Below are 144179 nucleotides of genomic sequence, written 5' to 3'. Positions count from 1 at the left end.
CAGTGGAGTTCTGCTGCACAGAGAACCCGCGTGCAAGGGAGAGAATTCCCGCCACTTTGCAGCTGTCTTTGCAGGGTGCATTTTCTTTGCAACACAGAAATGCACGGTGCAAAGGAGTTCCCGCTCTTCGCATGCAAATTCGTGTCCCGCTATTGGCTAGTGATAAATTATTCACACGTGGCGGCTAGCGATTGGCCTGCTAGCTGTATAAGAGGCTTGAGCATTTTCCGCCCAAGCCGAAGAGGACTCCGCATCCATCTCGTGGGGACTCTGGGTGTGCGCGGCAGGGTAATAGAAACCCTGTGTGTTGCTCAGAGGAGTTTGGCGGCCTGATCCACCGCCCACCTCTTCCCGTCTTCGAGCGGTAACTTTCTATAAGATGTATCGACGAGTTTTCTATTTGAGGCGCCCTTGTCCTGGACATCCAGACTTCTGTCTGCGTGGAGCCTAGCAAACTCCACGTGATTGTTTGTGTTTTCTGTTGTAACCACAACTCAAGCAAGTTTTTCAGCCTGCACCGCAACCATCTCGGTGTAAGTAAACAATCTTAAAATCAACCGTTAAGTGTCTGTGCCTAATTCTAGCTCGGCGCCTGCCCTCTCCGACCCGGCCTGCCCGGGCTGCCGGCCACAGCCCGCGTGCAGAGCAACGAAAAGGGCCCGGGGTTCGACCCGGCCTGCACACCAATCACTTCAAAGACTGTGTGAGGACTTCCAGTTCTTCCAATTCTGTTTCCCAGGCTCCATGCATTTGTGTGCAGGCATGTGAGGTAAACAGTTGATTTCCCTGATTTCTCAGGAAGTATGAGAGCATCTCCCCTGTTGCCCCTTCCCGCTTGCTCTTCCTCCAGGTCTTCTGCTTCCCCACTTACCTCAGGACTTTGGTCTCCATCCCCCGGTGAATCTAGTTTAAAACCTTCCTTACTAGGTGAGCAAGCCTGTCTGTGAATATACTCTTCCCTCTCTTTGTCAGGTGGATCCCCTCTCTTCCCATCTATCCTTCTTGGAAGAACATCCCATGGTCGAAGAAGCCAAAGCCCTGCTGGTGACACCACCTGTGCAGCCAGATGTTCATCTGCAGGATGCACCTGCTCCTGCCCAGGCCTATGCCCTTTCCCTTGACCAGAAGGATTGACAAGAACACAACCTGATAAAGCTGAGCAGCAAGTCTACATCAGTGACCTGTGATCCTGGCTTTGCTCCCCTAGGGCAGTAAAATTAGGTGCAACAGAGAGACTCCCTGAGCCATAGAGGAGGAAGGATGCAAAAGATCAAAGCCTCCTGGGATGCTAGAGGACTGAAGCATGTCCCAAACCAACCCTACAGGCATTATGTATAGCACTTATGTGACAGGCTGGCTGGTAGTGACTTATTTCAGGGGTTTTGAAGGGGTAAAAGATGATTGGAGGACTTGGGATTCCCTTTCCTCACCAATCAGGCCCCAGAGACTCACCCTCCATGTCCCCTGATTGGCCCTGTGGGTCACCTGGAGGGGGATAAAAGGGGAAACACGGCTGACTCAGGGAAGAGACCAGCGAAGGACCACGAGGAAGGAGCTGGCAAGAGCTGAGCTAGCGGGGCAGGAGCAGTTGCCCCAGAAGAGCCTGAAGGAGTGGGACCTGCAGGCAGCTCTGGGGTCCTCAGCAGCACGGCATGCAGCTGGCAGGAGAGGCTCCCCACTGGGCTCCGGGATCCCCTACAAGAGGCTGTGGCCAGCAGGAGAGGCTCCCCAGCTCCAGCAAGGATCTGAGCAACGACCTGAGAGGTTCCCAGCTCGGCTTCCAGCTCCTCCAATCAGAGGTCAGGCAGCTTGACGTGAGGCCGGGGCTCCAGGAAGGTCAAGACCCGTAGAAGTTTAGAGTTGTACCAGTGCTAGTGGCAGTGTGGCAGAGTTTCTGCCTACTACATGGGAGAGCTGAGTTTAAGTCCCAGCTTTGGTGACTTGGGGTGAGTGAACTAACAAGGAGAAATTCCTCTTGCAGTAGAAAAGGGCCATTGTTTTTTCCCCCTCCAGGTACCTAGGCCCTATATTCCTTGTAATTTGACATTTTGTATTTTGTGCCTTTTGTATTTCCAGTAATACCAACCAGTATTGTTTGTTCTGCTGTTTGTGTTTTACATTTTGGTGAACCCTGTCTTTTGTCAATTGGATGAATATATCTATGATTCTAGTGTCTAACCTTTGTTGAATCCTGCCCCTTCAGGGCATTGTAGTGTCCCCTATACCCCCTCTGGTTTATACTGGTTATGTTCCCAGTACTGTTCCCTCATAAAAAAGGTATGTGGTTAAGTCCCCATTGGTGGTCTAACTCTGCTCTATAGGGGGAGGAGAGTCCCTACACCTCCCACAGCGCTTGTGCATCTGTTTTGATCCCTTCAATTGGAGAGGGGGCACCTCTTGGAGTGCAGCCTGGGTTACACTTAAAATCAATAGAATTTGGAAACAGCTAACATTTTGTTATGGAACCTCCATGTTTTTCTGGGACAACTGCTTGCAGAGCAGTTACAAAACACTATTTAAACTTATGAAACAAAGTCCTTTTTGCAACAATCTTTTATAATACCTTATCTCCCATTTATATTGCTCATCATTCATCTTTTACTAGAATAATTTTCTATAGCACTCCAAAAGCTTGGATCCCCAAAAAGAGTGGATATACAATGTCTAGTAATCATTCCACATACCTATGAGTGAATAGTTTATATGCTATGAAAGCTTTGCTTTGGGTGAAACTTGACAAGTTGCCCTTATAGCCAATCATTTTAAAGTCCAATACAATTTCAGAATTTTCACTGTAATACTCTTCACTAAAGAGTACTTTGATGAACTGAAGATGGCTTAAGTCAGGGGTCAGCAACCCTTCACTAACAGCAAGTCACAGCTTGCAACTTCAGGCCACCATTTCCCTACAGCTGCTCTACCCATCATAGCTCTGCCTAAAGGGCTGCTGTCTCACCCCTCCAGTGCAGCCTCTGCCAAAATCATGTTGCCAAAAAGCAGTTAGTAAGAATCTGGGGTTGCTAATTCAGCAGTGACAGTGACCAGAGGCTGTAGTGAAGGGGAGATCAGCTCTCCAGAGAGAACAAAGACACTGGAGCAGCTGGAGAGGATTAGTGCACCATTAGTAAAGCACAAAATATGGGCTGGATTGGATGGTTGTGAATCACCACACTGTTAATAAAATCTGGACTGGATCAGACCTTTGTGGGATAAGTATAGGCCACAGGTTGTAAGTTGCTGACCCCTGGCCTAAATCTTTAACTAAAAAGTTCCATGCCCTAGTTCCATAATTATCAAGTAAACTGATTCATATCATCTGGGTCAGGTGCAGACATTACAGTTTGCTGGTTTAGGTGTTTGGAAACTGGTCTATACCCATAACAGGACAGAAGTTTGGAGCACACAGAATGGTTTAAAAATGGTGGAACCCAGTCTCAGATAGACCTGGATGGATATAATATCAGACTTAACTCATTTACATTATACCAGTCTATCAAACTTCTGTATCAGATCCCCTCCTGACTCAAGTTACCTCACATTCACCCAACATCCCAGGTTGCTTTGTGGGCTCCCTCAAACCCCCACCTTGCAGGGGTGCTTGCTAGCCACAGCCCTGCTCAGCAGCTCTGAGCTGTCAGCTATGGGGGGGGAGGGGCAGGGAAGGGAGCATCTATAGCACAGGAATTTTCTATTTTTACCCAATGTTCCTAGGTGAGGTAGGGGGCGGGCTCTACAGAAGGAAAGATGAGACCCCTCAGAGCTCTGGCAAAGTGCAGGGAGTGGCAGCAGACACCCAAAGCAATTCCTGCAAGGATGACTCCTGTAATCATGCCAGGCACCTGCTGCCACCACCTGCAGTTTGCCAGAGCTCTGAGGGGCCTGATTCTACCTTCTGTGGAGCCCCCTTTTTCTTACCATATGGTACAGGGCTGCAGGCATCTATTGCCAGGTGGAGGTGGGAGGGGTCCGGTCCTGCTTCTTGAAGCTGTGCCTGCTGATGCAGGACCAGAGCCAGGCCTGGCCAAGCAGCCATAGGCAGGAGATGTGGCACCTGGGCAGTGGAGGGTGTTGTGGGGTTGGCCCCAGCCATCCCTGGCTCCAGCCTGAGTCGGCACAGCTGGGGAGGGCCATGGGGTGGGGTCTCCCCCCTGCTGCCTGGCTAACCAGCAGCTCCTCTCCCCAGCCCCTCCCCCCATGCAAGCTGTCAGCTGTCAGTGACAGCAGGGGGGTGAGGAAATGGAGGCCTGCACCCCAGCCCCTACTGCTGCCCTTCTACAGGCATGTCTTGTTGGCTGTCACTGGTGCCTAGCTCCAGCACCCAGCACAAGCCTCCCAGGTTGCCTGGTGCATCTTTCTGGCTGCAGCTGATATCAAGCTCTGGCACAGCACGCCAGGCTACCCAGGAGTCTTATGCCAGGCAGTGGGGACAGGAATCTGATCCTTCCTTCCACAGAGCTGGGCCACCTTTGTTTGGCTGTCAGACACCACCCCAAGCCCCTGCTGTCACCACAAACCCTCCTCTGTGCCCAGACCTAGGCTTCCAGGAGAGCCTCAGAAGTGGTCATCACAGCACACCTGGCAGCCTGACCAGCAGCAGCATAAGGAGGTATGCCATGGTGACCCCCTCTGGGGCTCTCCTGGAAGCCTAGAGCTGGGCATGGGGGGAGGGTCCATGGTGACAGCAAGGGTTTGGGGGCATGTGCTTGATAGCCAATCAGGAACAGCCCCTGCTTGGCTGCAATTCACTGCCCTTGGCTATCTCTGGCATGCTGGGAGGCATGTGGGGGCACCCCCTGCCTTCTGGCCTCAACCAGTGCAGGTATCTCCGCCTCTCCCTCTGCCAAAGGGCAAACATATGTTCCCTTCATTCCTGACCAATCTATGCATCTTAGAGAAATCTGTGCAGATTGAATCGATTCTGCTTCAGGCTTTTTTAATGTCTGTACTTAGCCCTGAAGATCTGATTTGAGGGTTTACTTTAAGAAGTGAATTCCTGAAAAAGAGACACAAAGGAGACTAATCTATTACTGCAAACTGATTAGTTATTATTTAATGCTTTTGTTTTACCTCCACAATGAACTATGTTCTTAAGTTTCTAGGACAATTGATCTTTACAAAAATAGTATATATCAGATTGGGTTAAGTAAATACTAATGATGTGCAAAGAAGACCAGCTGAGTTAAGGTTAATTTAATAAAAGTATCTGCAGGGTACTTACTCTAGCTTTGTTCAGATTCCTACTTTGCCTTTACAAGCAGCACACTTCTGCCTTTTTACTGAAGAGAGTGACTGGTGAATGCCAGCTTCTGATCTCTGGCAAGACAAAATTCATTCAATGTTTAAACAGAGCAGGATACAAAATTTCCCTGCCAAAAATATGCACTTTTGTTCTCAAATTAACAACGTGTCATATAGATGTCAACCAACTGTCATATCCCAAGCGTTGGCTTAAAACATGGAGATCAAACATTTAGAATTATGAAAGCCCAGAGAAGGAATAATAGTAGTGAGAAAAAAGAAAAGCACTTTTACTGTTGTAGAGTTGGGTTTTTTCTCCCAAATGCCTTGAATCCCTGGGAGTGTGAAGTAAAAAAATAAAGGCAATGAGTTTTTATGACGTTCATTTCAGATTAAGTACAATATAGTACATTAGTTGATATATCTGGTGTGCATTGCTTTTATAGTTGTAGTCAAACCGAGTGATTTAATGAAGGTGTATAATATGGAACTATACACCAAATTTTAAAAAGTCAAATTATTTAAGAGGAAACACATGTATGTTAAAAAAATCTAAAGCAGTAGGTAAATTATTGGAATATGGGTTAATCCATTTATTCAAGTATTATATCTCCCATCACTGTAATCCTGAATAAGCTGGTAGAAGTGCATACATGTAAAAAAAAAATTAAAAATGTAAGGAAACCTTGAAAAATCTGTTTACCCAGGATGAATAATTATCTTGATGGGAAAGTAAAGATCTTTTTAACTTAACATTAATAGAATAGATAAAGTAGATGGAATCATATTGTGCCCAAGTTTATACTTTTGTGACAATAGTGTTAAAATTTAGATCAAGGTATTCTCGATATCTAGAAACACTTTATATTTTGCATATGGAATAGACAAATGCACTTTGGATATTTTTAGTGCAAAATTTAATTCCATAATTTCAAGCAAATTATACTCCAAATGAGCAGCACCAGCAACTTTTTCAAAGTTCCCTTGCACGTTGTATACAGTTAAAGGGCAAGCAGCAATAGTACAACTCAATATAACTATAGCCATCTCCAGTAATCTCAGTATTGTGCAGGACTGACAGGCATCAGTGGACAGGTTTGATATCCTGTGGGAAAGGATTTTTATGGTATCAAACCAACAATGCTATACCCAGCAATAGAAACTTAACTTTTGCTTGATATCTCAGCAGTAAAGCAATGATTGAAAAATCATGGGGTTTTTAGTCTCATCCCTAACTTCATAGTTTCATAGTGGTTAGGGGTCAGAAGAGACCTAAATAGATCATCTAGTCTGACCCCCCCACCACTGGCCGGAGCACACACTGGGATCACACGACCCCAGACAGGTGTTCATTCAACCTTTTTTTTTAATTTACCCAAGGTAGGAGCGAGAACCACTTCCCTAGGAAGTTGGTTCCAGATCCTAGCCACCCTACCAGTGAAATAGTGCCTCCTAATCTCTAACCTGAACCTATTCTCCAGCAGCTTCTGGCCATTGTTCCCTGTCAGCCCAGGTGCTCCTGGGGGGAATAGGATCCTTCCTATTTGCTGCTGATCTCCCCTAACAAGTTTGTAGGCAGCCACCAAAGGTAAGCGTGTGTTTTCTACTAGGTTGGCGGATCTCCTCCAGTGGGCTTTAAACTAGGCTCATCGGGGGGAGGGGAGTACAAGGGCAGGGGAAGCTGTGGACCACCAAACCATGTGGCACCCACAAGGACAGCCCAGCCTGAAGAAGGAGAACATTGGGAACCTGAAAGCCATGGGGAGGCCAGCACTACAGAACAGGTAAGAAACAAGAAGGTAAGAAACAATGGGCCCCATGGGACTGGGAGCGGGGGGGCAGCAAAGGCTCCAGTCGCAGGGCTCAGGTGCCTACATACTAATGCTAGGAGCATGGGGAACAAGCAGGATGAACTAGCGCTCCTGCTTGCACTAAACACATATGACTTAGTGGGGATAACGGAGACCAGGTGGGATTCATCCCATGACTGGGCGGTACATATTGAGGGCTATAGATTGTATAGAAAGGACAGGTCGGGGAAGAAAGTGGGGGGGTTGCACTTTATGTCAGTGAGCAATATACATCAACCCTCATCAAAACAGAAACCGAGGTTGAGGAAGTAGAAAGATTGTGGGTTAGGCTACATGGGGGGCAAGGAGAAAGGGATTTGGTGGTAGGGGTCTGCTACAGACCCCCACACCAAGGGGAAGAAATAGATGCGGGGCTCCTGAGGCAACTCTCGGAGACCATAAAAGCTAAAGAGGCAGTAGTCATGGGGGACCTAAACTACCCGGACATCTGCTGGAAGACGCAGACAGCAAGGTCCCATCGCTCACGCAGGTTTCTAACCTGTGTACAGGACCTCCACCTGACACAGGAGGTGCATGGTCCCACTAGGGGGAATGCCATACTGGATCTGGTATTGGCGACGGGAGATGACATGATAGGGGATCTCCAGATCGGTAGCCATTTGGGAGACAGTGATCACCTTATATTAGAATTCAACATAAGACGGCGAGTGGGTAAGGTAACTAGTAGGGTGAAAGTGCTAGACTTTAGGAAAGCTGATCTCAATGCACTCAGGCGATTAGTCAAGGAAGCACTGCAGAGTAGGAGTTTTGATGGGATAGGAGCCTAAGAAGGGTGGCTGTACCTAAAGGAAACGATTCTTCGGCCACAAAGCATGACGATCCCCGAGCGAGGCAAAAGAGAGAAAGGGGCCAGGAGGCTTCTATGGCTGACCAGAGAAATCCAGGGCAGCCTAAGGGCCAAAAGGGGAGCACATAAAAAGTGGAAACAGGGTGAGATCACTAAAGATGAATATACCTCCTCTGCTCGTGCTTGTAGGGAGGCAGTTAGGCGGGCCAAAGCTACCATGGAGCTGAGGATGGCAACCCAAGTAAAAGACAACAAGAAATTGTTTTTTAGATATATTGGGAGTAAAAGGAAGGCCCAGGGAGGAATAGGACCCCTACTAAATGGGCAGAAGCAATTGGTGATGGACAGGGGGGACAAGGCTGAACTCCTCAACGAGTTCTTTGGCTCAGTGTTCCTAAGTGAGGGGCACGACAAGTCTCTCACTGGGGTTGTAGAGAGGCAGCAGCAAGGCGCCAGACTTCCATGCGTAGATCCTGAGGTGGTGCAGAGTCATTTGGAAGAACTGGATGCCTTTAAATCGGCAGGCCCGGATGGGCTCCATCCGAGGGTGCTGAAGGCACTGGCCGACATCATTGCAGAGCCACTGGTGGGAATATTCGAACGCTCGTGGCTCACGGGCCAAGTCCCAGAAGACTGGAAAAGGGCTAACGTGGTCCCCATTTTCAAAAAGGGGAGGAAGGAGGACCCGGGCAACTATAGGCCAGTCAGTCTCACCTCCATCCTTGGTAAAGTCTTTGAAAAAATTATCAAGGCTCACATTTGTGAGAGCCCGGCAGGGCAAATTATGCTGAGGGGAAACCAGCATGGGTTTGTGGCGGGCAGATCGTGCCTGACCAACCTAGTCTCTTTCTATGACCAGGTTACGAAACGCCTGGACACAGGAGGAGGGGTGGATGTCGTATACTTAGACTTCAGGAAGGCCTTCGATACAGTATCCCACCCCATACTGGTGAACAAGCTAAGAGGCTGTGATGTGGATGACTGCACAGTCCGGTGGGTGGTGAATTGGCTAGAGGGTCGCACCCAAAGAGTCGTGATAGATGGGTCGGTCTCAACCTGGAAGGGTGTGGGCAGTGGGGTCCCGCAGGGTTCGGTCCTTGGACCGATACTCTTTAATGTCTTCATCAGCGACTTGGACGAGGGAGTCAAATGTACTCTGTCCAAGTTTGCAGATGACACAAAGCTATGGGGAGAAGTGGACACGCCGGAGGGCAGGGGACAGCTGCAGGCAGACCTGGATAGGTTGGACAAGTGGGCAGAAAACAACAGGATGCAGTTCAACAAGGAGAAATGCAAAGTGCTGCACCTAGGGAGGAAAAATGTCCAGCACACCTACAGCCTAGGGAATGACCTGCTGGGTGGCACAGAGGTGGAAAGGGATCTTGGAGTCCTAGTGGACTCCAAGATGAACATGAGCCGGCAGTGTGACGAAGCCATCAGAAAAGCCAATGGCACTTTATCGTGCATCAGCAGATGCATGACGAATAGGTCCAGGGAGGTGATACTTCCCCTCTATAGGGCGCTGGTCAGACCGCAGTTGGAGTACTGCGTGCAATTCTGGGCGCCACACTTCAAGAAGGATGGGGATAACCTGGAGAGGGTACAGAGAAGGGCAACTCGTATGGTCAAGGGCCTGCAGACCAAGCCCTACGAGGAGAAACTAGAGAAACTGGACCTTTTCAGCCTCCGGAAGAGAAGGTTGAGAGGCGACCTTGTGGCTGCCTATAAGTTCATCACGGGGGCACAGAAGGGAATTGGTGAGGATTTATTCACCAAGGCGCCCCCATGGGTTACAAGAAACAATGGCCACAAGCTAGCAGAGAGCAGATTTAGATTGGACATTAGGAAGAACTTCTTCACGGTTCGAGTGGCCAAGGTCTGGAACGGGCTCCCAAGGGAGGTGGTGCTCTCCCCTACCCTGGGGGTCTTCAAGAGGAGGTTAGACGAGTATCTAGCTGGGGTCATCTAGACCCAGCACTCTTTCCTGCTTATGCAGGGGGTCGGCTTTGATGATCTATTGAGGTCCCTTCCGACCCTAACATCTATGAATCTATGAATCTATGAAATCCCCCCTCCGCCTCTGTTTGCTGAGGCTGAACAGGTTCAGGTCCCTCAGCCTCTCCTCATAGGGCCTGCCCTGTTGCCCTCCAACCAAGCAGGTGGCCCTCCTCTGAACCCTCTCAAGGCAGGCCACATCCTTCTTAAAGGGCGATGCCCAGAACTGGACGCAGTACTCCAGTTCAGGCCAGACCAATGTCACTTAGAGGGGGAGTATCACCTCTCTGGACCGGCTTGAGATGCATCTTTGGATGCACGACAGGGTGCAGTTGGCTTTGCTGGCTGCAGTCTGGCATTGGTGGTTCATGTAAGTATTTACTTACATTGGCGTCTCAGTAATCACTCCAAGATCCCTTTCCACCTCTGTGCTCACAAGGGGGGAGCTACCCAGCTTGTATGTATGCTGTGGATTCCTTCTCCCCAGGTGCAGCACCCTGCATTTATCTACATTGAAGCCCATCCTATTACCATCCGCCCTCTTCTGTAGTCTGTCTAAATCTAATTGCAGCTTCTCTCTCCCTTCAAGTGTGCCCAGCTCTCCCCACATCTTGGTGTCATTGGCAAACTTGGACAATGTGTTTTCCACCCCCTCGTACAAGTCGCTGATGAAGTTGTTGAACAGTGTGGGCCCTAGGACCGAGCCCTGGGGGACCCCACTATTCACATCCCGCCAGGTCAAGTACGACCCATCTACCACCACTCTCTGGGTGTGCCCCATCAGCTAATTTCTGACCCATCCAACTGTGTAGGCATCAATGTCACAGTCACTCAATTTATTAATGAGAATCGGGTGAGAGACAGTGTCAAAGGCCTTCTTAAAGTCCAGAAAGACTACGTCCATGGCTACACCATCATCCAGGGATTTAGTTACCTGGTCATAAAAGGCCATCGGGTTGGTCTGGCAGGACCTGCCTTTGATGAACCCATATTGATTTCCCCTGGGCATGATCTCCCCTGCTGGCCCCTCATAGATTCATAGATGCAAAGATTCATAGATGTTAGGGTCGGAAGGGACCTCAATAGATCATCGAGTCCGACCCCCTGCATAAGCAGGAAAGAGTGCTGGGTCTAAATGACCCCAGCTAGATACTCGTCTAACCTCCTCTTGAAGACCCCCAGGGTAGGGGAGAGCACCACCTCCCTTGGGAGCCCGTTCCAGACCTTGGCCACTTGAACTGTGAACAAGTTCTTCCTAATGTCCAGTCTAAATCTGCTCTCTGCTAGCTTGTGGCCATTGTTTCTTGTAACCCCCGGGGGCGCCTTGGTGAATAAATCCTCACCAATTCCCTTCTGTGCCCCCGTGATGAACTTATAGGCAGCCACAAGGTCGCCTCTCAACCTTCTCTTCCGGAGGCTGAAAAGGTCCAGTTTCTCTAGTCTCTCCTCGTAGGGCTTGGTCTGCAGGCCCTTGACCATACGAGTTGCCCTTCGCTGTACCCTCTCCAGGTTATCTGCATCCTTCTTGAAGTGTGGCGCCCAGAATTGCACGCAGTACTCCAACTGCGGTCTGACCAACGCCCTATAGAGGGGAAGTATCACCTCCCTGGACCTATTTGTCATGCATCTGCTGATGCACGATAAAGTGCCATTGGCTTTTCTGATGGCTTCGTCACACTGCCGGCTCATGTTCAACTTGGAGTCCACTAGGACTCCAAGATCCCTTTCCACCTCTGTGCCACCCAGCAGGTCATTCCCTAGGCTGTAGGTGTGCTGGACATTTTTCCTCCCTAGGTGCAGCACTTTGCATTTCTCCTTGTTGAACTGCATCCTGTTGTTTTCTGCCCACTTGTCCAGCCTATCCAGGTCTGCCTGCAGCTGTTCCCTGCCCTCCGGCGTGTCCACTTCTCCCCATAGCTTTGTGTCATCTGCAAACTTGGACAGAGTACATTTCACTCCCACGTCCAAGTCGCTGATGAAGACATTAAAGAGTATCGGTCCAAGGACCGAACCCTGCGGGACCCCACTGCCCACACCCTTCCAGGTCGAGACCGACCCATCTACCATGACTCTTTGGGTGCGACCCTCTAGCCAATTCGCCACCCACCGGACTGTGCAGTCATCCACATCACAGCCTCTTAATTTGTTCACCAGTATGGGGTGGGATACCGTATCGAAGGCCTTCCTGAAGTCCAGGTATACGACATCCACCCCTCCTCCTGTGTCCAGGCGTTTCGTAACCTGGTCATAGAAAGAGACTAGGTTGGTCAGGCACGATCTGCCCGCCACAAACCCATGCTGGTTTCCCCTCAGCATAATTTGTCCTGCCGGGCTCTCACAAATGTGAGCCTTGATAATTTTTTCAAAGACTTTACCAAGGATGGAGGTGAGACTGACTGGCCTATAGTTGCCCGGGTCCTCCTTCCTCCCCTTTTTGAAGATGGGGACCACGTTAGCCCTTTTCCAGTCCTCCGGGACTTGGCCCGTGCGCCACGAGCATTCGAATATTCCCGCCAGTGGCTCTGCAATGACGTCGGCCAGTGCCTTCAGCACCCTCGGATGGAGCCCATCCGGGCCTGCCGACTTAAAGGCATCCAGTTCTTCCAAGTGACTCTGCACCACCTCAGGATCTACGCATGGAAGTCTGGCGCCTTGCTGCTGCCTCTCTACAACCCCAGTGAGAGACTTGTCGTGCCCCTCACTTAGGAACACTGAGGCAAAGAACTCGTTGAGGAGTTCAGCCTTGTCCCCTCTATCTGTCACCAATTGCTTCTGCCCATTTAGCAGGGGTCCTATTCCTCCCTGGGCCTTCCTTTTACTCCCTATGTATCTAAAAAACAATTTCTTGTTGTCCTTTACTTGGGTTGCCATCCTCAGCTCCATGGTAGCTTTGGCCCGCCTAACTGCCTCCCTACAAGCACGAGCAGAGGAGGTATATTCATCTTTAGTGATCTCACCCTGTTTCCACTTTTTATGTGCTCCCCTTTTGGCCCTTAGGCTGCCCTGGATTTCTCTGGTCAGCCATGGAAGCCTCCTGGCCCCTTTCCCTCTTTTGCCTCGCTTGGGGATCGTCTTGCTTTGTGCCCAAAGGATCGTTTCCTTTAGGCACAGCCACCCTTCTTGGGCACCCATCCCATCAAAACTCCTACTCTGCAGTGCTTCCTTGACTAATCGCCTGAGTGCAATGAGATCAGCTTTCCTAAAGTCTAGCACTTTCACCCTACTAGTTACCTTACCCACTCGCCGTCTTATGTAGATGTGATCCTTGATAATTTTTTCAAGGATTTTCCCCAAGACCAATGTGAGGCTTATGTGCCTATAGTTTCCTGGGTCCTCCTTTGTCCCTTTCTTATAAATGGGGACCACATTAGCTAGTTTCCAATATCCGGGCACCTGGCCCGTGGATCACGATTACTCGTACAGCCAGGCCAAGGGCAGAGCAATGACCCCCACCAGCTCCCTCAACACCCGTGGGTGGAGGGCATCAGGGCCCGCAGATTTAAAAACATCCAGCCCTTCCAGAAGATCCCTAACTACTTCTGCGCAGACCCAAGGCCTGGTAGTGCTATCCCCAAGATTGCCCCTTGTTACGCCTCAGCTGTGTATTCTTGGGCAACCCTGGCACAGGATGCAGTCTGTCTGACTCACAAAGGACTCACCCCCACTCCCTCCCCTCCTCTACCTAAACGAAACTGATTAAGATGCAGTGAGAGACGCACCTAAAACTCTCCAGATAAGGGTGATAAGAGTGAACAACTGCCCTTGGTCTCATCTGCATCTGAGATGGAACCAGATGACCATTCATTTACATGAGAGATGGAAAACAGAAAGTCTGAAGCAGAGACTGCAGTGAATTCTGGGACCAGAGAAGCAGGAGAGCGCTGCATGATGGGGAATCTGTGCTTCCAATGTTAATTAACCCATGTTCACACACACCCAGCTCAGCATTTATCAGACCAGTTCTAATCTGGATTTGCTAAGGACTTTTCTCCCCCCAGACACACACACACAGCTCTAAGTTTAATAGGCATCTCGGGCCGTACATTCCCCGGTCCCACTATGGGAGGCCTATTTAAACTTGATTGACTAAAACTCGGTTGCCGGGTTAGGGAATGCTGAGGCAAGAGACCGAGTCAGAGGGGGTATGGGCAACATTTGAACAATGGTTAAGAGTTCATCACAGCATCCAGCCTGCTGGAGCCCTAATCTCAGGTGTTGTCGTATCTTTCCCGAGACGACTGGTGGGAGTCCTCTCCACAAAAGTTTATGAGCACCCCAATAATTGCTTTAAGTCTGTTAAAAGACTATAGTAAAATCTGGAAAAGTCATGCTAAGCTGAGGCTTGTGCACAACAAGTAAAAATCCAAAATCCTGATGCTGCAAGGTATCTATTGTTTCTGAAGAAACCATGAGATATCCCATCAGTACATCTGCCATCCATAGGAATCTCAAGCTGGCTCCCAAGTATTTGGGTTACTCCCTAATCTTAAGTGTTTCCTGATTATCAATCAGTTTCCTGAGATGGTCCAAACCAGATAACCCCTTGTCGATAGAAAAGACAATGATTTACACTACTGAGGGTGCTTCAAAGCAGCTGAACTGAGGGTATAAAAATCTGTAAGTGTGTGTGCTTAAAAAAAAAGAAAGAAAGAAGAAGAAGAAGCAGCAGAAAGAAAGAAAAGGAGAAAGAAAGAAGAAGAAGAAAACTCCTGTGCTGACACCATCCCCTGTCGTTCTTGGGACGCTGGAAGAACAGATCGTCTCTCTCTTCAAGGATTGTGCTACGGACTGTGCCTGTCAGCTTTGCAGCCTGGGTACCGTGGACTCGGTGAGATTCCCAGCGTTCTCTCTTCTTTCTAGGCATAAACTTCTGAACCTGAACTGTATCAGTTAAGCTTGAGCTAAGTTTCCCCAAATATTTAGTGAAACCAGGGTAGTATTGTCATTGTTTGTGTTTGTTTTTCTTTTGCATGTCTATTACTACTAGTACTATTATAAATTTCATATGCTTAGCAATAAATAATTTTTATAGGCAAACTGGTAGTAATTGGGTATATTTTTCCTTCTCTGCTTCTTTTTCCTCCTGTGCTCTGCTGCAACGCTTCTTTTACCTATGCTAAAGATCCCTGTGAAGCCTAAATTATTGTGGGGTTTGCTCATCAAGAGGCCAAAGACTGGGACGTGCTGAGTTTGAAACACATAAGGGGATCAGCTTGTACAGGCTGATTGACCCAGTTTGACTCAGACGTGCCCTTATGAACTGAATGCTGGCCCATGAGGGTGTCAGCTGGACACCCAGCCGGATTCAGAGGGATTCTGTTTACCTGTGTGTTTGTGTGTATGACTGATTTGGTGACTGGAGGAACCCAGTCCCATTGAGATTGAGTCCTGCAAGATAGCTCCACTGGGGGTGAGGGCTTGCAGAAGGGAGAAATACAGCTCCGTATAGTAACACAAGCAGCACATTGACAGAATCACCAAGACCCTAGAAACTATCCCTAATAAATGAGCACACCCCAAAGTAATGGGCAAATTTGGTAACACCCTACCTGTGGTGGGAGAGCTGTCCTGGTCCCTGTCCAAGAAAACAGAGGCAAAGAACTTGTTAAAAATGTCGGCTTTCTCATCTGGCGTAGCCACAAGATTATCATTTGAGTCTAACAGGGGCCCTACATTACCCAGTTTTAATTCAGCAAAAAAATGAGAAAAAAATTTACAAAGTATTTTAAAACTTAGTCCCTCTAGATTAGCATTTAAGCATATTCACAGGATATTATAGGTAAAATTTAATTGAGGGTATATGGCAGACATTTCCTGTAAATCTATAGAATATTCCAGTCTCTAACACCTTTCACCATGACTGAAACTCACATTAAAAATATTTCTTTGCTAGCAGTCACAAGCACATAATCAACCCTTTGCCACACAATCTTAGTTGTCTTCCCAAAGCCCCCTGGAATATATTATTTTTAAAGTACTTTGTAAATTTTTTTCTCATTCCTTTGCTGAATTAATTGTGTTTATATTTAGCTCACTCTGCCAGCTGCACAGATACCCCTAACTGTGAAATTAAAACTTCCACAGCTGGAAACAAACTAAAATAGTCACTGGAATGATGCAACAGATCAATTAGCAAAGGGAGCAGCTGTTAAAGTGAATATAGGCCTTCCTGAGTTCTGTTTGCTTCCTTGTCATTTTATATCAAATGGTACCATTCCTCATTAGGAGATAGTCTTTACACATTCTGCATGACATTCACTTCAAAGCAGAGGCCAGAACAAATCTTTGGAACCACTTAAGTTCTACATAAGCCTTGTTTTGAGGGCTAAGTGGGACTTAAGTGGTTCATTGGACTAGTGCTGGCCCTCTGCACAGTAATGAGCTTTGCTTATGGGAAGCTCATTACTTTTTATAAAGTCATTATTGAATATGTTTTCTATTTCTTCTAAATGGCTGAGGTATGTAAAAATGTGTTCTCTCATCTCTGTGACCATGACCCAGACATACTGTACACCACAAAGATTATTAAACCCCAATTCACAATAGTCATGCCTTTCTGAACCAGGTGCATGGGAGATTAAGCCATCCATTTCTAGGGCCCAGTTCAGCATAACTATTAAGCAAGTGCTTTAGTACTTCGCTGAAAAATAAGGGACTGCTGGATCAGGACCCTAATGACTCATCATTCTTCTCATTTTATACCCCTCTCCCTTTCTTCCATATGCCTCAAAGAGGTACCACTGCACTCTGGTGATGCTAATACATACAGCCATAAGCCTTTTGCATGCAGTATGTATGCTCTTAATCCATCTCCTCACCAATGAAGGCATTACTACCTCATTACTCCCAGGTCCTGCCTTATGAATTGCAGCAGCATGAAGCATAGTTTGCAAACCGCCTCATTCTCCTCCATGGCCATCACATCAGCCTTCAGAATTCTGTTAAAAGCTTAAAAACTAGAATATAGGTCTCATTAAACTGAGGCTGCAAACTGTAAGCTAAATAATAAGCCTATTTCATTAAATTAGTGTTCTTAAACCACAGACAATTAGCTTCCTTGTGTTGCGTGTGTATGCAGGTGCATATCCTAAGAGCGTTGTTCTATCAAGAATCCAGGAAACCGTCACGCATCAATCTATAATAATCCTACTGTGGATCATGAACAGCATTACTTGAAATATCATAACTTCTCTAACCAGGTCTGTCTAAATGAGGAAACATCTGAGAATATTGTGTTCAAAGTATTCACAGAGAACCATGAAATGAAATGCAATGGAATAAGCTTATTTCCAGGCTGCAGCTTGGACACCTAGATTTTTTTTTAACGTAACATAGTAAGAATGCTTTATAGATGAGATTTTGGTGGACTGGTGAATGGTGCACATTATATAATTCCATCAAACTCTTCTGATTCCCATGCATTCTATTTTTCAAGCTTTCCAAATTATTCATAAAAATTTAAAAGGTGCCACCAGTCCCTTAAAAAGCAATGATGTTATAGCAGGTTATTAAAAAGTTAAGGCAATATATACATCAACTCACTTGTATTTATAACAACATACACAATTTGACTTAAAAGGGACTTTATCAAGACAAAAGTAATGTGTTTAGAACTACACACTGGCTGTGTTACTACTAACCTATAACAGCTGATCATAGAAAATATTGCTAAAAAGTACCTCAGCTAACCCAATCTCTTTTTCAAGGCAGGAACATCCCTGTTGAAACCATCCCATCCAAGTGTTTGTCAAACCTGCTCTTGAAAACTTCAAAGGACAGAGATTCCATAACCTTCCTGGGTGACCTGTTTTAATCGTTTACCATCCTCATAGCTAGACAGTTCTTCCTAGTATCCCAGTTAAATATCCTTAGTTCATCTTAAAACTGTTACTTCTTGTTCTGTCCCTGGTGGCCACAGAGAATAGTCTATCACCATTTTCTTTATAACCACCCTTCAGGTATTTGTAGACTGTTATCAAACCATCTCCTAGTCTTCTCTTCTCAGAACTAAATAATACCAGTTCTCCAACTTTTCCTCCTAAATCACGCCTCCTAGACCTCTGATCATTGTTGCTGTTTCCACTAGATTCTTTGCAGTCTGTCCAGGGGTGGATCCACTAGTGCAGTTGCACCCCTCACCACCTTTAATTCCTGGTCACCCGAAGTGTAAAACCAACTGCCTGGTAGTGGCAGCAGCATTTCTATTCAAGCAGCACTGAGGAAGTCAATTGATTTAATGTCTCATTATAATCTACCTGATTTGTTCTAAACCCTTCACTCCACAGATGTTAAGGATCCTCTCTCCCTTTTAACAGTCTCAAAGTTCCACCAATCAAGCTATCTTTTTGTCCGAGGGGGACACAAGCAGAAGCCCAGGAGCCCCCTCCCACAGCGGGACCCGAGGCAGGACTGACCTGTGTGAAGAAAGAAACAAAAAGCCCTGAAGAGAGGGCTCATTTGCCATTTTTTGGAGAAGCCGAGCTGCACCAAGAAGGGCCACCAGCATGGTTCATCAGCCACTTTTATTTCCATCTGGGAACGGTGCCAGCGGATGACGTCATCAAAAACCACTGCCCAGCTGATTTAAAAGGCAGTGGCAGGGAAACAGAGACGGGGGCAGCAACGCTGGAGCCAGACGGTGAAGCTGCTCCCCAGGCTGTGCACCGGCAGGGTTGTCAGCTCGGCAGGGGGGCAGACGGGGACCCACAGGAAAGGTCCCGGCTCCTCTAAAAGAAATACCCACCTGGCTCGTCAGGGCAGCTGGGCCAAGGAGGATGGCATTGAAGGATCCCAAGGACCACAGATACCAGATCTGTGAGTGGGGTGGGGTGAGGCCTGTACCCTGACTATTCTTTTCTTCTCTTTTCTTTTATTTGATTATTTTGGAGGGCACACAGATCCTGGACCAGGGAAGGCACCTCTAAGTGCCTCCAGGTCAAGAGGAAGAGTGGAGTCAGTACAGTGGACTGTGATGCCTCAAAGGGGGAGCAGATGCCGAGACGAGGACAGCCCTGAACCCTGCAGTCACCCAGGGTAAAGGGGCATCGAGGAATGGGCAAGAAGAGCCAAGAGCAGGAGGAAACACCAAGGTGACAGGCTGGCAATCCATCATGCGGTTGTCCTGAGGGCTGGCGTATGGCTAGGGCATAGGGGAAGTGGAGCCCCAAGAACGCCCGCAAAGGGCAGCTCCCGGTCTGCGAGAATCTGTGAGGGGGAGCCCAAACACTGAAGAAAAGAAGATCAAGTCATGGCAGGCGAGTGTCGGAGCCTCCTTCAGGGATGAACACGACCTAACGCACAGGTCCCAGGGACACACCCTGCAGCCGGAGCCAGGTGCGTGTTCTAAGGTCGCTAGAGAGCAACTATACGAGACCAGACAGGTGCACTTTTCTTTAGTTATTCTACTATCTGTTAGCTGCTTCTAGTACTGTACCTCTTATTTAACAGTGTTGCAAACTGTTTTTAACTCTAGCTAAATACATTAACTCAAGTGAACATTAACTCAGGTATGGAAATAAGTTTCAGTGAAGTACTGGATGCATCGCCAAGATGCTCAAGAAGGGTAAATTTTATGAATCTGAAAAAGAGATGTACATTTAGATCTAATGACTACAGAACTAATGGAATGGCATCTTTGATTATTTTGGCTACTTTGTTGTGTTTTTATATATAATAGCAAATTAATGAACCTTCCATCAGACTTATATTTGTTTTTATTTCAAATTTAAATGGAATAATATAGCTCTAGGCCCCTAGCATATGATTAAAATATCTCAGTTCTTTCTAACTGGAGAAAAATATGTGTTATGTTATATGAAATGATATATCACACCATCTGCACTGCCCTTTTCAAAATCCTAACTCCACCCATGAATTTGTCTACATCCTTCTTGAAGTGCAGCGCCTCAAACTCAACACAATACTCCAGGTGAGGAGTAGACTTCCCATGCAACATTGGATAAATCATGAATAGTTTATACCTGTTTCCTTGTCTACGAAGTAAGGCTATTATCTACTTCAGTAGCTTCAGTAACTTCACCAGTGTTGCAGAGCGTACAAAAATCATTTCCCTTTACTTGAAGGTGACACTACTGTTAAAATAACCTAATATGATACTAGCTTTTTTACAACAAAAGCATATTGTTGACTCATATTCAGTTTGAAGACTACTCTAACTCCCATTTTCTCCACTACTGCAGCCTAGTTAGTTGTTCTCTAATCATGAAGCACAAGTTTAAAAAACAATTTTAAAGAAGAAAGAATGTCTTTGTGTTAGGGCCCAGCTACACATCCAAATTAAAACTAGCTATAGAGTTGTTACACAATTTCAAGCACTAACTTTATAGCTGGTTGGCTCTTTTTATATCTGGACAGACACTTTTATCATGGCTAGTCTAAATTTATTTTGTGATTAACCAGTTAATTCATAGTTCATAGATGCTAGGGTCGGAAGGGACCTCAACAGATCATTGAGTCCGACCCCTTGGCTTGGGCAGGAAAAAGTGCTTGGACCAGATGACCCCAGCCAGATGCCTATCCAGCCTTCTCTTAAAGACTCCCAAGGTAGGGGAGAGCACCACCTCCCTTGGAAGCCCATTCCAAGTTTTGGCCACCCTCACTGTGAAGAAGTTCTTCCTGATGTCCAGCCTAAATCCGCTCTCTGTCACTTTGTGACCATTGCTCCTTGTTACCCCAAGAGGCACCCTGGTGAATAGAGCATCTCTGGTTCCTTGCTGCACCCCGCTAATGAATTTGTAGTTGGCCACAAGATCACCTCTCAGCCTTCTTTTGCGGAGGCTGAAGAGGCCCAGGTCCCTCCCCATAGGTCTTCGTCTGCAAACCTTTAACCATACAAGTAGCCCTCCTCTGGACCCTCTTGAGGTTATCCATATCCTTCTTAAAGTACGGTGCCCAGAACTGGGTTCAGTACTCCAACTACAGTCTGACCAATGGCACATAGAGGGGAAGTATCACCTCCTTGGTTCTATTTGTCATGCATCTGCTGATGCACAATAAAGTGTAGTTAGCTTTGCTGATGATTTCATCACACTGATAGTTTCATCACACTATGACTCCAAGATCCCTTTCCATTTCTGTGCTGCTGAGAGGATCATTCCCCAGCCAGTAGGTGTGCTGGATATTTTTACGCCCTAGGTGCAGCACTCTGCATTTGTCCTTGTTGTACTGCATCCTATTGTGTTCTGCCCATTTATGCCAACCTGTCCATGTCTGCCTGTAGTCGTTCCCTACCTTCTGGAGCGTTCACTTCCCCCCACAATTTAGTATCATCTGCAAGCTTGGACAGAGTACACTTCATGCCCACATCCAGGTCACTGATGAAGACATTGAAGAGTACAGGTCCAAGGACTGAGCCATGCAGGACCCCACTACCCACATTCTTCCAGGTTGATACCAACCCATCTACTACTACTGTCTGAGTGTGACCCCCCTCCCCCCCCTCAAGCCAGTTTGCCACCCACTGGACCACGTAAGCATCTAAGTCACTGCCTTTTAATTTATTTATGAGAATGGGATGAGGTACGGTATCGAAGGCCTTCCTAAAATCTAAAGAAAACGACATCCACCTCTATTCCTGAGTCTAAGCGTTTTGTGATCTGGTCATAAAACAAAACCAGATTAGTTAGGCATGATCTGCCTGCTATGAATCCATGCTGGTTGCCCAGCTCCATTATTTTTCCTGCTGCACTCACACAAATATGATCTTTAATAATGTTTTCAAAGACTTTTCCAAGCATAGAGGTGAAACTGACTGGCCTATGATTACTCAAATCTTCCTTCCTCCCCTTCTTGAATTGTATAATATATGTAACATGTAGCAGGAGCCTTATATAAAAAGATATAGAAGTTCATTGATTTGGAGTCATTTACTCACATTCATTTCCATGGCACTTTTTGCTGTAGCATTTGATCAATTCACAAAAATTATGTATTTATTCTATTAGACATTAATCCATGAGTGCAGTCATAGCTATATCTAGAATTACCATGCAACACTGAATAAATCATGAATAGTTTATGCCTCAGTTTCCTTGTCTATGAAGTAAGGCTATTATCTACTTCAGTATGGTTACCTCACTTAAATGATAATCTTTTTGGATAGGGACTGTTTTGTTAAGTGTTTATACAGTGTTTAGCACAGTGAAGTCCCTGTTCTTATCTGAGCAATGCAAATACATATAAATAATAAGACAGGATGGGTCCATTTACTTCCCTTCCAAGAAGTACACGAATTTAATGGAATATAGATCTAGATATATCTATATAGATATATCTGTTTTTATAATAAACAGTGTTTGTGCTGCCTGCATAGATATTTCCAGTTAATGACATACATATTGCTATATCCCCACGAGTTGTAAATCAGTATAGCTCCACTGACAACAGCTAAGATCTGGCTACTCTAATGTAAAAGATTTTGTTCTACTGTAGATTAGTGTGGAGTAAAATGATCAAATTCAGATCATTTTAGTATTGATAATGATGCTTTGCAATGCCTAGGCTTCTTGCTATGCAGCACGTTTCAGTATGATTTGTGTAGGCGCATAGGATCTCAATACAGCAAAAGAAAAGGCTACAGATCTGTCTAAAAACAATTAAGGTTAAGGCCTCTTGATCCTGTTTCATCTAACTGGTACTTAAGTGGCTTATGGGCATTTACATCACCAAGGGTGATCCTATTCCACTTTATGCAACAGCCTGAATTCTGCTAAGACATCTAAACTCCACTTTGAACTGAAATGTTTCCTGACTAGATTTGGGCTACTGTGCATGCTTAGAAGCAATCTAACACAGTCACCTACACATCTAATTCTGCTTCCACTGGATGCGTCTATATGTGCCTCTGACTGCACAGTTGGTACTGAGCAGTCCTGGAGGTGCATGGGTTGTTTTCAGCCCTATTGCAGAGTAGCAATGAGCTACTGCTCAGTAGATCATTGCTACTGTGCAGCAGTGGTGGTGTCATGGCTAGTGCCGACTGATGCTATGTTGCCATAGTGACGAGCTACATCACTGTAGCTCATCATTATGGTGACGTAGTGTTTCGTGTACAAATGCCCCACACGCCCACTATGTTGTTGATTCAGTCCTACCTGGGAAAGCATATAAACTCCACAGAAGTCTGTGAATAATCACCTGCAACAACTGTCTGATACTATGGTGAGAAGAAGGAGGTAGTGCTAATGCATACCTTTTGCCCTTTACCTTACCTAGTGGACTGTCAGTATCAAACCTCAAGGTTTCCATCTCTCCTTGCAGAAAGGAATATTTCATAATATTTAGCATTCTCCAGCTCTCTACCTCATGGGACAGCAGCTCCATATTTCCACTCTCAAATCTTTCTAAAAATTACACTTCTCCACAAAGGTACAAAGACATGCTTCGTGTGTGTGTGTGTGTGTGTGTGTGTGTTTTGATATGGGCAAGGTGGTCCCTGTTGTTCTGGCCACATGCTTAGTCCTTTTAATTGGCTGTGTGATCGGGCTGGCTGTAGCCATTAATCAACCTGCTTCCTTTGGACTACGTGAGTCTGTGCAACCTATAGACTATGTGGTGTAGTTGGTAGTGTTTCACATTTCAGTTGGTGTTTTCTTCTGTTTTCTGTATTAAATGTGTTTTGGCTACACTGCTTGTGAGGAGGGGGGGTGTTTATGCAGGACGCCCTAGTAATTAATTTGGTGTTCAAAGATTTCTAGGTGGGGGCTCAGTAAATAAATTTAGTACCCCAGAAATTGAACCCAGCCTTTGTGCTGCCAGCTGGTACCTGGCAGAAGGGTTACACCTATAGCCCAGGTGTCACACTTACTGGGAGGGTTGTTTCAATATGCAACTTGTGTTCTCAGGTCAACTGAGGCACTCTTATACATTTTATCTATTTCCAATATGGCTATTTAAAAAAGATAGGGAACTGCTGCAAATAAGGATTAGTTCTCATTAAAAATTTCAACAATAGCATTCTATTCTACAGGTGGCAATAAAATCAGATTGTGTAATATAAGACCAAAGTATAATTCGATGAGGTGAAAAAAAACAGTGTAGGTTTCTGCTTCCCCAAATAGTAATACTCTGCCAAAGCACCTCATAAAATCTCAGTTGCAGAACAGAGTTGCATCGTGAAATAATAGGATTTTTTTTCATTATGTACTAACCAGGAGTCTATATGTCCTCACTTCACTTCATGAAGAAAGTAAATGTGATTTTGTGAAACTAAAATTCCATACTGTGTGCTATTAATAGATCAGATGAAGGAAATATATTTAATTTTAGGATCCCCATTGTGTTCTTTCAACTTGCAGTTTTTTTCTCAGGCTACCTGTAACATTATTTAAGCAATAGTACAGCTATTTCTAAGTAAATAAATAAATAACATTAGGAACATTAAAAATATATAGAAATATATATACTGCGTTTCATTATAAGCCAGCTGAAAATATTTTATATTCCATTGCTTATTCAGTAATTTGACCCTGAAAAGTCAGCTGAGCAATATATGATAATAAAGAAAGTAAGGATATGCATGTTTTTAAATCTGAGTTCTTAATTAAATCTTACCTAACTGTAGCTGGTATTGCACATACTCTCCCTTATCAGAATATTCCACAAAATTAGGACATTTAGCTTGATTCTATGATCATTAGACAAGCAGAATTCCCCAAATAAATGGAAGTTTTCACTTCCAATTGAATGCAAGTTTACACAGTAGCCTGTTTGACTCCGTTTTGTTTCTATCCTACCTTTGTTAAGATGATAAGAGTTCATACCCTGCAGTCAGAGCAAGAAATATATTTCTTTCTTAGCAAAAAGCTTTTAATTGAATGGGCTTTAAATTCAAGCCATAATACAGGATTTAAGATATGTTAAACCTCTAGTTTAATGTACGTAAAACAAAACTGGTTTCATTATTTAGAGATGGTTTTATTCAGCTCCTCTGCTAGGGAATACTCGGACTGGATAATTGGCTACCTTATACATGCACAGTCGTAAATGAAGCTTAAAATGTGGCCCTTTACACTGAGCATAATTTGGAGGAAAAGGCATCCTAGACAGATGTCTACTCCATGGTTTATATGAGTATGTGATACCATCCGCACTTTTCACAGCTAAACCCTTGAAAACTGGGGGATTGACAAAGGGCCCCAAACGTGAAGAGCATTCATTAAAAGATGTAAATAGCCAAGATCCATGCTGTTATGTTTCAATCTTCTTTATCCTGTTGAAAACAGGAAAGCCTCCTGTCATGCAGGCTCAGGGATTCTCAGGGCCCAATAAAGGTTAGTGACATTTTCAATTCATGTTTGTTTTCATTCTTCTAATCATGAACCCTGTGTCAGACTGCAAAACCAGCTGAGCTTAATCCATAACCTTTTACTAGTGAAACATTAACTCACAGCATGTCCTGTTGTCTTTTTAAAGCAATACAAAAGAAAAAAAAAACAGAGCCATGGTATAAATGATAAAATATAGCAGCAGCCAAATGTGAAGGGGTGTTGGTTGTTGCCCTGTTGGTCTAAGGACATAAGCAGACAAGGTTCGTTGGGGAAATTTATTATCTTTTATTAGACCAACTAAAATAGTTGGAAAAATTCTTCTGTGCAAGCTTTTGGGTACAAATACCCTTCTTCAGGCAGAGGAAGTGTCTGCAGTTGTTTTGTGCCCTTCCACGATGTGATTGAATAGAAGTCAGAGGCCAGTATGCAAGAATGTCAGTCAGTGAAAATGCAAATTGTGGCAGACAATGGGTGAGAAAAAGGTGGGGGGGAGGGGGAAGGGGAATGTAAACCTGGTGTTAAGATGTAGCTGGTAAATAACAGAGAGGTTACCTGGGGTATCAGATGTTAGGTAGCTTATAATTTGCCATAAATCCAATGCCTATATTTAGCCCATGATTTTTTGTATCCAGTAGGTTGATGAAGTGAAGTTCATAGGCCCATCTGCAAAAGGTGTTTTGTATATTCCCTCTGAGGATTTGAACTGAGAAATTGGAGAGAGAGCAATTATCTTGTGAGAAATGTGCCCCCACAGGTAACTGGGTATTTTTGTCTTTGATAGATTTTCAGCGTGCATTCATTCTGGTATGCAGTCTTTGTTTGGTTTCTCCTACATGTTTTCCATTAGGGCATTTAGTGCAGTGGATAACATATATTACATTTCTGGAGGTGCAGGTGTAAGATCCAGGAATGTTGATGGTTCTGTTGTGGGGTGTAGTAATTGTGGGGGTGGTGGAAATATGTTGGCAGGTTTTACATTTCTTGTCATGGCACGGTCTGAATCTACCTGGTATGCTTTGGTTCATAGGAAGTTTGCTTCTGGTGATGAGATTAGCAAGGTTCGGTGCTTGTTTAAAGGCTAAAATTGGTGGTTCTTGGAAGATTTATTTCAAGTATGGGTCTTCTTCTAGTATGGATTGCAATTGTTTGAGGATTTTCAGTATAGGTTCTAGGGAATTATGGTGTGCGATTTCATGGGGATATTCTTTCTGTACTGCAACAATGCTTCACATGGTATTTAGGTGGCTCTTTAAAAAGTGTGACCTATCTCTCTGGAGGAGTGTCCTTATTAGGCGAAAGCCCTTTTGAGATTTGTGAGATGACAATCATAGGTATTCTCCTCAGTGCAAATTCAGTGGTACTGGAGGGCTAGGCTATATATTACAGCTTTCTTGGTGTGTTTAGGGTGATTGCTGGTTCTGTGCAGATATGTATGTCAGTCCATGGATTTCTTGGTGGTTTGTATTTTACCTTTTTGGATAGTGATCATAGTATCTAAAAAGAAAACGTTGGTGCTGGACTATTCAAGAGCTAGTCTGATAGCGGGGTGATGATTATTGATTTTCATCAGAAATTCAATCAGAGATTGCAGGGTTTTAGTCCAAATGATGAAGATGTCATCGATATATTTTAAGTATAGCATGAGTTTGGTGCAATCCTTGAGGAATTCTTCTTCCAGGTGGCTCATAAAGAGGTTGGCATATTGTGGGACTATTCCTCCAGACCATAGCTGTGCCCATGGTCTGGAGGAAGAGTTAGTTATTGAAAGTGAAGCTGTTTTGTGTGACGATGAAGAATATAAGTTCAGTAATATCTTTGGGTCTGTACTCTGAGTTGTAATCTTGTTCTTATAGATATGTAAGGCAGGTGTGACTGCCATCCTGGTGTGGGATTTTGGTATATAAGCTGGTAACATCCACAGTGGCTAGGCAGATGTTGCCAGAAAGGTGGTTTATGTTTTTAAGATATGTTTTTCATAGAAAGTCTGTTATGTCTTGGACAAAACTCACACTTTGGGTGACAAGAGGTTTTAGGATTGATCCAATGAAACCTGATATTTCCTCAGTTAATGTTCCATGGTTTGATATGATAGGTCTGCCAGGGTTCCCTTGTTTGTGGATTTTAGGGAGCATGTAAAAAGTCCCTGGGTTGGGTAGTTGGGGGATCAAGTTCTGTAGTTTTTCTTGTAGTTCAGAAATAAATGATTTGATGGTAGTATTGAGTTTAAAGGTAAAAAGGGGGGTAGGATCTTCCTCTAGCTTTTTGCAGTAAGTGGTGTCAGAAAGTGGTCTGTTGGCTTCTTTTCTGCAGTCTTCATAGGTAAGAATAACTATAGCTCTTCCTTTATCTGCCGGTCTTATTACAATTTGGTGGTTTGATCTTAGAGATTCTATGGCCCTTCTCTCTGAGAGGGAAAGCAGTTATACTTGTAGAAAGCAATATATATTTTAATTCAATTAAATAGTATTCAGATGTAATAACTGCTTATTAATTTTAGACTATTCAGTACCAATACTGACTGAATGCTATTGGTAACAAATGCATGAATAACCAAGTGAAAGCTAGTGTATCTTTTCCAGAAGTTATTAGATAACTTTTCATCTATTACTCCAATATTTGTGTATATTTTAGTTTATCCATGTTTGATTAATAATATATTAATAGAGAAAGATTCACCTGTCATCTCTTGTATAAATTATCCATTCCCTTATGTTTCTTAAAACTTCATTCAGATAAATGGAAAATAGTTTGGTTTCATAAAGAAACACTGCACTGATCTGGATTTTACACAAAATACACTACAAACTGCATACCGCAACTCCTCCTACCTTTCTGACTGTGCATAGTGACATACTATATACACATCCATAGTTTACAAATATTAATTCATGAAATTAAAATCATGGAATCAAATTGAAGGAAAATAAGGAGTGGCACACTCCATGAGCCCCAGCGTCGCAGCAGTCACAAGCTGCCTGCTACCTAGAGGTATGTAGAAAAAACATTTAAAACTGTGTCTATGTCTAAATTGCCAAATCTTACTGAACGTCTCTGAATCAATTGGAAAGGTTCCAGTTCAATTTGGGGGAACAGCCCTAATAAGCAGTCAAAAAAAAGGCTATCTTGTAGGGCTGTGCGAAATTTCTTCGGCTGTTTCATTTCAATGCTATTTCAATGCATTTCAAGCTTGAAACAGCAAAATTGAAATTAAACTAAAGGCTTCAAAACAGCCTCAAAATGAAATGGGGGCAGTTGAAACATTTTGAAAGTTTCAAAACATTTTGAGTTTTGAAGCTGGGTTTGCTTGCACCTAAAGAGAAACTAAGAAGGGGGAGGGGGAGAGGAGGGAAGGACTGCTCACATCAACATGTGTAGCTGGCCAGTGACTGTCATCCTTCCCTGAGATCCCTTCTAATCCCAGTGCTCTGGGGGAGGGATGGAAAAACAGCATAAAACTCATTGTTTGAATTGAGCTTTCTCTGTGCCTTCACACTTACAAGTGACACAAGTTTTGCTCTGAACAGTTTGAGGTGCAGTTTCCCAGAAACCCCTGCACCTATCTCCTTGAAACTTTGCAGGCTTCATGGCCTCAGCAGGGGCTACCATCCCTGCAGTTTCACCCCACTGCTCCTTAACATACACACAAAGTCACACATTCACGAGTTTTGCTTTTCAGCAGCTTAAGGTAGAGTTTCCCAGAAGCCCCTGCACCTATCTCCTTGAAACTTGGCAAGCTTTATTACCTCAGAAGGGGCTACTATTCCTGCAAGTTTCATCTGAATCAGGCAAAAAATGAAAAAGTTATAGCAGTTTTGTGCTTCCCCATTATAGCCTATGGGTGAAATGTCAAAACAGCGTTGAAACAATGAAACAGTTTCAACAAAACCAAATGGAACAGTGCTTTCAAAATTAAATGAAATTTGAAATGAAACAATGTCCTGTTGAAACGGAAGTTGAAATGAAACAGTGCTGCTTCACACAGTCCTACTATCTTGTCACAGCCTTTACTCAGCTCATAGCCCTTACTCAGTTCACAGGAGAGTGAGCAGAAATAAGTATGGACATACTTAATTTTCAGTTTCACAAATTTCATGGAAACCGCAAAATATGGAATTGTACATGAAATCTGCAAAATCAACAAAAGGTGCTGGCTGGCAAGGCAGCATGAAGGGCAGCAATCAAGATGGTGACCAACCCCTCAACCCTCCTTCCCCCAGGGCATCTTCACCAATCAGTGCCAAGGTGCAGAGCTGCTACGAAATGACAACAAAACGAGAACTTTATGCCACAATCAACCCGCAAAAAATGATAAGTCCCTTTGCAATTTAGGTAGACCTAACATCTTTGTTGTTCCCCTGCTGAAATTGTGTCTGTGATTTGGCAGAAAGAGCAGGAGCTATTCTCTGCAAGGAAGTTGGCTGGGGAAGCAACACTGGCTCTACCAGGCTTTCTACTTCAATTTGCTTATCAGAGTAGCCAGCTCATTGCACAAACATGCACAAAGGCCTCAAGAAGGAGCCTTTCTTAAACAGCAAGAAAAGATGTAGTGACATACTCCTGTCTCAAAATAAGTGGGAGAAGAAGAGCAATTGTGACTCTTAGGTGCAGATCATTCTCTGCTTCGCTCCTGTGGCAAAGTTGCTACTTACTCAGGCAAATTGTAACATCACAGTCAAGCCCAGAATGAGTCAAAGAGCCTAAGAGGGATAAAAAGGGCCTTTTATAGATAAAGCAGAAGGCAAATAAGTACTAAAGAGAAAGGAAGTCCATTAACAAATTAAATTAATGACAAAATGGGTGAAATAATAGTCTTATTACAAGAAAAATAGTTGGAACAATGAGGAACTGATGAAGGTCTATGAAAATAGCTATTGGTAAGAAGAGGTAAAAGACTACAAGAAGCATTTCAGTGTACGTATTAGCTGATTCATATAGCATACATCAGAATTTATTAAAGGAATTTACTGTATTGACTATTGTAACTTAAGCAAGTCAGTCCATTTATTCATGTCTGAATATGGTGATATCAAAGCAGAATTTCCAGAAGTCTTCTCAAATCTCTATTAGCTTTGCACTCAGCAGCTGACCTCCCGATGATCTGTCATACAGCACCTTTCCATTTCCACTATTCTCCAAAGGGAGTCTTGTCAGACGGTATCAAACACTTTTAAGCAATCAATAAAACACATGTTCAGTGGATGATTGTACTCTGTATTTTTCAGTGATGTGATGGATGTTTGCAGTTGATCATGTATACCTCAATCCTTCTCTGAAATCAGACTGTTGTGGTGGTAGTCCTAGCATTCACCTCATGCAACACAGGATTATATGGTGCAGAGTGTAGCTCCCATGTGATATCAAGAGATGGTACAAGGCCTCATTTCTGGTAAGGACAAAAAATCAGTTCATCCTGTCAATTTCTAGTCATTCATACATCATTGAAAATTTTTTCCACTTCAGACCAATGCAGCAGTCACCAATCACTTTCTACCAATTCTTACATAGTCACCAATCACTTTCTACCCCTGCTGCTTACATAGGCTTCATTTTTTAGAAGAACAAGAACTTCTTCCTCTCACAGAATTGATGGCTCTGGCTCAATACTCTTCTTCCTGTCATCTTATACTATGAGTAGCTCTGATGAGGTATACAGACTGTAATCTTCCCACCAATATTTGATATCATCAAGTTTAGTGAGGACTCTGCCATCCCAATCTTTTATTATATTCAATCACACAGAAAAGTTTTTTAGTAAAAAGTCTGACTAGTGTGAATGTACTTTGTAGTATTACCCTCTTCATGATCCTTAGGTTCCACATATTTGGTTCTAATGTATTGTTATGTACTTTTGTATAATGTAGTCTTTGAATCTGTCTACTCAGTTTCTTCTACTGTCTCCCAACTCATACTTTAGTCTCCAACTCATTTTCTTTTGCCCTTCCTCATTTTTTCCACCAGGTCAATCACCTTATCATATAACTGTGGTGCAGCCCAATCCTGACTTATCAAAAACATGGGTATTGGTGGTTTTGAACTAATAGAATTAATTTTATCTCAAAGTGCATTCAGACTGTTCTCTTTTTTTTCATTTGTGGCAGTATATGTCATCATACTGGAGACTTTGCATTATACCCCATTGGCATAGATGAGCCAGATAAGCATCTTCAGAGATGGGATCAGTGTGACAATCTGGCTATGGGCAAGTACAGATGAGGATGCAAGCTGATGAAGAATGCCAACTATTGAAGCCCAACATCAGTTTGGCATCACTTAACCCATCCAACAAAGCTGCGGTTACTTGGCCTAGCAAAACATATGCACTAGAGTGATAGATTCACCTGGCAGTGTCTCAAACCCATTTTGGATAGAAGTTACATATTTTTTTGTTGATTCTGGATAAATCTACTGCAGTGGACCTACAAAATACCTTACCTTCATTATTACTTACTTTTTCTCCTAAGGGCTAATAATTGATGGTCAGACCCTCAATCTTCATTCAGAAAAGTCTTTGTTTCCCAAATGCTATTTCTCTAGCATTGATGTATAGGCGATTTGATTCACTGGCATGTTTTCAGGTGACCTCCATGTGTAAAAAAATCTAAGATGCTGCATGAAGATATTCGTAATGACCAAGTCAGTGTCTACATTCTGGTCCCCAATTACCAGGTTGATAGCTTTCCTTAGTGTTTTAATTAACATCTCTTTAAAACATTCAGAAAATTCATCAGTTGCAGAGGATGGCAAATTTGCAAGATCAAAGTGAATATAATGTGTGTAACAACAGGAGGAACCAGGGGGCAGTCTGCAGAGCTGTGCTGACTGGTAATTTAGACTGCAACTCCCAGAAGCCGCCAGGGGTTGGTAGGCAAAAGAAAAAGGAAGAGGAAGCTCAGGGCTGGAGTAAGGGGAGAGAGCAGTGTGCATGTGAAACCAGGACAACCCTACACAGAGGAGTGCACAGTGGAGCTGGAGATCTCACTGCCTCAGTCAGCCAGGACTATGGACTGAAAGACTTGGGGGAAGCTGCAGGCTGCTGTTTGAGTGCCCTAAGGGCTAAAGGCTTGCCTGGCAATACCTCCAGAGGTGTGGCAGGGAAATTAAGGTGCTGAGTGTATGTTACTACAGTGTTGATGTTTCTTTACCTTTTACCTGTTCACTCCCTTTGGCACATTGGCTTGTGATCCTAACCCTATGATTTTCTATATAAAAGTGGGAACCCCCGCTTGCTTCTTATGCCAATTTCTGGGGCTGCAGTGTTGGTACAAATTGGTGGTAGCATTGAGATTCTGATGGGGTGCTATACCTCAAGTGAGGCAAATGGGGATCAGTAGTCACAGGCCATAAGATACAGGGCGCACTGCTACAGAGATTATATAGCTTTTGTTTGTTGTGTGGGCATTTGATCAGGAAAAGTGAGTACCATGGAGGAGGGGATACTCCCGGTGGAATGGGAAAACACAAGTACAGCCATTTAGTGTCTCAAAGTCTATATTCAATCTAGCACCCTATAGCAGGGAGCAACAAGAATGATGTAGCTGGCATGAACAATTTTAAATAGCTGCTGAGCTAAATGGGTGGAATGAGGGCACTAAGCTAAAATTCCTGAACCTGTTGCTCACAGGGAAGGCTGAAGAGGTTTCCATGGGCTCAGCAAGGAAGCCAAACAGGATTATGAGCACCTAACAGGGGCCCTCAGGAGTGCTTTGGAACCAGGTGCAGGTCCTGACTGGGACTGTGCAAGATTTCTTTAATCATAAGAAGACTTCAGCAGAATTGGTGCAAGAGCTTGGCATTGCCCTAAAATGATTAGCTGTAAAGGCCTTCCCACAAGTCAACCCTGAAGTACAGGACCTGCTGGCCCATGACTAGTTCCATCAGCAATGCCTTCAGTGGGGAGAAGCAGGTCCAGCTTCAGTTGGGAAAGCTCAAGAGTCTGGATGATGCCATAAAGCTAGCCACTGAGATGGAAGTGGTGAAATAAAATGGAGGCCCTAGATATCCAAGGCACCACGTCAAGGGTGTATGTACATGCTAGGGAGGAGAAGTCAAGAGCGTGTAGACCATCCCTGGAGTTGGCAGCCTTGCATACAGTGATGAAGACATTGAGAGAGATCCAAAGTGAACTGGATTCCAGAATGAGGTGGTGATTATTGGTGTCAGAGCTGGAGGGAAACCTAGGAGAAGTTTCTTGCCAGTTCCTCCTAAATTCTGGTGCCCACATGGCCACTGCACATAGCCAGGTATGGGAGCAAGCTTCAACAGAGGCAGAAAGAAGCCTTCAACATTGTTGGCTAGTGATCAAGTTAGCCAATGGAGAAGCACTTCCGATTCTGAGAAAGTGGAGTACAACCATCAACTCCCAATACCTACAGCTGCCATGTAAAATTCTTATACCAAAGGATGCCAATCAAGATGCCTTGCTAGGCACTGACTTCCTAAAAAATTATCATTTCACTATGAATTTTGCAGATTGTTCATGTTCTTTTCTGGGGAGGTGCTTCCCCTGGAATGCCACAGATGGCCAAGTGAGGGCATGCAAAGTGGTAGTGGAGAAGAATCTAACAATGCTTTGAACACCGTGGTCTGGTTTGCTCAGATGGAGTGCTCTCTCCTGCCATGTCTTGATGATACAACATAAATTTCTGGGAGCTGGAGGAAATGGACCAACAATAATTCTGAGAGCTATAGGCCGGTCTTATGGGACTCCATCACCTCTTTACCCCACCCTTACCACTTCAGCGAATTTTAGCGTAAATTCCGGTTCTAGTGCCTCTTTTCACTTTCTGAGAACACAAGCAGAATATGGTGCTTGTGAAAGTGAAACAACAAAGGAAATATAGGCACAGACCTGATTATAAACAGAATCCTCAAGTAATTATCCAAGTGTCCATGCCCTGAAGACAGGGCAGTGTTTACCGGGTTCGTTAGTACTTGGCCAACAGTCACACAATTTTGACGGGGGCTTTCAGAACTGACCAGTCTTCTCATAAAGGCTTAACAAAAGAAGAAAAAGGGGAGAAAAAAGACAATCCTCAGCTCTCCACCACTATGGTATCTAATCCTGAGTCTCTTACAGTCTCTCTGCATCCTCCCCCTTTGACACTGGCCCTCTTTTTGGGCTCCTCATCCCTGCCAGTTTCAGGTGCTGTAAAGTGCTGATGTTGGCTTCAAAGCTGTTTTGTCACAAGTTGTAAGAGGCCAGAAAAAGGTACTAGCCTATGCATGCCAAGCCTTAAACAAAGTTGAGAGCCAGTAGGCAACTACAAGAAAGGAACTGTTTGCTGTAGTAACCTTTACCAAATATTTTCCACACTTCCTCCTGCGGAGACACTTCATAAGAGCAGACCACAATTCTCTCCAGTGGCTACACAATTTCCAAAAACCTGAAGGACAGCTGGCTAGATGGTTAGAACAGCTGGTTAAGTTTGAATACCAAATAGTGCATCTCCCTGGGAGATGGCACCAGAATGCTGATGCATTGTCCCATAAGCCTCACATAGTGGAAGTTGAACCTAAAGCTGAAGCAGTAGGGATTCAGCCACTGTCAGCAGTAAAGACAGCCAAGGGTGAACAAACCCTGAATGCAGGAAAATCCAGAAGGTTGACAGACTGGCGTACAAAACAATGGGAAGAAACTTACATTAAAAAACTAATAAAGTAGAAGAAAATCAATAGTGAAGAGTTCCCTGAAGAAGGGCAATATCATCTGTGCCTGAAGAGGTACCAAATAGTATGGTCTGAGGTGAGCATTAGGCAAGGAGTACTGGTACAAAAACTTACACAATCTGCCCAAAGAATGGAGCTTATTCAAGTAGTGGTACCAGAGAAGTAAATGCTAAAAATTCTGCAAGCTTTACATGATTCCAGTATTGAGGGACATTTGGCCATGCTCATAAGGTCCAGTCTTGGTATTTTTGGTTAGGCTGGAGAAAATCTGTTAAGGACTGGTGCAGGTCATGCAAGGTGTGTGGTTCCTGAAAAGGACTGAAGAGCAATCACAGGGCCCCCACAGTCTCCATGCAGGCTGAATGACCCCTGAAAAGGATAGCAATGAACTTCCTGGGTCCACTTCCCATTACACCACATAGAAACAAGTATGTTTTAGTAGTGGCTAACTATTTTTCCACTGGGCAGAAGCATACCCCCTCCAAGATCAGAAGGCTCAGGCTGCGGCAAAGGCAATTGTTGAGAGAGCTGTGTGCTATCATGGTGTACCTCAATCTCTATACACTGACTAGGGGAGAAATTTTGAGTCTCAACTATTTCATCATGTATGAGACCTTCAGGAAATTAACAAAACCTGCACCACATCGTATCATCCCCAATTTGATGGATTAGTGGAACAATTTAACTGTACTCTGGTTGGCATGCTGTCCTCTTGAATCAGACAGTCAGAAGGAGTGGGATGAGATACTCCCTTATGTCATAATGATCCATTGGAGCAGTGTGCAGTCATCTACATGATATATACCATATATGATATTGTTTGGATGGGAAATGTGCCTACCTGTTGATATCTCTAGAGTAAATATATCAGAATTTAACAATCCATTGGAAATGTTACAAAGATGGCAGGATACCTAAATTCGGTTAGCCAAACTGTTAAGAGACATCAGGCTTCAGCCACACAAAGGCAAAAGGAGTATTATGACCTCAGAATCCCCAGACAGGTATAGAAACCAAGAGAGCTGGAATGGGCACAGAACTAAACCAGGAGGTGGGGCCAGTGCCAAAAGCTATGTAAGAAGTTCAGTGGCTTGTATACAGTCATCAGGAAATTGTCTGAGGTGTTGTATTAGAAGGCAAGTAGGCCAGACAGATAAACATCTGTAGTATATTATAATTGCATAAAAGCCTATGTGTGTTCAGAGGACAGAAACCCTGGACTGACAAAGAAGCTAGAGAGGCCTGCTCCTCATCAGCCAAGATTTTGGCAGAGGCTTCACAACAGAACCCTCACCAATATAGCCCCCAGTAGGTCCAATAGGATGCTGCCAAAGGATGCTTCTGGATCAGAAATGTAGGGTGAGATCCAGGGCCTGATGGGAATGAAGATAGTAAGTATGAACAAGTACTTGGGTTAGGATCAAGAATGGGTACAACAGGGGATACCCAAAACCAACCAGAGCCAGTAAGGGTCCACACCCCTAAATCCTCAGGTAGACCACAGTGAGTGTGGACACCTCCCAGGTGGCATAGGGCCTACATGGGGTAATTTTAATTGGATGTGGGGGCACATCCAGTTTAAAGTAGGGGTAATACAATATGAATATAATGTGTGTAACACCAGGAGGAACCAATAGCCTGCAGAGCTGTTCTGACTGGTAATTTAGACTGTAACTCCCAGAAACCCCCAGGGGCTGGTAGGCAAAAGAAAAAAGAAGAGGAAGCTCAAGGTTAGAGTCAGGGGAAGAGAGAGCAGCATGCACGTGAAACCTGGTCAGCTCTACACAGAAGAGTGCACAGTGGAGCTGGAGATCTTGCTAGTTCAGTCAGCCAGGACTGTGGACTGAAAGACTTGGGGGCAGCTGCAAGCTGCTGTTTGAGTGCTCTAGGGACTAAAGGCTTGCTTGGGGACAACTCCAGAGGTGTGGCAGGGAAATTAAGGTGCTGAGTATATGTTACTACAGTGTTGGTGTTTCTTTACCTTTTACCTGTTCCCTCCCTTTGTCCCATTAGCTTGTGATGCTAACCCTTATGATTTTCTGTATAAAAGTGCTTCTTGTGCCAGTTTCTGGGGCTGCAGAGTTGGCACGGTATTAACTGGCTTCACTCAAAAACTAACTGAAATAATTCTCTTGCTGACTGGACTCTATCCAATTTAACTTGGTTACATCCACTTTGGTATCTCTTTGGATATGATAAAGGTGACCCCAATATTATAATATGATAGGTAAGTGCAGGATAACTGGAGAAAAGCAAATGTAATATTAATTTTTAATGAGTGATCCTGGTGCTAGTCATCTTTTAATTCCTTCACAGCACTGGCTCCTTTGAGGTTGTGTGAGAGGAAGTCAATGTTGGCACAGGTGCTGGGCTCCCCACCCCCCAAGCCAGTGCTCAGGGCAAGGCAGGCCTGGGGCTGGCTCTGGTCACAGGCAGCCAGCAGGGGCCCATCCAGCACATTGTAAAGCTAGTTGTTTTTGAAAGGGAGCACCCAGATTTGAACTGGGGACCTCTTAATCTGCAGTCAAATGCTCTACCACTGAACTATGCCCCCTGTTTAATTTTTAATGAGTGATCCTGGTGCTAGTCATCTTTTAATTCTAACTACATCTCTAGTAACACACAATAAATATTAAGAGAAAAATTGCTATGAGCCATATTGTGACCTATCCTACACAGCAACACAAGAGAGTATAGAGAGCATAAAATAACCCCTTAGTCTCTTGCATCAGTGAACTGTATTACTTATTACCTCCTGTAATAAGTAATGCAAGCATAAGCAGGCCCTACAGAGTCTATAATCTTCCCTCACTAAGGGGCAAGGAGTGGGTAGAACTCTCTGAAAGTAATTGGAAGTAATGGGATAAAAGTAGGGAAGAGTAAAACTATGAAACTATGAAATATCATGAAAAATTTGTAGGGTCGCATTATGTGTTGTAGCTGTGATGATCCAGGAAATATGGAAAAACTAAGGGCTTTCTTGGTGATACCTTATTGAATCAACTGCATAGCTGAGATGCAAGCCACACTTTTGGGCTCGAAGTGGTTTTTTCAGGTCTAGAACAGAAGCAGATACAGCCTAAGCTAAATCCATAAAGTAACAGTTTGCATTTTACTCCATGTGTAAATGAACAGTCACTTGAAGAACGCAGGAAGACTATAAACTAGAAACAAAGTAAATTTATTAGAAGCAGCTTCAGAACCAAAAAAAAAAAAAAGAGCACCAATAGGAGAACACTTTTCACAGAACTACTCCCTTTCTGACCTCACAATTCTAATACTCAAGAGAAATCCACAAAATACTATCACAAGGTGGACCCAGGAATAAAATTCATAATTTTACTAGAGACTAAAACTACTGGCAGTAGTGTAACAATCAGGTTACCAGAGCACCAGCCCCAGGGCCCATTTAGAGGAGGCACATGAACATCAGCCACTACCTCTGCCAGCCTGTTCCCTGCTGCCACCTAGGGTGTTGGCCCCGACTGTTACACTTCTGAGCTACGGATTAAACACAGCCAGTATTGTCATGGCTCATTACACTCTACCTGCTATCCCTGCTAACTTCTCAGCACTCCACAGGTAATACCAATCCTTTTCCCCCTGATCTTCTACAAGTTATCTATTTCACTGTGCTTCTCTTGTTTTGAAGCTGCTTGTGATAACTTTTCTGTGCTTCTAGATCTAATCCTCTGGTATCACCCAAAAAACCTTTGCTTCTCGCATTAAGAACTTGATCATAATAAAAAAATATTTATTTGTAGAACAGCTTCCCAAGAGGAAAAATGCACGTCTTGACACTTACTGAAGTTAAACATCCTCTTATGTCAGTCTGAAAACTTTCATTCACTGCTCCACCCACTCCGTTACTGAAAGGGTATGGTAGTTGGTGGGTGTGTCTTTCCAGTCCTTGATAGCCATCTAGTGGCATAAACGTGTCTGCTCAACTGCCGCATTGCATTTAGGCCTTTTATGATTGCTGGGACAAAGATCCTCCTGTACTTCTCCCACAAGGACAGGAGAGTATTTTTCAAATGATGCATTTGATATGGCTCTGAGTAAATTGAACCAGAAGTCAGAAAAATCTCATCACTGGTTAGAACAGGCGGGGGCCGAAGGAGGTGTGAATCCCTGTTCTTTAGCATACCATTTATTTCATTACATCTAATTTGGCTAATATTATCAACATTATTACACTGATAGTTGTTTCAACTCAGACTAATTTAATTGATAGAATTCTGTGTCCTTGCTATTATATGAGACAATTAGCTCTCATTAGTTCACATTTCACTCATTTTCTACTGACTGATTGCACTACATACTGATACTCACTAATATCAATATGTAATGCAATCAGTCAGAGGAAATGTTGGTAGAGTATCTCTAGAAACTATCATACTTATCATTCTGATTGTCTTCAAAGTACCAATATTTTCCTATAATTTGATGGTTTCATAAAGTAATGTTTTGTATGAATACCAATTTTAAGGTCACATACTTAATCATGTATGGATTAAGCAGCATTTAACTAATGAGAAATTTATTGCAACTTATTAATATATTACTATTATGTAGTGTAATCTACAAATAATAAAAATGAAACTACAGTTTGACTTAGAGACTTTTTGCTTCCTTTTTCTTGTTTCTTCAGTTTTCCTCCTATATTCTAAGTTTTTTTTGTATTCTATTGTGAAGGTCCTGCTGTAACCATATGGAGGGCTTTAGCAAAGCAAGAACATGCAGCTGATACTTTGTAGAAGAGGTGAAGAGGTTACTCAAATTGTACTACTGTTAATTTGTCCCTTAAGCATCTACAGCAGCGAGTCTATAATAGAAAGAACCAAAGCACAGAGATTTGGCTATCAGATTATTACGTCAGAAATGCTAAAGATTCAAAGATTCAAAGGAAAGAAAAGAGTGAAAGGCTTTTTGTAACCAATTTAATATAATCCACTGAGCTTTCGTTGAAGCCTATTTGTAAATGCACTGCTAGTTTACTCAAAAATGCATATACAGGTACCTATATTTTCCTTCTTAAAAATGTTTATGGTTACTTAATGATGCAAATTTGTAGGTATCCTAATAAACAATATGCTTTTAGTCCTCACATTTTTATGAAATATTAAGCCCCTCAATACTCTGGTAAAGTACGGATCATTCTGAGAAAAATAATAGCACAACACTCTCCAGTATACTGTTCTTTAGAGCTTAGCTCCTCAATAATAAATGTACATAAGAGTCTTTATAGCTAGCCTCAAACAAGATCACAATCTTTAAAAAGAAAATATTTAATATAGAAAATATAAAAAGGCATAAAATAAACAGTTTGCAGTTTAGGATTTTAAAAATTCAAAATAATCATATTTCAAAGAGTAAATCAAATTAGATTTGCTATGCTAAATTTGATGCTGAATAATGACATAGGACATTTAAATACCATAGTTGCTATAATAATCCCTGTTTGATTCATGGGCTCCCTGAACTGAGCTAAGCCTTTAGAGAAAAACTAATTGCTACAAACAGTAATTTTCAAGTCCCTTTTGTTTCCTATTGCAGGCACCTCTGGATGCAGAAGGTACCCAATTAGCAGAATTCATGGTCCTGATTGTGCATTGTGGGGCTAGTGTTTGAACAGTATAAACACTGCTGATTACTATTCCAATGTAATGGTTGATTTTTTTTGATTGCTTAATAAGGCCATCTATTCTGCATCAGGCACTGGCAAGGCTGTTGGTGAAATCAGTTAGGTCACTTTTTTCTGGTCATAGTAGCAGGAGGAGCCTTGTGATAGTAACAGATGACTAAAGACATAATTACAGGCTATTTAATCACATCTGTTTTCCCACTTAACATTGTTTGCTCAAGTTAGATGTAGTTAAATAAATCAAAAGGAAAATAATGGCGAAGACACTAAAAAATTACTATTACATGGTTAAAACTCTAGAGCTTGTTATAATTACAGAAAACAGAGTTTACAGTGATTTTTAAAAGGCACTAATTTATATTAGTGAGTTTCTATACACACACTCTGGAATGCTGGTTGTTGCTGTTTTTAGTCAATGTTATTTAAATAACAATTTATATGAAAGAAGCAGCTGAAATAAAAAAGGTGGAATATTATTGTTTGTTTATTAAAAGTATTTGTCTGTGTCCCTCCAATATTAGAACTGTATTTCAAAACAAGTAACTCCTTTCATGATTTGTGATTAACAAATAGTGCCCTAAATGTACTTTCCATTAAACAGCAATCAGGATAGCAGAAACCAAGGGCTAAATCAAAAACAAACAAACAAAACAAAAAAACTTAGGGTTTGAACCTGTACTTTGATGGATTTGGAGTAGCCAAGTCCAAAACTGTAATCCAGAAACCACCACTCAGCAACAACATAACTTCAGAAGCACCTAAACTCACTAAATGTGTTACTGTTTAGCCTGAAAGTTCCCCTTGGCACCTGCACTTCTGCTTCTGGTCATGCCTGGAAGCATCCTGTCTAAACAGTTTTGTTCTTAGATTACGCATATGCCCTAAATGAAATCCAGAAAGCAGGAGGAAAGGCACCAGAGGAGCCATAATGTACTAGGCATGCTTGGAATACAGCTGCAATCTGCATTCTGTGTTTTTGCGGGATTGGGCCTACCACAGATGCAGTCATGGCTGCTTCACTGTACTGGTGCCTGCTTTATATGTAATAGCTTATTGGGTGAAGAGCTTGCCCAGAAAGTAAGGGAGTTTGGTTATAAGCCCTTATCAACCTGACAGAGTTCAAACCCACATCTCCCAGTTTCTATTCAAGGGTTCTTACCAACAGGCAGTAGGTTAGTTTGGAGTCATTCCCCTTTTCTGTCACTGAGCAGAAGCAAATTCAAGTTCATAAGGCTAAAAACAAAGGGACTATGGTTAGATGCAGACATTAAAATGCCCAACACAGAATCAAGGTAAATGACACTGGTTTCTCTAAGCAGACTAGGTTAGTTCAGTAGCAAACAGAAAACAGGTTTGTCTTTTGTTCGGACAGGCACACAGTTTGCCTGCACTGGCATAGAACAGCATGTTAGGGGTGCTCACACACCTCCCAGCATGCCCCAGAGGCATCCCAGGCTGCCAGAGGTTGCTGAGTACACCTAAGCAGCCAGGCCACCCCTGATTACATGAACAATGTGTGCCCCCAGCGGCTGGGGGGGCACAGCTGCGCCAGTGGCGGCGAGAGCGCAGCAGTGGGAGACCAGTGGCTGTGAGCAGGGAGCTCCTGCAGACGCCACTGGCACTGTCAGTGGTGGGGGTGGGGTGGTGAGCGCCGACCATGGGTTGGTGACCACCCGCAGGCACCACCGGCAGTGTCAGCAGCAGCCATGGGTGATGATCAGGGACTGCTTGCAGATGCTGGCAGTGCCAGTGGTGGGGCAGCGAGCAGCGTTTGCCCACAGGTGCCTCTGACAGTGTTGGTGGTGCCTTTTTGTAGGGGGTGCACCATCACACACAGGGGGTGCACGTGCACCCACGTGCACCCCTTACATGTCACCGCTGCCTGACTGGCTGTTGGGCATGGGTGACCATGCTCCCAACCCCCTGCCTTATCACCATGAACCCTCCCTCGTGTTCAGTCCTAGGCTTCTAGGAGAGCCCCAGAGCAAATGCCCTTCATTGTGACTTGTACATGCCTCCATGTTCCAGGCTGTGCCTACCATGGTATCCCGCCACCTACACCTAAGCAGGGAGACCCAGGAGCTATGGCCCCCCACCTCCTCTCCAGAGCATAGAACAAACAGGAGCTGCATTCCATCTCCCGAAGGAGCTGGAAGCACACCACAGGTGCAGTGGTTGCCCAGAGCATGAAGTTTTTCCTGCCTCTCCCAACACTCTCCACAGAGGTATGGATTGGTTGGGTCAGTGGCCAGGCACCTCTCCAGCTCCAGCACTTCCTGCTCGACCTGCTCCCAGACCTTCTCCCTCTGCCCGGTGTGCTCCCAAGTGTAGCTGTGGCAAAAAAGTCAGATGCACACCTTCCCCACATTCCACCATCTCTGAGCCAAAGGGAAAGCTGCCCATTGCTCCCACCAGGCCAGTCAGAACTCATGGAAGGCCTCCCTGAAGCCCACATCCTCTAGCAGACTGGCATTGAAATGTCAGTAGGCCGACCTCGGACACCCAGGCCCTAGTGTGGCCTGGGCTGAGACAAGGTGGTGATCTCTGAAATGGGTTGGCCAGATGCCAGAGGAGTGGGCCTGGGCAAAGTGCAGCAAAGAGATATAAATCTGGTCTAACTGGGAGTAGCATGCCTGTTCCTCCCACACCCTCACATAGGTGAAGACAGGGGGGCTGGTACGGTGACAGGCACGCCAGATGTCCATCAGTGAGTAATCCATCAGGATCTCCCTGAGGATGCCCATGGCAGTCTGGTTCTGCTCCCTGCCTAACTGCTCTTGCACGTCTAGGGTGACATTAAAGTCCCCGCCAAGGACCAGGCACTCGCAAGGGTTGAGGGTGCCAATGTAAGTGGCTGCCTGGCAGAAAAAAATCTGCCAACTCTGGATCTTTTGCAGGGGCGTACCTGTTCAGAAGGTTCAGGACCAGCCCCTGCACTTGGACCCGGAGGTGCAGCAGGTGGCCCAGCACCACCTCAACATCCTGGTGAAGCTCTGGCTGCAAGCCTGGGGAGAACAGTGTGGCCACGCCACAATAAGTGGGAGAGGTGACCAAAAAAGAGTCACTGGCATCTCCAGAGATCCTTTCTGCAGCCATGGACTTTGAAAGTCATGATCTTAAATGGCCTCATGGCTGGGGGGGTGGAGTGGACAGTTCATCAGGGGCCTCGCGTATCTCAATGCCCAATGTGGGGTTTGCCGGCTCATGCAGTGCCCTCCCATAAGTATAGAGGGTGTCTATGAAACTGCAGGCCTGTCTATAGATCCAGGTGTTGCAGCTTTTGGACCTTTTGCCTTCCTCCACCAGCACCCTCGCAATGGCGAGGACGCTGTCAAAATCTCCCCAGCAATCCAAGGCAAGCTATACCTTGCTGGCGGACTGCTGGAAGTAGTTGTGGTCAAGAAATGCAAGTAGCTCACTCCTGGGGACTGCCAGGACTGAGAGGTTGGCAGGATCCATGGAGCCTGCCGGTTCTCAGGCATCCTCCTCCTGGTCCTGGGGCTCAGTGGGCTCCTTAGGCACCATCTGAACCCCCACAGTCTGCTAAGACCCTAGACTCCAGTTGAGATTGGGAGAGCTCTGCAGCCACTTGGGACAGGGGTGGAGGAAAGGGTGGGGGTGGGGCTCCTTCACAAAATGGTAGGGTAGAGCTAGAGCCCCAGGGGATCTGTGCAGGGTCCATGACAAGATTGGCTTCTTGATTAGGAGACCCCACCCCAACCCACTCTGATGCGGGACCATGGGCCAGGCTAGAAGTGAGGTTTTTCTGAGAAGGGGAAGGAAGAAACCCATCAGGCACCAGGGTGGCTTCAGTGTCTTTCTCAGGATCCTGGGAAAGGGGACCTCCCTCCCCAGGATTCACTGGGGTGAGCCCCAGTGCCCCTGTCTCCCCCAGACAGTCGGGGCAGGGCTCCACTGCTGGACCTTCCTTTGGGTCAGCCTCAGCCTCAGCCTCCATGGTCTCAGGGGGTAGGCCCTGTCCAGCAGAGTGAGGGGCTTCCTCCATGGGCTCCTGTTTGGGACTGTCCAGCAGCCCCAAAACCTCCTTCATGGGAATCACCTGTTTGATATCTCCAGGGGTTGGGGTCTCAGGTACAACCAGGGAGACCTATGGGAGCTGGGCCACTCCTCCCCCCTGTGTGGTGGTCTTAGGAAGGGGGGAGGGGTCCTCCTGTGCCCAGGCATTCCTCTTGACTTTGCACTCAGAGGGGACCTATAGCCACTCAGCCATGGGGTGGTCCTCAGGTGGACAGGCTTCAGTAAGAGAAGGTGGGGGGGGGCAGCTACAGCAAGGGCATGACTAGGGGCAGGTGGGGCCCACTTCCTCTCCCCCCTTGGCTGCTGCTGCCCTCCCCGGGACCCTGCCAAACTTGGTTTGGGAGCAGGGTCCCCTGAGCTCACAGGGGGGCTAGATGATGTGGCTGGGGTGCCAGGGAGGTCTAAGCAGGGGGAAGGGTACCAGTGGCAGGAGCATCTTTCTCACCAGTGGGATTTGTGGATCCCCTCTCCTCCTGGCTCATGGGGCACTTGTGATGCAAGTGCCCTGGGGCGTGGCACCAGAAGCATTGCAGGTCCTCCAGTATATAGAAAAACCTCACCAGGGCCCCCTAAAAAGGAATTGCAAGGCGCCCCTCAGCCTCCAGCTGCATTCCTGCAACCAGCTGGATCATAACCTGGAGACGGAAGTAGCACACATGGCGGAGGCCAAGGTCTTGGCACCCCAGTGAGAGGGCCACCACTGGGGAGATAACTCTCCCCAGGGTTTGGAGCTGGGGGAGCAGGGCCCAATTAGGGATATAGGGAGGGACAGAGCTGAGGACCACCCTGGTCCCAAGCTCTTCTAGGGACTTGAGGGGAACATACTCACGAGCCCCCTCTCCACCACCTTTTGTTCAGCGGCCTTTGAGGCAAGGAAAAAGACCCCCTTGCCATGAAAGCAGGACACCACCATGACCTTAGAGGCCCCCGCTACCCAAGACAGGCCCTGCACCCAGGTCTCAAAGTGCAGGTTCTCCACTTGGATAGTTGGCACTTCACCCCATGCCTGCACATGAGTGCCGGATGTCACAGGCCAGCTGGGCACTGTGAGTGTATCAATTTTATCACAGGCCAGCTGAGCTGTTTGATTCAGTTTCAGATCAAGGAGGCAAAGTTGGGAGTGAAATAAAGGCAAATTTATTATAGGTTACACACACACAGCAGTTAACAGAAAGATAAATGCAATAAGCAGATAATGCAGTATAAAAGAGCTAATAGTAAATAATAACAACAGATAATAACAACAGATAGATAGATAGATAGATAGATAGATAGATAGATAGATAGATAGATAGATAGATAGATAGATCTGTCACAGGCCAACTGGGCACTGTGAGGTTATTAGCCACACTGGGCTGTTCAAAACAACAAATAGACAGACATGGGTTGGCAATTTATCGATAGTCCCTCAATGCCAGGTGCACGCCAAGTGATTCCAGCGAAGTCAGGCGTCCCTGATGATCGACATTGTCAAAGGGATTACCGGGGAAGGTCCCTTGATCAGGATCCAATCCTCACTCACACTGGGAATCTGAGGTCCAGGCGTGGAACAGAAATGACCGTTCTGTTCCCTCCTTCCTGCTGGTTATCTGATGCATGTGCTTTTTATACCTAGTCTTATGTTAATCTGTTGGCCTCAGGGCCACTCACAACGTGTAATACTATAGCTGTTACCCTATGGTATTGAAAGATGTTAAAATTATCATAAAAGGTTACTACCCAGACTCGGGTTTATCCAATAAGCAAATTATGATGCAGCACCTTTAGGTCTGAAATTGACATCGCTCCACCTAAATCCCAACCCCTTTTAGGCTTCATTTGAATATGTTTTCTTGGGATATGCTTTCCTGGAATGTGTTGGGTGTGCCAAGCAGTTAGATCCAGTTTTTATCGCTAAGGCTGAACCCTGAGCAAAAAACGTTAGGCCAGCTAATCTCACAGCTACAGCTTTGCCTATGGGGCCCAGTCAGTTCCAAAAACAGTTCATTTATCATTTTGGTTAAACTTATGACAGACAAGTTACATTTGCAGTTTACAGACTTACAAGCTTATATTAACAAATATTACCTGTTTAGGCAAAATACCAAATGCTTCCAAGAAGCACATATTATTGCTTATTAATCCCTCTGGTTCCGGCTGTCACACCGGAAAGGGGGCCCTGCCACCTAAGCTAGAAGAGCTGGCAGTGGAGAGTCCAGGCCCCGCAGCTTCAGGTCACCCTCCAGCCACCTGTGCATAGCTATGGTTCCCTTGCTGGGGGGCCACATTGATGGGGCTGGGAATAGGGACAGGGACAGGCTAAGTGGGTGTGCTGGCTGGTATAGCACACCTGGTTCCCTCAGACACCGGTGGTCTAGGCTTGGGGGTGGGGCCCTTGCACTTTCTACCCCCAGCTGTGGAGGAGGCTGAAGAGTAACCCTTCCCACTGCCCTTGCCCTTGGTCCCTGATGGTGGGGGAAGGAGCTTGGGAACTCCTCCAGGGGGGCCTGTCCAGTGGAGACTCCCTGGCTCTGTTGGCTCCCTGCCAGAGTCCCGCCTGCCCCTGCAGCAGAAGTTGCAGACTTCTCTACCCCTGGAGGAGGTTGGTTGGACTCTGCCTCTGAGGTGGGGGCTGCAGGGGAATGCATCCCCTCGAGGGCTAGGCTGGGATCCGCCCTCATAGTGGGGACTGCAGGAAGTTCTGTGGGGGTATCTGCCCCCCCCCCGAAAGTTCCTACCCTACCATTGCTTCACATGAGGAAGAGGAAAACAATAAAGAAAACCAAAATATACAGTAGAGCTGGTGAACCTAATAGGGGCAGGCTGGGGTTGTGGGGAAAATAGGAAGGGGAAGGAGGCTGAAGTTCACTGAGCTACAGCCCCTCAGGAACAAAACCAGGAGGGCTATGCTTGGGGAATGTGAGGGAGGGGGAACACACACACACAAAGGTTGGGGAGACTCAAGTTGGCTTATTCAACAGACAACAAACACCAGGGAAGGGGGAGTGGATCACAGGACTTACCACACAAGGGGAAAAACCACACAGGGAAGGCTGCTGAGGCAGATGTAAAATATGGCTGGAGTGGTGGAAGGGCTTTGTTTGTTGAAAATCAGTCTAGGAGCCCCTCAGGCCTCCAGCCAGGCACTCAGCAGCAGAAAAACAAAGCAGGATCAGATGCAGTAAGGCAGCTGTTGGGGAGGGCATTAGCAATCAGTCAATTAGGGAGTAATCCAGTGCAGCGTGGTGTTGAGTGGTGCAAGGTGGTGCAGCAGGGAATCTTCCTGTCTCCTGAGAGGGGGAGCAGCAGAACAGATGGCAGCAGCAGCAGTGGTAGCAGCCATCCAATTCAGTCACTCAAGATATGCTTCATGTGAAAGTGGAGGTGAAGGTGGGGGGTGTCCTGCCAAGGCACCTGGGGCAGACAGGGCACCTTTAGGCTCTGGCAGTGATGGTGGGGGAGGGGCTTACAGGCAGTACAGGCTCCTTCCCCAGGCTGTCCCCCGACTGCAGCTTGGTGGTGGGCTGGACAGCAGGCCGGAACAGGGGTGCAGAAGCTGGGGTGCAGTGCTGGGGTGTGTTGCAGTGCAGTGGCATGTGGTACACTGCACCCCATGGGAGGGGGCAGCAGCAGCAGCAACCCAAGGCAGGAAGGGGTGTGGCCATCTTCTCCCCAGAAGCTCCTGAGACCAAGCTTGCAGCAGCAGCCTGGGACGGGAAGGGGCATGGCCAACTTCCTCCCAGAGGCTCCTCCCCTTGAAGCTCCTGTCTTTTTGTATCTTCCATTATAACGTGGGCTTTAAAGCCCACCCAGTTAACTAATAGCCCTTTTGTGGGGCCAAAGTGTGAAAGATGCAACTAATTTCTTGGGACAACAAAACCAAAAACAGGATAGGAGTGATATTGGGGTGGGGGCGGGTGGGTCAAAGGATCAAAACGTAAAAGTAAGTTCTCCAGAGGGGGACACCAAGCAGAGTCCCCTGGCCTGCACCCACTGGTCCTCGAAGGCATCCAAGGAGCTGGTGGATACCACCCACTGGTGCTCTGCCCAGAAACGTGCCCAGATGAGTGAGAGGAAAGCAGCCCCACAGTCTCTGGGCACCTTCCCAGCCAGAGCATCCTTCCTGGTCAAGTACAGGGCCCACCTGGCCAGGCCCAGCAGGAGGTTGACCAAGAGATCCTGGGACTTGGTGGGGCCGCAGATGTGATGCCCAAAAACAAAAAGGTGGGGGGTGAAATTCAACCAGAACCTCAGGTTTTTAACCCCGAGCGGCTCACCAGGACAGGTTTTTATACTTCTGGGGCAATCACAGGTGGCCTCAGCCTCTAGCTCCCCCTGGCTGAAGATCCAGGAGAATCTGGGCAGGGTCAATTAGCCCCAAGTGACACAATTTGCCCCACACCAAAGTGTATGTTCAGGCATGTCTGCTGAGGCAAAAACCTCCGGCACAAATTTGTGCCACTGCTATTTGAGCTGCTGCAAGCACACATGCCTGCATGTGTGGATGTGCCCCATGGCTTTTCCCCATATATTGGATTAGAGAAGTGGGAGATCATGCTGAAGTGCATCTTTACAGCTTCTCCAGGTGCACAACTCAAGAATCACCCTGGCAGTGGGACCAGAGTGGCTGAGATAACAGTTCCCATATGGGACTCCTGCCATCACATCGTGGCTTTCTTGGACTGGGAGGGAGAGATGGAGGGAGGTAGTTTGGCAGTTTTTTCTCCTTCCTGTTGTACTGCAGCTACAGTGGTTCTCATAGATAGCTGAATATTAGGGCTGTGCGAAATTTCACCGGCTGTTTCGTTTCAACAGTGTTTTGACTCATATCAAGCTCAAAACAGCAAAATCAAAACAAAATGAAGGGCTTCAAAACAGCCCCGAAACAAAACAAGGGCAATTGAAACATTTTGAAAGTTCTGAAATGTTTTGAGTTTTGAAGCTGAAGCTGGGCTTGCCTTCAGGGAAACAGAAAGTAAGGAGAGGGAGGGGGGAAAACGGGGGAAGGACTGCTCTGATACTGACTGTGACTGTTTGACTGCCTGAGATGCTGCTGGTGCTACTGAGCTGCTTACCAAGTTATTACCTGTTGTCATTTGAAGTGGTGGACCAGGATAAGGCTGTAGGGGAGGAAGAGACTTCATTGGGGTACACTACTGTGTCATGTAGAGGCCCCAATACCACTGAGGGCGCTCTTTAACACACACACAGTGTCAACCATGTCACAAGTTTTGCTTTCCAGCAGTTTGATGTGCAGTTTCCCAGAAACCCCTGCACCTATCTCCTTGAAACTTGGCAGGCTTTGTGGCCTCAGCAGAGAATACTATGCCTGCTGTTTTCCCCTCCACCCCCGTGCCTTCACACTTACAACTGACACAAGTTTTGTTTTCAAGATTTTGAGGTGCAGCTTCCCAGAAACCCCTACACCTATCTCCTTGAAACTTGGCAGGCTTTATGCCATCTGAAGGATCTACCATCCCTACTGTTTTCACCTAAATCTGCCAAAACATAACAAAGTTATAGTCAGGTTTGTGTTTCCCCATTATAGCCTATGGGTAAAATGTCAAAACAGCACTGAAACAGTGAAACAGTTTTGACGAAACGAAACAGAACAGTGCTTTTGAAATGAAACAAAATTCAAAATAAAACACTGTCCTGTCAAAATGGTGAAACGGAAGTCAAAACAAAATGATGCTGTTACATACAGCCCCAAGGTTCCCTCTAAGGTGCTCTCGTGCGCGGCCGCACACAACTAAAAGTCTGGCTGCGTACAGCCTTTCCAAGGCCGCACACTGGGAGAGGAGTTGAAGGTAAGCTCCTAGGTGAGGTGGGGGCAGGAGCCTAGCACGGGTTCTGCCGGCTCCGCAGAAGTGTTCTGCTCCCCCGCTTCACCTCAGGGAGCGAGGAGGCACATGGCATCAGGACCGGGGAGTGGAGCACTTCCTCAGAGCCAGCGCAGCCCATGCCAGCCCCCTGCCCCAGCCCCATCTGTGCCTTGCCTCACCTCAGGGAGGAGCCACTGCCTTCCCCAAGCGAGGCTTCACTGGCTCCAGGACACTGCTCTGCTGGAGGCTGGAGGCCCCTGGCCCCCGGTCCCACCCCCCAGCCCCCAGCCTCCAGCCCCCAGCTCCAGCCTCCAGCCTCTCAGCTCCAGCTCCGAGCCCCCAGTCTCCAGCCCCCAGCTCCAGCCTCTGGCCCCCAGCCCCCTTCGGTAAATGTCCCATGCTGGACTGAGGCAGCATGCTCATGGACCGAGGTGGCGAACTCACGGACCACTACTCCTTAGAGGGAACATTGCACAGCCCTACTGCATATTATCGCCTGTCCCTGACCTCAGTGGCCTCTCTGCCACCTGGGCCCAAGCTGCAGCGAACCCAGGCAGGGTACCAAACACCCACATCTGTACCTGTTTTTTTACACTTTGCCTGAAGAGCTCAGTAAACCCTTTTAGTGCCTTTCTGTGAGTGCATGCGGGGGAGGAGGGGGCGCTGGTTCAGCACCACTGCTCCAGCCAGCTGCAGTGAGGTTCTACTTTCCCCAGGAGCTGAGCATGGCCCTGAAAGGTAGGGCAGGCAGGTGTGAATGAGGCAGATTTATGTTCCCATAGACTGCCAGGTGGACTGCTAATCACCTGAGGCCAGGGGGTGGGGGGAACCTGGTGCCTCAGCTGCGCCCCAGGATAGGAAAGAGGATGGGGGGGGCTGGTATGCCCATTGCTAAAAGATAAAAACCTCTCAAACACATATGTGCCTAGGCCCCCACAATGTGAACTGGTAGAGCAAGATGATTCACACCTCCCGCCCCATGCTCTACCATCCCTGTACTACCCCTCCCCTGACCCTGCACCAACACCCTTCTGGGTTTCTCAGCCACAATAGCTTAAGAGAGAGCTGTGATCATGGAGACTGCCTGTAGCAGCTGTGGGTCCCCCTACCCAGGGGCTCCACATTGCCCCCAGAGCCTGGGTGCCCATCATGGCCACATGGAGTAAGGCAAGCAGTACCTACCCAGACTGCACAGTGTCCCTGCTTGGTGCCTGAGTCATCAGCAGAAATGTAAGGAGGGCTAACGGCAAGTTGTTCAAGTCATGTTTCTGCAGTGTCTGCTGCACTGATAGTGGGGGGGAAGCAGTAAGAAGGTGTCAGTGAGGACCTAGTCAGGGAACTTCTGGAGGGACTGGATGTATTTAAATCAGCTGGTCCTGACGATCTCCATGCCAGAGTGCTGAGGGAATTAGCAGAGGTCATTGCAGAACCCTGGTACAGTTTTATGAGCACTCATGGTGCTCTGGCGAGGTGCCATAGGACTGGAAAAGGGCCAATGTGGTTCCCATTTTCAAAAAAGGGAGGAAGGAGGATCCATGAAACTATAGGCCACTTAGTCTTTCCTCGATCTTAGGTAAGCTTTTTGAGAGCATTATCCTGGCGCATGTCCACAAGGGGCCAGCAGGGGAGATTATGCTTAGGAGCAACCAACATGGGTTCATTAGGGGCAGGTCCTGTCAGACCAACCTGGTGGCCTTCTATGACCAGGTCACAAAATCCTTAGATGTAGGGGTAGCAGTGGCCATAATCTTTCTGGACTTTAGGAAGGCCTTTGACACTGACCCTCACCCCATTCTTATTAAAAAACTAGGGGACTGTGGTGTCGACACCTACACAGTCAAATGGGTCACTAATTGGCTGGAGGGCTGCACCCAGAGAGTGGTGGTGGATGGGCCTTAGTTGACCTGGGGGAATGTGGGCAGTGGGGTTCCACAGGGCTCGGTCCTCGGGCCTACATTGTTCAACATCTTCATCAGTGACTTGGACAAGGGGGTAAAAAGTGACACTGGTCAGGCCACAGTTGAAGTACTGTGTCCAGTTCTGGGCGCCGCACTTCAGGTGGGATGTAGACAGATGGAGAGGGTGCAGAGGAGGGCCACGTGCATGATCAGGGGGCAGCAGGGCAGGTCCTATGAGGAGAGGCTAAGGGACCTGAACCTGTTCAGACTCCACAAGAGAAGGCTGAGGGGAGATCTAGTGGCCGTTTACAAACTAGTCAAGGGGGACCAGCAGGCATTGGGGGAGTCCCTGTTCCCCCAAGTGCTACCAGGAGTGACTAGAAATAATGGTCACAAGCTGGCAGAGGGTAGATTCAGGCTAGACATCAGGAGTCACTACTTCACTGTCAGGGCAGCTAGGATCTGGAACCAACTTCCAATAGAAATGATGCTGGCTCCTACCTTGGGGGTCTTTAAGACAAGGCTAGATGAACACCTTGCTGGGGTCGTTTGACCCCAGTAATCTTTCCTGCCATGGCAGGAGGTCAGACTTGATGATCTGCTCAGGTCCTTTCTGACCGTACCAACTATGAAACCAACTATGAAACCATGAAAGGAGTGGGTCCAGAACAACTGTGGCAGCAGCAAAGGGAATGGTATCCCGGCACCTGCATGCTTGTTTGTGATGCACAGGCTCAAGGACCAGGGTGGTGGGGCTACCTGCAAGGTGGAGGGCACAGCCTCAGACTCTAGGTCCTGGGGCCCAATATCAGTGGCATCAGAGCTCAACTACTGCTCCTATGTTCCATGCTCCCTATTGGCTATTAGCCACAGCTAAGAAAAAGTCAAGGGAGATCAATTCCAGCTGCAGATTTTAACATCCTGTGATGATGCAGGGACTAGCACCAATGGAGTGTACTCCTCATGGGCCACTTCCATCAGCTGTGCTCTTGCCCCATGGTGCCTGGGGATCTGCTTCTGGGCACCCAGTTGTCCCATCCTCCCCGGGCCTCCATGCACCTCCTGCTGGCAATTCCTCTAGGTCCCCGCAGTGGTGCTGTAGGTATGCATGGTCTCAAGGCTCGTGTCTGTGGTGTGGCAAATCTCCTCATAGAAGGGCATGGTCTACCTCCAAGCCCCAGACTTTTTGTTGGCATCATGCACACACCTATATTGACTCTTCATCTACTTGATCTTGAAGTGGCATTGCTTCCAGTCCCTGTTGTAGCCCCATGACTGTGTCTGCTGGGCAATGCACTTGAAGACATCCCAGTTATGGTGCCCTTTCTGGGGCTAGTGCTGGGTCTTCTCCTTGCCCTACATGATGATGAGATCCCTGATCTCCCCATAGTCCCAGCTGTGTGACTTGGGTTGGTTAGTGGAGGAAGATGGGACAGGGTTATCCATGCTCCACAGTGATGCCCCTCCCCATCCTAGTACTCTGGGACCTTGTAGCTGCAGGCCAAAAATGCCTTGCAGCACACCATTATGCGCATGGCTTGGGTACCACCAGCAGTAACCAAGCTGTAGAGGCCACAGGGTTGTCACTATGTAGGCACAATCCTGATGTTCTGCCCCCTGCCCCGCTGATCCACCAGAGGTGAGCTGCGTGCACTGGCTCTTGTTTGGATGGGGGGAGGGGAGAATGTATGATGGGGTGTGGGTAGCAGGATGTCTGTCTCTGGCCACTGAGATGTAGTGTGCAGGATCCAGGGGTGCAATTCATGGGACTGTGCCTGCTCACATGAGTTCTCCTGGGCTCCATATCAGTTCTGTATTTACATTGCGGGGTGCTTCCTGATGGGGTGCAGGGGCATGGCCTGGAGACACAGGTACCCAGGTCCTGAAGCATGTGTTTCTACACACACCCCTCCACTACCTGGCTGCGGTGACAGCTGGCTGGAGGCAGGAGGCAGGACTGGGAACAAAGGCTTTGCTGGCTCAGCTCTGTGACATCCTGAGGAGCAGGGCTTGCTAGGCACTCAGCCAGAGCAGCTGAGCACAGACCAAGTTCTAGCATACCTGCTGGGGGCAGGGTGCTAGCATAGACCCACAAAGGAGCCTGGGATGCCAGTGGATAGCAGCTTAACTTGATTTGTTAGGAGATCTGGTTTCAACATTTTTCGTCTGGTCTGTGTGGATACCTTTGTGTTATGTATAAGTTGTTACATTTGTCTGGGGATTGCAGGAGGGAACAGCAGATCAGTAGGCTAAGAAGGCTCTCTGAATAAACAAGCTTTATTATTTTATAAGTTTAACTCCTTGGTCTTTTGAGAATAATACGTGGTACCAGGAGTAAGGTAAGTAAAGAGAAAAAATGGAGTATCTCAGAATTCCTGAGGGGTAAAGCTGTCTGGCAATGTAGCAGAAAACTGGAAGAAATGTAAGCAGAGCTTCACCATATATATAAGGGTCAGTGGAGCTACAGAGAAGGAAGATTCTCTCGAGGTAGCTATTTTTTTAAATATAGCAGGCCCAGAAGTTCTGTCTCTTTATAATAGCCTATAACTGCCAGAAGCAGAACAGAAAACTTATGGCGCAGTAATAAAAAAGTTTGAAAAATATTGTATAACCCAGGGGTGTCCAACCTTTTTGAATGTGGGGCCAGATCATGAACTTTTTATCACCCAGTGGGCCAGCGAGCCATAGTCATATTTTATCACCCTGTAGGCTGTACGTTGGACAAGCCTGAAATAAGGCAAAGCTGGCATAAACCACCACCTGTGCTCAGCTAGTGACAAACTACAGCAAATGATGTCCTGGACCAGCCATCCCAACAGCTGGGGCCCCCCTTCTGCCTACTACAACCACCATTTGAAAGCAGCCCCAGAAGATATTTGACAGCTGTGTTAAAATATGTGACCAAACTGATGTAGCCAGTGCTCTCACACAGGCCAAGGGGCCTCCTATGCCACTGCTTCCACAGGCCTTGCCCACACTAGCACCACTTCTGCCCAAAGTCTTGGCAGCACTCAGGCAGATGAGGCAGGGGCCCAGCCAATGCATGAGATGGGGGACGGTGTAACTGAGGGAGCAAAGCCAGTTCCCAGCCTGGCAGGGTCTCAGGCCTGGTCTACCCAGGGCAGCTCCTGGTGGGGGAAGGCCTCAGGGAAACACGGGCCACCCCGCTCCTCCATGCTTCCCTGCAGTGAAAGCAAACAGCCCCCGGGAGGGTGCAGGCAGCTGCCGCAGCAGGAGAGCAGCACCCAGCCCAGCCGCAGGGTGTGACAATCCCGCCTGCCCCCCGGGCTACCCCTGAGCAGTGCAGCCCCACAAGCTGGCGCTGCCCGAGGGGGGCTGGAGCGAGGTGGCCACTGCACCCCAGCCCCTTGCCTGCCCACCCACATGGCCCCGCTCACCATGGTGCCCAGCCACCCATGCACACAGCCCCAGCAGCCTCAGTGCTGCGAGCCTGGAGTGTGGAGCCCGGCAGACACCGGCTCCCACTGCCTCGCCCTGCAGAGGTCACACCAGGACCCCACCTGCCAAGGCCCTCCCGGGGCTGCCCTGCCGACTGCCTGCACTGGGCACCACACCCCTTTCCCACCCGCCCCGCGGCTGCCAAGCCCAGCGGGTCCTGGGAGGCAGGCGGGATGCCAGGGGCAAGGGGCCAAGCCAGAGACAAGTAAAAGTGGGCGCTGTCTCCAGCCCGTCCCATTAGGCATGGCCAGGGCAGCCCTGCACCATGCAGCCCTTGGGGCGGCGGTGAGACTGGGCTCACATGATGTGGGAGGTCACACGAGCCCGGCCCCATGGGAGTGAGCAGCTCCTCTCCCCTGTCCCGAGTGAGGGACCTTGGGCCTCAGAAAATGGCTTCACGGGCCACTATGCGGCCCATGGGCCGTATGTTGGACAAGCCTGCATTAAATTGTTAACAGAGGATTCCAAAGAAGGCATTGGAGCAGCTTTGCTTCAAAAACATAGGGATAGCTGGAGACCAGTAGCATATGCATCTAGGGCACTCTCTAAGTCAGAGTGTCTATATCAGTGGTCACCAACCAGTGGATCTCAATCCACCGGAAGATCTTGCGGTAGATCTTGGAGCCTCTTGGAGCTGATCCAAGGCTGGGGTGGGGGGCTGAGTGTCCACATGCACGCACACATGTCTCAACCCAGCAGGTCAGTCCATAGGGGAGGGAAGGGCTGGGGGCTAGATGAAGACCCCCTCGGTGAGGGACTCCTGCAGAGGCAAGAGCAGGGGTAAGTTTGTGGGGCCCCAGCTGGGTGGGATTTATCTGCTGGGGAGGCTTGCCCCCAAATAATTTTCTCTCCCTCAGCCTCAATTTGCTCCCTCTTCCCTCCCCACAGACTTACCTGCTGGGTGGGGGGGAGGGTGGTGGTGCACAGTAGAACTTGGGTTACTTTTAAATGCCAAAGGTGATTTCCTACCTAAAAAGGTTGTAAACCACTGGTCTATATACACAGATTGAGAAAGCAAGTTTAGCTCTGACATGTGGTTGTAAGAAGTTTCATATATTAATCTATGGGAAGCCTGTGATAGCTGAAACTGATCATAAACCTTTGGTAACTATAGCAAAGAAAGGGGTATCAGATGTGCCACCTGTGGTAAACTGCAGCGGGTGAATAGCCACCCCTCCAGTACGACCAGGCCGGGGACGAAAGGGACACTGACCCAAATGAAGATGATATGGTAGAATGAAGTTTTACTTACAACTTGCGTAGGAAGACAGAAAACTCTTTAACAACTGTTTGCAATGTTACAGTTGGAGAGCGATTGCAATAACGACAACAGCAACAATAACTGCCACACGAGAGCTCGCTATGTTCGGGTATCGAGTATACATTCGACCTAGGGGACATGGGATCCTGGAAAGGGTGATCAGGCCTCTCCAAACTGATGCATGGATCCCCCCTAGTTCGGGAGTTCTGTCCCTTTATAAACTAGTGAGCCAATTAGAATGTGCTGCTGATTTGCAGTCAGGAGCCCGTGACTGCCGGCCTTGCAGTCACACGCTTCATGTAGCCTCTGATTGGCTGAGGCCATCTGATCATGCGCCTGTCAGCACTGTGATCATGAGGTTTTCACACCCCAAGCATAACTTGCTCTCGTGCTTTACATTGGTCTGGCATGTGGACTGGCGTTTGGTCACCTTTTTATTCAGACACCACCCAGATTTCAGAGACTTTTCTTTCAACTGCAAATGTATGGTGTAGTGTCGCAGAGCACTGAGGTGCCCTGCTCCTAAAGAGGGGAAACTGTTAGGGAAAAAGCCCTAGCAGTGAATAAGGAGCACAGCTGTTGGTTGCCAGAGCAACTGGAGTCAGCAAGCGACCCACACCTGCCAGCAGTCAGCTGACTGTAAGGGGCAGGGCCTGGCCCTTATAAACCCTAGGAGCTGAGGCCAGAGTTCCCTGCCAGCAGCCATCGAGGAAGAAGCTCTTTGCCATGGAAGAGAGGAGATGCCTGCTGAAGGAGCGGCACTTGACACTGCTGTGGGATGAAGAACCATGGTAGGCTTGAGCGTGATTATAGCTGGGCAGCTTTTGTTTATGTTATAGCCTAAGGGCTTGTGCTTGTGTTGGTATTTGTTACACCGGTGGTTTGGGTGAAGTTACGAGGGGTTGGAGGAGGCCTCATAGGAGACCTACAGCAGAGTGGGGATCCCAGCACCAGTAAGGGTGCAGCATTTGGGGTGCACAGACACCAGTCCCAGAGAGAGGGGCAGCTGAGAAGCCCCAATGTGGGCATGGTGAGCCCTGAGAGAGGGCGGCAGTATTGAGGAGCGCCCTGAGAGAGGGCGGAAGCCCCAGAGAAGGGGGCAGTTACTGAGAAGCCCCAGTGCGGGCGCGGTGAGCCCCAGAGAGGGGGTGGCACTACTGAAGAGCCCCGGAGAGGGGAGGCACTGCTGAGAAGCCCAGTGCAGGTGTGGTGAGCCCCAGAGGAGGGGGCAGCTTTACTGAGGAGGCCATGAGAGAGGGCACAGAAAGAAAGACAGGGCTGTGGAGATCCTGAGCGCCAGAGAGAGTGTAGACCCAGACGGAACAATGTCTATTCCAGCTGCGAGGCTTGGGGCGTGGTAAAGGGGTGGTTGGAGCCACGCATAGCCCATAAGGTGGGAATATACAGAATACTCGATACCGGAGGAGACCTAGACATAACAGGAGAACCGTAGGCAAGAAGATGAAGGGCAGCCTCCCTATAAAATATATAAGATCAAAGTTGTGGCGGGTGAGAATTGGAGGGTGCTAATCGGTAGCTTGACAGGGTGAAGGAGGCGGCAGGGGAGAGCACGGTGACCCAGGCTGCCCTCCTATAACATCTAGACATACAGTACACACCAGGAAAACATCTAATTATTAGGGGTGTGCAAAATGGGTCCTATTTGATTCAGATTGAGCTTGAAATTGAGGACAGTGATTCAATTAGTTGATTCAGCTCACTGTCCCTGATTCAGTTCAGCTGAATCCAAATCTGAAGATTCGATGCTGATTTAGAGAATCGGTGATTCGGCCATAGACACAGCTTTAAATGTTTTTTCACGGGTTGTGAATTCTGCGATGCTGGGGCAGATGGAGTATCCCACAGGAGTGTGGGAGGGGGCTCCCACTTGCTTGACGGCGAACCCAGAAGTGGACTGGAAGTACTTCCAGTCCACTTCTGGGTTCGCCGTCAAGCATGCCGGGGGGACCCCACACCCCCCCTGGCTCGGTAATCAGCCATAGGGGGACCCGAAGTGCCCTCCCAGACCCAGGAGGCACCAGTTGCTGAGCTGGGGGGGGGGCCTGCGCACACCCTGGCAGACCCAGAAGTGGACCGGAAGTGCTTCTGGTTCACTTCTGGATCTGCTGCTGAGTGCGCTGGGGAGCCCCCCGCACTGCTGTGGGACACTCCATCCATCCCAGCATTGCAGCATTCATGAGCCGCCTGTTACCTACAGGTATGTAGAAAAAACATTTAAAGCTGTGTCTATGTCTGAATCACCGAATCTTCCTGAATTGATTTGGTGGGTTCTGATTCAATTTGAAGAGATTAAAGGGTCCTCTGATTCAATTTGAATTTGGAGATTCGGCCACCAAATCAGGCCGAATCTCTGCCAAATTGAATCGGGGACCAAAGCTTCGCACAGCCCTACTACTTATTTCAGATATGTTGTCCAGAGCATATGACACTATGGAAAATGACAGAATTCCAGACTCGGACATAGTACATGTTAATCTAATTAAAAGAGTGATTCCTGTCACAGATAAAATGTGAGCACTAATTGCAGAAGCTACTGCTCAGGACATCACATTGCAAAAAGTGATAACAGATATTTGACCTGGTTGGCCTGGAAACCATATACCTAGCCCCTACCCTCAGAGGTGTCAGTACTGGATGGTATTTTGTTCAAAGTCTCATGACTTGTTCCAGCAGTGCTAAAGAAAGACAAGGTAAACAGAATACATGAGGGGCATCTAGCCATTGAAAAATGCAAAAGGCCCAATATAAATAATGACAGAAGATTTTTGTAAAGGCTTGTACAACATGCCTAAAGTACAGATCAGCACAAAGAAAAGAGTCCCTGATGGTCATGGAGGAGCCCAGAGCACCATGGTATCAAGTGGGTATTGACTTATTCATACATGCAGGAAAAAAATATGTATTAGTGCTGGATTATTATTCTCACTACCCTGAAATTGCATTGCTTGAAAGAACAACAGAAAACTATGACATAACTCACATCAAATTGATTTTTGCTAGACATGAGATTCCACAAATCGTGAGAACAGACAACAGATCTCAATTCAACTGTCTTGAGTTTAAAGAGTTTGCAAACAAATATGGATTCTGTCACAACACTTCAAGTCCTAATATCCACAAGCCAATGGTTTGGTGGAAAATGGTGTATAAATTGTGAAGAAATTGTTGAAAAAAGCTACACATTCACACACCGATGTTTACCTATCACTCTTAAATTACAGAGCAACACCCATGAAACACAGATTGTCCCCAGCAGAAATGCTGTTTAACAGGAAACTCAAAACCAGGCTTCCAAATCTTGTGGATGATGCTCAACAGAATGAAAAGCAAGACATGAAAATATTTTTAAAAGTCTACAAACTCAAACAAAAATAATACTATGACAGGGGTTCCAGGGAGTTACCACAACTGCACAACCAAAATATGGTGCTCATTTCAGATGAACGAATGTGGAAAGAAAAAGCACTAGCTTCCCATCAAGTAGCTCCCAGATCCTTAAAGTAGTCACACCAGAAAGACGGGTATTAAAAAGGAACAGATAACACTTGCAACTCGTGAAGAGGAGAAATGAAGCAACATCACAAGATTCACCAAAGGAAACGGAGCTAACATCAAAGCAACAAGAAACGACAGAGGAGATTGAAAATGACACAGAAGTAGAGACATCTGAACAAGGAAACCAAACAACAAATGAACCAATAAGGATTGAGAAAGCAGAGAAACTGAGAAGATCACTTAGAGCTAAAAAGCCAACACAAAGACTAATAGAGAACTGTTAAAATGTGCTTTTACTATGGGTTGAACTAAACTGCCAATGTTAGTACAGCAAGAGCTCTGTTATCTGGCATCCATGGGGAATGGGGGGGGCCAGATAACCAAATATGCCGGTTACCTGAGAAGAGTCTTTGCCTGGTTGGGTCACTGCCCCTCCCGCCGTGTCCAGTGCACCAGGCTTTCACTCCCTGGCATCAGTGTGCCAGGGGACAGAGAGTGGGGCCCTGTGCAGGCTGCTTTGCCCCGGGCCATGGCCTGAAGTCAGTGAAGTGGACTCGGTGAAACCAGAAGTGGGACTTCAGTTTTGCTTTTGCCATGTCAACCGGCATGCCGGTTAATAAAGTGCAAGATAACATGGCTTTTACTGTATATTATATGTGGACGTGTTACAAGTAAATGGGGAAGATGTGTGGATACCTTTAAGTGTTATGCATACGTTGTTACATTTGCCAGAGGATTGCAGGAGGGAACACAAGATCAGTAGGCTAAGAAGACTCTCTGAATAAACAAGCTTTAAGATTTTATAAGTTTAACTTCTTGGTCTTTTGAGAATAACACATGGTCTATGTGCCCTGAACATAGTCTAATAGTTGGAACACTTTCCTGGGAGACAGAAAATGTGGATTTGAATCCTGGCAAAGCTGAAGAGGATGCTGAGCTTGGGTCTTACTTCCAAAATAATGACTTTTGGTCACAAGGCAAGAAATAGGCAAAAATGTTTCCGACCCCTGCACTAGGCAATTAAATAAACTGTGGTGGTAGCAGCACTATCACCAGCTGCATTTTGAAAAGAAACTAGAGACCCCTACTCAGTTGTTTGAAAGAACAGTTGCAGGTGTTGGCTTAGAAATGGTATTTCATAGACATTAAGAACTGGAAGGGACCTTGTGAGATCATCAAGTTCAGCCCCCCTGCCAGAGGCAGGAAGTCTGCAGGGATCAGATGATCCTAGCAAGATAAACATCCAAATGCCTTTTGAATGAGTCCAGAGTAAGTGCTTCTACCACCTCTGTGGGGAGTCTGTTCCAGATCTTGGACGTTTAGACTGTAAAGAAGTTTTTCCTTATATCAAGTCTGAATCAGCCTTTTTAGAAGTTTGTGGTCATTAAACCTAGTTATCCCTTGGGGAGCCCTGATGAACAAGTGTTCTTCCAGGTCCTGATGCACCCCCTTATATACTTATAGGCAGCCATCAAGTCTCCTCTGAGCCTTTTCTTTGCCAGGCTGAAGAGTCCCATGTCCCTCAGGTTCTCCTCATAAGGCTTTCCCTCTTGGCCTTTGATCATACAGGTGGCTCTCCTCTGGACTTTCTCGAGCTTATCCACATCCCTCCTGAAGTGGGGGGCCCAAAACTGGATGCAGTACTCCAGCTGCGGCCTCACTAAAGACAAGTAAAACAGGAGGATGACATCCCTGGTCTTACTCGAGATGCATTGATAGATGCATGCTAGAGTTTGGTTTGCTCTGCCCGCCACAGCACTGCATTGGGGTTTTCCTTTTTTGGAATTGGCTTATAGGTGTGTGTATGTATGTATATAATATATTCTAATACACATTCTAATGAAAAAAAAATATATATATATGAATGGTTTAAGATGGACAGCAGGGGTTAACTGATTTCTAAGAAGTTCAGATCTCACAATCACAGTTTCTCCCAATCTTGTAATCAGACAGGCTGTCTGACACAACAAGGCCAACAAGAACACATAGTTTGGAAAACAGTCTGGGAACTGGAAACATGTACCATACTGTCCCATAACATGAGATAAAGTGACACCAGCTGCAAAGCCCAGAGCAGGGGGGCCTGAGTCCTTGTTTTGGGGGAACAGACCAAATTAGGAAAAGGCCCAGAAAGACCAAATTCATATGTGTGCATGGAATGTGTTGATGACACAATATGTGGATAGTATGACCACAGAGAGGCAACCAACCAGAGATGGCCATGGATGAAGTGCCATCAGAAGTCATCAAGAGGGAAGAAGAATACAAAAGCACAGAATTGAGAGTAACACAGGGTCCCTCCTTCTTCTCCCCTTTTAGTCCCTCCATTTGTCCTGTCCCTCCCTGTCTCTCCTCCCATCCCCCTGTCTTCCCCATCCCCCAGGAATGGTCCTCGAGGCCACTATGGAAGGCATACGACCAGCCTATCTCATACACCCCACAGGGTCGGGCTCAGCATCCCACCTCCAGACTGGTGACATCTGAAATATAGAAGAGTGCCTCAGACTGAAGACTGCATCCTGGCCAGATGTACTTTGACTCTGATGACAGCCCTAGGATTTGGTAGATATATAGAATTGCTTGATTGTTTGTATTGCTTTTTTTCTGTTATCACTGTGTGCCAATACATGTGTCTATTATCGAATGGAAAGGTCGTGGTCAGTCTGAGGGTGCCCCTCCACAGAACAAGGTATCTGGATCCTAAATCCAGGGCCAACAGTAGGCACCAATGTTCTAGAAGGGCTTCAGGCTTTAGATTCTGAGGGGAGAGAGGTGCCTGCAGCCATAAGTCAGGTCCCTAACTCCAAAGAGGGAAGGGAGATCAGACACACCCTTGTACTTGGATTTTCCTATTAACTGGATCTAGACTTTCCACTTGGGGTCTGGGTTTTGGATCACTTGTCTGGGGCATCTAGCTCTCCTTCTGCATTCTGGAACTTAGGCTGCTTTTAATGCATACAAAGAAGGGATGATAAACTTAGAGGCCTGAATCTGGCCTGATTCTGGCTAGGTGCTAAAAATTAATTTGTAGTCGCCTAAGTCTTTTACAGGACACCTTAAGACAAGAAATGAAGTTCATTTTCATCTCTCAGTCGTAATCCTCAATGGGAATTTACAAAACCCCTTTCATAGACGAACCTATGAACTTCACTTTATCAATGTACTGGGTACAAAATCCATGGACTTAATATAGACTTATTTATGGAACATTACAACCTGCTTGACATCTGACACACCAGGTAACCTGCTTTCAACTGCACACTTGCATTCCTTCACACACTTCCCTCTCTTCCCCCCCCTTCCCCTCCTATCACAACCCATTATCTTCCTAACTTCCACTCATTCACATTTTCACAGACATGCTTCTAAATTTGCTTCTTTTCTACCTTGGAGAACACATAACATAAGCAGACTCTCTATGCCTGACAAAGGTTGTTTGTGCCCGAAAGCTTACAAAGAACTTTTTACCAACTTTTTAGTTGGTCTAAGAAAAGATATCACATCTACCCAAAGAACCTTTCCTGCCTATATCTTTAGACCAACATGGCTACAACCAACAATCCTACTTGCAACATAATGCACAGGAAATCAAAACTATGAAAAGCAAAAGTGGTAGCAAAGCTGAAGAAATGGTAGATGGTATTCAGAAACAAAGAGCCACATCACAACGTCAGTCTTGGATTTGCAATATGTGGCAGATGCCATCAAAAATCAACATCTGTCTCTCCTTACTAATTCTAATGCTGTGATATCTTCTGTTGTTAAACATAAGAAGGTAGGACTGGCTACACCTAGCTGCACCAGCAAAGTAGCTGAAAGTTAAGTAACTGGGAACAGCTGTCTGGACAGACAGCATCTTTCTGTTCTATATTCATATACTGGGATGCCGAGTCATGACTGGGCTCTATGGTAATATAGAAAATGGTATCATGATCATTATCCTACTCTTACATTGCAAACCCTTTAGACAATAAACTCTCCAGGGCAATGAAATCTGTATTCATGTTTTGCACAGCACCTAGCACAATATGAGTTCATTACTGCTTGCAAGTTCTGGGTTCTACTCCATCATGGCCATTAAATAACAATCCACATTTGCATCTGTCAGAAAAAGAGGAGAATAAGGAACTTAGGCTGTTTTTAAAGCATAAAAAGAAGAAATGGGAAGTATTTAATAATCCCCAATTTAAGTATAAGTGCTCTAATTTACAAAAAAATGATGAGAGTCTCAGAAGAGAACATGAAGCATGTAAAAGGAGCCTACTAAGCAGATGGATTGTCCCAAGATATGCCAGCTCCAGTTGTTCTCTTCCAAGCACCTAAATACCAGTTAGGAGGAAAAGTTGAAATATAATTGCTATAGTGTTTACAGATTATTTTCCAGGAACTCTCATAATACCTTTAGCTGATGACCTTAAATATTAACTCTGTCTCCCTAAACCTTTCCCTTTAAGGCTCAGTTCAAAACATAGCACTGAACTCTCATCCTGAACTTCAATGCAGATAAACCATTTAAGAGCCAAGATGAATTTTAGGGGAAATCATTAAAATTAATTATTTCTTTTGTATTTCAGTAGAAACATTATGAAGAGGTCAAATGGGTATATAGCATAAACCTCTGATCTTCTATGCCAGGGAGGTCCAAGTGGTGGCCCACAGGCCACAATAACAAGCTTTATTAAATCACAGCCCCAGGCTCCCACCCAGCCATTAATCCCCCACCATCACTCTGGCTGCAGCAGGAACTGATAGCTCCAGGTTCTGCCCCTTCCAACTTCCCCTTCCTGCCCCTGTCCAAGGAGCAGGGCATTGCAGCACAGTGCAGCCTGCAGTGTCAGAGGAGCCCATAGCCTCAGGTGCCTGAGTGGTGTGGTGCAACAGGAGAGCTCACAGCCAGGGAGCTAAGGATGAGTCAAGGCACCTGAGTACAAGGTGCAGCAAGGGCATGTGGGGAGCAAAGGGATGTGGGGAACAACAGCAAAGGGTATGCAATGCAGTGGGGTGTACAGAGTACAGTGATGATGGCACCTGGGCTTGTAGTGCAGTGTGGGGAGTGAGGAGCAGTAGGGGGGAGTGTGGAACAGCCAGAGGGCACCCAGTGCAATACGGGCATGCACAGGACAGCAAGGCTTGCAGTGATGTGGCAGAGGGGCAACACATGGTTACATTCAGATTTGCAGCTACAATATATTGCACAAATTTTCCACTTCATCCTCACCAACAACTTCACTTTCAACACCTGATACATCCACCAAATCATGGGTGCCATTATGGGCACAAAGATGCCTCCCTAACCTCTATATGAAACACCTGGAGTAGGAATTTTCAGGAACCTGCATCAGCAAACTTGCAGTAAACCTGCTGCATTGCACAAATGACATTTTCATCATCTGGACTGAACATCTGGACTTGCTTATTAACTTTTACCAGTTTCATAAACAACCACACTTCAGTCAAATTCTCCAAAGAATACTCCAGGTAGCTTATGAACCATCATATACAAAAAACACAGGCCACCATACTTGCATCCATAAAACCAGTGATAATTTCAAACACACCAAAAAAGCTGTCTTTGGTCCCAGCAGGATCATTGGCACATCCCAGTCAAATCCCTAGCTGTAGCTGTACCAACACCCAATGCCTCTGAGAAAAGCTTAAAAACACCTGGACACTGTCATGACCCAAAGGTCTGATTTTTTTTGTGTGCGCTTCGGCACTAAGAATTATCCCCGTGGGTATACCGCTTCGTTGCACGGAGGAGTTCTGCTGCGCAGAGAACCCGCGTGCAGGGAAGTGTTCCCGCCACTTTGCAGCGATCTTTGCAGGGTGCATTTCCTTTGCAGCACAGAAATGCACGGTGCAAAGGTTTCCCGCTCGTCGTATGCAAATTCGTGCCCCGCAATTGGCTAGTTCTAAATTATTCACATGTGGCGGCTGGCGATTGGCCTGCTAGCCGTATAAGAGGCTTGAGCAGTTTCCGCCCAAGCCGAAGAGGACTCCACATCCATCTCGTGGGGACTCTGGGTGTGCGCGGCAGGGTAATAGAAACCCTGTGTGTCGCTCAGAGGAGTTTGGCGGCCTGATCCACCGCCCACCTCTTCCCGTCTTCAAACGGAGCCTACTATAAGACGTAACGACGAGTTTAATGCGTGCTTGTCCTGGACATCCGGAGTTTGTCTGCGTGGAGCCTAGCAAGCTCCACGTGATTGTTCGTGTTCTGTCTGCGTGGAGCCTTGCGACCTCCACGTGTGTTCGTGTTTTTTGTTGTAACCGCAACTCAAGCAAGTTCTCAGCCTACACCACGACCATCTCGGTGTAAGTAAAATAATCTTAAAATCAACCGTTACGTGTCTGTGCCTAATTCTAGCTCGGCGCCCGCCCTCTCCGACCCGGCCTGCCCGGGCTGCTGGCCACAGCCCGCGTGCAGAGCGACGAAAGCGACCCAGGGTCAGACCCGGCGCGCACAGACACATGTAGCAGGAAGGTGGTGGAGAGGGGCAACCAGCAAAGGCCAGAAGCATGGGAAACCCACAGTAGAACATAGGCATAGCTATACCTAGATTATCCCTGATCAGTGGCTGTCTAACCTCTTCTTAAACACCGTCTGTGATGGAGAATTTGCAACACTCCTAGGCAGTCTATTCTACTGCCTTACAATTCTAACAGTGAAGTTGTTTTTTCGGATAGCCAATTGAAATTTATTCTGATGCAACTTCAAGCCACTGATCTGCATCTTCCTGTCTGCAGCAAGAGAGAAAAGATGCTTTCCTTCTTTTATAGCAGCCCTTAAAGGATTTGAAGATTGCTCTTCTATGCCAGGAAGGTCCAAGTGGTGGCCCATAATTGATTCCTCAGCCTTCTGGAACAGAAAGTTGCTCTCCACACAAGTTAGGAACTGGCTCCATATTTTATGTTGCGCTGTATTGTTTTTTCAGCAGCTGTCTGAAAATTGAAGTCTTCCATCAGTACCATGTCACAGATTTCAGTTAATTTTGTTACTTCCTTGAAGGGTGCCTCATCTACCTCCTCTTCCTGACTTGATGGTCTATAGTAAATCCCCACGATTATAGCAGTGCTTCACCTTTGATCTTCACCCAAATGCACTCTTCTCTGCTCTTCTTCCTTCTGAACCCAGGAACAAGTGTATGCATTTTTAACATACAAAGTGACACCACCACCTTTTCTCCCAACCATAGTCTTCTGAAGGAGAGCATAGCCCTCAATGTTGATGTCCCAGTCATAAGAGCTGTCCCACCAGGTCTCTGTGGGCACTTTTACATGTGCTCTAGGTCTGGGGGGAGGGGCTGCACTTTAATTAGAAGGACTCCAAAAACCCTCCTAATTAAAGCACTGCCACATCTCCTGTATCAGTGTTCCCATGCTTAAAAATGGCTGCAGGGGCACTTTAACTAAAGCTCATTTAACAAGCTTTAAGTGCCCCGCCGCCATTTTTAAGCATAAAGGACACTGATACATGAGACACAGGTGGTGGATGGAGCACAGCAATTGCCATACTCCAGCAGACTCAATTAATTGAGTCTGCTCAGATGCGCTGGAATTCCAGCACGCCGGAGCAGCCTCGGTGCTTGTGTATAGGCGCCCTGTGGTACCAATCAGATCATAGCTCCTTTCACTGTCTGGAACTTCCAGATCATCTTGTTTAGGCCCCATACTTCTGACATGTGTATGCCTACATTGAACATATTCTGAATTTTGACCTAGCCACTTCCCGTTTACACTGCTTGCTGCTGTCCTGTGGCTCCCTGGCCCTCAGATTTGAGCTTCTTCTTCTAGTCCTTTTCCCTCCAGATTATTTACTCTGTTGCTAAAGTGTCTTTGTTCACCATCCCCCATGGAACCTAGTTTAAAGACCTTCTTATTAGATTGGCCAGACAATACTCAAGGATGTTTTTTCCAGTTCTGGTCAAATGGATCCCATCTCTTTCTAGCAATCCTCCCCCTAGAACATTCTTCCATCCTCCCAAAGCCTTCATGCTGACACCAGCATCTTAGCCACATGTTTACATCCAGGATATGATGATCCTGGCCTGGGACCTTGGCTTCCACTGGGAGGTTTAATGAGACCACGCCAAGCTCCTTAATCCTCTTGCCAAGAGCCTCATGGTTGCCTCTGATCTGCTCAGTGTCACTCCTGGCAGTATTGTTAGTGCCTATATGGACAAACAAGGAAGGGTAGTGGATGAACATTGGCAGCCTTTCTGTGATATCCTGAATTTGGGCTTCAGGCAAATAGCACACCTCCTGCGAGCCCAAATACAGATGACGAATTGGTGTCTCTGTCCCCTGCAGGAGGGAGTCACCAATTACCGCTACTTTTCTCTTCCTTCTTGGTGCAGTGGTCCTAGAGCCCCCTCCCTGGGGCCCTGTACTTCCTGGTCTCTAGACTGCTACATCCTTTGCATCATGCCTGCTGATGGCCTCTCCTCTGCCTTTTTCTCAGCTGTTCCACTGCAGATTGATTGAAAGTGGTTGCTGACTTCAATCTACTCCTCTTCCATTCTGGAAACCCTCTTTGTTTGTGTAGCAACATGCTGCCACATCTCCTCTTTTCCCTTTGGCCTCTCTAATGCCAGCCTCTCATAATTCTTGTCCTTCTCCTTGATATAATTCAGCATGGATACCTGTTATACACCAGGGTGTGGGCAGTCTTAGTTATCCAAAGCATGGGTGAAGCTAAGGGTTAACTGGAAGCAGAGACAAGAAGCCAAAGCCAAAGTTCAAACCAGAATCACAATCAGGGAACTGGAATCAGGGAATACCAAGGGTCTTCCCAGAGTTGGACGCTAGAATCAGAGTCAGGAGTCAAGACCAGAAGATCAGCAAGGAAACATATGGAGAGTCAGGACCAGGAACTTTTGCCTTTGCTCAGAAAAGGAGACCATGGACTAGGCTTGGTTTTTAAAGGCTGAAATGGGTGGAGCCTGCTGTTTGTGGCTTCAGGGGATTGGCTGCCCTGAATGTCTCATTCAGCTCAGCTGGGACCAGGCTGCTGGTCTGGGCTTGTTTCAGGTGGCACTTGTTCTGGGGATAACTTGCTCTTATCTCTTGATTGGGACTGGCTGGGTCTAGAGTTTTGGCCTGGCCTCATTACAGTACCCATGCTTCCAACCTTTGAATCTTTTCCTCCAGGACAGACACCAGCTTACATTTGGTGGTGGTCTTGACCATCTTGGAGAAACATGAACATGGCAGATCCCACACAGGTCACAACTGCTGGCCCAGCCTCCATTTGTGTCTCCTTTGCTCACTGGAGAACAGCTGGTCTATAAATAAAACACAAAAAACCTGCCAAACCCATACACTAAATATCATCATCAGATGCAAACTCTGCACTGATTAACAGCCACTAAATGGGACACAATCCTGCCTTAACAATAACTTGTCAACTCAACTCTATGCCACAATCAACACCCCCTACAATAAAACTAGATAAAAAGGATGCACCACAATGAATGATCACAGAAAAACAAGACAAAGGACATAGACACTAGAATACAGAAAGGAGAATAGTTTTCACAGAAAAACCACTCCCCTTCTGACCTCACAGTCCATGTGCTCAAAAGACATTTATAAAGAATGTGTTTAGGACGAAAAATTCATTAGTTTACTGGACACTAAGAATCAGGGACTTAACGTAGGCATTAACTTTATGGGTCACTATAATCTACCTGATCCACATTAATCTCTTTGTGCTCCACAGGTGATAACAACCTTCTTGAATCATTTTCCTTTTATCAGGCTGTCCTTTCTACTTCTATTTCTCTTGTCTGTTAGCTGCCTGATAATATTTTGTATATCCTGTTTTTATTTACATAGAGTTTTGCACAGGCTTTTGTTCTATCTGCTGTATAACTCAAGCTGTGTCTGCTTTTTTTTCCCTCAGATACCTGAAGTAGGGTTCTTGATCATATCCTTCCCAACTATACAGATGGTCCAATAAAAGGTATCACCCACAAAAATCCTTACTTCTTGTAATTTCCTAACAGCTGTACTACAAGAATGCCATAGTGCCTTTCTGTTCTAGATATGTCTTTTGTTTAAACTATGTGCCTATCGTGTGTACTAGGCCTAATATCACTAGGGTTGAGAGATTTGTTTTAATTTCAAGCAGTGGCTGCTGCTGTTTCTGCATTACCTGAAATTTCAGCTTGTATACCTTTTCTTGGTATTCTGCTTTAAATTTACATTAGTTCTAGTTAGGGGAAGATCTACGATTTAGTAAGTGGGGGTGTGGCATACCACCTCTCAATCTCTGGTGGGGTGTGGAGGCAAGGCAGGCTATAAGGAGATACTTATAAAGGGGGTTGGACACAATGATCCTTTGTGGTCCCTTCTGACTCTACAATCTATGAATCTATGATCCAAGCCACCTCACGCAGCTCCCAGAGTCCGGATGCTGCGCGCTGTGCTGTGCACTAAGAGCCTAACTGCAGGAGCTGTCTGCAGCTCCCCACAGATAGAAGTCTTCTGGGGCTCTTCTGGGCTACTTCTTCACCCTGCTGAGCAGCTCTCCTCAGTTCTTCTAAGCCCCGCTCTTCTCTCTTCTCCATCCCCGACACATCTCCCTCGTGCCTGGCACGCAGCTCCTTTTATACTCTCCAGGGCTCTGCCCCTGAAGTCTTCTGGACCTGACAGTGTTGCAGTCTTCAATCAGGTCCGAGGGAGCTCTTTTCCCCCTCCCCTCAGGAAAGAGAAATGACTTCATTTCTCTTTGTGCCTCCTGATTGGTGGATGGGCTCCACCAATCAAAACAGCAGAATCTCAAGCCTGGGCCTCAACCCAAGCTCTGAAAGGTAAGCCTGCTACACAGGTTTTTTAATTTTAACTGTTTTGTATGGCTACTGTAACTTATTATACACTGTTTTATGATTACTAAAGGTTTTGATGTTGTTTTAATACATAAGGCACTGGCCGACATCATTGCAGAGACACTGGCGGGAATATTTGAAAGCTTGTGGCGCACGGGCCAAGTCCCAGAGGACTGGAAAAGGGCCAATGTGGTCCCCATTTTCAAAAAGGGGAGGAAGGAGGACCCGGGCAACTATAGGCCAGTCAGTCTCACCTCCATCCTTGGCAAAGTCTTTGAAAAAATTATCAAGGCTCACATTTGTGAGAGCCTGGCAGGACAAATTATGCTGAGGGGAAACCAGCACGGATTCGTGGCAGGCAGATCGTGCCTGACCAATCTAGTCTCTTTTTATGACCAAGTTATGAAATGCCTGGACACAGGAGGAGGGGTGGATGTCATATACTTAGACTTCAGGAAGGCCTTCGATACAGTATCCCACCCCATACTGGTGAACAAGTTAAGAGGCTGTGACTTGGATGACTACACAGTCCGGTGGGTGGCAAATTGGCTGGAGGGTCGCACCCAGAGAGTCGTGGTGGATGGGTCGGCTTCGACCTGGAAGGGTGTGGGCAGTGGGGTCCCGCAGGGTTCGGTCCTTGGACCGATACTCTTCAATGTCTTCATCAGTGACTTGGACGAGGGAGTGAAATGTACTCTGTCCATGTTTGCAGATGACACAAAGCTATGGGGAGATGTGGACACGCCAGAGGGCAGGGAACAGCTGTAAGCAGACCTGGACAGGTTGGACAAGTGGGCAGAAAACAACAGAATGCAGTTCAACAAGGAGAAATGCAAAGTGCTGCACCTAGGGAGGAAAAATGTCCAGCACACCTACAGCCTAGGAAATGACCTGCTGGGTGGCACGGAAGTGGAAAGGGATCTTGGAGTCCTAGTGGACTCCAAGATGAACATGAGTCGGCAGTGTGATGAAGCCATCAAAAAAGCCAACGGCACTTTATCATGCATCAGTAGATGCATGACGAATAGGTCCAAGGAGGTGATACTTCCCCTCTATCGGGCGCTGGTCAGACCGCAGTTGGAGTACTGCGTGCAATTCTGGGTGCCACACTTCAAGAAGGATGCGGATAACCTGGAGAGGGTCCAGAGAAGGTCCACTCGTATGGTTAAGGGCCTACAGACCAAGCCCTACAAGGAGAGACTAGAGAAACTGGACCTTTTCAGCCTCCACAAGAGAAGGTTGAGAGGCGACCTTGTGGCTGCCTATAAGTTCATCACGTGGGCACAGAAGGGAATTGGTGAGTATTTATTCACCAAGGCGCCCCCGGGGGTTACAAGAAATAATGGCCACAAGCTAGCAGACAGCAGATTTAGATTGGACATTAGGAAGAACTTGTTCACAGTTCGAGTGGCCAAGGTCTGGAACGGGCTCCCAAGGGAGGTGGTGCTACCCTGGGGGTCTTCAAGAGGAGGTTAGATGAGTATCTAGCTGGGGTCATCTAGACCCAGCACTCTTTCCTGCTTATGCAGGGGGTCGGACTCGATGATCTATTGAGGTCCCTTCCGACCCTAACATCTATGAATCTATGAATCTATAATCTTACCTATGTGTACAAAAAAATTGCTGGTGTTACTTAAGGCTGTAGCATTTTAAATTGGTGGTGCACAGTCTGTCAGAGTTTGAGAACCGCTGGCCTAACATATTTGTGCATGTCCCACTATTTGATATTCAGTTTCTTCATTGTATACTGTTGCCATCCCACATGCCAGTCTGAGCTTAAAAGTTGTATATTTTTGAACTTTCACTTTGCATTGATGTCTAATATGCGCAAAATCTTACTTTATAAGTTACTTTTTTACTTCAATTTGATGCATTTTTTTTCTGATCTGTAGACTTTGGCATAATGATTTTTCTTGCCACAATTGTTACATATGACTTCACATGAAGAGTATCTTCCATTATGTTTTTTCTTCACTCTACCATAGGTCTTTGACATTTTTATTTTACATTTAAGGATTGTATTACTATATTTTTTGTTGGGTTTTTTGGTGATACACAAATATTGGTATATTTTTCCTTTTATGTTTATGCTTTCTCTGTGCTACTAGATTATTTATATCTATGCCTGACCCAGTATGTTCCATATCTTCTATCAAGATGTACAAATGCTAGAGGTTTCCTTAAACTTAACAAAGGGAAAAATAAACTGATGTCATACAAGGCATTCCAAAGTACAATAATATCCTACTCTAACAAAAGTTTTAGATTTGAATATTCAAATAGAGCTGTAAAAAATGTACCAAAAACACCAGGCTAAATATTTGACTTTATAAAGTCATAGTTTTAGGTGCTGCTACCTAGAGATACTGTAGAAACAGAGGCTTTTTATGAAAGTCATCTTTTAAAATCATATGTTGAAATAACCTTTGGGGTTGAATGTTATAGCTAAAAATTTAAGAGGGCAGTCTAAATTTTTTTTTGTTTAGTACAGGAAACCCTCGCTTAACGTGGTTTCACTTAGCGCTATTTCGCTATAGCGCTCATTTAAAATTCATACCCAATTTCACTTAGCACTGAGCCAGTTTCTTTATAGTGCTCAGCAAAGCAGCAGCGGTGGCAAGAAGCGGTGAGTAGCAGTGAGTGGGCAGGAAGGCATGAGCTCAGGGCTCACACTGGTACCACAAGGCCAAGGCCAGCCAGGGTCCCAGAGTGGGGCAGCAGGTGCAGGGGGCCAGAACTGGCACATGGTTCCAGAGTAGGGGAGAAGCAGGGGGCAGAGAAGTGACGGTGGCAAGAAGCAGCAAGGGGGGGGGGCAGACATGAGTGAGGGGCCTCTGCCAGTGCCAGCAGGTGTCCAGGGTGGGGCAGCAGAAGCATAAGGCCTGGGCTGGCACATGGTGCTGGAGTGGCTGGCGGGCAGAGGGTGGGGAGAAGTGGTGGCGGGGAGAAGCAGTGAGTGCAGGGCCCCATGGTGCCGGAGCCAGCAGGATTGCAGGGTGTGGGCTGGCACATGGTGCCAGAGCAGGCAGAGGGATGGGGAGAGGCAGCGGCGATAGTGAGAAGCTATGGCAAGAAGCGGCAGTAACCAATGATTTCTATTTACATTACTGCCTATGAGGAAATGGGTTTCACTTAATGTGGTTCCGCTTAATGCTCGGTTTTCCCAGAACCACTTAAGAGTGTTAAGCGGGGGTTGCCTGTAAATTACTTAAATCTATTGAAAAGATATATCAAGCAGTATTATCAAACAATCAAAATATGGAAGCACGCAGGTTTCACCTGAAGACAAAACATACAGTCACATATTGTGAAAAGTGTATTCCCCTTTTCTGTCAAAAATATTATCCAGCAACTTTCTTCCAACTGGATGTCTACCAAAAAAAAAACCCAAAGCATGTTGTAAATGGTAGAGCTGACCCCTTTAAGAGATGTGCAACTGTGAGTATAATTGAGATGTTAATAAATATGCTCATGCTGATAATTATCGGGAATAGGTTGGTGTGGTTGTTAGACAGCCCACCTTTCACCTCTAGGTCTTGGAATTGATTTCTATCTGGGGTTATATAAAAAGAGTTCAATTATCTCCATTTCGCTGTTACTGGATGGATTTTCCACCTCATTAACAAGAATAAAAATTGAGAGGGACCAAAAGTACATTTTAACACTCTTAATTAATATAATTAATGTAAAGGTTTTTTTAATGAAATTTGATGGGAAGTGTAATGTAGTGTAGGTTTGTTTTAGGGGAAAAATACAAAATAACTAAAAAAATTAAGTTTGGCAACAACCTGCTATTAATGATCCAGCATGGTAATATATTTCCATTGCAGTGTACAAGAATTACTATGACCTTATAATAAGAAATAATAAATGTTGATGTGCAATAGCCACATATAACCAAGTATAAAGAAAACTTATTAACCCCCACAAAAAACAGCTATATGATACTAATTCCTTCTCCATTTAATGCATAACAAGGAAGGAAAATAAAGTATAGCCTATGCACTAGAATAGTAATAGAAGTTCCAAAAAATATACACAATCTATTCACATTTTTAAAATTTGGAGCTATTTTAGCATGCTAACTAACCCTATTTTCTCTATCTAAATACTGTAAAACAGGGTTCAGTAACCTACAACCCATGATTCAGATCTGTGTAGTTGGGGCTTTAGCAATATTTGACAGCACAGGACTTCCATCCAGGTGGCATGGAGTAGTGGCAGGGAGAAGTAGCAGAGGCCAGGTTCTAGCACCAGCCTGCCTCAGACCTGAGCTGAGCCAGTCTAACCTGATGCTGGAAACTTTGTCAAGTGCTGCTCTAAACAAAGCAATCATTGTTTTAGTGCCTTCAAACCTATATATGAAAAATAAGCAACTATTTCATAGATTTCATAGACATTAGGGCTGGAAGGGACCTCAGAAGATCATCGAGTCCAGCCCCCCACCCGAAGGGCAGGAAGTCAGCTGGGGTCATAGGATCCCAGCAAGATAAGCATCCAATTTACTCTTGAAGGTGTTCAATGAAGGTGCTTGAACCACCTCCGATGGCAGGCTGTTCCAGACCTTGGGGGCTCAGGCAGTAAAGAAATTCTTCCTTAAGTCCAGCCTGAAACAGTCTTGCAGTAGTTTATAACCATTCGACCTTGTCATCCCTTGGGGCGCTCTGGTGAACAAACATTCCCCCAGATACTGGTGGTCACCCCTGATAAACTTATAGGTAGCCAACAGCTCACCCCTGAGCCTGGGCTATTCCAGGCTAAAGAGCCCCAGGGCTCTCAGGCTGTCATCATAAGGTCTGTTTTCCTGACCTCTGATCATGCGTGTGGCTCTTCTCTGGACTCTCTCAAGCTTATCCACATCCTTTTTGAATTGTGGAGCCCAAAACTGGACGGAATACTCCAGTGGCCTCACCAAGGCCGAGTACAAGAAGAGAATGACATCCCAGGATTTGCTTGAGACGCATCTATGGATGCAAGCCAGTGTTTTGGTCGCTTTACTAGCCGCAGCATCGCATTGAAGGCTCATGTTCATCTTGTGGTCATTGATGACCCCCAAGTTTCATAGTTTCATAGTAGCTTGGGTCAGGAGGGACCTGAATGGATCATCTAGCCTGATCCGCAGGCAGGAATGAATGCTGGGTTCACAAGACCCCAGACAGGTGATCATCCAACCTCCTCTTGAATTTGCCCAAGGTAGGGGCAAGGACCACTTCCCTGGGAAGTTGGTTCCAGATTTTGGCCACCCTAACTGTAAAATATTGCCTTCTGATCTCTAACCTAAACCTAGTCTCCATCAGCTTATTACCATTGTTCCTTGTCACCCAGGTGGTGCTGGGGAGAAAAGGGCTCTACCTATTTGCTGTTGATCTCCCCTGATGAGCTTGTAGGCAGCCACCAGGTCCCCTCTCAGCCTCCTCTTGCTGAGGCTGACCAGGTTCAGGTCCTTCAGTCTCTCCTTGTAAGACCTGTCCTGCTGCCCTCTCACCAAGTGGGTGGCCCTCCTCTGAACCCTCTCCAGGCTGGCCACATCCCTTTTGAAGTGTGGTGCCCAGTACTGGATTCAGTACTCCAACTGCGGCCTGACCAAAGTCTCATAGAGGGGGAGTATCACCTCTCTGAACTGGCTTGAGATGCACCTTTGGATGCATAACAAGGTATGGCTGTCCTTGCTGGCTGCGGTCTGGCATTGGCGGCTCATGTTCATCTTGGAGTCAATAATGATTCCAAGATCCCTTTCCGCCTCTGTGCTTTCAAGAAGAGAACTCCCCAGCCTGTATGTATGCTGTGGATTCCTTCTCCCAAGGTGCAGCACCCTGCATTTGTCTACGTTGAACCCCATCCTATTATCGTCTGCATTTTTGTAGTCTGTCTAAATCTAGTTGCAGCTTCTCTCTCCCTTCAAGTGTGTCCACCTCGCCCCATACCTTAGTGTCATCAGCAAATTTGGACAGCGTGTTTTCCACCCCCTTGTCCAAGTCGCTGATGAAGATGTTAAACAGTGCGGGCCCGAGGACCGAGCCCTGGGGTACCCCACTGCTCACATCTCGCCAGGTTGAGTACAACCCGTCCACCACTACTCTCTGGGTGCGCCCCATCAGACAATTTTTTACCCATCCAACTGTTCAGGCATCAATGCCGCAGTCACTTAATTTATTGATGAGGATGGGGTAGGAAACAGTGTCAAAGGCCTTCTTAAAGTCTAGAAAGACTACGTCCACAGCGACACCATCATCCAAGGATTTAGTTACTTGGTCACAAAAGGCAATTAGGTTGTTCAGGCAGGACCTGCATTTGATGAACCCATGCTGATTGCCCCTGAGCATGATCTCCCCTGCAGGCCCCCCACAGATGTGCTCCTTGATGATTCTTTCCAAGATCTTCCCGAGCACCGAGGTGAGGCTTACAGGCCTATAGTTAGTTGGGTCCTCCTTCCTCCCCTTCCTGAAAATTGGGACCACACTAGCCAGTTTCCAATCCCCCGGCACCTGGCCAGATGACCACGAATGCTCATACAGCCGGGCTAAGGGCTCCACAATGACCCCTGCCAGCTCCCTCAGCGCCCTTGGGTGGAGGGCGTCTGGACCTGCAGATTTAAAAATGTCTAGCCCTTCCAGAAGATCCCTAACTACATCTGCACTGACTGAAGGCTTGATAGAGCTATCCCCAAGATTGTCCCTACCTCTGGTAGGTGGGATATCCTGGTCCTTGTTCAAGAAAACAGAGGCAAAGAAACTGTTAAAAATATCAGCTTTCTTGTCTGGTGTAGCCACAAGATTACCGTTTGTGTCTTGCAGGGGCCCTACATTGCCTGGTGCCCTCTTCTTGCTCCCAATGTACTTGAAAAAGGACTTTTTATTGTCCTTAATCCTGGACACTAGCCTGAGTTCCATCTCTGCCTTGGCCTTCCTAATAGCCCTCTTACACTCCTGGGCCGAGGAGGAGTATTCCTCCTTGGTGATAGCCCCTCCCTTCCATTGGTTGTATGCCACCCATTTGGTCCTCAGACACTCCTGAATGCCCTTGCTGAGCTAAGGGGGTTTCTGAACATTCTTATCCCCCTTGGTTCTCTCAGGGACTGTTATCCTTTGGGCCTGGAGGATCGCCCCCTTAAGGTATGACCATCCCTCCTGGACTCTCATCTCCTCTACCTTCTGGGCCCTCAGTGCCTCCCCCACTAATCTCCAAAGCTCATTGAAGCTGGCCCTTCTGAAGTCAAGGGCTTTAGCCTTGGTGTGAGCCCTTGACACCCTGCATCAATGAAATCCAGCAGGTGATGATCACTATTGCCCAGGTGATGAAGGACCTGCAGTCCCTTCACCAGGTGATCCCCTGTGGCCAGGACCAGGTCCAGCAAGGTGTTACCCCTAGTGCGGCTGTGCACTTCCTGGATAAGTTGAAGGTCCTTTAATACAGTCAGGAACCTATGCAAGCAGTCAGACCTGGCTGTCTGCTCCTGCCAGCAAATGTCTGGGTAGTTTTAGGTCACCCATGACAATAACATCCCTTGACCTAACCGCCTCCATAAGCTGACCGGAGAAGTTCTGGTCCAGCTCTTCCCCTGGTTTGGTGGTCTGTAGTAGACACCCACCGTAAGGTCCTTTTCGTCACGCCCCCCTTGTAGTTTGACCAATAGTGTCTCTGCCCAACCTTCCTCTAACCCAAAGCTAATCCTTGATGATGTGAGGTGCTCTTTGACATAGAGCACAACCCCCCCACCTTTCCTCTCTGTCCTGTCTCATCTCTATAGGGTGTATCCCTGAATGCCCATTGCCCAGTCGTAGGTAGGGTCCCACCAGGTTTCTGTGAGCCCTACTAAGTCCACAATGTCCCTACTACGTCTCTTTCTTCTGTAGTGCTAGCCAGTGTAGCACTGCCAAGCCTATAAGGATGCTGCAGGTTTTTCCTCCCAAGGTGGAGAACCTTGCATTTTTCAGTGTTAAACACCATCAGGTTCTCGTCCACCCATTTGCTGAGCATGTCAGGTCAGCCAGGATCACCCCCCTGTCTCCTGGTGTGGATGCTTTGCCCCAAAGTTTGGTGTCATAGGCGAACTTGGCCCGTCCACTTCTGACTCCAATGTCCATGTCATTAATGAAGATGTTGAACAATATTGGTCCTAGGACAGAGCCTTGGGGGACCCCACTGGTCACAGGCACCATGATGATTGACTTCTGTCAATTACTACCCTCTGGGTCCGACCATGGAGCCAATTTTCCAGCCAGCGGTTCATGATGGACCCAAGACCACAATTGGCCAGTTTCGCCAAGAGGTGATCATGGGATACCAGGTCAAAGGCTTTTTTGAAGTCAAGATATATGACATCAATCTATTCTCCCTTGTCCAGGTGATAGGTCACCTTGTCGTAGAAGGAAATCAGATTGGTCAAGCAAGACCTACCCGCAACAAACCCGTGCCAGCTATCCCTCAGGATGTTGGCATTGGCCAATCCATTAAGGATGGCCTCTTTAATAAACTTTTCTAAGATCTTCCCTGGGATGGAAGTCAGGCTGATGGGCCTATAGTTTGCCGGATCCTCTTTCCTCCCTTTCTTGAAGATAGGCACCACATTGGTCTTCTTCCAGTCTTCAGGCACTATACCAGAGCACCAGGAGTTTTCAAAGATTCGTGCCAGAGGCTGGGCTATGATGCTTGCCAGCTCCTTGAGTACCCTGGGGTATAGATTGTCAGGGCTGGCTGACTTGAAGGTATCCAGCCTCTCAAGGTGTTCCTTCATGAGGTCAGCATTGATGGAGAGCAGGAGATTATGGGGTCTGATTTTATACAATGTACAGTGCTATATGTTTTGCAACACAAATTAGAGGTGTAAAGAGAAAAAGGGCTTCTCAGGGCTAGCATTTTCCAAGTGGGGGTGAATATGTAAATGTGTATGTGCATGCTAGCTACTGGATATCATGTGGTACAATAGCCTCAAGCTTAGGAAACCAGCATTAGCCTGAAAGTCTACTGAATCCTAGAAAACACTAAGGCTAGGGACAGACATTACACATAAACCTGTTTAAGTGATTAGAAACTGTTTTAAATCTGTAACAGAACAAATTCAGTGCACATAAACCACTTTTAAAATGGCTAAAACTGGTTCAAGATAAACCAGGTTCAATGCAGTATCAGACTTAGCTGATTTGGGTCAAACCAGTTTATTCAATGTCTGTCCCAGACCCCTTCCTGGTCTAACTTAAACCAGAGTCCCCCAGCATCCTAGATGCTTTGCAGCCTTGGGCTGGGCTGGGCTAAGCTGTGCTCTCTGCTCCAGAGAACAGGCTGGCCTCTGCTCCCTAGCCAGAGTTCCAGCAGAGACCACAGGCACAGCAGCATCTTCCTGGCTTCCCCCCTTCCCCCCCCCCCCGCTGCTTAAGTAGGGATCCCCTCCCATCTCCCACAGCACCAACCCAGCCCCATGAACCCTAGGCATGTGGTATGCTAGCTAATGCTGAGTGGTGTGTGTCTCCAATCTCACTGAGACAGACAGACAGAGCAGTGTCCACTTAGGGCTTTTTGAAGTTAATCAGCAGGTTAGCTGGTAATGTCCTTCCATTCCTTCCTTGGAAAAAAGATGTTTAAGAAGAGCTTGAACTAATGAGAGAGGCTTTTGTTTTGTTGATGGACTGATAAATGCTTTGTTATCAGCTCCCTGCAGGCTTCCTCGCCTGTCAGCTTTGCAGGCAGTATGAAGAAGCAGGGAGAGGGAGATTGAAAAGCTCAGGATCATCGACAAATGCATGCACTGCACACCCTCCCTTTGCCTCAGAGTGCTAGCTCAGGGCTGGTGTCTGGCAACACTTCTGCCTCTTGAGCAGTGAGCAGGGGAAAGCCTGGGATGGTGCAGGCAGGGTGGAGGTTTAAACCCCTCCCTAATCAGAGGTCCTGCCAGGGCCTGGCCATGCCCTCTCTCCCCAGCTCAGCACTAAAGAAAGGAAGGGAGGGCTGCTCTAGTGTCCCCTGGCTTCTAGCCTGAGCCACTGTAGGCATGTTCCTCCACTTCCTCAGTCCAGAGGGAATCTCTGTGCAGTTGCAAAGCAGTTCGACCTAGGTAGATTAGACTAACCTGCAAAGATTGAATCAATTCAGGCTCAGGCTTTTTGGATGTCTGTCCCTAGCCTAAGAGTGGCATTTCATTTCCTTCATGGTCATCTAAGTGTCTAGATTGCATGGCATTTTTGGTGCTCTCTTTGAAGCTGAGCCACTGCCCGTTGTATTTATTTCATTGGAAAAAATGGAGGGAAGGTAGTGCAAGGAGAAAGTTTCTGCCTTGGTCAAAGCAAGGACCCCAGTGATTTGAAAAAAAAGAAAGGATAGAGGCATGAAATAGTACTGTCATCTGAAAAGATGCTTCTCAGCTCAGTTCCTCATGGTCTGGAAACAAGGGCCTCATAGCCTGTCATAATTGGCTTTAAAATACTGTTTAATCAAATAACTACAGTAATAGCAGTCAACAGGCAGGTAATCAGCTAAAAGATTGGTTCAGCTCCAGACCATAGTTATTGAATTCACAAATTCTACCTAGTTTATATTCATTTTCTAGGGTTTGGAAGAGGTTGGAAGGCAAGCTGTACAAGGAAAGGTTGAGAGAACTGGGAATTTTTATCTTGTAGAAAATATGATTATGGGGGGACATGTTAGCATTCTTCAAATATCTGAAAGTCTGCCACAAAAAAGAGGAAGAACTTTTATCCCTCAATGCAGAGCACAGGATGTGTAGCAATGGCTTCAAATCACAGCAAAGTAGTTTTAGATTACAGAACACTAAGGAAGGTTTTCCTGATATGACAGTGAGACAGTGAAATAGACTGCTCAAGGAAGTTGTGGAATCTCCATCGGTGGAAGTTTTCAAGAAAAGATTAGATATCCATTGGTAATGGATGATTTAGGAGTAGCATTCCTGTATCTATGCAGAAGGTTGGACCAGATGGCCATGGAGGTCCCTTCCAAACCTATGATTCTGTGATTCCACATTATTGTAGTGCTGCACCTGACCTAATGAAGCTAATAAGTATTCTGTGAGATGCTGTGTGCCAGCTAGTAACACAGCTATACTTCAGGGTATCTCTGCACAGAACTGCCTTGACTGTCTAGAAAACTTCAGTGTTGAAAAAGTTAATATTGAAAATTAGGCTTTAACATATTTCAGATACCACTAGGGGTATCTGAAGCCTTACAGCTGACAACTGTCTGAGGATCTAAATGTAAGGCTTAGATGTCCAAACTGGTAGGTAAGTGCCTAAGTCTTACAGAAGCACCCTTGTGAATCTAGGCAGAAAAAACAACCAAAAGTTGGGGCCCTCGGTTCTGTACAAGACAGTATCAGATAGTCCCAGTCCTGAACAGCATCCATTCTGAAAAGAAAAGGCAGCAGAATGAATATGTTAGCAGCAAATATGTCAGTTACCCAATATTTGGGAGTGAGTTTAGTTCCAAACCATTTAGGAAGGAAGGAGCCATGTGGAAATTAAACATGAAGAGAAAAATAAGAAAGTAAGAGGGGCAGGTGTGAGGAAAAGACATTTTGCACAACTTCACTTCTGTCCTCTTTTTGCTATCTTCCTCTTTTTAACCAAGACTGTGGAGGTTAGAGCATGCAACTGGGATACAGTAAATTTAGGAACCCCCCTCTAACTGAGTCAGGGGAAGGATTGGAAACAGGTCTCCTACCTATTCTGTATGTCCTAGCCACCAAACTGTAGGCCAGTCTGAGGTGGGTCTCTTTCAGTCACTCCTGTTACATAACTCAAAGAGTCGCTGAGCCAGAGAAAGAGAGAGTGACTCTCTAGTGCTGTGGTGACAGCACTTCTGGGATGTGCGACACCTGGGTTCTACTCCATGGTTCAATACATATTTAATTAATTGTGCAAGGTTAAAGCTCATCAAGAGAAGAGAATGAGAGTTCCCCCTTCTTGTAAGGCTACTCTTCTAAGAGGTGTAAGATGCAGTTTCAAATACGTATAGAGGGAAGGGAGTTGAATGTGGGTCCCTCACAGTCTCAGTGAGTGCTTTCACACCTGATAAAAGGAATGCACCACCCTAAAACATTATTTTTCTGAATCTAGACCTTGTTCCCTTCTTCTTTCTTAAAAGTCCTTGAAATGCAATATTTCATTTAAAAATAAATTAAACATTTTAAGACATTAAATAAACCCTACACCATATTTATTTGCAAATACATCTTTTTCCCAAATATCAGCTCTTCAAAACTGGGGTGTACGCTTTAAGTGGGGAAGCTGAGTTTCTATGCTGGAATAGAGGAATGGAAACAAGGAGATGCTATAAAATGGATTCTGTGCTTCTGCCACTTCCAGCCTCATGGAGGGAGGGGGCGGAGGTCACCCTTCAGGGTCAGCGTTACAGTGTTAACCCTTTCATAGCTGCTACCAATTTGCCAGTGGTTGTGAGGGTTAACACTATTTTCTGCCTGAGCAGCTCCGGTCAGGATTCAGCCAGAAAGTTAGGACCCTCTGTAGTCAGAATGCAGCCACAACTCTGGAAAACTCTTTCTTCTCCTTCATTCTGCCTTCCCAAAACATTCTGCATGTCATATTTTGGGGGCATGGGATATGCAAGTGAATACAGGTATATGTTTTTTGCTTCGTCATAAAAAAACAAAATATTTTTACTTTTTTGCTGACCAAATCAGAATTTTTTTCAGTGTTACACTGTAGCAGACTGAAAATTACTCATACATCTCTAATTAAAAGACACCCTTGCCTCATTCACAATTTATCCTATGTAATGAATGAGGCAAAGATTCTCTGTGAGGAAACCTTTGATCATGTAATTGAATACAAGTATCCAAACAGATAATGACAGTAGAGCAGAGTAGGATCACACATTGTTTGCCTTGTAAAGTTTAAGTTCATGACTTTGCAGTCTTAACGGGTTTTTACACAATATACATAAGTGGTCTCCAACCTTTTTAAGTAGGAAATCACCTTTGGCATTTAAAAGCAACCCAAGATCTACCATGCCCCACCACCACCCCTTTCCACACATCCCCCCCCCCCCCCCCCCGGAGGTAAGTCTGTGGGGAGGGAATAGGGGGCAAATTGAGGCTGAAGGCGAAAAAAATATTTTGGGGCACACCTCCCCAAACAGGTAAGTCCCACCCAGCTGGGGCCCCACTTAACTTACCCCTGCTCCTGTCTCTGCGGTACTGTCCCTCACCGCGTGGGCCTTCATCTAGCCCCAGGCCCTTCCCTCCCCTATGGACTGACCTGCTGGGCTGCGGCACACACGTGCATGCACACAGGCACTCAGCCCCCAACCTCAGCCTTGGATCAACTCCAAGGGGTTCCAAGATCTACCACAAGAGGCTCTGAGATCTACCGGTGGATTGAGATCCACTGGTTGGTGACCACTGATATACATAATGCATTAATATTTAAACATGTTTCTTTTTATTCTTGTTATACACAATAGGCCACACTCTATTCTACCTATTTGGTGCATAAATGGATATATGTGCCTAATTGCAATTCTGCTTGACTTCCTGAAAACAATTAATTTAAAAAGGTGAGGGGCAGGGGATCCTCATTCTCCTCACTTTTTTGTAACTCAGCCTTAAGATTGCACTGATGGTGTGTTACCAACACAGATGCATTAATGGATTTTCAGGACTTGAACCAGGTGGAATAGAATCAGACTTAAGCACCTAAGTCCAACGAGATGTCAAACCAGTGGAACAAAATCTGGTCTGATATGTCTACAGCTTGCTTGTGCTTTGATGATGAAAGATGTTTAAAAATGCTTTCTGTAATAAAGTTATAGAAAAATATCATTTTCATATTAGGAAATATTCATGTTTTTTACTGAATACACTAAAAACAAAAATGCTCCCAAAATGAAACATTTTGGGAATTATTGTATAAGCAGTTTCTGAAAGTTTGGATTGCTTTACTAGTTGGAAGGTGCTTATATTTTTGAAGACTTTAAACTTAGTTCTCCAACAAATGTAGATTGCCTGCCTAGGATTGACTTTAGCTTGCACCTTTTTAATACAAAAATGCACACCTGCTATGGATGCACCAGCCCTATCTATCTGCTTGTATTTTGTCACTGAGTTGTACACATCTTTCCCTATCTATCTGCTTGTATTTTGTCACTGAGTTGTACACATCTTTCTCTATTTCTCAACATTGCTTCCAACTAATGCAAATTAAATACACATAATACCCTTACAAAGAAAATTGTGCAAATGTATTCAGAGCACTTACAAATGCTTGATTTTTCATATATGATAGAGTCAATTTAGTTGCATTTTTTCTGCTAAAGTGGTTCATGATTCTTTATTGCTCTCTGCCCATCACTAAGACTACATCATTCTAAATTGCAGAATTATCCAGAAGAGGTTATTTATTTAGAAGTACTAAATTTTGCTGGGGGGTGGGAGGTGTTAACAGTTTTAGCTACATCAAAGCATGTATCTTAAGGACATACTAAAATTGCATTTAGTAAATATAAATATACATTTGTCACATCTATAGTTTTAAATAAAATAATTTCAATGCATGAAAACACTAAGTACTTTGCCGAAGATGGGAAAACGTTGCATCATTCCAGCTTTGATTTGTAAAGCAATAGGATTGTGCATTCATCCAGTTTATTATAAAGGACTTTCCAGAAAAGAAACCTCCCAAATGCAACCATTTCATTTCTTTCCACAGAGTAAACACAGTAGTCTTACATAAACCCTGTAATAACCATGCTGAAATCTGGGCAGCCTTGTCCACAGGAAGTTATCTATTCTATAGTAAAATGCAGAAAGTTGATTGTTCATTCTATAGTAAACATATCTAATAAAGAAAAGAAGAATGGGGTGGAAATACTGGTCAGAAGACTGGATTAGCCTCTCCCCCCTAGATATGATCCTTCCAGAAAAAGCTGTGCTCAGACACGCCTATGCTATAGCTTTTTCTGTGGCTTGTATCCATCTATGAGGTTGTCTGTCAAAATAAAATATCTAAGTCACAGGCAAAATTAATTAGTAATTGAAAAGAATTTTGGAAACCTCAGAGCCGTAAAATGTAAAAAGCTAGTCAGATCACTGATGCAGAAAACCAAGTCAGTTGAACATACCACCATTGTACATAATAAATGCACTCGGTGCTATATTGCACCCACACAATTTTTAAATCAATGAATAAAAGATTTCTCCTCCCTAGGATTTAAAAAAGAAAAATACTAAATCATAACTGAAAATGGAAAAATATAGAATCCATTAAAGACATTCTCATAGAAGAACTCAGTAGGCATTCTATTTAGCAGTTCACTGCTAAAGGGCTTGCAAATTGTATAGCTATCAAGCAAATTATGGATGAAGGAACTTAAAATATTAATGGAATATATGTATTTATTTGACCTTGTTCTGTTCCATTCTACAGTGGACGTTTACTTTAAAATGTCGGAGATATCAGAAGATTCTTGCCCCAGTTTTCTCTTCACAACAGAATATCTACAGGGAAAGGGAAATGAAAATTTGGGTTTCAGTACTCTCTGGCTTATGGCATAGCCCTAATATCTTTGAACCTTTTATTTATATTTCTATCCTGAAGTTTATTATTTATTCACTATGCCCATGTCCCCAAGTCCTCCCCTTTCTAAAGAACAGAGATGTAGTTCTCTTGGTCATACGTGTTTTATCCTGGGTATCTGTGTCATATTTGTTGCCTTCCTCCTTTATGTCTTCTCTAGCTTTCCCTCCCTAAAGACTGACAGCTAAAATGACCACAATATGTCACATACATGCATCAATGGGCATGTCTACACATGACCATACGGCGCCTTTATTACTGTGTCATCATTTAAGGCTTCCTTTTGGAAATACTAAAAGACAGTGCAGTAACAGCTTGTACTGCTCCATGCCGGTCATGCATGGTTATTTTTGGCTCTTACATCACTGTAGTAACACACTATAATGAGGGAGCATGTTGCTATGGCGATTTAGTGGCAGCAACACAGTTCTTGCCAATGGACATTATGGTGCCATAGCATCTTGTGTAGACATGCTCAATGTTATGTACTTTGGTGATATTACTTCCTTCATGGGAATGAAAACAAAGTTTATGTAAACGTGTGCCATCAAAAATAGCACTGGAATTCATACTATTATATTTATGTACCACATCTGCATTCTTCTCAAACTTACTGACTTCTAGAAAGCTGTCTTTCAATTTCTATCCATTCCAGTGATACATCTCACCCAATATTTATATGTTTATGTTTATTTATCCAAATAGAATTTTGGTGCACTACACACAGCTTTATCCTTCACAGTCAGTTTAGTTTGGCTTAATCCGTTTGTGCATATAAACAGTTGTCACATTTGACCTAAGATAAACTATTTTATCCCAGGACAAAGTGCAATCATTCAGACATCTATGTCTGTTATCCCAGGACAAATCCTAAACAGGCTCATGGAATAAGTAGCACTAACCGTTTATCCCAGGACATCGCAAAGTGCATCTGAACAGCTGTCCTGGGATTACATCATTGAATCAATGGTAGAAAAGTAGCAATGCATTCAGCCACTCACTAACATCTGGTTAGAAGGGCAGTGTGTGTACACGGCAATCCTGAGATATTTCTGTTCCAGGACAAACACAAGCACAACTTGTCCAGGGACAAATGGAATGCCTGTTCCTAGCCTGCATCTTCTAAGCCTTAAAGGCCTTCCAACCTTTCTATATTTAACTCTTTATCCTTTTGCTTATAAACCCTTTGCAACCTTTTCTTTGAAGTGTGGAAAATGTATTTTATATATGAGGAGCAATTTAGTTAGCCACTCCACACTTTGAAATATTTTTTATATATGTACATACCCAAATACATCCTAGGTGTAGTAGAACCTGACCGACTCATATTCAGGTGATTCATAACCCACTGGATTTGCAGTGGGTTGCCAAGTCAGGACAAACTGCACAGCTGTTTAAATATAATTTCTACTCCCAATAATACTGTTTTTCCAGTCAGCTGGAGCACTCCAGTGGTCCTGTGCAGCAATATGATGCAGCTGCATATATCTCTGGTTGGCTTGTACACCCTCATCTTCCCAGGGACAAAGGAACCTAACCCTATGAAGTATTTGGGTTCTACTGTATTAGATATGTAACTACCCCTCTTTTATACTCACTTCCCTTTAATCATTAATATTTCAAAGCTAACTTTGTGTGTTAAATGTGCACTTAAAATAACTTTGGTGCTTCGCAAATAATTCATGCTTACTTGGATTCTAACTTGCATAACAGAAAACTGGGGTCAGTTGTATAGAAGTCATAGTCCTAAATAAAATATTGCCTGTTGCTGCTTGCTGACACTGTTTCTCTTTCTCTTCTCCAGTGTCCAATATGTTTTGCTCAGTTAAGGGCTGAATAAGTCAGCTTTAGAACCTCAACAACAAGCTCTGGAATGTGCACTTACAGATGCTGCACTTGTTTTCCCAATTTGGGTGTGACTGCAGTACAGCTCAGACAACCTAAAACAGCTTAAAACCAGCCAGCTACGGTACTAGTAGAAATATAGACACAAAATACAGACCCATTAATGCTGACATACCCTTAGTCTTTATGGTAACTTTTTGCCTGATCATCACTGCTGACTTCTGTGAGCTCAGTGAAATGATATCAAGTTACTGAGAAGTGTCCTCTCCAATCAAACACAATTTTCTTGCAACCTAAATCAACATTTTTCTCATGCATAGATTGTATTTTACATTAATAATCTAGTAAAACTTTCTCATGACGTTCACAACAATATTTAGTAATGAGAAAAGATGTTTCTAATCTTGCTACATTAGCAGTCTTTGCAGACATGGAAGGTTTTACTTCAGGACTATTTCCATTAAACATTCTGGACTCTTTTACTTAGCTTCCTATACAAATCACCAACTGTAAATTGTGGGATTCATTTTTTATTGTTTCTTGGTAAATAAGCATATCTTTTTAATATTTAACTCTACTAGTTTGGCAAAATCGCTTTTTCAATGTTTCCACAGATGTAGTATAATTGAAAATGGAGCCCTATAGCACTGTTTTTTCTGCTTGTTTTATTAATCTACTATGCTTTTTGTTGTTGTTGTTGTTTATGCCCTTCCTTTTTCCCATGTCTTCTTCACATTTCTATGGCTAAAAGACAAAACTGAGCTGGTTATTGAGACAGTATCATGTATTTGTGTTCTTTAAGCAGGCTGCGGCAGAGCCAGAAGATAATGGACACCTCATTTATTCAGGCTCTGAATGATCATATTTAATTCCCAGTGACAGCTGTCTTCACCACATTAGCATTGCAAATCAGCTCTGTTTTGTAATGGCCTTCTATTGAACATGATTCAATTATGTGTGGTCCATAGCGAGGCAGGATACAGTCTTAGTATCTATAGCAATATTTCTGCAAGCTGCTGCTCTTTACACTGCTTACATTTTAGCTGTCTGTTTATCACAATGCTTTCCTTGAACTACACTGAACTCCTTGCACTTTCCAGTTAAATAAGGAAGAATGAGTATAATATATCAAAACAGTTATCCAGGCAGACATACTACGTACCTCACTCACTTTATATATATGAGACTAGGAAACAGTTGTTAAAAATAATCATGCATCCCTATACTTAAAACATTTATATTATAAAAGTAATTAAAATAGATTTAAATGATTATACAGTGTTAAAAGGTACCAACTACTGAGATTCAATGCTAGTTAGAAGACACATTGTGATAAGCATTTTCTAAAGTAAATCTGCTTAACATATTATTTTCCTGAAATATGCGTGAAGAGAGCGAAGAGTGCCTAATGCTTGTAGAGTGATATAGATAAGCATAAAATTGGAAAAATATAGTTTTAAAATATTTAATAATTCTTTTTTAATTTAGTGTAAAATAGGTAAATCCTGCATGCAATATATCCTAAGCTTTCTAAGTCTAGGACAGACATATGCAATTTAAATGTTATGCTAACTTTCCAATCCCATAAGCATGCTATTCTGGTTTACTGAAATCTATAATTGCTACAATATAAAAAAGAATTCTTGAATTTTGGTACATTGAGGTGAAATTCTAGGTATTATGAGGCTATTCCTGCCACAATTCAAGCTTCCCCAAACAACCAGTTTCTAGTAAAACATAATCTTTACTCACTCACTGTGGGTGCCTGCACACAAGCACGGAGACTGCTTTGACACGCTGTATTTACAGCACGTTGGAGCAGACTTGATTAATCATGTCTGCCGGATCGTGATTATTACTGCACTCCAACAGCCTCCCATGTCTTGTGTGTCAGCATCCCCACACTTAAAAATGGCAATGGGGGCGCTTGAACTAAAACTCGTTCAACAAGCTTTAGTTCAAGCGCCCTGTGACAGGAAACCCTAACCCTGTCATGAGGAAGAAGGTGTGCCCCTACAAGGCCAGAACCTTCTGGGCACAGAGGGCTGGGGAGGAAGGGGTTAACTGCTGAACTGGGATGGATAGTCAGCTGACTGAAAGAAGCAGGACTATAGAAACCCTGGGTTGAATGGCAGTAAAGGCCAGCAGCCAAGGGGGAAGGACTGCATCTCAGAGCTCCAGGGAGAAGCTTGGTGGGAAGTCCAAAGCCAGGAAGAGGGGAACTATAGAAGACCTGGAGAGATGACAGCTGCACTGCAGCAAGGACTGGAGCTGATGGTGGGGAGCTGAAACACAAACCTGCAACTGTAAGCTGACATATCGCTTTCCTTATTCCTATTTTTGGGGTGGCAGATATTGCCCATGGACAGGACTGTTTATTTGTTTTCTTTTAGTGATGGAATAAGACCGGTGGTTTGGGTGAGGCTATTAGGGGTTGGAGGAGGCCTCATTTTGGGGACCCACTCCCGAGTGGGATCCCCAATGCCAGTGAGGGTGCAGCTTTTTGGGGGCACAGACCCTGGTGCCAGTGAGGGTGCAACTTTTGGGGGCACAGATCCCGGCACCAGTGAGGGCACAACTTTTGAGTGCGCAGCCCAGCACCAGTGAGGCACAGAGAGAGACAGGGCTGCCGAGAGTCTGAGTGCCAGTAAGGGCACTGTTTTGGGACGATCTTAAAAGGGCCAGGGAGACCTGGAGCACCTGGGGGGGGGGCGTGCAAGTGTATATCTTCTGTTGTTTGGACGGGTGGGATCGCACCTGGGTTTTGAACTTGTGACCCATTTGGCTGGGGGGGGCTGGTGCACATGCCTTTGGGCCAGGGAGTGCCGTGCCTTGGAAGGGAGCAGAAAAGGGGGCCAAGAGCCTCCAGGCACTGGAAGGGAGAGCTAGAGCCTCAGAGTCTAACCCTGTTTGGTGGGTTTGGATGGAGAAGCCTAGCTAGAGAAAAAGGGTATCAGACCATCATAGGAGAGACCCCAACATACCCAATATAATCGGTAGTCTCCTGCTTGCATACTAATTCCATCAAGACATGGCAGGTGAGATTAGAGCGGGACAGCAGAAGTCCAAGAGGACTCCAAGGGCACCCCACGTAAGGCGCGGATGACCCGGAAGATGGCACTGGGGAGGGCGACCTGTTACACGCCTCCACTGCCATTTTTAAGTGTGGGGATGCTGATACATGAGACACTGCTGTGCTTTAATTGGAGTGCCATCCCCCACCCCCAGAGTACATGTAAAAGTGCCCTGAGGCACAGTAAAGGCTCTTGCCCCCTTGAGTTTTTGTAAGATTACCTGCCCCTGTCATTTCCCAAGAATCTAACCTTTGAAAAAATACTACTACTAATAATAAAATACTGTCCTGCCTTGCTGTAGATCACTCATAATACCCTACCCCTGTAGCATAAATCCTGGTGAATGTATGGACTCTCATCAGAAATGTAATATTATACTTCCATCGGTGAAATCACAGACCATTATTATGTATTAGGTCAGCAACCTATGGTTCATGGTCTGGATATGATCCGGGAACCCACTGAATTGTGGGGCTGGAGCTTTGACAGCACTCAGCATCAAAGGCTTTGCCCACATTGTGCCATGCCACACCAGGGCTGGGCAACTGGGCATTTTCCCATGCCATGTCACAGCCAAGCAACAGAGAGAAGCAGTATCAGGGGAAGCAGCAGCAGTGGTTAGCTGGGTCCTAACACCATTTTACCTCAGACCCAAGCTGGGCATCAAAACATTGTCAACAGCTGTTATATACCATAGGTCAAAGCTGTCTAAGTTTGGACTGGCCACACACCACACCAGTCACATGCCACAGGGGCCACATACCACACAGGCTCCCCAGGACCCCCATCATACAATTAATGCAGCTCCACACCAGGCAGACACAGTAAGACTTTCCCTTTGCCTTGATATAGGTAGCTTGAATCCCTCCCATGCTACCAGGTGGGTAGTTTGAGCCCCCCTCCTGCTGCCACCACATGAGCAGTTTGAGTCCTGCCCCACTGCTACCACGAGCCCCCTGCACTGCCTTATGAGCAGCAGGGGTCACCTCAACTGAACCACTGCACCCCACCTCCCGGATCTGTCCCTGGTTAATGTTACTGTATTTTTACTGTAATAACATAACTGAAAGTGCATAACTCATCATCCTTCAATGCCTTTTTATCCTTTCATAAGCATTTTAGTAATTTTTAGTATGTCCTTTACTGGGCATATGTTTACAACTCTCTTTATCCTTCAGTATCACCTGTGTTAGACCCTGTAGCACAGGGGTGGGCAAAATGGGCATATTTACACATGTATACATTGCACTGCCAGGTGCTTTGAAAAGTGCCGCACCCGGTGCTGTGAAGCATGCAGTTATATAAGTGGCAAAATGCACATCAGAACTGAGAAAATGGCAGTGCCACACTTGTGAAATAAAACGCGTCAAAGGTGCTTTAGTTCAAAAGTGCACCACCGCCATTTTCTGCATGCTGACACTCATTTTGCCGCTTATACAACTGCACATGGCACAGTGCAGTTCACCTCAGCTCGCATGTGCTTCCAAAGTGGTGGACCTGCAGCACATCACTGGAAAAAAGTATGTGTATAAATGCCCAACGTGGCCCATGGGCCAGATCTGGCCTGCTAGACAATTCCATCCAGCCCACAAGGCTGCTCTGTAAGCCCCAGGCCTCACTACCCCTCTGCAAGCCAGCGCATCCCTGCAGGATGTGTGCTAAGCAACCAACCTCCCACCCCAACCTGGCCTGACCCACCCCCAACACTGAGCCGGGGGGCATCAGAGACAAGAAGCCTCTGCCTGGCAGAGGCTTTTGCCTGGTCACCCCAAAGCTGTTCCTAGCCCTCTCTGCCTGCAAGAAGGGGAATTCAGGTAAGGGCCACCACATGCGGCTGGGAACAGGGATGGGAGTGCGGGAGCTGCGGCTATGGGGCCGAGCAGGGCTGGCCCTGCACCCTGCCACCATGTATGGCAGGGGACTCAGGTAGGAGTGCTATGGGACCAGGATGGGCTGGTCCTGCATGCTGCCACCACTTGCAGCCAGGGACACAGGTGGGAGAGCTATTGGACTGGGTGGGGCAAGCCACACACATTGCTGCCATGTGCTGCTAACGACTTGGGTGGGAACTGCATGTTACAGGGATGGGTGGAGCTGGCCCTGCATGCTGCCAGCACCTGCAGCTGGGGCCTGGGGTGGGAGTGTGGGGAGCTGCCCACTATGGGGTTGGGTGGGGCTGGCCCTGAAGCTCCAGGGACTGGAACATTCCAGGGACTCCAAAGACCCCCAACACACACACCCACACCCTCCCACACACCCCCACCATACAGTCAAACACATCCACACCCTCCCACACACTCCCACCCCTGCCATAACCCCCCACACACCCATAGCCTCCACCCCAACCATATACCTAACACCCACACCCCTCCACACTCACACCCACCCTCCCCCACACACCCTCCATACCCCACCACACACACTCCCCAACCACCCCCCAACATACACCCCCTCAACCTCCACACACAAAATACAAAAGTAAGCTATTATGCAATCACCTATAGAGACATGCCACAAACACACATAAATCAAGACAAAAATATTTCTTAAATAAAATTAAAATAAGTTATAGTAGATGTTTGAGTTTTTTAGTATATGATCTGTCTGGGGTTTTTTTTCTGGTTCCAAGATGGTAGCACCCTCCCTCCCAAAAGGAGTACTTTCAGGACAAAGGGAGGGATTTCTGGTGGCAAAGGTTTAGGGGGCAGGACTTCTGGTCCCAAGATGGTGACCAGGGGCCAGGGCATCTGTCAAAGGGGATGCCCTTGTGATCCTTGACAGTTCACCAAAACTCATTAAGAGGCCCACCAGCCAAAATAATTGCCCACCCCAGCTGTAGCAGGAGGCTTCATGCTCCTGCTACTTTAGGAAAAGGCAGGCTGTGTGAGAAGGAGCCTGGAGATGTGGCAGGGGCTAATTAGTGTCACCTGACCAGAAGGGGCTGGGCTTGAAGCATATCATTCCAGGGCCTGAGCTGCTCAGGCAATCTAGCCCTGAGAGCCTTGGAGAGAGGCGCTCCTGGGCAGCAGGGTTCCATGTTAAAATCTGCACTGGGGTAAGCAACTCTGGAGGGTTACGGAAGGGACTAAGGGGAGAAGAAGGTCCCAGCAGGCCCACAAACAGGACAGAGGAAAGACAGAGAGGCCTGGGAGAAGCCCAGAACACAGGATGAGGCCCGAACGAGCTCCATCCGAGGGTACTGAAAGCACCGGCTGACGTCATTGCACAGCCACTGGCGGGAACATTTGAACACTCATGGCACATGGACCAGGTCCCAGAGGACTGGAAAAGGGCCAATGTGGTCCCCATTTTCAAAAAGGGGAGGAAGGAGGACCCAGGCAACTATAGGCCAGTCAGTCTCGCCTCCATCCTTGGCAAAGTCTTTGAAAAAATTATCAAGGCTCACATTTGTGAGAGCCCGGCAGGGCAAATTATGCTGAGGGGAAACCAGCACGGGTTCATAGCAGGTAGATCATGCCTGACTAATCTAGTCTCTTTTTATGACCAGGTTACAAAATGCCTGGAAGCAGGAGTAGGGGTTGACGTCGTTTACTTAGACTTCAGGAAGGCCTTCGATACGGTATCCCACCCCATACTGGTGAACAAGTTAAGAGGCTGTGACTTGGATGACTACACAGTCTGGTGGGTGGCGAATTGGCTAGAGGGTCGCACCCAGAGAGTCATAGTGGATGGGTCAGTATCAACCTGGAAGGGTGTGGGCAGTGGGGTCCCGCAGGGTTCGGTCCTAGGACCGATACTCTTCAATGTCTTCATCAGTGACTTGGATGAGGGAGTGAAGTGTACTCTGTCCAAGTTTGCAGATGACACAAAGCTATGGGGAGAAGTGGACACGCTGGAGGGCAGGGAACAACTACAAGCAGACCTGGACAGGTTGGACAAGTGGGCAGAAAACAACAGAATGCAGGTCAACAAGGAGAAATGCGAAGTGCTGCGCCTAGGGAGGAAAAATGTCCAGCATACCTACTGGCTAGGAAATGACCTGCTTGGTGGAATGGAAGTGGAAAGGGATCTTGGAGTCCTAGTGGACTCCAAGATGAACATGAGTCAGCAGTGTGATGAAGCCATCAGAAAAGCTAATGGCACTTTATCGTGCATCAGCAGATGCATGATAAACAGAACCAAGGAGGTGATAATTCCCCTCTATCAGGCACTGGTCAGATCGCAGTTGGAATACTTTGTGCAATTTTGGAAGCCGCACTTCAAGAGGGATGTGGATAACCTGGAGAGAGTCCAGAGAAGGGCCACTCATATGGTTAAGGGCTTGCAGGCCAAGCCCTATGAGGAGAGACTATGGCACCTGGACCTCTTCAGCCTCCGCAAGAGAAGGTTGAGAGGCAACCTTGTGGCTGCCTATAAGTTCATCATGGGGGCACAGAAGGGAATTGGTGAGGATTTACTCACCAAGGCGCCCCTGGGGGTTACAAAAAATAATGGCCATAAGCTAGTAAAGACCAGATTTAGACTAGACATTAGGAAGAACTTCTTCACAGTTAGAGTGGCCAAAGTCTGGAACAGGCTCCCAAGGGAGGTGGTGCTCTCCCCTACCCTAGGGGTCTTCAAGAGGAGGTTAGATAGGCATCTAGCTGGGGTCATCTAGACCCAGCACTCTTTCCTGCCTATGCAACGAGTCATCAGACTCGATGATCTATTGAGGTCCCTTCCGACCCTAACATCTATGAGCAGGGAAGAGAAGGGGCTAGGGATCCCAAGATCTAGGGATGGGCTGAGAGAGAGCGACAGGGACCAGGGCCAAATACCCACTAGATTAAAACTGAGGCCAAGGGCCCAGGAAATTGGTTGATTATAAACGATTGATTAGTAACATCTGTCAGGCGTAAGTGTGGGTATTGGGAAGGATGGAGCCCACATAAATGGCCCTTAAGACGATGAGCAGCGACACCACCGCTCATGAGGAAATCTGATAAAAGTATCACTTCATCAAGGAGTAGCAGGTGAGGAGAAGGGGAGATTGCCCAGAGACAGCATAAGAGAACAAAGTTCATAAGGGCTGAGGGGGCTCCAGGGGCATCATGGCCACCCCTGAAGGAGGATTCTAGTACAGACAGCATTCAACTTTCTTTGCTTTGCTCTTTCAAAGATTTACACTTAGGCTGTGTACATTCAGAGAAGTTAGGGGGAGGTTAAATTGCGTTAAAAATGACCATCCAACCTAACTTAGGTCACCCAGGTGAAGACCTTGTACTAGTCAGGTGGATTTATATGGGACCTGTATAAAAGTTCAGTTAGTTCTGTCTAAAAATGGACAACCCAATTTAAGTGAAATGTACCTCCAAGGCAGTCTAACAGCCTTGAATGTATACTTTACCTTGGGTCCAGTAAAACCAATCTAACTGAACTTCTGTACAGCATCAGGGCTGGGAAAGCCCAGCCACTATCCCCAGCCATGGGGCTGCACTTTTCCTATCGCCTCCCTGGCATGAAGCAATTTTTATCCTCCCAACCCCTCCTCCCCACCCCCTGACAGACAAACTCCTCCCCTCCTCCAACAGCCCACCAAACCCCTCATCCTGTAAACTGCTCCTGGTGCCAGGTTCATCACTGTTCACCAGTGCCAGAATCTGTGGAACTAAGTCAGGTTGGCGGGAGGGGCAGGTATGGGGGTAGGTTCATTACAGGGGTGTCTGTCTGAGACTGGGAGGTCAGGGGGATAAAAATAGCCCCTGGTTCCAAAAGATTCATAGATTCATAGATGTTAGGGTCGGAAGGAACCTCAATAGATCATTGAGTCCGACCCCCTGCATAAGCAGGAAAGAGTGCTGGGTCTAGACGACCCCAGCTAGATACTCATCTAACCTCCTCTTGAAGACCCCCAGGGTAGGGGAGAGCACCACCTCCCTTGGGAGCCCGTTCCAGACCCTGGCCACTCGAACTGTGAAGAAGTTCTTCCTAATGTCCAATCTAAATCTGCTCTCTGCTAGCTTGTGGCCATTATTTCTTGTAACCCCTGGGGGCGCCTTGGTGAATAAATACTCACCAATACCCTTCTGTGCCCCTGTGATGAACTTATAGGCGGCCACAAGGTCGCCTCTCAACCTTCTCTTGCGGAGGCTGAAAAGATCCAGTTTCTCTAGTCTCTCCTCATAGGGCTTGGTCTGCAGGCCCTTGACCATACGAGTGGCCCTTCTCTGGACCCTCTCCAGGTTATCCGCATCCCTATTGAATTGCGGCGCCCAGAATTGCACACAGTACTCCAGCTGCAGTCTGACCAGAGCCCTATAGAGGGGAAGTATCACCTCCTTGGACCTATTCGTCATGCATCTCCTGATGCATGATAAAGTGCCATTGGCTTTTCTGATGGCTTCGTCACACTGCCGACTCATGTTCATCTTGGAGTCCACTAGGACTCCAAGATCCCTTTCCACCTCTGTGCCACCCAGCAGGTCATTCCCTAGGCTGTAGGTGTGCTGGACATTTTTCCTCCCTAGGTGCAGCACTTTGCATTTCTCCTTGTTGAACTGCATTCTGTTGTTTTCTGCCCACTTGTCCAACCTGTCCAGGTCTGCTTGCAGCTGTTCCCTGCCCTCCAGCGTGTCTACATCTCCCCATAGCTTTGTGTCATCTGCAAACTTGGACAGAGTACATTTGACTCCCTCGTCCAAGTCCCTGATGAAGACATTAAAGAGTATCGGTCCAAGGACCGAACCCTGCAGGACCCCACTGCCCACACCCTTCCAGGTCGAGACCGACCCATCCACTACGACTCTCTGGGGGCGACCCTCTAGCCAATTCGCCACCACCGGACTGTGTAGTCATCCAAGTCACAGCCTCTTAACTTGTTCACCAGTATGGGGTGGGATACCGTATCGAAGGCCTTCCTGAAGTCTAAGTATATGACATCCACCCCTCCTCCTGTGTCCAGGCGTTTCGTAACCTGGTCATAAAAAGAAACTAGATTGGTCAGGCACGATCTGCCTGCCACGAACCCATGCTGATTTCCCCTCAGCATAATTTGTCCTACTGGGCTCTCACAAATGTGAGCCTTGATAATTTTTTCAAAGACTTTGCCAAGGATGGAGGTGAGACTGACTGGCCTATAGTTGCCCGGCTCCTCCTTCCTCCCCTTTTTGAAAATGGGGACCACGTTGGCCCTTTTCCAGTCCTCCGGGACTTGGCCCATGAGCCACAAGCGTTCAAATATTCCCGCCAGTGGCTCTGCAATGATGTCGGCCAGTGCCTTCAGCACCCTCGGATGGAGCTCATCCGGGCCTGCCGACTTAAAGGCATCCAGTTCTTCCAAGTGACTCTGCACCATCTCAGGGTCTACGCATGGAAGTCTGGCGCCTTGCTGCTGCCTCTCTACAACCCCAGTGAGAGACTTGTTGTGCCCCTCGCTTAGGAACACTGAGGCAAAGAACTCGTTGAGGAGTTCAGCCTTGTCCCCCCTGTCCATCACCAATTGTTTCTGCCCATTTAGCAGGGGTCCTATTCCTCCCTGGGCCTTCCTTTTACTTCCTTTATTCCCTTTTACTCCCTTTTACTTCCTTTTACTCCCTATATATCTAAAAAACAATTTCTTGTTGTCCTTTACTTGGGATGCCATCCTCAGCTCCATGGTAGCTTTGGCCCGCTTAACTGCCTCCCTACAAGCACGAGCAGAGGAGGTATATTCATCTTTGGTGATCTCTCCCTGTTTCCACTTTTTATGTGCTCCCCTTTTGGCCCTTAGGCTGCCCTGGATTTCTCTGGTCAGCCAGGGAAGCCTCCTGGCCCCTTTCCCTCCTTTGCCTCGCTCGGTGATCTTCTTGCTTTGTGCCCGAAGGATCGTTTCCTTAAGGCACAGCCACCCTTCTTAGGCTCCTATCCCATCAAAACTCCTACTCTGCAGTGCTTCCTTGACTAATCGCCTGAGTTCATTGAAATCAGCTTTCCTAAAGTCTAGCACTTTCACCCTACTAGTTACCTTACCCACTCGACGTCTTTTAACGCAAGTTAAAAAGGTGGGAGAGAGAACTCCTCCCCTCCGCCTCCCATCCCCTGCAGCCCCCCTGTGGGCCCTGCAAGCCCTCCTGATCCTGCCAAGCCCTCCCAGACCCCAGCAACCCCCTCCCACAAACCCTTCCTACTCCCAATCTGCCTCCTCCCAGACTCTACTTGCCCCACCAGTCCCCCCCAACACCCTACCCATCCTGACTTGCAATAGATCAGGTGGTTATTTTTAATGTGATCTAACCTCCCCCTAACCTCCTTGAATGTTTGTATGCAGCCTTCGTGATACCTTATATTTAATGGTACAGGTAATCTTGTTACTTTAATATTGTTCTATAACATTTTATTGAATTACTAGACCTAGAAACTTAATGATTTATCAATACCATTCTATTGCATTAAAAGAAGTGTCACTGCATTTTTAAGTTAATGACCAGGTTTTTCATTTTTTAAAGGCTGCTGGTTTTACATATATAAAACTGTACATTCAGCTATCTAGGAAGCAAACTGGGAAGCAAATTCACCTATCTAAGAAGTAACTAGACACTGATTTACTCATGTAATTCCTGCCCGCACCCAAAAAAAAAGTTTTGCATAACCAAATAGCTAAGCATGCTAATTTGGGCCTGATCTTGAAACAAACACCTGTTATTTCAATGGGGCTATATTGCCAGCACAGTAATCTAAAGGAAGTCAATTTCTAGACCAGGGTCTCAAACCCAGATCCTGAAACAATCTAGGTACCTATATACAATTGACAGTTGAGAACAGTGTGAATAATGTGATTACTTTTGGGAATCTGAAGGCCAGATTAACCTGTGGCCAGATGAAAAACCTGGCTGTAAATTTTCAAAGGAAAGATATTACTACATTTTTACTCCCTGAAAATACACTGCTGCTGAAAATATGCTCTGCTTAGAATATGTACTGAGAACAGGAATGTATCTTATGTATTTTTTTTTCCCCCCAAAGAACCTTGAACCTTTCTGCTGATTAAAAATAGTCTACAAAGAAAGTGGAATACTTGATAATAGAATAAACTAGTCTTTGGAATATATTATCTGGCACTTTAGAGTCAGATTTTTCTAAACTCTTCACAGACAATCAGATGATTTTTTAAAAAATCTGTTTAAAAGGGGGTTGTTCAGGTATTTTTCATGTCATTTTTCTCACTTTTCATAATAATGGCTTGAAAGGTTAAAACTAAAATCTGTTTCCTTAAGAAAAAGTTTTATCCCTAATTCTGATCCATTATGTGAGATGAGCTGTGGAGGTGGAGGATAAAATTCAAAGTGAACATGCACCACATGCTTTATGGGGAAAGAACATAGAAATGTATGGATTTAACAAACTGATGATATCAGGAGAGAAAAAAGGAAAATAAGGTGCAAGGTGGGTTTTCCAACCTTGACAGCGTCTCTTAATGTTCCTTAATGCTTTGTTTTAGAAAGAACAACAAAAACAACTATAACTTAGCAGGGCTTCTTGTGTATATTCCCATAGTATAGCATTACAAATATAGGCAAATTTGGCAATATCTTTGTGTTCTCAGATGACATTTGTAAATGTTATGCTTTATACCAAAACATTTTTATTTCAATATAAATCACATACCTTTCACATAAACCAACATGAATATGGCTATTAATTACCCACTGGGAAAAAAAAGTTGCATAAGACTGGTCATGTTTACAGTCAATTAAGGAGGGAGACTAGGAAATGTATTCCTATATTGCTTTATGTAATGGATACTAATGAAAACTTACTCCACCTATCATGTGTAATTAGGTATAATTGGGGTAATTTATAGCATTCATTCCGGTAATTGTAAAAAGGTCAAGCCTGGAGTTCATGAAATATGAATCATTTCCACATCCTGTTTCAATATTTGGCATCCCACATTATTCATAAATACTATTAATACACAAATTAAATACACAATTAAAATTTCTACCAACATCACACTCCTGACACAAGAGCAAGGACATAAAAAGTTACCACCTAATGCCTTTCTCCTCCTCTACTCAGAGGCACATGTATTTAACTACAACTGCCATCCCACAGACAATGCAGCCTAAAATTTGATCCTTTAGCTCTGCAATGTCAAACACCTGGTTTGAGGGCCAAATAACCCATGGAGGTGGGTCATCCAACCTGTTGTCTTTTCCTGAAGTTTCCTTTTTGTATTTTCAGCACCCTCCATTAGCTCTGTTTTGGCATTAAGCTCAAGGTGGCTTCACTCTTCTTCACTACTGTAAATCAGACAATTTTATTCTCTGGCCAGGGTTACTTGGATCACCCCCCATTGTATGCCTGCTCTTTTGTCTTCATCCTTCTTTCTCTCTTCTCAGTTTCCTTGTTTTCTTCTTTTGCTCTGTGTTAGCCCTCCCATCTCTCTCTCCACTCCTTCATATCTCTATCCCTTCTCTACCCCTTGCTAATGCACCCAGAAAGCATAACACCACAGTTCATGGTATTGAAAACAAATCTTTCTGGAAGGAAGAGCCCTGGAATTAGGGGTGTGCAAAACGGGCCCTATTCGATCCGGATTTGGTTCATCCTGAATCGGGGACAGTGATTCAATTCGTTGATTCGGATCACTGTCCCAGATCAGATTCGACTGAATCTGAAGATTTGATGCCAATTTGGAGAATCAGCGATTCGGACAGACACCACTTTAAATGTTTTTTCTACATACCTCAAGGTACCAGGTGGCTCATGGACAGTGCAAAGCTGGGGCAGATGAAGAGTCCCACAGGAGCATGGGGGCCCTCATGCTCGGCAGTGAACCTGGAAGTGGACCAGAAGTACTTCCAGTCCAATTCTGGGTCCTCTGGGGAGCATGCTGCCCCCCTTCCCCCCCCCCGCCGCTTCCCCCTGGCTCAGCGATCGGCTGGTGCACTCCCTGAGAGCAGCGTTTCTGGGCAGGGGGGCAGGCAAGAGCACTGGTGCCCCCCTGACAGCATCGGCCAGGGTGTGCACCAGGAGAAGTGGTCTCTCTGTGGCCAATCCCAACAACCCAGAAGTGCCAGCGGCGCATCGGCAGGATAGGCCACGGGGACCACTCTCCCCGGTTGGCAGGATTGGAGGCACCAGTCACCCATGGTGGCCTTGGGGACCCTTCCCAGGGGATGTGAATGGGGACCCCTCTCAGGGAGGAGAAGGAGGAACCTAGATGAGACAGGGAGGGATAGAAAGGAAGAGAAGGTGGGACCATTTATTACTCTCAAGTCTCTACTTTTGTATTCTCCTTCCCTCCTGATGACTATTCATTCATGGCTATCTCTGGTTGGTTGTCTCTCTGTGGTCACACATCCATGTAGCCTTCCGGGCCTTCTCCTAGTTTGGTCTGTTCCCCCAAAACCGGGACTCAGCCCCCCTCCCCTCCCCCCGGTCCAAGGCCTTGGTAGCTGGTATCACTTTATCTCATGCTATGGGCAGTATGGTACATACTTCCTTGGTTCCCAGACTATTTGTTCATCCATTGGCCTTGTTGTGTTAGACAGCCTGTCTTCCTTCAGGGCCATGAGAAACTCTGTGTGTGATACCCAGGTTTCTTAGACATCAATTAACCTCTGCTGCTCATCTCGAACCCTTGTAATGCATATATCTATACCTGTAACTCAATTCCTTAAAAAAACAGACCTTTTAATACCATTTTTAAGCCAACAAAGACCATATAAGGACCTCACTAATCTTCCGTGTAATGCTTCACTGAATGATAACTTTTCAGCAGTTAGAATTCACAAATTTTGCCAATACCTGGGAGAAAAGTTTTCAATAATAAAATCCTTTGTATCAAGGATATTAGCAATGTTCATGAACACATATATATGCAAGCAGACCTTCTTAGCGATGAACATCAACAAGTCAAAACTGTGCTCAGGACTAAGTGACAAGCATTTGAATATCATCCTGAAAGTAGCCTTGGAATCGATTCTTGGAACCAAACATCAAAGAGCTGGTTGCAGCTAAGAGGTGCCAGGTGTCTGGGAACAATACCAGCATTGTGTGAGACATTAGTGGACAAAATCATAGAAGCATAGAGAAGAGAGAAATAAGGTCAGAAGGGACCTCCAAAGGTCATTTAGTCCAACCCCTGGCCTGAGATAGGATCATCCCTATCCAAACCATCCTATACAATCTATAATCTAAACTCTACTTAAGAGTACCATAACCCTGACACAATAAAGACCTACCAAACACCCTAACCTGCCACAGGTAAAGCAAGGGAACTATAGCAACCAATGTCCTGCTTCTATGAAATGTCAATATATCCTCAAGAGATTTCAGGTAGAACCCCCCACAGCCCATACCAAGCTGACCATGGGGTAAAATTCCTTCCTGACCCCAAATATGGCAGTCAGTATGACCCTGAGTAGAGAGGCAAGTAGCCACAAACCTCCAGCTTTAGTCCCAGCAGGAGCATTGACACATCCCAGTCAAAATCCCCAGCTCTGGCTGTAACCAACACCCAATGGCCTCTGAAGAAGGTTTAAAAACATCCTGACAAGTAGAAAAATGCAGAGGGGGTGGGAGGAAGCATAAACCAGCAAAGTCCAGAAGCATGGGAAATACCCAAAGTAGAACATAGACATAGGTATGCCTAAATCATCCCCAACTAGTGGCTGTCCAGCCTCTTCTTGAACACCTCCAGTGATGGAGAATCCACAACTTTCCTAGGCTGTCTATTCCACTATCTCATGATTCTAGCAGTGAAGGAGTTTTCCGGATATCCAACCTAAACTTACTTTGATTCATAGATTCATAGATTCATAGATGTTAGGGTCGGAAGGGACCTCAATAGATCATCGAGTCCGACCCCCTGCATAAGCAGGAAAGAGTGCTGGGTCTAGATGACCCCAGCTAGATACTCATCTAACCTCCTCTTGAAGACCCCCAGGGTAGGGGAGAGCACCACCTCCCTTGGGAGCCCGTTCCAGACCTTGGCCACTCGAACTGTGAAGAAGTTCTTCCTAATGTCCAATCTAAATCTGCTCTCTGCTAGCTTGTGGCCATTGTTTCTTGTAACCCCCGTGGGCGCCTTAGTGAATAAATACTCACCAATTCCCTTCTGTGCCCCCGTGATGAACTTATAGGCAGCCACAAGGTCGCCTCTCAACCTTCTCTTGCGGAGGCTGAAAAGGTCCAGTTTCTCTAGTCTCTCCTCATAGGGCTTGGTCTGCAGGCCCTTGACCATACGACCTGCTCTTCTCTGGACCCTCTCCAGGTCATCCGTATCCTTCTTGAAGTGTGGCGCCCAGAATTGCACGCAGTACTCCAACTGCGGTCTGACCAGCGCCCTATAGAGGGGAAGTATCACCTCCTTGGACCTATTCGTCATGCATCTGCTGATGCACGATAAAGTGCCATTGGCTTTTCTGATGGCTTCGTCACACTGCCGGCTCATGTTCATCTTGGAGTCCACTAGGACTCCAAGATCCCTTTCCACCTCTGTGCCACCCAGCAGGTCATTCCCTAGGCTGTAGGTGTGCTGGACATTTTTCCTCCCTAGGTGCAGCACTTTGCACTTCTCCTTGTTGAACTGCATCCTGTTGTTTTCTGCCCACTTGTCCAACCTATCCAGGTCTGCCTGCAGCTGTTCCCTGCCCTCCGGCGTGTCCACTTCTCCCCATAGCTTTGTGTCATCTGCAAACTTGGACAGAATACATTTGACTCCTTCGTCCAAGTCGCTGATGAAGACATTAAAGAGTATTGGTCCAAGGACCGAGCCCTGCGGGACCCCACTGCCCACACCCTTCCAGGTCGAGACCGACCCATCCACCACGACTCTTTGGGTGCGACCCTCTAGCCAATTCACCACCCACCGGACTGTGCAGTCATCCACATCACAGCCTCTTAGCTTGTTCACCAGTATGGGGGGGGATACCGTATCAAAGGCCTTCCTGAAGTCTAAGCATACGACATCCACCCCTCCTCCTGTGTCCAGGCATTTCGTAACCTGGTCATAGAAAGAGACTAGATTGGTCAGGCACGATCTGCCCGCGACAAACCCGTGCTGGTTTCCCCTCAGCATAATTTGCCCTGCCGGGCTCTCACAAATGTGAGCCTTGATAATTTTTTCAAAGACTTTACCAAGGATGGAGGTGAGACTGACTGGCCTATAGTTGCCCGGGTCCTCCTTCCTCCCCTTTTCGAAAATGGGGACCACGTTAGCCCTTTTCCAGTCCTCCGGGACTTGGCCCGTGCGCCACGAGCGTTCGAATATTCCTGCCAGTGGCTCTGCAATGATGTCAGCCAGTGCCTTCAGGACTGTCGGATGGAGCCCATCCGGGCCTGCCGATTTAAAGGCATCCAGTTCTTCCAAATGACTCTGCACCACCTCAGGATCTACGTATGGAAGTCCTGCGCCTTGCTGCTGCCTCTCTACAACCCCAGTGAGAGACTTGTCGTGCCCCTCACTTAGGAACACTGAGGCAAAGAACTCGTTGAGGAGTTCAGCCTTGTCCCCCCTATCTGTCACCAATTGTTCCTGCCCATTTAGCAGTGGTCCTATTCCTCCCTGGGCCTTCCTTTTACTCCCAATATATCTAAAAAACAATTTCTAGTTGTCTTTTACTTGGGTTGCCATCCTCAGCTCCATGGTAGCTTTGGACCCGCCTAACTGCCTCCCTACAAGCACGAGCAGAGGAGGTATATTCATCTTTAGTGATCTCACCCTGTTTCCACTTTTTATGTGCTCCCCTTTTGGCCCTTAGGCTGCCCTGGATTTCTCTGGTCAGCCATGGAAGCCTCCTGGCCCCTTTCCCTTTTTTGCCTCGCTCGGGGATCGTCTTGCTTTGTGCCCGAAGGATCGTTTCCTTTAGGCACAGCCACCCTTCTTGGGCTCCCATCCCTTTGAAAACTCCTACTCTGCAGTGCTTCCTTGACTAATCGCCTGAGTGCATTGAGATCAGCTTTCCTAAAGTCTAGCACTTTCACCCTACTAGTTACCTTACCCACTCGCCGTCTTATGTTGAATTCTATTATTAGGTGCAACTTTTATTTTGCTGCAACTTCAACCCATTGGTCCACATTCTCCTATCTTCAGCAAGAGAGAAAAGGTGCTTTCCCTCTTCTTTATGGCAGCCCTTCAAGTATTTGAAGACTGCTTTCTTGTCCCCTCTTAAGCAGGGTTTCCAAAAGTTGAACTTGCCTAACTCTTTCAACATTTTTTCATATGCCTTGCTTTCCAAGCCCCTTATCTTTTTGCCTGCCTCTGGACCCTCCCTAACTTCTCCATGACCTTTTTAAAATGTGGAGCCCAGAACTGCACACATACTTCAGATGTGGCCTGACAAATGCCAAGTACAGAGGTACTATTGCCACTTTTATCTTGCACCTAATGCTTCTACTGATGCAGCCCTAAACTGCATTCACCTTTTGTGTGGCTGTATCACATTGCAAACTCATATTGAGTCTGTGATCTAGCGAGACTCCCAAGTCCTTTTCCATAGTGCTGTCTTACAGCCAGGTGTCACCCATTTTACATTTGTATTTTTTATTATTCCTCCTAAGGTGTATCACCTTGCATTTGTCTGTAGTATGAATTTTTTTTTTATTTATTATGTTTAAATGATAATAGTATTGAATTGATAAACCTCTATGATTGTATGAACAACCAAGACTGTGCTTGTTCCCTGCTTGACATGAGTAGATGAACTTTGTATGGCCTGTGTATGTGAGTGTCTGTGTGAGAGGGTGAATGGTGAAAGAATGGTAACTATTTGCATGAAAACAGAAGATTTAATTGATTGTGTAAGCAACAAGATGCCAATGTATGAGTTACCAAACAGTAAACTAATTAAACTAATTAATGGATGGCTGAAGAACTCATCTGTGATCAGGTGCAAAGAAGAAGGAATTTTGCATATCCTGCCATTTGAACTACACAATACTTCAAGGGAAAGATACCAGCTACAATGCCTCAAAGACACAATGCTTCAAGGCAAAGATCAAGACTGAAATACCAACTCTGAGATAACCAACTTTACTGGAATGGCCTCAAGTTAAGATAACCAAAAGAAACAACCTCTAATTAAAGACTGAGTGTAGAAAACCCCAATGCTGAACAAAGACTTGAAATCCCTATAAAAGTGAGATGCAGACAAGCCAACATGGGGAATTCACTCTCTGCCACCTCATGGAGCACAGGCATGCATGTCTGCTCTTCCCCAACTCCTATTACCCTCAATAAGCCTGGACCCAGCCATCCAGTGCTAATATTGAGTAACAGCTGCTGGTAACATCTTACTGAAGTGGTTTTGTCTGTATGTGTGTCTATGTATGCTTGTGTATGTCTGTTTGTATGACTGGAGTGTCCAAGCTTATGTATCTGTTTCATGTAACCAATAAACACAGCATTTTGCCTTATCCCCCTTTTAAGTTCTTGCTCTTAATTTGAGCTATTGGCAATTTTAAGTAACATGTCCACATTGAACTTTATCCTGTTAGGTCTAGCCCAACTTTCCTTCTGAATTGTGCTAGCATCCTCCAATGTGTTTGCAACCCTTCCCAGTTTCATGTTATCTCCAAACTTGCTCAAGCAGCTTTCTATGCCAGCATCAAAATCATTAACAAATGCATTGAAGAACACAAGGCTCCACTCAAAACCTCCTGCCATTCTAATGTAGACCTATTAATAATTACCCTTTGCTTGTAGCTATTGAGCCAGTTATCTATCCACCTTGTAGTGGTTTTATCTAGCCCACATTTCTCCAGTTTGTTTGAGGAGATTGTACAGGACTTTGTTAAGAAATTGTGCAGGATCTTGTGTCCTCTGGCCAAGGTACCAGAGGACTTTTCCAGTCCTCTGGTACCTCAGCCATCTCCCATAACTTCATGCCCATCATTGCCAAGGTCTCCAAGATCTCCTCTGCCAGTTTCTTCAGTATTCTGGGATGAAGTTCATTGAGCCCTGCTGACTTGAATGCATTCAGACCCAACAAAAGCTCTCTGACCATCTCCTTCATTGTTGTCTCCCTCAGCTTGCCCCCTTTCTTATTCAGATAATCCTTATTAGGTGTCTGGCTGTAGTTTAGCTTTTTGTGAAGACTGAGGCAAAGTAGCTGTTGAATAGATCCGCCTTCTTTGCATCTTCAGTTAGGAGTTCCTCCTGGCTTGTTAACAGAGGACCCATAGCTTGCTTGATACTTCTTTTCTGGCCAGCATACTGATAGATTCATAGATGTTAGGGTCGGAAGGGACCTCAATAGATCATTGAGTCCGACCCCCTGCATAGGCAGGAAAGAGTGTTGGGTCTAGATGACCCCAGCTAGATGGTTATCTAACCTCCTCTTGAAGACCCCCAGGGTAGGGGAGAGCACCACCTCCCTTGGGAGCCCGTTCCAGACCTTGGCCACTCGAACTGTGAAGAAGTTCTTCCTAATGTCTAGTCTAAATCCGCTCTCTGCTAGCTTGTGGCCATTGTTTCTTGTAACCCCCGGGGGCGCCTTGGTGAATAAATACTCACCAATTCCCTTCTGTGCCCCCGTGATGAACTTATAGGCAGCCACAAGGTCGCCTCTCAACCTTCTCTTGCGGAGGCTGAAAAGGTCCAGTTTCTCTAGTCTCTCCTCATAGGGCTTGGTCTGCAGGCCCTTAACCATACGAGTGGCCCTTCTCTGGACCCTCTCCAGGTTATCTGCATCCCTATTGAATTGCGGCGCCCAGAATTGCACGCAGTACTCCAGCTGAGGTCTGACCAGCGCCCGATAGAGGGGAAGTATCACCTCCTTGGACCTATTCGTCATGCATCTGCTGATGCATGATAAAGTGCCATTGGCTTTTCTGATGGCTTCGTCACACTGCCGACTCATGTTCATCTTGGAGTCCACTAGGACTCCAAGATCCCTTTCCACTTCCGTGCCACCTAGCAGGTCATTCCCTAGGCTGTAGGTGTGCTGGACATTTTTCCTCCCTAGGTGCAGCGCTTTGCATTTCTCCTTGTTGAACTGCATCCTGTTGTTTTCTGCCCACTTGTCCAACCTGTCCAGGTCTGCTTGTAGTTGTTCCCTGCCCTCTGGAATGTCTACTTCTCCCCACATTTTTGTGTCATCCACAAACTTGGACAGAGTACACTTCACTCCCTCGTCCAAGTCGCTGATGAAGACATTGAAGAGTATCAGTCCTAGGACCGAGCCCTGTGGGACTCCAGTGCCCACACCTTCCAGGTTGAGACCGACCCATCCACTACGAATCTCTGGGTGCGACCCTGTAGCCAATTCGCCACCACCGGACTGTGTAGTCATCCAAGTCACAGCCTCTTAACTTGTTCACCAGTATGGGGTGGGATACCGTATTGAAGGCCTTCCTGAAGTCTAAGTATATGACATCCACCCCTCCTCCTGTGTCCAGGCGTTTCGTAACCTGGTCATAAAAAGAAACTAGATTGGTCAGGCACGATCTGCCTGCTACGAACCCGTGCTGGTTTCCCCTCAGCATAATTTGTCTTGCTGGACTCTCGCATATGTGAGCCTTGATAATTTTTTCAAAGAATAGAACCTCTTCTTGTTGTCCTTAACCTCCTTTGCCAGGTGCAGCTTGTTCTTTATCTTCGCCTTCCTGATTTTGTCCCTGCAGGTTCTTGCTATTTCCTGGTAGACTTCCTTGGTGACCTTCCCATTATCCCATTGCCTGTATGCTTTCTGTTAAACTCTGACTCCATGTGGCACCCAACAACTAGGGAGACAACGGTCCAATTGCTCATGGATCCTGGTACTCATTAGCCAGAGCAGACAGGGAGCAAACACCAGCACACATTGCTCGGAGTGGCTTTATTCAGAATGGATACAGCTTCGGGCGAGCTCTCTCACAAACACCCAGTTTATGAACATGGGGACCAGCCCTGAACAACAGGTCTTTCCAACATTTATACACCTTGGTTAACACATATTAACATTCACTCTGCTCTCATCCCTGCTTTAGTTCCACCCATTTTTCCTCCCAACTCAAGCTAGCTCCACCTCTGTTTACTGTTTGCTTCCTTAGCATGGTATTTCATTCATTTACATGCCTCTCTGCTAAGAGCACTTGCATAAGACTTTGACCCCCATCTTCTTTTGGTCACTTGTGGTTTCTCACTGGTTCTTGCTGGTTTTCTTGCTGACTTCAGCACCATCTCCCAGGCCATATTTCTGCTTTTGTCTCCTGACACTAATTAGTGGGCTACATTCTATTTTTACTCAACACATCATGCACTTTGCACCCTATCCTTTTGTTAAGAATCTGCTTACTTAGGCATTAGCTAAGTTAGTTGCTTTTAATATATCATCCAGCCTTGTGACCAGCAGCTTTTGCTGAGACAATGAAGGAAAATGCCTTCATTCAGCTGCACACACAGCACTGCCCAGATCTAAATCGTTACCTCAACACCCAAAATCCATATCGTTACCCTAACACATTCCTTTTGCATTTGGGACATTTTAGAAGCATCTTGTGCAGCCACCTTCATCTCTCTTGTCATCTTTCTTGTGCTTCTAACATGTCAGGTCAGTTTCTTGTTGGGCTTCCAATACTGTGGGCTTTAGAAGCTCCCAGCTCTCTTGGGTGCCTTTATCCTTCAGTCTACCCTCCCATGACACCATGGCTATTAACTCCTTGAGTTAGATGAAATCCACCTTTTTGAAATCTAGTGTCCCAATTTTGCTGACCTTAACCTTTCTTTGTCTCAGGATCTGGAATTCTATTGTATCATGATTGCTTCATCCCAAGTCAATGATCACCTTCACATCCTCTACCAATTCTTCTCTGTTTGTCAACAAAATATCTAAGATAGATGATCTCCAAGTTGTATCCTCCACTTTCTGAAACAGAAAGTTGTCCTCCACACAAGTTAAAAACTGGCTTGGCATTTTATGATTAGCTGAATTGTTCTTCCAGCAGATGTCTGGAAAATTGAAGTCTCCCATCAGTACCATCCCATGGATTTTGGATAGATATCACCTGCTTGAAGAGTGCCTCATCCACCTCCTCTTTCTGATTTGGTGGCCTATAATAAATCCCCACTGTTATATCGATGCTGTATATTTCACCTTTCATCTTCACCCAAATGCATTCTGCTTTGCTGTCTTGTCAGGGAACAAGTGTATATGTTTCTGACAAATGTAAATTTGTTCTTCTCATACCTATGTGTAATACTGTTACAAAGGCTATTTAACTAGCCTGTCACAATCTCCACTTATCCCTTCGCTTTGCTTCCTTCCACTGGCTGTCACACATAAGCTGCTCATCTTCATTTTCTAAGGCTTCTGGTAGATGCACAATTAAAGGCACAATGGGATTTGCCACATGTGCATGGCAGGATGTATGCTTGTGGGACTATCAGATTCCATCACACCATTCTGCCAGTGCAGGGGGATCTGATCCTGATCCTGGGCTCCTCCTGTACCACTAGCAAGCTCCTGGGGCTGGGAGTCCTGTCAGCAGATGGGGCTCCTGGCCACAGAGGAACACCATGAGGACCTGAGGCTGGGAACTGTCAGCTAATCCAGGATCCCAACTGCTGGAGCACAAAATATGTTCCTTCAGCTAGAAGTATGAATCAGCTGATGGCTCCCAGTCATGGAGGTGCATGGTGCAGCCCCACAGCTGGGTACCCCAGCCTGGCCACATGTTCAATTTATGATGTGATGGGAACTAGCAACAAAGTTATTACATATATTTTATTTAATAACTTTGTGGCTTATTTCTTGTTTTATCATGCTATTTATTAACTGTATTAATGGTGGTGGCAGAGTAACAACGTAACTGGTTAATCATGTCCAAGTGCAACATGTGGCAAGGGTCATGCGTAAAGAACTAGCAAGATTGAGTACAATATCAAATAGAACTTCTTCAGGTCCCTGCACTCAAGTAGACATCAAGGTTATAGGCCTCATTACCAGGCAACATGGTTGTGGGAAGACCTTTGTTTTTGCCATGTTGACATTGAACTGACTTCTAGACGTCTTTGAGGAGATGTCAGACAGAACTGTGCAGTACTCACTGGTAGGTACTGCGAAGTCATTTAGTACTTGCTAGTACTTGACTGCACAGTACCAGCTGCGTAGTGGGGCACCTGTGTAGACATGCCCAGGGAGATGGTTAGCATCACTGTGATTAGTGGAGAGGTTACAGTACAAGATCACACAAAAGCATATAAGAAAGAAGGAAAGGGAAACAGACAGAGGGGAAGGTCATTTTGTCATTTTATCTGGGAAGAAAATGAGGACTAGAGGCAAAAGGACAGAATCTATAGTGGTGAAAACATAGCTCAGATTTCGATCACAGAACTGAGTTAAGTTGAAAAAGTAGAGATGCCTATCTATGAATATGGCAAAACAAGAGGAAGAGAGAATGAATTTCTAGTAGGGGAAGTGAGCCTCATTATAGGATTTCCTTCAGAGATGTTCCATAGCATGAGAACAGGAATGGACAAAGCAGATGTTAAGGTGAGCCAGGGCTGGGGATCAGCAAAGCAAACCCTCTAATGGCAGAAAGTCTATGAATCGTGGACAGAAGAGTGAACTAAGAAGAAAATCAACAATCATGTCACTGGAAAAAAGAGCAAAGAGGGTAAGGAAATATTCAGTAGAGAAGCCAGGTACATCATCAACATGGATGCAGAAGTCACCAACAAGGGTGAGATTGTAAGGAAAGGAAAGCAGAGAATGAGGAATCAAAATCACAGAGGAAACCCAATTGAAAGTAGCAGAACAGATGACAAAAATATGAAAGTAGATAGGAGAGGAAAGTTGGGCAAAGTATTGTTCTAAAGAGAGCAGAAAGAGGGTTGGGAACAGCTAGAAGTGGCAGAGCAGGAATAAGAAACTGTAAAAAATGAAAAACAGTGTCAAGAGAATGGATCCAGGTGTTGGGAGCAAAGTAGAAAAGAGGTGGTGGATGAATATAATCTCTTCAGAGGGGAAATGTTCAAGAGATGGCACAAAATGAGCAGGTGATTAGGAATGGTGGTAACACATGCTATTTAACAAACTACTTCTTTCAAACACATGAAGCCACCTCTCACCTTTCCCTCCTACACACTCCACTTACCTCACTGTCTTCTTCCAACACTCACTTTTCTTGTCATGCAATGTACTTCTATTTAAATCAGACCTGATGTCACTGTTTAAATTTAATTGTTGCTACCTGTTTTTCACCCACATATTCACTCTTATTGTGGCCATAACTTCAGACTTTCCTAGTCTCATGCTCCTTCTTTACATCTTTACTTTTTTCCAATTTGAATTTGTCTAGTTTCAACTATGAACAACTGGATAATATCATGCTTTTTTCCACTCAGTTAAAGAGCTCTCTACTATCAGATACTTCATCCCCTATTTGGATACTTCTAAACCATGAGCAAATCATCTTTAAGTTTCTCTGGAGATTCTATCTAATCTGATTCTATCTAATAAAGTGTCTATACATGCAAACATACACACTAGCTCTTAGATGTATACTATTTGTTCATAAGCAATGAATTCAAAGAATGAAGCCATATAACTATGGCCTAGACATTCAGGAAGGACTGCATTAACATGAAGGGGGGAAAAGAAATGCTTACTTAATCATTCTAACTTTATACAGTTTAATCAAGTTGTACAACCTAACAAAGGGTATATGAAATCAAGATCTGTTTTCCAAGTTCTCTTGACATAATTTCAGGGGGAAAAGCTTTTCCTATTACATATACAATATCAAGACATTAAAATACTAATATGTACAATATTTGTTTTATAAAACAGTTTACTTTAAGAGTGTTCAACAGTTGTCACAAAACATTCTTACTGTGAAAAAAACAGAAAATACCTCTGTTAGCGTGTCCGCGCAGGGTACCACCTAAATCCCTTTGATTCTCTCCTGCCATGACTTTGATCTAATAAAGAAATAGGGAGGGAAGAGATGTTGCCCTGGTTAGTACCCATGGAAGGACCACACTTGGTCAAACTACAATTTAGGTGCTTTTATTACTTGGTCTCTTACAGGAAAGCCCAGAGGGGCAGCAGTTTGTCCGAGTCATCCCTGGGATCACCCCTGCACTCCCAGGAGGATCCCCGCCAACTTAATTGTACCTGTAAGTGTTTGAGGAATGTCTTAACTTCCTGCTGCTAATTATCTTATTAGCGGCTTATTACGGGCAGGGCCTGGTTTCTCCTCCTGCGCTTTGTGCTGGCGTGTGGATCTGGGCGTTTATCTGCCCTCTACCCCAACTCCCCTTTCTCTTTCAAGTTAGTGGTGCTGGGTCCCAGTCGCTTCAGGGGCTGGGCAGATGACCTCCACCACTCTTTGCCTCCTTCATTGCTTTGTGGCATCCCGGCGCGAAGCTGCGGCTTTTTCTCGAACTGTGGCTCCATTCCCCTCTGACTCACCACCGTTGCCGTGGACTCCAGGTATATAGCGGAGATGAGTTACCAGTCCCGGATTCTGCTGCCGCTTGACCTGTGTTGACCCTTGTGCCGGGGATCCTTCCTCTGGATCCTTCTCAGCAGGGGGTCCTTGGCGGTGTCTCTTTCTCTCGTGATGCCCGAAGGCACCCTTCCTCTAACCTCATCCTCCTCATATCCCCCAGTGCCGAGTCCCATTGGCTCTCGATGGGCGTGGGACATCTCCTCCTCCCACCAGGCAATAATCACTTACAGCTGCCAAAATCTTTCAAGTAATAGGGTTTCAGTCGGGACCCTGTTACACACCTCCCCCTCCAGTTACTTGGTTACCTCCCCCATGAAGGGGGTTATGCAGATTGGTGTGGTTCCAAACTAAATCGTGGACTAAATCCCCGAATGAAGGGGAAGCGTGAACGAGAGCAAAAAAAACATAAAAGGGGGGGTGGGGAACTGACCCCAAACAAAAACAAAACAAAACAAAAAAGGAGACAAGAATCTTTCCTTGACAATTCTTGCTCAAGTTAGAATGTCCTACCTGGGTACCTGACTTCCCGGCATGTCTTCCTTGATAGGTATCGTGTCCTTGGTAGGGACATCCCCTTGGCGGGATAAGAAAACTACATTTCTGCTCCTCCGTCCTGCTCAATGTTCCACTGAAAAACAGAAAGGTTGTAAAGTCAGGGACCATCTCATAAGCCTAGCTTTGTTCAATCTGGCTGTCCTTAACCATCACAAGGGCACGTGGTCCGTGATAAGCATGAACTTCCTACGCAACAGGTAATATTATAAGAGTTCTATGCCCCCATCGTATGGCTAGACATTCCCTCTCTATGGTGGAATAATGGATCTCATTGGGTTTAAGCTTTCTACTGGCAAAAGCCACTGGTCTTTCGGCTCCCTGCTCTTTTTGGAATAGTATTGCGCCTAGCGCTACTGCCAAGGCATCCATTTGCAAAAAGATTTTTTGAAAGTCTGGCATATACAAAACTGGGTGTTGACATAAGGCCTCTTTCAGCTGGTCAAAGGCCTATAGGGCCTCTGGGCTCAGGAGATGGGGTTGCAGCGTCCCTTTGTTAATTCCGTCAGAAGGGCCGCTTTTTCTGAGAAGTTGGGGATGAACCGATGGTAGTAGTTGGTGAACCATAGGAAGGACCGAAGCTGTTTCAACGTTCTCGGCAGGGGGTGTTGTTTTATGGCTGCCACTTTATCAGTTATTGCCTTAATGACTCCTTGGCCTACTAAAAATCCTAAGTACTGCGCCTCCTTCTTCCCTAGGGTGCATTTTTTTGGGTGCGCCATGAGCCCCGCTCGTCGGAGGCTCCCCAGTACTTGCCGCAGATGTTTGCAATGGGTTTCCCAATTGGGAGAAAAGATGGTAATGTCGTCTATGTAGGCCACCGCATAGTCTTGATGTGGAGCAAGCAGGTGCTCCATTAACCATTGGAAGGAGACAGCTGCCCCGTGCAGCCCAAACGACATTCTTTTAAATTGGAAGAGCCCCCATGGAGTTCTAAAAGCCGTCTTTTCTTTATCTTCCTCCACCATTGGGATCTGACAGTACCCCTTGGTGAGATCTAGCATGGATATAAATTGGGCTTGGCCTATCTTTCCTAGCATGTCGTCAATCTGGGGCATCGGGAAGGCATCAAACCTAGCAATCTTGTTTAGCTTCTGGTAATCAACACATAAGTGGATTGACCCTTCTGGTTTTGGCACCACTACTATGGGGCTCCTCCAGGGACTTCTGGATTCCTCTATAATCTCTCGTCTCTTCATTTGTTCAATTTCTCACCAGACGACAGGCCATAGGTGACGTGGTAACCTCCTCCAGTGGTCCCTAATTATGAGTCCTGGTGGGGTCACTATATGGTGGTGGACTCCCTTAGCTTCCCCAGGTATCTCCCTGAAAACATCTTGAAATTCAGTAATCAGGGTTTTCATTTCGGTCTGCTGGCTTGGATCTAATTGGCCATCTACTCGGGGCTCCCCCCAGGCTCCTGTCAAGTTTCGCATGGTGGCTTCATTCTCCTCCTCAATCTCATCCACCGGCTTTACCAGCCACTCATCTCCCTGGCACCAATTCCACAGTAAGTTGATGTGGTAAATTTGCCTTCTTCATGTCGGCGTTGTTCGTAAGACATCGTAATTCATGGGTCCTGTGCATCGCGTCACGCGAAAGGGCTCTTGCTACTGGGCCATGAGCTTGTGCGTATTGTCAGAGAGCAATACCACCACCCAGTCCCCTACCTGAAGTTCTCTCTTGGTAGCTCGGGAGTCGTGCTGTTGTTTTTGCTTCTACTTCCAAGCGTCCCCATGTATGCATGTCCTGAACATTCCCTTAAGGGTATGGTTGAACCATTCCACCAGGCCATCAGTCTGGGGATGATACACCAATTTGAATTTGAAAAAATTATCAAGGCTCACATTTGTGAGAGCCCAGCAGGGCAGATTATGCTGAGGGGAAACCAGCACGGGTTTGTGGCGGGCAGATCGTGCCTGACCAACCTAGTCTCTTTCTATGACCAGGTTACGAAATGCCTGGACACAGGAGGAGGGGTGGATGTCGTATACTTAGACTTCAGGAAGGCCTTCGATACGGTATCCCACCCCATACTGGTGAACAAGTTAAGAGGCTGTGACGTGGATGACTGCACAGTCCGGTGGGTGGCAAATTGGCTAGAGGGTCGCACCCAAAGAGTCGTGGTAGATGGGTCGGTCTCAACCTGGAAGGGTGTGGGCAGTGGGGTCCCGCAGGGCTTGGTCCTTGGACTGATACTCTTTAATGTCTTCATCAGCGACTTGGACGAGGGAGTCAAATGTACTCTGTCCAAGTTTGCAGATGACACAAAGCTATGGGGAGAAGTGGACACGCTGGAGGGCAGGGAACAGCTGCAGGCAGACCTGGATAGGTTGGACAAGTGGGCAGAAAACAACAGGATGCAGTTCAACAAGGAGAAATGCAAAGTGCTGCACCTAGGGAGGAAAAATGTCCAGCACACCTACAGCCTAGGGAATGACCTGCTGGGTGGCACAGAGGTGGAAAGGGATCTTGGAGTCCTAGTGGACTCCAAGATGAACATGAGCCGGCAGTGTGACGAAGCCATCAGAAAAGCCAGTGGCACTTTATCGTGCATCAGCAGATGCATGACGAATAGGTCCAGGGAGGTGATACTTCCCCTCTATAGGGCGCTGGTCAGACCGCAGTTGGAGTACTGCGTGCAATTCTGGGCGCCACACTTCAAAAAGGATGCGGATAACCTGGAGAGGGTCCAGAGAAGGGCAACTCGTATGGTCAAGGGCCTGCAGACCAAGCCCTACGAGGAGAAACTAGAGAAACTGGACCTTTTCAGCCTCCGCAAGAGAAGGTTGAGAGGCGACCTTGTGGCTGCCTATAAGTTCATCACGGGGGCACAGAAGGGAATTGGTGAGTATTTATTCACCAAGGCACCCCCGGGGGTTACAAGAAACAATGGCCACAAGCTAGCAGAGAGCAGATTTAGATTGGACATTAGGAAGAACTTCTTCACAGTTCGAGTGGCCAAGGTCTGGAACGGGCTCCCAAGGGAGGTGGTGCTCTCCCCTACCCTGGGGGTCTTCAAGAGGAGGTTAGATGAGTATCTAGCTGGGGTCATCTAGACCCAGCACTCTTTCCTGCTTATGCAGGGGGTCGGACTCGATGATCTATTGAGGTCCCTTCCGACCCTAACATCTATGAATCTATGAATCTATGAACCAAGGTGCGTAGTTGTTCAATCTTCAGCACCTGACAGACCCCCTTTAAAATTGTTGACATAAAGTTTTTTCCTTGGTCTGTCAAGATTTCCCGGGGTATCCCCACCCAGGCAGTCCACCGCAGCAAAGCGGTTACTATAGCTGGTGCCGTCAGAGACCTCAATGGTACAGCTTTGGGGAATTCAGTGGTGTAATCTATAATTACGAGGATAAATTAGTATCCCGCCCTGCTATGTGGGAAGGGCCTGGCTATGTCCAAGGCAATACGGTCAAACGGTCGTTCAATCAGGGGCATGGGTATCAAGGGAGCCCTAGATGGTTTTACTCCCCCTGTCTTCTGGCATTCCGGACACTCCGCACAAAATTTCTCTGTCATCTTATATATGCCAGGCCAGAAGACCTTGCGTTTGAGCCTGGCCTCCATCTTATCTCTCCCAAGGTGACCTCCCATGGGCAGGGTATGTGCGACCCATAACAAGCCCTCCCAGTATCTCCGGGGTACCAGGATTTGGGCTCTCTCTCCTCCCTCCTCCAGGTCTTCTACCCTGTACAGCAGGCCCCTTCTTACCTTATAACGTGGAGTCCAGGGGGGTGGGTCTCAGGGCTGCTCTAGCCACTCCCCCATGTTCCTCAAGCTGGGATTTCCATAGATTCTGGAACAAGGGCTCCCAGCATTGTTCTTGGCAGAAGTTTCCTTCTTCTACCATGTGATCGATATTCAGGCTTCCTTCCAAGTCCCCAAAGCAAAGGGTCTGAGGCCTCACTTTGTCTCCCCTGGGTACCTCTGCCATCAGCTGATGGATGACCTCTCTCAGGTGTGGCCAATCCAGACCCAGCAACATAGGACAGGGTAACGTTTCAGCTAGGGCTAATGGAATCTCTTCCATTCACCCTAGTACTGAGAGTTCCAGCTTTCCTCATGGGTATGTGTAGACCGCACCATGCATGCATATCATGGAGACCGGGGTTCCAGTACTACCTAGGTGCGGGGGCAGCAAATTACTATGCACCATTGATTGGGAGCAGCCTGTATCCACCACTGCCGGTATGATCGTGTCACCTATACAAACCTCCACCACGGGCTTGCTCTTCTGACCTGGACCTCAGTGACATCTAAAGCTGCAGTCCATTTGCTCGTCATGCATCTCAACCGCAGGACTGGGGCCGTAGGATGACCTAGGACAAAACCAGGATATATGGCCCTTCTCCCCACACTGGTAACAGACCACTTCCTGGTAGCCCCCTGCGCATCCCTCCCTTCATATGGCCTCTCCCCATCTAGGAGGTGCGGTGGGGATCTGTTGAGGGCGAGGGTGGGACCGCCAGCTCAGTCCTTCTTGGGTGTTTCCCCTTCCCCCTCAGCTGCTGCGTAGTCTTCAGCAAGGCTAAGCGCCTCCTCCATCGTCTTCTGTTGATGGTGCCAGACCCATCTCTGGGAGCTACCCGTGAGGTCTGTCAAAAATTGTTCTAGGATGATCATATCCACTATCTCTTGAGTAGTGTGCTCCTCTGGCTGTAACCATTGCTCGGCTAGGTCCTGGAGGGCCTGTGCTAGCAATCAAGGCTGTCTCCCCTCAGGTCCCTTCTTGGCCCAGAATTTGTGCCAGTACGTCTCCGGCAAAATCTCTAGTCAATATAAAATCACTGACTTCACCTTCTTATAGTCGCTTGCCTCTACCCTACTGAGGGCGCAGTAAGCGGCCTGGGCCAGCCCAATAAGGAGGGGTCCCAACCTGGCCGCCCAGCTTCCCAGGTCCCACTTTGCAGCCGTCGCTGCCAGCTCAAATGCCTCTAGGTAGGCCTTCACATCATCCTCCTCTGACGTCCAAGGCAGTCCCGGGCCGCCCCCTTCTCTTACTATGGACATCTGTTGTGCTTCAATTTTTTCACAGAGATCTTGTTATCAGGCCCACAGCTGGATTCTTGCTTCCACCTCCTGGGTCCGCACACTCACCATCTCTTCCAGCTGAGCCTGCTGGCTCTGGATGAGTCTTAACGTGAGGTTATGCACCTGTTGCCAGTCTGTGGGTGCCTAGAGGTCCATGATGTCCATTCTGCCTTCCACGTTCCTGGCCAATGCACCACTTTGTTAGCATGTCTGTGCAGGGTACCACCTAAATCCCTTTGATTCTCTCCTGCCATGACTTTGCTCTAATAAAGAAATAGGGAGGGAAGAGACGTTGCCCTGGTTAGTGCCCGTGGAAGGACCACGCTGGTCAAACTACAATTTAGGTGCTTTTATTACTTGGTCTCTTACAGGAAAGCCCAGAGGGGCAGCAGTTTGTCCGAGTCATCCCCGGGATCACCCCTGCACTCCCAGGAGGATCCCCGCCAACTTAATTGTACTGGTAAGTGTTTGAGGAACGTCTTAACTTCCTGCCGCTAATTACCTTATTAGCAGCTTATTACAGGCAGCGCCTGGTTTCTCCTCCCACATTCTGTGCTGGCGTGTGGATCTGGGCGTTTATCCGCCCTCTACCCCAACTCCCCTTTCTCTTTCAAGTTAATGGTGCTGGGTCCCGGTTGCTTCAGGGGCTGGGCGGATGACCTCCATCACTCTTTGCCTCCTTCATTGCTTCGCGGCATCCCAGCGCGAAGCTGCGGCTTTTGCTCATGCTGTGGCTCCATTCCCCTCTGGCTCACTGCCGCTGCTGTGGACTCCAGGTATGTAGTGGGGATGAGTTACCGGTCCCGGGTTCTGCCGTCACTTGACCCGTGTTGACCCTTGTGCCTGGGATCCTTCCTCCAGATCCTTCTTAGCGGGGGGTCCTTGGTGGTGTCTCTTTCACTCGTGATGCCCAAAGGCACCCTTCCTCTAACCTCCTCCCTCTCATATCCCCCAGCGCCGAGTCCCATTGGCTCTCGATGGGCATGGGGTGTCTCCTCCTCCTGCCGGGCAATAATCACTTACAGCTGCCAAAATCTCTCAAGTAACAGGGTTTCAGTCAGGACCCTGTTACACCCTCTATGAATATATCCTGATTCTACACTCCATTAAAGACTGAAGACCAGATTTTATTCAATATATTAGGCATGTAAAGATATGGAGAAACAAACATTTGGAGCTGTTTCAAAATGGAAGGAGAGACTTTTGCTCTGAACTGCACAGCAGTTTTTATTTTCTAACAGCTGCTATACTCTAACTGAAAAGCCAGGAATTATACAAATATAGCAAAACAGCTCCAACTTCAACACTGCTTCATCCAGGGTTACAGTTTGACCAAACTTTTTACTACATTTGTATCTTTTTATGTACATAAAACTGTTAGAACATAAGCTGCTGAACACGCCTGATCAGTAGCTCCCCTTTTGAAACAACTCCAAGTGTACATTTATCCATACCCTAATTGTACTTAGGAACCCAATACAATTCTATTCCACTCTGCTCAATAGGTTGTCCTCCTCCTGCCCACTGCTATTTTGTGATTCAGTCTTAAGGGTAAGATAGAGGTAGTTACAGAAGTAGGTTCATTAATGGATTTTCAGAAACTTTCTGTGGACCAACTGTTTTGCTTTGTCTGCTCCTAATCTGCAGTAAGTGAAACTGAATTGTAATATTTTTCCCATTTCATTCGCTATTAATTGTGGTTGACCTTCACTTATTGCTGGATAGGAGTGGACAAAAAAACCCCAACACTAACACTGGATCAACTGATGCAAGTCCTGAGCAGTAAGTCCCTCCAATTTACATCCTATGTAACTTAAGGCTTTGTTACATGTTAATTTTAACCAGCTCCTGGAGCTCTTAACTGCTGTCCACACATTAACATGTGAAACTAGTGTTAAGCACTCTTTAGGTGCCTTAAAATTATACCACTTCAGCCTAGGTTTCTCTCTGATCTGTGTTACCCAGTTCATGTTACACTACGGTGTAGCCACTGTAGGGTACCCATTTGTGGGAACACCACACCTGCTCCCCCTCCCTCCCTGACCTGGATTGGGCCCATTGCCCCTGCCCAAATCTCCCCCAGCCATGATAATTTCTACCCCCCTGCCTTCCCATTGGATCAGAGCCACTGTCCCTTGCCCCCAAGCATGACAGATCTCTGCTCAGCTCCTCCTTCCCACCCTCCCCCTAGCTTGCTTTTGGCTGCCAGCACTGTCCCAGGGAGTAGGCAGAGAAGGGGAACCAGGTGAGTCATGAGGGCTGGGAGGGGCAGAGGGGGCAGGGACCAGAGGAAACAGGGGGAGTCCCAGGGAGTAGGCAGAGGGGAAGCCCAGAATAGGAGAAGAGGGGAGTGGGGATTCTTACCTTTCAGTCCTCAAGGCCACTGCTGTTTCAAATGTGTGATTGCTCCAAACTTGAACTTGCACTTACATGGATCAACATTTGAGCAGCTCAAAGTGCAATCTCTAACAAGATCTTAAACTCCCTATAAGAGCTAGCCAATAGGAATACAAGGCACAGAATGTGCCTGAATTACTTCCTTCTGGAAACTTAGATTAGATACCGGATTCAGGGCTGTAATGAAGCTTCCATTATCTTAAGCTCCAGAACAACAACAAGAAAAGCACCTAATTCATACCAAAAATAGTCCAGTGCAAAGCACAGCACCCATAGCAAGTTTTGCTTTCAAACAGGTTTGCGCTTAGCAGTGCCCACCCTTTGCACACTAGCATAGTGGTTAGAACACTTGTCCAGAAAGCAGTAGTTCTAGCCTTGCTCAGCCACAGGGGTCTAAAACCTGTATCTCCTACTTCCCAGGAAAGTACCTTACACATTGCATTCTGCACCAAGTTTTCATCCATTTTGCTGAACCTGGGCCATTTGCCAGCCAGGAATGCAAGAATCATAGGGCTAGAACAAGAAAGGAGCCTGACTATAGCCCAGACACTTATAGGTCCTGCTGCTAGGATTCTGTTTTTTTAACCAATGACTGTCTAATGTAACATACATAAACAGCTTTGACAGGCTAGCTGGCAGTGACCTAGCCCAGGAGTTTTGAAAGGGCAAAAGATGATTGGAGGACTTGGGATTCCCTTTCCTCACCAATCAGGCCCCAGAGACTCACCCCTCATGTCCCCTGATTGGCCCCTTGGGCCACCTGGAGGGGGATAAAAGGGGCAGCACGGCTGACTCAGGGAAGAGACCAGTGATGGACCACGAGGAAGGAGCTTCAAAGAGCTGGCAAGAGCTGAGCCAGCGGGGCGGAAGCAGTTGCCCCAGAAGAGCCTGAAGGAGCAGGACCTGCAGGCAGCATTTGGACCTTTAGCAGCATGGTGTGTGGCCGGCAGGAGAGGCTTCCTACTGGGCTCTAGGATCCCCTACGAGAGGCTGTGGCCAGCAGGAGAGGCTTCCCACTTCAGCAAGGATCTGAGCAGCAACCTGAGGGGTTCCCAGCTTGGCTTCCAGCTCCTCCAATCAGAGACCAGGCAGCTCAACATGAGGCTGGGGCTCCAGGAAGGTCAAGACCCCTAGCAGCTTGGAGTAGTACTAGCACTGGTGACTGTGGTAGTGTTTCTGCCTACCATGTGGGAGATTCAAGTTCTAGCTTTGGTGACTTGGGGTGAGTGAGCTAACAAGGAAAAATTCCTCTTGCAGTGGAAAGGGGCCATTGTGTTTTCTCCCCTTCCAGGTACCTAGGCCCTATATCTCTTTGTCCTTTGACATTTTGTATTTTGTGCCTTTTTATGTTTCCCCAACCAGTATTGTTTGCTCTGCTGTCTGTGTTTTATATTTTGTTAACCCTGTCTTTTGTCAATGATTGTAAGTGTCTAACCTTTGTTGAATCCTGCCCCCTTGGGGCACTGTAGTGTCCACTATATCCCCTGATTATGCCTGTTATGTTCCCAGTTTTGTTCCCTCATTAAAAGGTATATGGTTAAGTCCCCAGTGGTGGTCTGGCTCTGCTCTATAGGGGGAGGAGAGTCCCTACACCTCCCACAGTGCTTGAACACTTGCTTTGATCCCTTCAATTGGAGAGGGGGTACCTTTTGGAGTACCGCCCAGGTTACACAGCTATGGCAGGAGGTAATGCAATCCAGGTTCCTCTGTTCACCATGGAATGTCCTCATTAGTGGGCTACAGAGTCAGGCTCCCCTCTTGCTTGTTCTCCTGCCAATTTTTGCACTCTTAGATGCAACCTTCCCTTGTAAGTTAAGTTTCCCAGGCCTCTAAATCTTTGTGTTTCTCTCCCCTGGACTCTTTCTAATTTGTCCACATCTGCCTTGAAGTGCAGGGCCCAAAACTGGACACAGTAATCCAGGTGAGGTCTCACCAGTGTTGAATAGAACAGAAGAATCATTTCCCTTGACGTGCAAGTAATCCTCCTGTTAATACAATCCAGTGTGCTACTGGCCCTTTTTGTAACAAGAGTACACTGTTGTCTCATATTCAGCTAATGCTCCACTCTAACCACCAAGTCTTTTTATGCAGTATAACAGTTTAACTAGTTATCCCACAGCCTGTTTTTGTGTATGAGATCATTACATCCCAAGTGCAGGACTTGGCACTTGTCCTTACTAAATTTGATTCAAATAATTTTCCAGGTATGCAGCTCATTTTTTTCAGTTCATGCAAGTCATTCTGGATTCTAATCCTACCTTCTAGTGTTTCTGCAACTCCATCTAACTTGGTATCATCTTCAAATTTGCAAAGTGTACACCTAATGCCACCCTCCAAATCATTAATGAAAATATTAAAAAATATGAGACTGAGGCCAGAACCCTGGGGAATCCCACCTGAAACTTCCTCCTAGTTAGATATTGAGCAATTGATAACTACAGTTTAAGCATGATGATTCAACCAGTTTGTATCCACTTTACAGTAATTTCATCTAGACTGTATTTGCTTACCTTAAGAACATAAGCTTAATAATGAGAGGGTCATAGAAGATGGCATCAAAAGCCCTGGTAGTTAACACATATCAAATGCTCAGTTCTCCCCACTTACTCTTGATGAATCCACAAAGCTATTCCAGATCATCTTGTTTTCCTGTAGGTGCTTAGAAATAGATTCCTTGATGATATGGCTCCGTGACCTTTTCAAGTACTGAGGTCAGGGAGGCTTGGTCTGCAATTCCCTGGATCCTCCTTCCCTTTTGTAAAGATGAAAACTATATTTGTCCTTTCCCAATCATCCAGGACCTTATTACCCTACCTTCCCAAGTTCTCAAAGAGTATAGCCAATGGCTCTGAAATTACCTCAGCCAATTCCTTGATTACTCTGGGATGCATTCCTTCTGGCCCTGTGACCTAAAAACATCCAGATTCTGTAAGCAATCTCTAACCAGTTCTTCTACTAGTCCAGCCTAGCCTCCTCCTTTCCTCTCCTATCTTTGCTGTCAACTGTGCTTGTCATCAGGTAGCTGACCATATTCATGCAACACTGAAATTGTAGCACTAAAAGCAAAATACGTGTTTGCCAAGTGTACTCATGTGCACAGTCCTCTGGCTAGAGTGCAACAAAGTCACCACGAAGACACACTCTTGAGCCAGGGGATGACTGGGGGCTACTCTTAGGGGAACCTGTCAATAAGTGGGACAGGGTCATAGGCCTGTGCAAAGCAATGAGGCCTGTGCAAAGCAATGAGTATTTGCTTCTGATTCAGATCTGGACAATTCAGAGGGACAGTGATTCGATTCAGTGATTTGAATCACTGTTCCGATTAGATTCGGATTCAGAGATTCAGCCATAGAATATACAGGCACTCCTCGACAACACTGGACACAGCTGCCTCCAGCTGGTAAGTCTGTTATGGTGGGTGCAGGGGGGAGGGAAGGGATGTGGGGGTGCAGATCAATGGCCCCACAACGAGGGAGGGATTGGGAGTGGGACAAGCTGCCCAGCTGGGGTAAGGATCATGGAACTTGAGGAGGGGGACTCCCGCCACTGCATGCCGCTGTGTGCTGCTGGTCTGGGAGCTGCTCTTATGGTGGCTCCTCCACTGATTCTTGCCATCGGTCCAGGATGGCAAGGCGGGGCCTGATCTGCGTGAGGTGGGCTGGGCCAGGCTGCACTCCAGGAGGTTAGCCCCAGCGACCTGCCACCAGGCTGCACTCCACAGGGCAGATGGAGCCAAGGCTGCACTCCAGACTGCGGCTGGGGCTAGCTGCCCAGAGTACAGCCCTGGCTCCACCCACCCCACAGAGTGCAGTCCAATGGTGTGTGACTGGTGATAGCCTCCCAGAGTGCAGCCCTGGCTCCACCCACCCCACGGAGCACATCCCAGTAGCAGGTGGATGGGGCTAGCCTCCTGGAGCACATTCCAGCCCAGCCTGCCCCACGCAGATCCAGTGGCACATGCCTGCTCCCATACCCTCCCAGACCTGCAGCGAGAGTCACCAGAGGAACCACCAGAAGAGCAGGTCCCAGACTAGTGGTGTGCAGCAGCACACAGTGGCAGGAACCCCCCTCCCCACCCTGGCTGGGCAGCTTGTCCCAGCCCTAACCCCAATCCCTGCCTCGCTGTGAGAGCGTTGATCTGCCCCCCCCATGCCCCTTCCCTCCCCACTCTGCCCACCACAACAGACTTACCAGCTGGAGGCAGCTGTGTCCAGTGTCATAAAGTCAACCTCCCATCAGAACCTGGAAACAGGGTCGCAATTTGCGAAGGCTGTAAGTGCCATTTGTTGTAACTCGAACGGGCATAAATTGAGGACTGCCAGTATGGAAGATCACCCCATCCCCCTCACCCTTCTCAGTTTCATAGTAGTTTCATAGTAGCTAGGGTCAGAAGGGAGCTGAACAGATCATCTAACCTGACCTCCTCCCACAGGCAGGAATGAATGCTGGGTTCACAAGACCCCAGACATGTGATCATCCAATTTCCTCTTGAATTTGCCCAAGGTAGGGGTGAGTACCACTTCTCTAGGAAATTGGTTCCAGATTCTGGCCATCCTAACTGTAAAATATTGCCTCCTGATCTCTAACCTAAACCTATTCTCCATCAGCTTATTACCATTGTTCCTTATCACCCCAAGTGGTGCTGGGGAGAATAGGGCTCTTCCTGATGATCTCCCCTGATGAGTTTCTGGGCAGCCACCAGGTCCCCCCTCAGCCTCCTCTTGCTGAGGCTGAACAGGTTCAGGTCCCTCAGTCTCTCCTCATAGGGCCTGTCCTGCTGCCCTCTCACCAAGCGGGTGGCCCTCCTCTGAACCCTCTCCAGGCTGGCCACATCCCTTTTGAAGTGCAGCGCCCAGTACTGGACTCAGTACTCCAATTGCAGCCTGACCAAAGTCACAAAGAGGGGGAGTATCACCTCTCTGGACCAGCTAGAGATACATCTTTGGATGCATGACAAGGTATGGCTGGCCTTGCTCGCTGCGATCAAGCATTGGTGGTTCATGTTCATCTTGGAGTCAATAATGACTCAAAGATCCCTTCCCGCCTCTGTGCCTTCAAGAAGGGAACTCCCCAGCCTGTATGTATGCTGTGGATTCCTTCTCCCAAGGTGCAGCACCCTGCATTTATCTACGTTGAACCCCATCCTATTCTCATCTGCCCACTTTTGTAATCTGTCTAAATCTAGTTGCAGCCTCTCTCTCCTTTCAAGTGTGCCCACCTCGCCCCACATCTTAGTGTCATCAGCAAACTTGGACAATGTGCTTTCCACCCCCTCGTCCAAGTCGCTGATGAAGATTTTAAACAGTGCAGGCCCGAGGACTGAGCCCTGGGGGACCCCACGGCTCACATCTCGCCAGGTTGAGTATGACCCGTCCACCACTACTCTCTGGGTGCACCCCATCAGCCAGTTTTTTACCCATCCAACTGTGCAGGCATCAATGCCGCAGTCACTTAATTTATTAATAAGAATGGGGTGAGAGACAGTGTCAAAGGCCTTCGTAAAGTCTAGAAAGACTATGTCCATGGTGACACCATCATCCAAGGATTTAATTACCTGGTCATAAAAGGCAATCAGATTGGTCAGGCAGGACCTGCCTTTGATGAACCCATGCTGGTTGCCCCTGAGCATGATCTCCCCTGCTGGCCCCCCACAGATGCACTTCTTGATGATTCTCTCCAAGATCTTCCTGAGGAATGAGGTGAGGCTTACTTGGCCTCCTTCCTCCCTATCTTAAAAATGGGGACCACATTAGCTAGTTTGCAATCCCCCGGCACCTGGCCAGATGACTATGAATGCTCATACAGCTGGGCCAAGGGCACCACGATGACCCCTGCCAGATACCTCAACACCCTTGGGTGGAGGGCATCTGGATCTGCAGGCTTAAAAATGTCTAGCCCCTCCAGAAGATCCCTAACTACATCTGCGCTGACCGAAGGCCTGACAGAGCTATCCCTGAGTTTGTCCTTACCTCTGATAGGTGGGATGTACCGGTCCCTGTTCAGGAAAACAGAGGCAAAGAAACTGTTAAAAATATCGGCTTTCTCATCTGGCATAGCCACAAGGTTACCATTTGAGTCTTGCAGGGGCCCTACATTGCCTGGTGCCCTCTTCTTACTCCCAATGTACTTGAAAAAGGACTTTTTGTTGTCCTTAATCCTGGACGCTAGCCTGAGTTCCATCTCTGCTTTGGCCTTCCTAATAGCCCTCCTACACTCCTGGGCCGAGGAGGAGTACTCCTCCTTGGTGATAGGCTCTCCCTTCCATTGGTTGTACAACTCTCTTTTGGTCCACAGGCACTCCTGAATCCCCTTGCTGAGCTGTGGGGGTTTCTGAGCACTCTTATCCCCCTTGCTTCTCTCAGGGACTGTTATCCTTTGGGCCTGGAGGATTGCCCCCTTAAAGTATGACCATCTCTCTTGGGCTCCCATCTCCTCTACCTTCTGGGTCCTCAGTGCCTCCCCCACTAATCTCCAAAGCTCATTGAAGCTGGCCCTTCTGAATTCAAGGGCTTTAGCCTTGGTGCGAGCCCTTGACGCCCTGCATCAATGAAATCCAGCAGGTGATGATCGCTATTGCTCAGGTGGTCAAGGTCCCCTCACCAGGTCATCCCCCATGGCCAGGACCAGGTCCAGCAAGGCATTACCCCTAGTGGGGCTGTGCACCTCCTGGATAAGGTGAAGGTCCTGTAATATAGCCTGGAACCTATGCAAGCGATCAGACCTGGCTGTCTGCTCCTGCCAGCAAATGTCTGGGTAGTTTAGGTCACCCATGACAATAACATCCCTTGACCTAACTGCCTCCATAAGCTGACCGGAGAAGTCCCGGTCCAGCTCTTCCCCCTGGTTGGGTGGTCTGTAGTAGACACACACCATAAGGTCCCTTTCGCCACACCCCCCCTTGTAGTTTGACCCACAGGGTCTCCGCCTGACCCTCCTCTAACCCAAAGCTAATCCTTGCTGATGTGAGTTGCTCTTTGACATAGAGGGCCCCCCACCCCACCTTTCCTCTCTGTCTTGTCTCTTCTATATAGGGTGTATCCCCGAATGCCCACTGCCCAGTCATGTGTAGGGTCCCACCAGGTTTTTGTGAGCCCTACTAAGTCTAGATTCTTACTCGCAATCAGGAGGCACAGTTCCTCCTGCTTGCTCCCCATACTATGAGCATTGGTGTAGAGGCACTTGAGGCCTCCTGAGGGTGCATGCGCCTCCCCCCCTACTCCCAGGACATTGTTGCTTACCTGGGCATCCCTTTCTTTTGTCACCCTGCAGGCTGGTGAAGCATCCTCTCCACTCGGAATGGCCCCTTGCCAACAGTTTGTTTGTTGCAAGCCTTACAAATCTCCAAATTGATTTGGAGGCTTCCGATTCAATTCAGACCTTTTAATGGGACTCCCAAGTCAATTCAGATTCAGAAATTTGCCAGCCAAATCTCCGAATTGAATCGGCTACTGAAGCTTCGCACAGCCCTAGTCCCTGACATATTTGACTGATTAGCTGTTGCTGCTGAGAAGGTAATGGTGCCTATAATTTAAACAATTCAAAGTTCCCAGTGCTTTTGTGAGCTGCTGGTGCTACACAACAGCAAACCGCCCAGAGCAGCAAAAGTTGATAAGGCAGTTTCTGCCATCCAATCAGTCCCTGCTGATGCTGTAGCCCCATCTCAGGCCTATCTCTGCAGTGGCCCCTGGCAGCTTGCTGGCTAAGTGGGCTACCAGAGCTACAGCCGCTCTCCCTCCCTCCATCCCCATTAGAGGGGCAAAGGGAGAGCACTGTGGGATAGTGGACACCTGTCCATACATTAAGTTTGTCACACAAAAGCTTCCTGCTGTTTGAAGCAAGTTTGGTTTTTTTTAATCACACACATTTGCTATCTTTGTGACTGATTGGCCCTTTCTTAATAAAACAAACAGCATGAGCATGTGGATACTCACTTTTTGTCATGCTAAAATAGTGTATATAGCATGATATATGTAATGTGTGTCAAGGGCCAGGGCCCAAGTTAGCAATAAGTTATTTAGATGCCCAGAGACTACAGTAAGTTAGTTAGATCCCCAGAAACATCTCAGACCCAGGGTCTGCAACCTATGGTCCACATGCCAGATCCAACCTGTGGAACCATTTGATCCAGCCTGCAGACATGGGTCTTCAGCAGCCAGATTGACTCAGTTTGGGTCAGACAGCGGTAGGCACTAAGACCCAGCCCCTGCCAACACTTTTCCTAGTAGTTGCATAGGGAAAATCAACCACTGCCACACCTTTTCGCTATGGTGGCACAGGGAGAGTGTCCACAGTCAGTCTTTTCCTGTGCAGTGGCAAGGGGCTTCAGCAGCACTTACTTTACCCTGCCACCATAGAGTCACTCTCCTTGTGCCACTCTGGAGAAAAGCAGTATGCAGCAGGCACTTTCCTTGTGCAGTTGCTGGAAAAACTGGTGGTGACAGCAGGGTCCCAGTGCCTGCCCACCGTGTACTGGCCCCCCACTATCCCAAACTGGGTCAGTCCGGCCTACAGCCTGAAAAAGGTTGACAGCCATTGTATTAGACCAGTAACAAATCCTGACTGAGTTAACTAGGGGGAAAGAAAGGGAAAACCTGATACTGAGAAGTGGGGGAAAGGAAATTAATCAAGCCACATGATTGAGCGAGACAAATTATCTGTTGAAATGGTTAACAAGTTCACCATTTGACATACTAAAGTAAGCAAAGTCCTTATTGTTATTCGTTAACCATCTGATAACTACTGGTAATAAAATAGGTTAGTGCCACTAGACCTTCATACATTTCAAATAGTTATACTTTATGGCACCCAAACTACCTTCTGTATTATTAGAAAATAACAATATCAGTAGAAAAATATATTTTTATTCTGCAACTTTCTGACCCATGTATTCCAAGCAGCAGGATGTAATCTAACTATAAATAATAAACTTTTCAAATATGTAACAGAACTAAGGTTCTTGACTGTCCACATAAATTGCACATGAAATCTGCATGTGTACTGAAATTTTTGAATTGCAAGCTAAGGTTTTAAACTAAAGATACCAAAATAAAAACATCTAACTTTGTGCATTTCCTGTACTTGCTTTCATCTCAGATTTCAAGGTTTTCATTCTGCCACAAGTCCTCACTCCTTTGGCACTGTATTCCTTACTAACAGGCCAACCCAACATGCAGTAAGTTCAGCTTTTAACATAGTACTCCCACCATAAAGAAGAAAAAAAAAATCCCTTCTAACATTTTTCAGACTTCCAAGGCACCTATTCTATGTAGGTGATTTTGTTCAGGTTGGGCCTTGATAAAGGAGGTTTCATTGTCATGCTAGCTTTAGAGACCCATCAAGGAGGGCACAAACATTCTCTATGACCACACCGCTTTCTGCTCTCACAGAAACCACGCATTTATTAGGAACTGGCCTTGAAATGAATAGCAGACTCAGAATTCACATGGAAATAAAGGACTACAGTCACCTAAATTACTGCTCTGTTGATATGTTTTACTACACAAAGATTCTAAAAAGTGCTGAATGATTCCTTTCTGGTATTTTCTTTATTAAAGCAAGGCTCTAAAATAAGCTGTGGAGCCATACCCCACACTTATCCTTTATCTACTTTGTACATAGTGTTCCAATTTCAAAGTTATGTGTTATGTTCTAGTCCTATATCTTCATAATATTGTAAACAGATGTATACTATTAGATACAGAAAACTGTACTGAAGAATGCATGTACTATAAATGTTGGTAACAGCACTTTGACTGAATGATTAGTCCTTTCTAAGGGCCCAATTCTGCATGCTTAGTCATGGTGAATTATTGCTTACAACACAAGTAGTAACCATTCAAATCTTGATTGATTTGTGTAGTAAGGTAATCATCAACAAAAGTAATTACAGCAGTATCAGACTTTTCTGTGCATTTCATATTTACTAGGTTATTATTCATTACAATCATCCACATTACAATCATTACAAGTGGAGAAGAATTTCAAAACAGAAGTTAATTCTGTTTTCATTAGCTTCTTGCTCTATGGATTTCTAATTACCATTGTTGGTGGACTGAAAAAACAGCTTGAAGGTATATAACAATTGTGTGCAAAACATGGCATATAGTTAATATCTAATACCAATACAGGATTCTGCCTTGAAATAAGAGAATAATGTTGAGATAAATATCCCCTTGAAGTAGTCATACAGTTAATAATGTGCTATTGGCTCCAGAATTGTTTTGTTTAGTTGTACCATGAAATGAATAAACCTGGCTCTATACTGGCCTTTAAATACAGAAGTGTGCATGTTCCTGTATTGGGACAGTGGTTAGACACCCTTGCATATCATTCAGTGTGAATATACAGAAGTCAACCATTTTGTTATGAAGAAAAATAGATGCCTTTTGTCATTCCAAACAGTTTATAATTTGTAGATTCTTGAAAGAATCGCATAAGACACCAGTGAAGAATTCAGTGCTATTTGAGTCATTCTAAAAATGAAAAAAGAAAAAAGAAAGTCTGTTTTAATATCCGAGTCAATATCATGAAAAAAATTCTAGTTCAAAAACAGCAATTCTAGATGTTGCTGTTGACATAAGTGACCTCCTGGGAATTATTTCAATCTGTCAGCAATTTGTTTTCATTCTTTGTGTACGGCATGGAAAATTCAGTGCATTTTTTCTCATAGATATCTTATCTGTACGTTCTCATTTTTTTTTAAAAAGCCTATGTGAAGATAAAATAACATAAACAGAATTACCCAATTAATTATTCTGCTACATGATAGTAATTGCCATATTGTACTGGCCACAATCAGACTGAATGAAAGCTTATTTTCTGTTGATAATAGGAATATTTTATATATATATATACAAACTGCAAAACAATATCAATTTTCTCCAGCTTTCTTTGCCAACAACTGTGGCTGATTGCAAGTCATATGAAAACACTAAGCCATGCATGAGCATGACAAAAGTCAATTTAGGTGAGTTTGGAGCTGAACAAAGACCAACAAGAATGCAACCCAATTCAACATTCAGCATTTCAACAGAGTATGTTTCAATTCAGTGTTCATGCTATTTTGCTAAATGATGTAAGGAGGTCAAAAGTTTAATAAACTTCAATTTTATATGCAGATTGAACAACATTTTTATACATCATTCTAAATTATTGAAGCCTGTAGCAACAATCATCAAGGTCAGCAGAGCAATTTATAAAGACAACCCTCAGCTCTACATGAACAAAATTAAATCACTTGACTTGAATCATTTCTTAAAACTATAAAATGACATTAGGGATATAAATATACATTTTCTTTTTAATTTCTTCCTTGTCTCTTACAACACAATTCACTTGAAAAGTCAAAGCATTTGTAGTCACTGCATATTATACAATACATTTTGATTAGTATCCTTTATACAGTATTGCAGAGCACTTCAATGAGTGTCAGCCATGGGCTAAACAGGAAAGCAAAGGAATGATGTAAGGTCAGATTTAGAGGGGAAAGGAGTTAGTGGAATAATCCTACAGGGGAGGGAGTTGTATATGGGAAGGACAGGATAATTGAGGCAAAACCCCACAGCTTTGAAAAATGATACAGTGGGGGTGAGCCTGAAGACCCTGATTGCAGGAACTCTTACTATAAATTTGCTAACAAAGCTATGATTTTTTACATCATACACATTTTACATATAATAGTTTTATATATAAGCAACTCCAATATAAAAGCAGAATGACTAGAAGACACTTTAGCTTATCTTGAGGCAAACTTGCCAAGGCCAACCCAAGCAGAAAGGTATACTGAGCACATGAGAAAGCAGCAACAATAGAAACATGTTCAGTATCTTGAAAGACTATATATCAGGGCAAATTTTGAATGGAATTAAAAACTCATGCATTGTCTGTATAAATGTAGGAAATCACTGGAGAAGGTAGAGGACAGCATTATATGGAAATGAATCTAGCTGCAATTTTCAGGACCAAACTGAAATCTAAATAATAGAATCTGAATAATGTCAACAATACAGCCAAGAGACGCTTACTATAGTATAATTACATGGGTCGCAACTAAAAGACCTTTTATGTACTTTAAACTGATTAAGTGATAGTTTCCTTTACAAGAACATTTAAAATGTAATAAAATATTGCAAAAATTTGTATCATGCTCTTATTCACAAAAGATAAAATTGAGACAATACCAGTTATATGTGTACAAACAAATACATACCCACATAACAGATATTTTAATTAAAATTAATTATACTTCAATAAATTATATTAATTGTATTTTTATAATTTATATTTTATATTTTGTGTTTACATAATACATTAATATCAAATTTATCTTTTACCATAATTTGGCAGTAAACTTTCCACAAAAGAAAATAAACATCCTTTTTCCCCTTTCCCTGCGTTCTTCATTCACACTATATTTTTTCTTTTCATCTATGTAGCTTATCTTTTTTCTTAAGATTATTTCAATTCCTTTTCCTCCTCCTATCTCCTAATCACTCTTTTCATTCATCTACTATCCTTCCTTCTGTCCTCTGTTGTTGTGACCACTTTCGGCCAGACAAACCAGCTTCCTGGGATGCAACCTCGTTTTCATTTTCAGGTGATTTGTATGCACTGACTGGACCATGTGCACAGGCACAAAGTTTGGAGATGGCCCTTACGGACTCTTCTTGCTCTGTTAACTATAAGGCAAGGAATTAGCTTCAATTTGGCTCTGAAACAGATTATAAAACTATGAATAATTGACATATAAAACTAACTTTTCAGTGGGGCATCACTAGTATGCCTTAATTTTGCCTTTTTCATGTTTTACTAATTTGGACTTTGAGTTTCAATTTGTGCCACATTTACATAAAAAAATGATGACTGTTTAGTTCCCCTGCATGGTAGTTCTTCTCTCCTTCTCTTTCTTTGTCACACTGGATCATTCAACCACCAACAGAACAACTAACATCATAATTAATGTCATGCAGCAAGGGACCAAATATTCAGTTATACAGACAATATGTGAATTTCTCCTGTGATATCTGGCTATTCTAAGGAGGTATGGATTATGTTATATATTAAACAATATTACCACCAATGAAATACTTAAAGACATGATCCCAAAGTTCTTGGTGCAAACATTTTACTCATGGACCTTCTGAGAAAGATTCCAGATCAATTCACTAGGTAGTACATTTTTTAATTTTTCTTCTCAACATGTATGCCTTTTATTGTTGATATAATTACAAGCATAGAAAAATTATTTCAAGGATAACATTCTCCTTTCTGATGGTTATATAGCTAATTCTGAGATAAGTCAATCAGACCTGTAACCGAATTTTCCTGTTTGCCTGGTGATAAACACAATCATACAAGAATGCAGATATTCATTGTTCAGTGTGAAAATCATCAGAAGAATAAAAAGGTACTTTGCTGCATTTTCTGTGATTTAAGCCCTTTCCTTTTTGATGGGAATAGAGTATACAGAGAAGGCTTCCCAACAGAATACTAGCAAGGTATTTAACAAATCAGTTCAACAATGCTCTAATGGTTATTTTAACAAGCAATCCATACAAAAAGTTTTCCCTTTAGTTTGTGATAAACCACAGGTACTATGACTGCATGTGCTTGAGGGACCTAAAGACTCTATGCCTTCCTCCCTCCCCACCACCACTCCCCACCATACACATCTAAATAAAATTGTTGCACCTTAAGTAAGGAGGAAGGCAAATGCCTTGGACAAATAAATGAATGTTAAATGCCCTGTTAAATGTTTATTTACATTTTTATGCTTTGTCCCTGAAAAACATCCTGAGTATATTGAGAACTTAGCACAGTGGTTAGTTTGTATAATGGAAAGGATAAGGGACAGTTTCTTCCATGAATATTTTTGAAAATTTCTTGTACCTTCCCTGAGGCATACAACTTCCTTTTCAGAAATATTTTTTTGAGCCATAAAGAGAAAATTACTCTTAATTCATTATGAAGAATGACTAAACAATACACAAGCAGAAGTGAACTACAATAGCTTCAGGAAAATATAACAAATCTCCCATCATTTTCAACCTTTCTCCCTCTGCCCTCACAACTGTAGGGGCCGTGCACCTGGAGTTACCTTTACTCCAAATCTTCATGGTGTTCAGTCTTTTAATTTCCACACAAATCAACCTTAGATCCTCACCATACCAATTTATTATGTCATCTAGCCACTTCCTGCATAGTCTCTCTCTTAGTCTCCTGCCTTCTGTAAGGCCAAAGATCATGGTCTTTAGCAGGTGGTATTCCTTCAACTAGTAATAGCAATTCCACCTCCCTGAGCGGAGACCATCATTTAATCTTAAACAGCAAAAGCCATAATGACAGAGATCCAGATATTAGCATGGACTGTTAGAGATATGGGTGAACACTGCCAATATGCCTGTCAGTAGACCCCATGAGAAGAAAAAAATTGGACTTGTAGTTAAAAAATTGGACTTAAATTCAATAGAAGCTATGTTCCCAACTCTCTGCTGCCTCCTTTTTGCACAATTGTGAGCAAATCATAATGTCTTTATGATGAAGTTTCCATTTCCTTCTCTAAAGCTTAGTCTTGTTTGCTTAGATTGTAAACTCTTTGGCTAAGTACAGACAGTCAAAACGCCTGAAGTTGAATCGATTCAATCTTCACAGGTTAGTCTAAACTGCATAGATTGAACCAATAAGCAAGTGAACAGACATGCGCTTTTGATTCCAGAATTGCAGACACATGCCTTCAGTAGCCCAATCCAGAAGTCAGGAGGCACTAGAGCATGTCTCCCTGCTCATCTAGAGCAGACAGCTTGGGCTAAGGCGCGGGAGTGGGGGGGGAGGGAGGGAGAAGGGTTGCAGAAGACTGATAGTAAAGCTTTTCCAGTGAATAATAGAAAGTGTTATGTTAACCCTTATATATTAAAAGAAACAAATTATTTTTTGTGTCAAAATATCAGGATTGAAATATGCAAACCTTATACATTAAAAGGTCCCAGATTGCAGGAGAGGTGCAAGGCATCCTTGGATGCCAGGGGACTGTAAGTTAAATTGAATCTGGGACAGAAGTTCAATAAATGAATTTAACCTAAATCAGTTAAGTCTGATACTACATCCATCCAGGTTTATCTGGTTTCAGCCATTTTGCAAGTGGTTTATGCACACTGAACGTCTGTTGTGTTACAGATTTGAACCAGTTTTCAATCACTTATACAGGTTTATGTGTAATTTCTGTCCCTAGCCCAAGTCAATGGGAAATATGCATCAATCTGTTACTATAATACAAATTAGAAAACTAAACCATACAGATTAGTTGTATAAAACAACAACTTTGGCTTTAGAGGTTTGCATATTTCAATCCTGGTATTTTGCCACAAAAATTAATTTGTTTCTTTTAATATATAAGGGTTAACATAAACCTTTCTATTATTCACTGGAAAAGCTTTACTATCAGTCTTCTTCCTAACACAACAGGATAAACTAATTGAACTTATCTTTGCAAGAATGAATACATAAAGTTTCCTTCTGTTTTAATTTGTAGACTATTATTCAATCTTACTTGATTATCAAAATTCTGTATCCATGGCAATCCTCGAAATTTTGAGTTGCAACATTATTGGCTACTATGATTTACATAGCTATTTACGATTAGTTGTTTTCTCTATGCAGAACTGTAAAATGAAGAAAAGTCACTTAAACTGCTGAATAAGCACTTACCATCTTGCGTTCAGTTAGGGCACCTATACACATGCTCAATGTCTACTTCAGTGCTTACTAACACGCATCAGAGCAAACTCAATTAACTTCAGCTGCTGGAGCATGCTAATTAGCACGTTCCAGAAGCCTCAGCCTCTTATGTATTCGGCATCCCCACAGTTCAAAATGTTGGTGGGGGCATTTTAACTGAAGCTCAAAGATTTTTATTTAAAGCACCCTCGCCACCATTTTGAAGCATGGGATGCCTAATAAGTGAGATGCTGTAGCCACTTAAGAGCGGCTCTCGGGAGCCGCTCTTATTAAAGTGCCCCCCACTCCAGAGCACATGTAAAGATTCCCTTAACACCCATTAGAGATAGGCACACTGCACTCTCTAAAGCAGTGATTCTCAACCAGGGTGCCATGGCATTCTGGGTTACCTTGAGATCCTTTCAAGGATTTCACGGGGTGCCATGCAATCTTAGCACTGTTAGGTGCAGAGCTGTAGTCAAGTATTTCCATGCCCATTGCAGACCATGTGCAAAGCACCTCCCTACATGCTATTATATAATATTACTTCTATTTAATTTGGCACCCCTGTGTGACAGCTGGCACTGCCTTCGCTATGGTACTGGTCAGGTGTATAAATATCATTAACAAGATAAACCCAGAGATATTAAGTACAAATCCAGACTGTTGAAATTATTCTGACCCTTTTGAGTTCCTGCACCAGAATAATTTTTCCATTCTTTTTCTGTAGTCAAAAAAACAAGCAACAACTAACAGCTGGCATTTTCCAAGGGGTTCCTTGAGTATAACAAAGGGTACCCTAAGTCTAAAAAGGTAAAGAACCATTGTACTAAAGAAACCTTATTTTTCTGCTTTGTTTTTATTCCTCCTTTTTATTAATAAAAAGTTTGTGAAAAGCACTTTAATTGCAATTTTATATTATTAACTGTTGATTTGATTACAAATTCTAAAAATTAACAAAAATGAGTATTTCCCTTTCTGAAAGTTAGAAAAATTCATTTTTTAAAATTTAAAACCAAGTTTTATGACTAATAAATAAATAATTGATTTACTTTCAATTTTATGGCTTCATTTGCATCTAGTTTAATCTTTATACAATTAGGTATCATACAGCATTATTCCATATATAGTATATGGAATGCATCCATACACACATACAAGCACAAATTAACCCAATGGACAACTAAAATGGAATAAATAATACCAATTTATCAATTATAGAGTTTTGATAAATACTGTGATTTACTGAAAATTAAGAGATTGTTTTTTAAGAAACAGTAGGTTGTAATAAATGTGTCCACTGTGAACAAATGGTCTTGTCATCTTGTTTGTCTTTGTAAAACTGAACCCTAATGGAATAATAGCCAACAGTGTACTTTAAAGAATTCCATAAAGAATTATACAAACCATACTGCTATTCTATATCTCAAAATTAATTTATTAATTAGTTACTGCTATTAAAAATACTATGGCCCACTAGATGGAGTAAGCACACAGTGGAAAAAGAAGGCCATTATTTAATTTAACAATACTCTAATATATATTTGAAGGAAAAAACTGCAGATTAGTTTAGGGTGATATTTCCCTTCATCAAGGGATCACTTAAATATAAAATGTGTACAAATATAAATATAAACTAGAAAACAGTCTTTAAGCTAATCTTTCAGCATTACATTTTCATTATGTAAATTTAGCTAGAAGAGCTCTAAGCTTTTTTTAGATCACAGCCACTGAAGCTGAATATTTATTTTATATTATATATAAATAACTAAGTCATGGTCTGACATATGGATGCTGTAAGGAAACTGCATACTGCTTGCCATTGCTATTAATTTATATTCCCTTCACTAAGTTGCTAAATACAAAAAGTACACATTTACCAACTGACATTTCCAGTATATAAATGCATACTTTTAACCAAGGCATGCCCTTTCCCAAGATTTTTTTTATTTTGCTTTTAACAAAATAACTGCAAATGTCAGATATTAGAAGGGTTGAAACAACCTTTTCTATTTTGTTGTCTTTAGAACCCTATCTTTTATTCATGACTTCTCTCTTGGTGCTGGAAGGCAGACTGTGTTGCTATAGCAATGCCCTGCATATCCTTGTGGATAGCTTACAGTTTCACTTTTTTTAAACAACAAAGAGCCATTGATACTACATGTTGCCAAAGGTTACAAAAGTTGAATTCTAAAATGGAAATATTTCCTCCATACAGTTGCACGCTATATGTGCCCTACAAATTCAAAGAATCAGATAAGCATATGACCCTTTTGTGAACACTGATCAACCTACTATAATACTGTCTGGTTTCAAACTATTATTCAGGAAAAATATTTGAAATAAATACTCCTTGTTTTCCACTATTTGCTGAGGTGTGAATGTTCAAATTATATGTATATACACTCAGGACACAGACATATGATGACCTGCACTGAGGATAAAGCCTTCTTTTCTCGTTTAGTATTTCTAGATAATAAAATGCAATCTCATATTCCAATTATGATTTAATGATAAATACACTCTCAATGTCAGGGAGCAGTCACTTTGCAGAAACCCCAGATGCCCACAAGGGATATTAAATATAGTTGAGTATCTTTCAAGAGTTCTAAAGTATGATTTTTTTTTTGGTTCTATTTTAATTGATTTCTCTTCCATCAGATTTAGATACTACAGATAGATATTTACATAGTACAAAATCAACAACAATTCAACTTAAATAAATCAGGGGTCAGTAACATACAGCCTGTGTGCTGGATTCAGCGTGCAGTGATTAGATCTGACCCATGCAGCTGGGGGCTTTGTGCCTCCAGTGCCACAGCTGGATAGTGAGGTTGGCCCACATCACAGCTGGCAGAAACAGTGGTGACACAATCACTAGGCCTGTGCGAAGCAACAAGTATTTGATTCGGATTCAGATTCAGCTGATTCAGAAGGACAATGATTCAAATCAGTGATTTAAATCACTACTCTGATTCGATTCAGCTGATTCGGGTCTGAAGATTCATCACCAATTCAGGGATTCAGCCCTAGACTAAACAGGCAGCAGTCCTCAAGGATGCTGGACACAGATGCCTCCAGCTGATAAGTCCGTTGTGGTGGGTGGAGGGGGGAGGGAAGGGGCATGACAGGGTGCAGATCAGTGCCCCTACAGCAAGGGAGGAATTGGGGCAGGGGCTGGGGCTAGGGCTAGGGATCAGACAAGCTGCCCAGCTGGGGCACAGGAATTGGGGAGGGAGTTTCCTGCCACTGCGTGCCACCACACACTGCTGGTCTGGGAAGGTATGAGAGTGAGTGTCTGTCCCTGATTCTGTGCGGGGTGGGCTGGGCCAGGCTGCACTCCAGAACAGTGGCAGAAGGCACTGGGAGCAGGGGCTCTGCCCTGCTGCCACTTATCCAGCCAGGGCAGGAGGGCATGGGATGCAGGCATGGTAGCACTGGGAGTGGAGACTATGCCCTGCTGCTGCTTGCCCAGCCGGGGCAGGGGTCAGGGAGGGAAGCGTGATGCAGGTGCAGTTCACTCCAGGTGAAAGGCGCTGCAAGCAGGGGCTATGCCCTCCTGCCGCTCACCCAGCTGGGACAGAGAGGCACAGCACAGTGCTGCTAAGCTGCCTTGGGCAAGTCGTGCACAGTACAGAAGCTGGTTCAGACTCCCTGCTCCTCCTGGACAAGCCGCGGCTTTGCCCTGCCATGCCCCATCTGGGCCAGCAGCAGCAGGTCATGGTGGTGGGCATGTACACCCGGATTGGGGAGGGGCTGGTGGCAGGGGTTATGGGGAATTCTAGGGCGGCTGCAGCCCCCCACCAGAGCCCCCGCTCCACTGTCCTCTGCGGGGTGGGCAGAGCCAGGGCTGAGCTCTGGGCTGCAGCTGGGGTAGCCGCCCAGAGCGCAGCCCTGGCTTCACCTGCCCCTCAGAGCACAGCCTGATGGTGGGCAACTGGGGCTAGACTCCTGGAGCACAGCCCAGCCCACCCCACTCCATCCAGCCCCACCCAACACACACCCACTCCCATGCCCTCCCAGACCTGAGTCCAATGCCCCCCAGCCCCATCTGGGCAGCTTGTTCCAGCCCCAATCCCTCCCTCACTGTGGGGGCTTTGATCTGCCTTCCCCCCTATTCCCCTTCCCTCCCCACTTTCACCCACAACAGACTTACCAGCTAGAAGCAGCTGTGTCCAGCATCCTTGAGGATGGCTGCCTGTTTAGTCTATGGCCGAATCTCCGAATTGGCGCCAAATCTCTCTGAATCATTTCAGAGGCTTCCGATTCAATTCAGAGCTTTTAATGGGTCTCCCAATTCAATTCAGATTCAGAGATTCGGCTACTGAATCTCCTCCACATTGAATCGGCCACCAAAGCTTTGCAGAGCTCTAGCCATCACCACTGTTTCTGCCAGCTGTGTTGCGGTTAGGAACACCAGCCTGCCTGGGTCCCAAGCTGGACTGAATGGCCCACAGCTCCCAAACTTTGCTGACTGAAGAAATATGGTTTTTGATGTAGGAATTCAGGTTTGTAGTGGTGAAGAAAACAAATTTTCAATATAACTCATCACTAGCTATGAGAAGCATTAAAATGACAGCTGATCAGAAAGCTGATAGAATGATGCCACAAGAAAAAAGGTCCCCTGTGGCTATTACAAAGCATTAGTTGATAAAAAAGATTTGGACTAAATTGTTTCACCCTGTGATCCTGCTGAAGTGCATTACAGATGGGATAAGCTATTTGTGTAACAAGTGCTTCCTGATAGCGCTCATCCTCAACTTCAGAAGCTGATGTTCAGCAACTGCAGGAGGTGCGCCAATACAGTAACATGGAGCAACATCTGTAATGCCTCTGGACTGTGCCCAGGTGCACCACCTTGAAGCAAGCCCTGCCAAACTCTCTCACTCTGTATGCACCAAATCCAGGAAATGAGGCAAAGCCCACACTAATATGCATATCTGAGACAGCTAAGAGTGATGCAGTGTGCATCCTATGTTGCCTCATTTTCAGAAGTTGACACGCATAGAGCTGAGGTGGATGTGTGAGGCATTTCATGTTAGTGCTTCCAGTTTCCAGCATGGAGACCATTGCTGTGTTTCCATCCCACCACATTGGGTTCATGTCCTCTTAAGCTTCCTTGGTCTGAGTAGGCTGTAGCATTGCTTCTTTTCTTAGTCTCTTAGTGGTTCGCTTGCTGGAAACAGGTCCTTAGCCTGTTAGTCTTCCATGGAAATTAGGCCTGTGCAAGTCGGCAGCAATCCAATTTGGCTTTGGATCCAGCCGCTTTGAATGGCCGAAATCCGAACCGGAGCTCCAGACTGGGTTTCTGCCTCGATCCGACCAAAGCAGCTCCAAAGCTTCAAAGCCGTCTCAGACATCCGG

The 144179-nt window shown here is 45.8% G+C and overlaps 2 long non-coding RNA genes and 1 other non-coding gene across 3 annotated transcripts; 1 reads left to right on the top strand and 2 right to left on the bottom strand.

The window, feature by feature from the left end:
* Positions 1-29880: 29880 nt before the first annotated feature.
* On the bottom strand, positions 29881-123392 carry LOC109283507 (uncharacterized). Its single transcript, XR_002090682.2, has 6 exons — positions 123072-123392; positions 115623-115740; positions 114513-114579; positions 41648-41721; positions 31627-31784; positions 29881-30561 (listed from the first exon to the last, which is right to left on the bottom strand). It is a non-coding gene; the product is annotated as an uncharacterized LOC109283507 (long non-coding RNA).
* TRNAC-GCA (transfer RNA cysteine (anticodon GCA)) lies at positions 37327-37398 on the bottom strand. Its single transcript has one exon. It is a non-coding gene; the product is annotated as a tRNA-Cys (tRNA).
* On the top strand, positions 120588-124652 carry LOC109283508 (uncharacterized). Its single transcript, XR_002090683.2, has 3 exons — positions 120588-121167; positions 121323-121483; positions 123525-124652. It is a non-coding gene; the product is annotated as an uncharacterized LOC109283508 (long non-coding RNA).
* The last annotated feature ends 19527 nt before the right edge of the window (positions 124653-144179 follow it).

The sequence above is a fragment of the Alligator mississippiensis genome, chromosome 2 (genome assembly GCF_030867095.1).
Source record: "Alligator mississippiensis isolate rAllMis1 chromosome 2, rAllMis1, whole genome shotgun sequence".
Classification (NCBI taxonomy): domain Eukaryota; kingdom Metazoa; phylum Chordata; order Crocodylia; family Alligatoridae; genus Alligator; species Alligator mississippiensis.
Note: the sequence above shows the minus strand (reverse complement) of the source record. Positions and strands in the feature narration are given on the sequence as shown.